The following is a 144,179-nucleotide window of genomic DNA, read 5'->3' on the forward strand; positions in this document are numbered from 1 at the left end:
GAGAGGTTCCAGGAGGCAAAAAGACAGACGGCGGCCTTCCAAAAATTCCTCCCTCACCGCTCTGCCGAGGCTGCTGAGTGGGAGCAGCCTCGGCCATCTAAGCTCCTCGACAGTGCATAGAGCGCAAGAAAAACAAAGTGTTGCCACCCATGCTCCCCCGCAAAGATATTGGGGACCGGGGAGGGCAATGCAAACGAAGCCTTCCAAGGGTAAGACAGATCTGCGGACTGTCATTATCGCAAGGAAGGCTTCGAAGAAATCCTTTTTGCACAATCAAGATCATGCGGCGATGCCTTCGCACCTTGGCAGTGTGGAAGAAACCCTGGTTTCTGTCCCAAGGTCCTGTGTTGGGGGCTCCTTGTCGTCACAAAATGCGATCATGAGTGGTTGCTCAGCTCAGGGTCTTTGGGGGGACCATCATTGTTCCTGGCATATAAATCAGCTGGAGATGATGGCGGTATTTCGAGCACTCAAATACTTCCTCCCAGACCTGAGGGGCCATCATGTGTTAGTTTGTACAGACAACATGTCGGTGGTCTTCTATATCAACCATCAGGGGGGTCTGAGGTCTCGCCAGCTGTGCAAATTAGCCCATCAGATCCTCCTATGGTCCCAAGGGAAGCTCCTCTCCCTGAGAGCAGCTTATATCCCGGGACATCAAAATGTGGGGGCAGACATCCTGTCAAGGCAGGGGCCGAGGCCCGGGGAATGGAGGCTCCACCCCCAGGTGGTGGAGCTGATTTGGAAGAATTTCGGTCGCGCAGAAGTCGACTTATGTGCCTCAAAAGAGACATCTCCCTGCCCGTTGTGGTATTCTCTGACTCATCCAGCCCCTCTGGGGTGGGATGCTATGGTACAGACGTGGCCGAGGCTGTGTCTGTATGCATTTCCCCCGATTGCTCTGCTCCCTGGAGTTCTGGAGAGGGTTCGGCAGGACGGGGTCCGTCTGATATTGGTAGCCCCATTCTGGCTGACCTGGATATGGTTCACGGATCTGGTATCCCTCTTAGAAGGCTCCCCCATGGAGATTCCAATCAGGCAGGACCTCCTGTCTCTGGCGGGCGGCACAATAATTCACCCGTGCCCGGAGATATGGAAACTGTGGGCCTGGCCCTGAGGGGGCCGAGCTCATAGAATCCGGTCTCTCGACCGAGGTTGTAGAAACCATTCTCCACTCCAGTGCTCCATCCACAAGAAAACTTTATGCGTATAAGTGGAAGCTGTTTGCTGCTTGGTGTAGCCTGTCTCAGGTGGATCCGTTCCACTCCTCCATCAGTCATGTACTGCAATTTCTCCAAGAAAAATTCTTGGATGGTTTAACCCCTTCTACATTGTCAAGTCAAGTCCAGTCACCTTCATTTATATAGTGCTTTTTACAATGCAGATTGTGTCAAAGCAGCTTTACATTAATAATTGGTATGTAATTTTTCCTTTTAAAGAATAGTGTCAATGCAGGCAGATCAAAAGCACTGTTGAATAAATGTCAATGATACTGTTGAATATCAAATGTCAAGTCAAATTAAATTAAATTAGGGCACGATTAATCGTAATTTATCACGATAACTATATCTGCTTCTCTCGATTGATTTTAAATAATCGTCACGATATTGGCCCGCTCTATGAAAATGAACATAATTTGGAAATATTGGAAGTAATATGAGGAATTTTGCTGTTTTATCTTTTGAAGTTCCTAAAGGTTTTACCAGTTTTCATAATGTTGATCAGCTAGAAATGATTTTTCTTTGCTTTACGAATTTGCCGGTCAATTTGAATCTGGTTTGTCTTATTGCATTGAAAGTATATATTGCAGCGATTTCTGCTTATCACGCTAAATTAGAGGGCGTTTCTGTGGGTAGAAACCCTTTAGTCATACGTTTTCTCCATGGTACTCAGAGGCTGAGGCCTGTGATACACACAAAAACTCAGTCCAGGGACCTAGCCATTGTGTTGGAAGGGTTAGCTGCGGCTCCCTTTGATCCTTTGGAGGAAATGTCTGAGAAGTTCCTCATATTGAAAACCATATTTCTTCTGGCCATAACATCTCTCAAAAAAATTGGAGACTTACAAGCAAATCTGTTGCTCCTTCATGTCTAGACTTTGCTCCTAGAATGGTCAAAGCTTTTCTGCATCCTAGACCTGGGTATATTCCCAAGGTCCCTACAAACATCCCGGGGCTGATTGTGCTGCAGGCCTTTTGTCCTCCACCTTTTGCAAATGCGGATCAGGAAAAACTAAATCTGCTCTGCCCAGTGAGGACTTTAAATGCTTACGTCCACAGAGCTGCCCTGTGGCGAAAATCTGAACAATTGTTTGTATGTTACGGATCTCCTAACAAAGGAGGTCCGGCGTCCAAGCAGAGAATGAGTAAGTGGATGGTGGAGGCCATCTCGCTTGCCTACGAAATATTTATTTCTTAAAGGGGGTTTAGCATCAGGGGCAGACTAGGCCAAAACAACAAACAGAAGAATCCTTTTTTTAAACCTCGACAAAGAAAACAAAATACAATTTAAACTTACCTATCTCCCTAACCAAAAACAATATGAAAATATGTACAAAATAAAATGGCGTCAACCCCCCTACATCCCTTGATTTGGCAAAGATATATACAAAAGTACTTACAGGTAATATTTATATCCAGATCAAGTGAGGAGGAGAACCAATTGCAGCCTCCAACAGGTTATCATAAGTCACGCCCATCTGTAATACAAACATGCATAGGCACGTACACAGGACAAACACAGGACAACAGGATGGGATAAATGAATAAATAACTCTGCTCATAACACCAGTTTTTTGTTTTACCAGGTTAATAGCCATACCATATGTAGGCCCGTTTAATATGTTAAGCATATCGTTAGCCTGATACGATTTATTTAACATAATTCCACTGACACAACATAACACTTGAAATGAGAAGCAATGCTAGTCTCTCTGCTACATTTGAGTTTAATGTATACTTTCTTTGCCGTGTGCAAACAAACAAACTCACTGACGCGGAAATTTTTATTTATTTAATTATATCACAGCCTTCGCGATTTGGCTATTGCATTAAGCAATGTCATTTCTAATTATATATCCTGAATCCTACCATAGAACCACATAAAGTGCAACATATCTATCTAAGGTCATTACTCACTCGAATCCTTTTATAGCAGCATTTCTCTTGTACGTGAAAACTGCTTCATTGGTAGTTCGCAAAGTAATTAGATGTTCAGTGTGTTCATCTGACCCTACAAAATAAAAAGATGTATTTTAATTAGGCCTATTATTAGGCCAACAGTGACAAATGACAATAAATTATGTGCTTTATAAATGTATGAACTTTTTACATTTAAACGCTGATGATGACACATTCACATTGTTATCACGTTCGTCCGTCATGTTTGTTCACCTTATGGATCTCAAACTCCTCCCCCAAATGCAAGAGATTATGGGCAACATGAGCTGATAAAGTGTGCACGGATCAACACTTCGAAAATCTACCGGAAATAGTACACCATCCGGGGAATTTTGGCATACACTTTGGTCCCACTTTATATTAAGTGGCCTTAACTACTATGTACTAACATCAAAAAATAAGTACAATGTACTTATTGGGTTCATATTGAATTGCAAAACAATTTTGCAATTTTACAACGTATGGTTAGGGAAAGCTTTGCTGGTATGGGTAGGTTTAAGGGTAGGGTTAAGGTGTAAGGGATGGGTCAACAGTGTAATTAGAAATGTAATTACAGAAATTAATTACAGATGTAATTACATGCAGGTGTTTTTAAAATATAAGTACAATGTAATAACATGTATGTACACAATAAGTACATTGTATTAAATGATTAATTTAAATGTAAGTACATAGTAATTAAAGCCACTTAATATAAAGTGGGTCCTACACTTTTCAACATACTATGCTTTGGGACACGTTTTGTAATCTCACATACTATTTAGGATGGATAGTATGGACATTGGGACACATCGATGGATCCACGCCATGAAAATCTGCAGGAAATAGTACACCATCTGGGGACTTTTGGCATACTCTTTTCAACATACTATGCTTTGGGACACTTATTTTAATCTCACATACTATTTAGTATGGATAGTATGGACATTGGGACGCAGGGATACTCAACGAGATTTGGCTGTTAAGTACCTACTCTTTTATCCATCGTAAGTACTTATTGAAATTAAGTACCTACTCATTGAGTAGGCGGTTTCGGACGCCGCCTGTGTCTTGCTAAATGAGTTAAGGTGTATTGGCAAATGAATAGATCAGTGGTTCTCAACTCCAGTCCTCGGGACCCACTGCTCTGCACATTTTGTATGTCTCTCTTACCTGACACACTCAGTTCAGGTCATGGTGTCTCTCCTAACGAGCTGATGATCTGAATCAGGTGCATTAAATAAGGGATACATACAAAATGTGCAGAGCAGTGGGTCCCGAGGACTGGAGTTGAGAAACACTGGAATAGATCATGCAATGACATTTCGATCAATAAATGCAAATTATGTAATGTTATTCACCTATTTACATACGAAGTATGTGAGCAGCTGCATTCAGGCAGAGAAATATTTGGGCATAAACTATTTTCATAACTACAGGATGTACAGCTTTTCATGCTACTCGGATATCTTATCGTCACCTATTAGTAGGTTTAAAGGTCCCATGACATGCTACTTTTTGTATGCTTTTATATAGGCCTAAGTGGTCCTAGTACTGTATCTGAAGTCTCTTTCCCGAAATTCAGCCTTCGTGCAGAATTTCAGCGACTACAAGCCAGTCCCACTATGAGCTTTCCTCAGGACGTGCCATTTCTGTGTCTGTAGCTTTAAATGCTAATAAGGAGGAGAAAGGCAGGGCAAGGTGGAGGGTGGGTGCATAGAGAGATGGCTCTGGGTGGGTGTGGCTCTAACCAACTCGCGGCCACGGGACCATGCGCTTGGACATGTTGACAGTGGATGTATCACAATGGCTCGTGGACGCTTTTCAGTTTGACCCAGAATCTGATCCAGATGAAGACGTTGCAACTCAGTGGCGACAGCAGGATGACTCCGAATGGTTAGTTTAAAAAATTGTGTCTGGATACAGTACTTTAGTTGGATTATGTATGCTGTTACAGTTATTATCATGCAGCTAATGCTAGCCTACATTGTTGGCTCTTCATGTTGTTCTGATTTGCTATTGTATGCCTGAGTTACAACAGCTTCCTCTTTCATGGTGAAACACCAGACTTTGTCAGGCCGCCATGGACACGCCCTTGAACGAAAACTCAATATCTTTGATATATTCAGTGACAGTTGTCGTGGAAATTCTCAATACAATCCGACTTCGCCATTGACAATTCAAAAAACCTCCAGTTGTCAATATAATATATAATACTCAGTACCAATACAGTACTACAGTACCTTCGGGGTAATTCCCATCCCGAATATAATACAATTTAATACTACAGTATCTCGAGGTAATTCCCTTCTCGAATACTTCTAATACATTTCCAATATTTCGAGGTAATTCCCTTCCCGAAATAAGGTGACGGCGTCCCGTCAAGAAGCTACTATCACTACCTCAATCACACATGAGCACACAGGTCTTTAGCATCTATACACTCTCACCGTCCTTCTCAGGTGTACACTGGTCCGACACAGGATCATTAATACTAACTCCGAGTATTACAGCCTCACCCCGAGGGCGACTCTATAGTCTTCCAACACTATCACTGTCTCTGCTGTGGTCTTTTGAGCGTAGAATCTTTAGTACTTCTATTCCTCAGCTGCGCAGCATATACCTGACATGACTTCCAAGTTGCTCTTTGTAGAAATGAAGTTCCCTTTCGTGGGAACTTTCGACGCTACGTTGAATGACGTGATGGGAACCCTCTGCATTTTGTGTTCATGAAGCACCTCTGTATCCAACCAATGATGAAACGTGACGTCAGAGGTGGGTGACATCACGGACCAGGAAACTATAAAGCATACCCAGAACAAAGAACGCTAGCTTCTGTTGTCTTCAGCAAGCGCTCTCTGTATCTTGTCTGTCTTATTTGGTGTTGTTTGTCTTATCACATATAAATAATCATGATCTCTTCACCTGAGGACAAGAGTATCTCACACCAATCCATATATTTATATATAAAAAAGACACGTATTATGGCGAAAAAACAGCAGTGAAATGGGAGTTGAGCATGCCCAGGCAGCTCTCGAGGGAGCCGTCTGTGTGCACTGTAAAAACTCACTCTCAGGACACTGTGCTCCAGTGTTCCCCGCGGATTGGGTCCCGCTTCTGCTGAGGCAGGGCGGAGGCTCCATTCGTGGGGGTTCACAAATGGATCTGACAGAGGGGTTAGAGACGGGCGGCGCCCTTTCTCTGCCTTCACCTGCCAGGTTCAGTGCCATCTCCCAGGTGGAAGCACGCTCTGCGGTTTCTTCCCCCGGGTTGAGGCAACGATATTCACATGTCCAGCTCTGAGGAGGTGATATCGTGATATTGTGATATCGATCTGAGGATTGCCACCTCACAGTCACAAACATATCGTGTTTCAAAATCACACGTTTATAACAAATCATTTGTGAACAGCAGTTTGATTTTTCCCCTTTGCTACACTACAAAGCGAGTTGGGATACACACGATTCATGTGTCATTTGCTGGGAGTGGAGCATGCACGTCAGCTCACAACTGACAGTGACAGTGTTCATTAAAAATGTCCCGAAGAAAAGTATGCACTAGCAGGAATTTTGTAGCTCCACTCCTGTTGGCTTTATTCTCGAGGGAATAAAAGTCTAATGCAAAGCTCGGATCTCGCGCTTGCCGAGGCAGTGAGTGGATTCAGTTTTCATTAAAGAATATATGGCTCGGATCTCACGTTGCCGAGGCAGCGCGTAGATTAAATCTGCAAGAATGAATATACGGCTCGGGTCTTGCGTTTGCCGAGGCTGCGCATGTATCACGTGTCCGTAACTATGCATGTGTGTGTGTATGTATATATATGTATATATATTTATATATTAGGGATCTGAGCAGACGGGAGTTTCCCTTTCTCTCTTTCCCTAAAATACCTTGCGAATTATTACGAGTTATAGTTCTTTTTTGTATTCTAAATATATTCAGTCTGTTCAAAAATATATATTTATATAAGAACTGGCTGCATTTAATTTGAGGATTAAATGAATACATTAAATTCTGAGGAATTTAAAAGAAAATAAAGGAGACCGTTCTGCCAACCCTGCCACCTAGTGTGCTTCAGGGCGCAGCGGTCTCCACCGATCCTCCGAAGAGGGCCGGTCATCACTTGATTCGGCTGTTCCTTGCTGGTTCGCTGCTTCAGGGTGCCGAGTCAAGTGCTCAAAAAACACCAGAGGCCAGTCTCAAGAGTCTTCTGGAAACTTCTCCCAAATATTTCAAAATGGGTGCTGCTCACAATAGAAAAGTGTTACAAATTCGGGTCTCGTCCGCCCACGTTTAATGGGGTCCTTCCCACAGTGGTGGCCCCCGAGCAGTCTCTGGTAATGGAACAGGAGGTTATGACGCTTTTGCAAAAAGGAGCTATAGAAGGGGTTCTCCTCCCAGCAAGCTGTCAAGGTTTTACAACCTATACTTTTGTTGTTTGTTGTGATAGACCTGAAAGATGCTTACTTTCATGTATCCATCCATCCTTCTCACAGGAAGTTCCTCAGGTTTGCTTTCGGGGACAAAGTTCACCAATACAGGGTTCTTCCTTTCGGCCTATCATTATCACCCCGTATGTTCATGAAGTGCGTGGATGCATCGCTGGCTCCATTGAGACTACAGGGCATCCGCGTGCTGAACTATATCGACGATTGGTTGATATTAGCTCAAACAGAACAGTTGGCAGTTCAACATTGAGATGATGTTCTATCGCACATGAAAAAGCTTGGGCTGAGGCTCAATGCCAAAAAGAGTGTGCTGGTTCTGAGTCAGATTGCAAACTATCTAGGAGTAATCTGGGATTATACCACGATGCAGGCGCGGCTGTCTCCTGCTTGTGTGAAATCTCCTGCATCGATAATGACTGGTCGCTCGGCTCAGGGTCTATGGGAGGACCATCAGCTCTCCTGGCACATAAATCGGCTGGAGATGATGGCGGTGTCTCTAGCACTGAAACACTTCCTCCCAGACCTGAGGGGCCATGTTGGTCCGTACGGACAACGCGACGGTGGTCTCTTATGACCAGTCACTCACTGTAAAACAATTTCAGAGACTGTTGGGTCTTATGGCAGGCAGCTGCGTCCAATGTGATAACTTTTGGCCTTCTGCACATGAGACTCTTACAGTTGTGGCTCAGGACCAAGGGGTTTTCTTGAGTTATAGTATATACTTCTTACAGTTTCCTGGTCCGTGACGTCACCCGCCTCTGACGTCACGTTTCCTCATTGGTTGGATACAGAGGTGCTTCACGAACACAAAATGCAGAGGGTTCCCATCACGTCATTCGACGTAGCGTCTCGTTCCCTTACTCAGGGAACAGGGGTCACATCTGTAACCCGAGACGTTTTATTTACAGCCGGGAGATCACTGGTCACAACAACCAAGTGAGTCTCAATGAATAGAAAGATACATGCATATTTAAAGGGACAGTTCACCCAAAAATGAAAATTTTATGTTTATCTGCTTACCCCCAGTGCATCCAAGATGTAGGTGACATTTTTTCTTCAGTCGATCACAAATGATGATTTTTAACTGCAACCGCTGCCCTCCGTCATTCAAATAATTGCAGTAGATGGGAACATCATCTATAAGAGTGAATAAACTTTGCTTAGACAAATCCAAATGAAACCCTGCGGCTCGTGATGACACATTAATGTCCTAAGACACGAAACGATCGGTTTGTGAGAGAAACCAAAAAGTATTTATATAATTTTTTACCTCTAATACACCACTATGTCCAACTCCATTCAGCTTCCTGTTAGTGAGGTCAAAAAACGAGTTCTGAAGACGGAAGTGATGTCTCGCCCATATACTTCAATGAGCGCGAGACATCACTTCCGTTGTCAGAGCGCGATCTGACCTCACTCACCGGAAGCTGAACGAAGTTGGACATAGTGGTGTATTAGAGGTAAAAAATGATATAAATACTGTTCGGTTTCTCACACAAACCGATCATTTCGTGTCTTAGGACATTAATGTGTCGTCACGAGCCGCAGAGTTTCATTTGGATTTGTCTAAGCAAGGTTTATTCACTTTTATAGATGAAGTTCCCAATCACTGCTATTATTTGAATGACAGAGGGCAGCGGTTGCAGTTAAAAATCATCATTTGTGATCGACTGAAGAAAAAATGTCACCTACATCTTGGATGCACTGGGGGTAAGCAGATAAACATCAAATTTTCATTTTTGGGTGAACTATCCCTTTAAGTCTTACAGTTGAGTAAAAATCAATGTCTTCATCACTGTAATTTGTTCTGGTGATTGGTTTGTAATGGTCTAAACTAATCATGTGACTGGTCTTTGACCTGAGCATCCTTAGTCTGCATTTTCTGTACATTTCATGTTGACATAAAATATTTCCATCACATTCCCCCCTCTGATCGTTTTTACACGATCACATTCTCAAATCTGGTTGCATTATCTCATAAAATGACCTGCTTTTTACCTTCATCTTCCCATACAGTTTCTTTCTAAAATCCTCTGATCTACAGCTCTCTCTATTCTCCAAGTATCAAAAACATTTTCCTCCAACTTAATAATTTGTACATACAGTACTTCCCGCTATCCTAATACTTATTGAATTAACTTTTTCATTAATGCATGAATACATTTAGCAGTACATAAAATTGCAAGTGCTATGATAAGAAGAATAAGTAATAAAAGCATAAAACAAACTTTGTAATTGATCCTAAAAATTGAGATAACATTATTTTTTGTGAACAATTGTTTTTTTTTTTTTTTTTTTATTGAAATAATCATTTAAATAAAAAAAGATACAACATATCAGAATGCAAAGTCCCATCAACCCATTACAGTTCGGAGAAGGTGATAGATACATATGGAAACGTTTTAAAGGAGACAGGTAGAGTCTGTGCAGTAGTTTCCAATGGATCATCTGATGATTTGGGTTTTTTGAGGATAATGCAATCGATTCCCATATTTGATCAGTAAATAAAGTATGTGTGTCACCACTGATATCCTTAGACCAAACAATTGATATGGAAAGTGGCTTGTATGAATTTTTGACAAGAAAAGAGTAAATAACTGAGGCAGAAACAACAGAGTTATCAGTTGGAAGAATCACCTTTCGTAAGGGATGTATAGGCAATTGTGCATCCCAGGGAACTCCATATGCGCGAAGCGCAGACCTAATGCGAAGATACATGAAAAAGGAGGTTCCTGGTATATCAAAAAGAGCCTTGATATCTTGAAATGATTTCAGGCTTTTGTCATCAAAGATGTCACCAAAGCGGTTTACATTGCATTTAACCCACTGTGGACAATGAAATGTAATCTTTCCTGATAAAAAATTATTATTATGGAACAGAGGTGAGTGACGATGCCATGTCAAATTTGGTTCTATCTTTCTGGTCGAGAGAAAATGTGTTAGGATAGGGCCAAAACGAAGTTTACATTGTCTAACTGAGACGCCAGCAAAAACCAAATGCATTATTTTGTAAGGAGAAACTATAGATTCTTCCATAGCCCACCATGAAGTTGACATATTTGGTTTAAACCAGGCTGACAGTGCACGAAGAGTAAAGGAGTCAGCATATAACTTAAAATTTGGGAAGGACCAACCCCCATCTGCTCTGCTGCGCTGTAAAGTAGATAACTTGATTCAGGGACGTTTACCATTCCAAATATAATGAGAAATTACTGAATTAAGTTTTTTTCCAATAGCCAGCATGTGGGGGTAAGGGAATCATAGAGGAATAAAAATTAACACGAGGGAGGATGTTCATTTTAATAACGGATATTCTTGCATGGAAAGAAGTAGGAAGGTGCGTCCAATTGGCAAGATCTGAGGTGACTCTGGCCAAGTTATTATTTACATTTTTTGAGACGATATCCTGTAAAGAAGGATAGATATCTACCTAAATATTTGAATGAGTGCACCACTGGAATACAACTAGAAAACATCACAGATCCAATAGAGAAATTAAGAGGCAGTAGATATGACTTTGTCCAATTAATTTTATACCCGGACAGAATATTAAACTGATTAAATAAATTTAAAATATGGGGGATTGATTGAACTGGATTGTCTAAAAAAAGCAAAATGTCATCTGCAAATAAAGATATGTGGTGCGAGGTATTCTTAACCGATATAGGGAGAATAAGTTCAGACTGACGTACAGCTTGAGCAAGGGGTTCTAAAGATAAAGCAAACAGTAAGGGTGAAAGAGGACAACCCTGACAAGTGCCTTTTCCAATCGGAAAAGATTGTGAACATACCTGGCCAGTAAGAATAGAAGCTGAGGGGTTAGCATACAAGATTTTAATCATATTTATAAAGTTAGAACTAAAACCTAGGTGCTCTAGGACTGCCCACAGATAGTTCCACTCCAAATGGTCGAATGCTTTCATTGCGTCTAAAGATAGTATTGCGGAAGGAGATGTCAATTGTTCTGCTGTATGAATTTGTTACAGATCCCTTGTTTCCCTGGACTCCATTTCCCAGTATCCTCCTGTTCTCCACACCTGCACTCACTTCCCTCGTCAGCTCCTCATCGTCACTCATCACCTGCACCTGGACTCTATTGTCAGCACTCCCCATATATTGCACTCACTCCCTTCACTCCTCGTCCGTTCTCTGTTTTGTTAAGGTGTCTGTCTGTTGTTCATTGCCATTGTTTGAAGTAAAGTCTCTATTATCGTGGAAATCCGTATCTGCCTCATCTCTCTACTAGCCACCCGTAACAGAAGAACGGACCTAAACCGACCGGATTTTCCACGAACAAAAAAAATGGAGACTTTCCCCAGCTCCCTGGATCCAGCTCCTCCATCGCCTCTCACCCTAACAGCCAGCGAACGCATTATCGGGCTCCTGCAGGTAGGACGTTCGCTGGAGAGGTATGTGGAGGAGTTCGTTGAGCTTGCTTACTTGTCTAACTGGCCCGACGCTCAGTTGATCTCCCTGTTTTTGGATGGATTGGATGACGACACTATCCGTTTTGATGAACCTGTTTTTTGTTTCTCCTTAAGCGACACTATCAATTTAATTTTGTGGTTGAATGGCTCCAATTTCTTAGTAGAAGAGGTTCAGGATCAGTGTTGTCGTCCGGTCCATCCAGAAACACGGTTGGCCGGGCCAGTCAGTCAACCTCCGGCTTCCTCCGCATACCGCTCCAGCGAACTCCCTGCCTGCCCCAGGCTGGACCCATATTCCGCTACTGGGCCCAGTAAGCGGAGGAGGAGGAAGAAAGCGGCCCCAATGTCTCCAGAGCCCGCTCCAGTATCTCCAGAGCCCGCTCCAGTATCTCCAGAGCCCGCTCCAGTATCTCCAGAGCCCGCTCCAGTATCTCCAGAGCCCGCTCCAGTATCTCCAGAGCCCGCTCCAGTATCTCCAGAGCCCGCTCCAGTATCTCCAGAGCTCGCTCCAGTATCTCCAGAGCCCGCTCCAGTGTCTCCAGAGCCCGCTCCAGTATCTCCAGAGCCCGCTCCAGTATCTCCAGAGCCCGCTCCAGTATCTCCAGAGCCCGCTCCAGTATCTCCAGAGCCCGCTCCAGTATCTCCAGAGCCAGCTCCAGTATCTCCAGAGCCAGCTCCAGTCCCCACAGAGCCAGCTCCAGTGCCTGTGGGGATTTTAATTGTATTTGAGGGGATGAAATGGCCCTCAACCCCAGTCTCCTCCGAGCCAAGTTCTCCAGTCTCCTCCGAGCCAAGTTCTCCAGTCTCCTCCGAGCCAAGTTCTCCAGTCTCCTCCGAGCCAAGTTCTCCAGTCTCCGCCGCCGAGCAAAGTTCTCCAGTCTCCGCCGCCGAGCAAAGTTCTCCAGTCTCCGCCGCCGAGCAAAGTTCTCCAGTCTCCGCCGCCGAGCCAAGTTCTCCAGTCTCCGCCGCCGAGCAAAGTTCTCCAGTCTCCACCGCCGAGCAAAGTTCTCCAGTCTCCGCCGCCGAGCAAAGTTCTCCAGTCTCCGCCGCCGAGCAAAGTTCTCCAGTCTCCGCCGCCGAGCAAAGTTCTCCAGTCTCCACCGCCGAGCAAAGTTCTCCAGTCTCCGCCGCCGAGCAAAGTTCTCCAGTCTCCGCCGCCGAGCAAAGTTCTCCAGTCTCCGCCGCCGAGCAAAGTTCTCCAGCCGCCGCCGCCGAGCCATCTGCTCCAGCCGCCGCCGCCGAGCCAGCCGCTCCAGCCGCCGCCGCCGAGCCAGCCGCTCCAGCCGCCGCCGCCGAGCCAGCCGCTCCAGCCGCCGCCGCCGAGCCAGCCGCTCCAGCCGCCGCCGCCGAGCCAGCCGCTCCAGCCGCCGCCGCCGAGCCAGCCGCTCCAGCCGCCGCCGCCGAGCCAGCCGCTCCAGCCGCCGCCGCCGAACCTACTGCTCCTATGAACTGTGTTTTTGAACCCTCCAGCCCAAAGACTGTTTTCCCTCCCTGCCTCCCTCTCCCGCCTCCTCCAAGTCATGTCTATACTGCACCTCCACCTCAAGCCCCCTCGCCCAGATCTCCACCTCGGACCTCTGGGCGATTACCTTCACCCCGGCTCCAACCTCCCTCTGCTCCACCGTTGCCCATCAGTCCTCCAGCTTCACCAGTCTCCATCCTGCCTCCACTCACACCTTGGTCATTCATCAGCCTGCCCTCCCCTCTGGACTTCACTCCTCCGTCTCCGCTCCGTCACTCCGTCCCTCGGATTCAGTTGGCCTCCTCACTCCCCCCGGTGTTCGTTTTGTTGGCTGTCCTTCTGCTTTCACTGCGGCCTTCTGGAGCCCCGGCTGCGCTTCGGTCGGCGGAGCCTTCGGTTCCGCCATCACCCGCCAGTCCTTCAGCGACGCCTGGGCTCAACGCCTCGAAGGCTTCGGCTCCTGACCCGCCATGGCTGCCCGCTGCACCTGACCCGCCATGGCTGCCCGCTGCACCTGACCCGCCATGTATGCCCGCTGCATGTCTGCCCGCTGCACCTGACCCGCCATGGCTGCCCGCTGCACCTGACCCGCCATGGCTGCCTTCGGCTCCTGACCCGCCATGGCTGCCCACGGCTCCTGACCCGCCATGGCTGCCTTCAACCCCTGACCCGCCATGGCTGCCCACGGCTCCTGACCCCCCATGGCTGCCCACGGCTCCTGACCCGCCATGGTTTTTGGACCTGCCCTGGAGACCTCCACTCCAGTTTACTCCTTCCCCTGCTCCGGTTTGAGGTCTCCAGGGCGCCCGCCCCCCTCCCGGTTGTTACATCTACGGCGCGAGGACGCGCCTACCGGGAGGGGGAGGTACTGTTACAGATCCCTTGTTTCCCTGGACTCCATTTCCCAGTATCCTCCTGTTCTCCACACCTGCACTCACTTCCCTCGTCAGCTCCTCATCGTCACTCATCACCTGCACCTGGACTCTATTGTCAGCACTCCCCATATATTGCACTCACTCCCTTCACTCCTCGTCCGTTCTCTGTTTTGTTAAGGTGTCTGTCTGTTGTTCATTGCCATTGTTTGAAGTAAAGTCTCTATTATCGTGGAAATCCGTATCTGCCTCATCTCTCTACTAGCCACCCGTAACAGAATTATGTGAAGCAATATTCGTAGGTTATCTGAGGCAGAGTGAGATTTAATAAACCCTGTTTGATCATGATGCACAAGTTTGGTCATAAAGCCTTCTAGACGGCGGGCTAAAACTTTTGCATAAATTTTAACATCTGTACCAATTAGAGAAAGTGGGCGATAACTAGAACAAGATGTAGAGTCTTTATCTTTTTTTAAGAGAAGAGATATAATAGCCATGTTCATATTTTGTGGAAAGGATCCTTGATCAATTGAATATTGCATCATATCTAACATAAGTGGACCCAACTCTGCCCAGAAGGTCAAATAAAACTCAGCTGGTATGCCATCTAGGCCTGGGGATTTCCCTTTTTTCGTACCTCTGACAGATGATTCTAATTCAACAAGTGATAAAGATCTATCTAAAAACACAGTGTCTGATTCAGATAGATATGGAAGATTAAGAGCAGTTAGAAAGGAAGTATAAGAGGTAGATTCACATTTACAGTTGGAGCTATATAGTTCAGAATAGAAGGAGCGAAAAGTGTCATTTATACACTTCTGATCAGTCAGAACCTCACCGGTTTGAGATTTCACTGCTGTAATATTCGCAAATTTTTCGCTATTACGTAGCTTTAAAGCCAGTAAATGGCTTGGTCTGCTACCATGAAAATAATAGTTTTGTTTAGATCTTTGTATAAGAAATTCAGCTCTGTATCTATATAATAAATTAAGTTCTTTCCTAACCGTTTCAATTTTATCTGCAATACTATCAGAAAAAGAATGTTGGTTTGTCTGTTCAAGTGACCGAAGTTTGGATTCCAGATCTGAGATTTTCTTACGACGAACTTTCTGATGAAAAGAAGCATATGAAATCGAAAAATTCCTTATAAAGCCCTTTGTCGCCTCCCATAGTGTTCGAGGGTCATCTACCGAGCCTTTATTGATGTCAATAAATTCACACAAATTAGCTCTAAATTGGGCACAGAAAACCTCATCTTTTAATAAATTAGTATTAAAGCGCCACCTAGGGGCTCGCGCAGGTCGCTGGGTAATTGAAATTTTGAAAAAAATACTACTGTGATACGAAAGAGATAAGGGAGAAATGTCTACATCACGTATCAATGAGGTCAATGATTTGTGTCTGGCTGAGAAAAATGTATATAATTTTTGGGATGGGTTAAATAAACGCCATGTATCCACTAATGAAAAAGAGATTATACACTCTTTGAGCTGGTCAGTAGAAACCGTCTGGGAATAAGAAAATTTGCCACCAGATCTATCGAGGTCATGGGACATTACAGCATTCATATCTGTTCCCATTACTATCTCAAAGTCTGTTAGATCAGTGGGATAGTGTTACGTCATGAACGTATTTGTTTTATGTGTATTGTTACGTCATAGACGTATTACTCTGTGTTTTGTATACATTTATTGTAATGTATTATGTGTAGTGCACGCTCTCTCTCTCTCTCGCTCTCTCTCCCTCTCTCTCTCTGGCAGCACCGCTTGATTGAGAGACCAGCTGCGGCAAGTTACGTGGAAGAGCGGGAGCGCTTAAATGCAGGAAACGAGGACTGTGTTGTGAGCTGTGTCAAGCGGCCACGCGTGTCCTGTCCTCTGTCTCCTGCCCCAGACTGTTAATAATTGTTATGGTGTGACCGATGCTGTTGTTGTCAATGTGTGAGAATTGTTTTCTCCCAGTTGTGTGACGGAGACTTTAAACAACGCCCAGTAAGAACTGCTCTATCTCATCATATACTCTTGTTAAATAACGCTTGTTTCTGTTACCCCTTTATATTACATGCGAAGCTGTAGGTGGGGGGAGCGCCACTTTTACTTTGTGCAATTTGTTTTCTCCTGTTTATGGTTTAGTTGGGGAGTTAGGGAAGTTTGTTGTACTTTTGTTTATATTTAATTCGTAAGGTAAGTCAGCTTCTCTAAACCCTTAGGTAGATTCCCTTTTGTTTGTTGTTTTGGCCTTTGTCCCCCTTCTGAGCAAATGCTTCTGTTCCTTTTTGACTTGTGAGAAGAGAATAAAGAAAAGTTTTCGTTTCAAAACGTGGTTATTCTTGTGAGCTGGGACAGGAGAGGAGGAATTTTTGTTAATTTAGATCTTTTATTATTTTAATTTCTTTGTTACCGATCCGTCCATCCACTAGATTAGGACGGGTCGTAACAGATAGGTAGATAATTCAGAGAAAAACGCTGGGTCTGGACTACATGGTGCATAAACGGAGAGAAAAGCTATCTTCCTATTATCAATTAAAGTTTTTATACAAGTTATTCTGCCATCATCATCACCTTTTTTATCTAGAATAGAGATATTTAACTTTCTTTTTACAATTATTAATACTCCTTTAGTTTTATTGTCAGTAGCGGCAAAGGAGACCACCTCATAAAATTTATTGTTGCATCTATGAACATCATTTTTCCTCAAATGAGATTCCTGGATTAAAGCAATGTCAACCTTTCTTTGTCGCAATAACTCTAAAAAAGCAGTACGTTTATGGGGGCCATTTAAACCATTTATATTACAACTTAGTATATTCAGTTCAGTCATAAGTATCAAACAAAAAGATGATTTGGACAAATGAGTCAAAAAAATACCACTGCAAATGAATTATCCTAAGTCTACCTTTAACCAATCCCTCACCCACCGAACAGCCCTGTAACATAAAACAAGACCACCCAATAGAACTACTGCAGACCGGGGTAAAAACAAACCCCAGGCTGCCACCCTCCCCTGTCAATGTCAGTGACAGCAACATGACAACCTGTACAACATTAATACACCGCAATTAGCCCTGCTATAAAGTAACTTGAGTAAATTAACTTCAGTTCACGTCAGTAATGAAGTGGGGTTTAAAAAAAATAAAAATCTCTATAGAGGAAGCAGGTACAAACAAAACTGTAAATCAGTGATACCTTGTCTCCTAGCTTACACACACACACACACAAAAAGGGAAGTAGGTGACCATCACATGTAACTTTAGGTTATCAGGAGTCATTCATTAACAACAATTTCTTCTTCTGTATCCATCCTTGAAGAATGAAGTCGGGGAATTGAGCTTAGGAATTGACGCGCTTCCTCCGGGGAGTACAGTAGTTTCGTCTCGCATGGCTGGATACAGAAGAAAGTTCTGCAGATCTGCATCTTTCAATTCCTTCTTTATTATGGTGAAGGAGCTCCGCTTCTTTGCCGTCGCGGGAGAGAAGTCGGGGAAAAAGCTCAGCATTGCGCTGTCGTTTGTTTTTATGGGCCCGTGGCGTCTGGCTTTGTTTAGAATCAGATTTCTGTCGTTGTAGCGCAGCAGTTTGAAAAGAATTACTCGCGGCTTGGGGTGATCAGTTGATGTTCTGGAGTAAACTCGATGCGCACGTTCGATTTCGATTTCTTTGCCGGCTAGTGATGGAATCCAGGTCGGTAGGGACCGTTTCAGAAAGCCAACTGGATCATCTTTTTCGGCCCCTTCAGGTAACCCTAGCAGCCGGAGATTACTGTGTCTGCTGCGATCCTGCAGATCTGTCACTTGTTGCTCGAGGACATCCAGACGCCTGGTGTGTTCGTTGACCACTCTTTTCTGCTCTCTCTGTTCCCCGGTTAAAAAGTCCACTTTGGAGCACAAATTTTGTAATGTGGTCATGTGAGCAGTGAATTCGGTGCGCATTGCCGCTAATTCAGTTTTCAATATGTCCTCAAAACGTTTTATAGTGATCGCCATGTTGTCTTCCATATTCGCTCAGCCTACCGCGGCTGCTGATTTAGTTTTCTTCTTTATAGGAGAGGATGAGGGTGAAGAATACGCCAGTTTTCGACTGTGTGACATTTACAAAACAACAGAAAACGAAAAGACTACCCCAGGTGTCAAAAAAGAAAGTTAAAAAGCAGAAAACAAAGGGCTATGCGCGGAGCTTGATTAATGTGCGTTTAGGCCCATGAAAGCGTCACGTGATCCCCCCGAGATAACATTATTAATGGAATTGTTATTGCACAAAATCAGAACCATTTGCTGGCCCAAAGTTGATCCCAGACTCCATGCTTTTCTGGTTGGCCCCACAGAAATCTCAGCATTTTCATTTCAGAGATGTTGCGACATCTTTTCAGCAGATGTAGTTCCTCAGCTCTGATTACGTGTTGTCAGGTTAGTGAGGTTTGCAGTCCGACACGTGAATCCAGGTATCATCTTTGGCAACCTTGATGGCAGTGTTGATTGTCAGGATTATTTCATATGGCCCCAACCACCTCTGACAGTGCCATGCCTTCCTCCGGAAGTATCTAAACCAGATCCACTGTCCTGGACTCCTGGCTCGTAGGAATTTTGCGGTTTGTCACCTGAAACTGGCAAAGCAGCTTTCACCTGCGAATAGATAGATTTGATAGCTTTAGTTAAAGACATCATACTTTTTCAATTGTTCATCAGTCGCTGCAAGTCCCTCCTGGGAGGAGGCTCGATTTCCACTCGCATAGGCCAACCTGTAAGAATTTCATGTGGGCTGAGGGCTGTCCTGTTAGACCACTTTGCAAAATTTAGATACAATTGTTTTGGTAGGAAAGTTTTGTTTTTTTTTTCCCATCTTTCCCCATCTTTGCATTTTGCACCCCCCTCCGACCAATGTTTTCTCTCCTTGTTGCCACATTTTGAATTTCGATCAATGTTATTTGGAACTGAATATTTTTTAAACTGAGTCATTTGTGACTGCATCAGCAGAGTGTGCATTGCATGTGGAATAAACACAGTCAAAGGGTGGAATGACACCATATCCGAGCACGCTTAAACAACTTCAGTAGCGGCGGCTACCAAACAAAGGCACTGTGGTAATCCACGTACAACAGTGTCTAATCGTTTGAGGTAATATGCAATCGGTTGACGGCGATCACATGGGGGTGTGTTAAAACGATGGACATGAACCCCATTGTTTTTGGAAACAAAGAGCTCTTTTTTTTTTTTTTTTTTTAATTGACAGACATGGTGCCTTTGAGAGAGCCAATTTCAATTTTTGAAATGCAACCTGTCATTCCTCTGTCCATACCAATTTATCAGTTAGAACTTTCTGCTCATGAGCTGCTGTTAGTAAAGGATTTGAAATTTCTGCTTTATCTTGGATCCATGGCCTACAATATCCCATAACTCCCAGAAATTACATAATTTGTTATTTTGTGACGGGTTCCGGAATTTTCTTAACTGTCTCAATTCGTTCAAATCCTAGCGCGCGCAACCTTTTGCTAAAATGAGGTGACCAAGGTAACTAACTTCCTGCTGTAATAACTGTATTTTTGATTTTGACACTTTGTGTCCATTCTCTGCTAAAACTCCAGTAATGCGTGCATATCAATCTCACAGGTGTTTCTGTTGGGAGAACACAGCATCAGATCATCTATATTCTGAATTAGGGTACTTCCCCTCGGGGGAAAAGAATCTTTCCAGATTTCTAGAAAATTCCCCATAAAATACACTTGGTGATTGAGATCAAATTTGGGTTTGTTCTCCTTGCTACACAGCTTGTGAACCTCGATTGCCTGCATTATGGATCTGCTTTTACCCCTTTTTGGTTGATGTAGTGTTTCCTACAACTATCCCAAGTCCAGTTCCCAGTTTTTAACTGGGTAGTGAGCCAAACTATCATATTTGCCCACAAACCTTCTTTCTTTTCCACAGAGATGTGGGCTGAACTGGTGTTGTTACGGTATGCTGGTGCAGAGATGAGGCAGATGCGGATTTCCACAATAACATAGAGCTTTAATCAAACAGTGGCAAGGAAACACCAAACATCACGTTTAACAACATTCAGAACGGACAAGGAGTGAAGGGAGTGAGTGTCATATAAAGGGAGTGCTAACAATAGAGTCCAGGTGCAGGTGATCCGTGATGATGGGGAGATGACGAGGGAAGTGAGTGCAGGTGTGGAGAACAGGAGGATCTTGGGAAATGGAGTCTAGGAGAACAAGGGATCTGTAACAGTACCTCCCCCTCCCGGTAGGCGCGTCCTCGCGCCGTAGATGTAACAACCGGGAGGGGGGCGGGCGCCCTGGAGACCTCAAACCGGAGCAGGGGGAGGAGTAGACTGGAGTGGAGGTCTCCAGGGCGGGCTCAAACGCCATGGCGGGTCAGGAGCCGTGGGCAGCCATGGCGGGTCAGGAGCCGTGGGCAGCCATGGCGGGTCAGGAGCCGTGGGCAGCCATGGCGGGTCAGGAGCCGTGGGCAGCCATGGAGGGTCAGGGGCCGAAGGCAGCCATGGCGGGTCAGGGGCCGAAGGCAGCCATGGAGGGTCAGGGGCCGAAGGCAGCCATGGAGGGTCAGGGGCCGAAGGCAGCCATGGAGGGTCAGGAGCCGAAACCTTGAAGCCGTCGAGCCCAGGCGGCGCTGAAGGACCGGCGGGAGATGGCGGAATCCACGGCTCCGCCGACCGAAGCGCAGCCGGGGCTCCAGAAAGCCGCAGTAGAAGGCAGACGACATACAACAAAGTGAACACCGGGGAGAGTGAGGAGGCCAACTGGAACTGAGGGACGGAGGGACGGAGCAGAGACGGAGGAGTGCAGTCCAGAAGTGAGGGCAGGCCGACGAAGGAACAAGGTGTGAACGGGGGCAGGATGGAGACTGGTGAGACTAGTGGACTGATGGGCCATGGTGGAGACGAGGGAGGTTGGAGCCAGGGTGTAGGTAATCGCCCAGAGGTCCGAGGTGGAGATCTGGGCGAAGGGGCTTGAGGTGGAGGTACAGTGTTGAGACATATGGACGGAGGCGGGAGAGGGAGGCAGGGAGGGGAAACAGTCTTTGGGCTGGAGGGTTCAAAAACACAGTTCATAGGAGCAGTTGGTTCGGCGGCGGCGGCGGCTGGAGCGGCTGGCTCGGCGGCGGCGGCGGCTGGAGCGGCTGGCTCGGCGGCGGCGGCGGCTGGAGCGGCTGGCTCGGCGGCGGCGGCGGCTGGAGCGGCTGGCTCGGCGGCGGCGGCTGGAGCTGAGGGCTCGGCGGCGGCGGCTGGAGCTGAGGGCTCGGCGGCGGCGGCTGGAGCTGAGGGCTCGGCGGCGGCGGCTGGAGCTGAGGGCTCGGCGGCGGCGGCTGGAGCTGAGGGCTCGGCGGCGGCGGCTGGAGCTGAGGGCTCGTAGGCGTCGGAGACTGGAGAACTTTGCTCGGCGGCGGAGACTGGAGAACTTTGCTCGGCGGCGGAGACTGGAGAACTTTGCTCGGCGGCGGAAACTGGAGAACTTTGCTCGGCGGCGGAGACTGGAGAACTTTGCTCGGCGGCGGAGACTGGAGAACTTTGCTCGGCGGCGGAGACTGGAGAACTTTGCTCGGCGGCGGAGACTGGAGAACTTTGCTCGGCGGCGGAGACTGGAGAACTTTGCTCGGCGGCGGAGACTGGAGAACTTTGCTCGGCGGCGGAGACTGGAGAACTTTGCTCGGCGGCGGAGACTGGCGCTGCTTGCTCGGCGGAGACTGGCGCTGCTTGCTCGGCGGAGACTGGCGCTGCTTGCTCGGCGGAGACTGGCGCTGCTTGCTCGGCGGAGACTGGCGCTGCTTGCTCGGCGGAGACTGGCGCTGCTTGCTCGGCGGAGACTGGAGAACTTGGCTCGGAGGAGACTGGAGAACTTGGCTCGGAGGAGACTGGAGAACTTGGCTCGGAGGAGACTGGAGAACTTGGCTCGGAGGAGACTGGGGTTGAGGGCCATTTCATCCCCTCAAATACAATTAAAATCCCCACAGGCACTGGAGCTGGCTCTGTGGGGACTGGAGCTGGCTCTGGAGATACTGGAGCGGGCTCTGGAGATACTGGAGCGGGCTCTGGAGATACTGGAGCGGGCTCTGGAGATACTGGAGCGGGCTCTGGAGATACTGGAGCGGGCTCTGGAGATACTGGAGCGGGCTCTGGAGATACTGGAGCGGGCTCTGGAGATACTGGAGCGGGCTCAGTGAAGGCTGGAAAGGGTTCAGCGGCAGGTCTTTTCCTCCTCCTCCGCCTTCCGGACCCAGCAGGAGAGTGTGGGCCCAGCGTGGGGCAGGAAGGACGTTCACTGGAGGGGTAAGCGGAGGAATACGGAGGCTGACTAACTGGCCCAGCCGACCGTGTTTCTGGACGGACTGGAGACCAACACTCATCCACATAGAATTTGGAATTATTCAAAAACAAAATAAAATTGATAGTTTCACTTAAGGAGAGACGATAATCAGGTTCATGGAGACGGAGAGTGTTGTCATCCAGACCGTCCAAAAACAGGGCGATTAAATTAGCATCGGGCCAGTCAGTCAGATAAGCCAGCTCAACGAACTCCTCCACATACCTCTCCAGTGAACGACCAACCTGAAGAAGCCCGATGAGGCGATCGCCAGCAGAAAGGAGAGTGAGAGGCGTTGGAGGAGCGGTAGCCAGGGAGCCGGGGAGTGTCTCCATATTCCTTGAATGTGGAAATCCGGTCGGTTTAGGTCCGTTCTTCTGTTACGGTATGCTGGTGCAGAGATGAGGCAGATGCGGATTTCCACAATAACATAGAGCTTTAATCAAACAGTGGCAAGGAAACACCAAACATCACGTTTAACAACATTCAGAACGGACAAGGAGTGAAGGGAGTGAGTGTCATATAAAGGGAGTGCTAACAATAGAGTCCAGGTGCAGGTGATCCGTGATGATGGGGAGATGACGAGGGAAGTGAGTGCAGGTGTGGAGAACAGGAGGATCTTGGGAAATGGAGTCTAGGAGAACAAGGGATCTGTAACAGGTGTCTGATAGAAAAAGAGCAGATTGAGCAGGTGTTAGTATAATAGGGAATGCAGAGTATTGCTGGGATACAAATAAAAAGCAAGATACATTTTTATTTATTTATTTATTTTTTTTATTTTTTTTTATAAAGCATTCCACCTCATATACATTGTTCCTATCTTGGCTTATAATCCATGAGGTACAATGTAGATGATTTTTTTTTTTTTGCTAAATCTGGCAGCATTTGTTGATAAGAAGAGTATGGATTAAAGGAAGGCGTTATAAAGCCCAATTATAATACCAGTTTGGTGTAATTTTCATAAAAGCACCCCTGGAATTGAACACTTCCATAGCATTGCTTGAAATGAAAATGATCAATTCCAATTTGGACAATAAATCTCTAGCCAATTAATTTACAGGGCCTGTAGCAGAAACCAGAAAAGAATGGGTCACCTGTTTCAGCTTGTTTGTTACCCTCAAAGCCAACTTATCATCCAATGGTATGCCAGATAATATGTCCCCATATTTGAGTTTTGCCAGAATAAGCTAAATTTGGAATTTTTAGAGCGGTCTCTGCAGTGATCATAGAAAATGTGGCACCTATGTCCACTAAAAAAATTTGAATGTCCTTCAACTTGAATAGTCATTATTGGATTTGGTCTTGGATTGTCAGGTTTGTTTTTTTGTTTTTTTGTTTTTTTTGCAATAGTTGTTTTGGTTGAGTGTCTCCCACCTTATCCTCCTTATGGTCTCTCACATTTGATGATGGAAACCAAGGGGAGGGAGGAGATGGTTCATGTGTGAGATGTTGTTTGCTCTTTGGCAATCCTTGGCCCAATGTCCCCTTTCGTCACAGACTCAGCAGCAGCAGATTTCCACTGATATGATGGACCTTGGCGGTTTCTTGGAGATGGCATATTCTGGTGGTCTTCTTGACTCCCTTCAGCTGCTTTGTGATTGCACCCCAGTCAAGACTTGTGGGGTATGCCAGCCTCATTCTGGCAGTCATCCTCTTCCAAGCACTCTGCTTCCCAGGAGTGTCCGTTACCTCTGCACCTGCATTCATTTTTACAGTGCTTGCATGAGTTAAAAGCATCTTCACCAGTTCCACATACCTCAGTCCATTTCAAAGCCAACTTGTTGCTGAAGATAGCTGCCCAGTCGCGGCCTGTGGGTCTGTATGTAGCATCAATGTTCTCCTCTGCTCTGATAAACTGCTCCATACCCTTTTCTAGGTCCAGACGTGCAGTAGCCACATTTTAAAGTTCCAAGAGTTCTAAGTTCGTTCCACCCATTTAGGCTCTCCTTCTCCAGGAAAGGACAAGGCCTTCTCCACGCTTCTCGACTCCCCTTGGATCTTGTTGTTATGTTTGTCATCTTTTTTTTTTTTTTTTCTTTTTTTTTTTTTTTAAAGGAAGTGATGAAGCAAAAGTTCCTTTGAATATTCTCTCTTGCAATTTGATTTTTTTTTCTTTTTTTTTTTTTACCTCCTCCTGTAGCAATGCCAGTGGCCAGTCTCTGTGTCACTGTCATCAGGTTTAATCTTTTCCTTTTCATTGATTGGGGCAGAAGGGACCTTTGCTTCCTCAGTTGCAGCTGTCTGGACACTTTGATCAGTCAAGAGTCTGTAGAGAGGGGGACAATGGCTTACGCATTCCACATCCATATCTTCCTTTTCTGGATTCTGCTTTGTGGTTTGCACTGCGTTCAGGGCTGCAGGTTCTGTGGCAGATTTTCTTTGCTGTTTCTGTTGCTCTGCCTCTCTCTCCCACTTATTAAACAGCATCCAGTCTTCCCGCTTCTGCTTCTTCTAGAATTGAAACACTCAGAGTACCGCATGAGTCAAAATACCCTTTTGTCAATTTTAGTCACCATTGTATCTGTTAAATTTATTTTTTTTTTTTTTTAGGGTCCCATCAATTCAGGGACCACATCTGGTTTACCACAGCAATTCCCCATTCTATTTAAGCAATTCTTCTTTTCAGAAAGAAAAAATAGAGAAATATCACTTTTTTTCAAATGTGAAGATAAATGTAAATTCTGTTTTTGCAAAATCTAGAAAAACAGTAGCAATAGCGATATTACTACTTTTTTTTAGGCACAAAAACAAGCAAGTCATGCTTTGCAAAACTGATATGAAAAGCAAGCAAGTTCTTCTTTGCAAGATGCAGAAAAACAGTAGTGACAGTGATATTATTATTTTTTTAGTGCCTCAATGTATTTCTACAATTCTCCTGATTCCTGTTTGAGTAAGAATATAGTTTCTATACAAAAGTGTCATATTACAAAAACATTTTGTCTAAATGTCTTTTCTTTTCTCTTTTTTTTTTCCTTTTTTTTTTTTTTTTTTTTTTTGGGTCACCCAACTTCAGACATTTAATGCAGTATCATACTCAGTGATGCATCAATATCAAACTATAATTTTTATAATATTTTCTTAGGATATGGGATATTTCTCAATCTATTTAATTCATATAATTCTATACCTGAGATCTCAGTTCTGATATTTCAGAATTGTTTCTATTATTATTATTATTATTATTATTATTAATTATTATTATTATTATTATTATTATTTCATTCAAACAAAGAGCAAGTTGTAGTCTGTCTTTCCTTACAAGTTCTTTGAGGCCGTGAAAGGATTTGTTTCCCTCCTCCGACGGGTTTTGGTCAATTTGAAATATGAGGAAAATGTCTCCTCTTGTGATTTAAATAAGTGATTAAAAAAGAGAAAGAAAAAAGCTTTCCTTTCCTTTCCGGCCAGTAAAGGGAGAAGATCCTCAGGCCTCCTGGCTAGGCTCGCCAAAACTGTCGTGGAAATTCTCAATACAGTCCGACTTTGCCACTGACAATTCAAACAACCTCCAGTTGTCAATATAATATATAATACTCAGTACCAATACAGTACTACAGTACCTTTGAGGTAATTCCCATCCCGAATATAATTCAATACAATACTACAGTACCACAATACTACAGTACCTTCGGGGTAATTCCCATCCTGAATATAATACAATATAATACTACAGTATCTCGAGGTAATTCCCTTCTCGAATACTTCTAATACATTTCCAATATTTCGAGGTAATACCCTTCCCGAAATAAGGTGACGGCATCCCGTCAAGAAGCTACTATCACTACCTCAATCACACATGAGCGCACAGATCTTTAGCATCTATACAATCTCACCGTCCTTCTCAGGTGTATGCTGGTCTGACACAGGATCATTAATACTAACTCTGAGTATTACAGCCTCACCCCAAGGGCGACTCTATAGTCTTCCAACACTATCACTGTCTCTGCTGTGGTCTTTTGAGCGTAGAATCTTTATTACTTCTATTCCTCAGCTTGCGCAGCATATACCTGACACGACTTCCAAGTTGCTCTTTGTAGAAATTAAGTTTTATTTACGGCCGGGAGATCACTGGTCACAACAACCAAGTGAGTCTCAATGAATAGAAAGATACATGCACATTTAAGTCTTACAGTTGAGTAAAAATCAATGTCTTCATCACTGTGATTTGTTCTGGTGATTGATTTGTAATGATCTAAGCTAATCATGTGACTGGTCTTTGACCTGTGCATCCTTAGTCTGCATTTTCTGTAAATTTCATGTTGACATAAAATATTTCCATCACACAGTCAAAGCGCCACCTGTTGGCCACAGGAAGTGTGGCATTTTGAAATGACTTTGGCATAATTCTCCTGTATTCTCTTGCTTACATGCATGTCACCCACTGTTCACTGTTTTCCTGAGGCCAACGGGTGGCGGTGAGCCCGGGTGTGAGGGCCCTTTCATCGCTGCTTGCAGCTTTAATCTTACTTTATATTTTAGTTTCATGTTTTCCCCCTTTATTTTTTTTTTGTTCACAAATGCTACCATCACCTTGCCTTGCAGGTCCTGCTCCACCACAAAAGCTCTGCAGCAAACATACAGACATCAATAACCAGAAAAGTGCTGTAATAACCCTGTTTAAATTACAATTTTTTTAAAATAAACTACAACTTAAGATTTAAATAGACTTTGTATTCATTTCTGTAGTATACTCACTCCAAGCCTTTGATGGCAGCATTCATTCATCAGTCTCTCTCCACCGGATAAACACACGCGTGTTCATCTGTCCCTGTAACATCCAGACAAGATTCAAGTTTCCTCTGAGATTTATGTGCTCAATACTACATTTACATGTTGATGATATGTTAACTCACTTTTTATCCAATAAAAGTGTCCCTTATTTTATTAACAGTACTAATGTACAAATAAAATAGATAACTTATGTCTAGTTAAGTGTACATTTGTTTATTTACATTACTTGCTTTCATGTAATGCAAGAAGTGTTGACAACAATGACTTCTACATAATAAAACACATACATCACTCATAGAACATAATCCATCACTCATAATACTTAAAGAAGATATTCCTGTCAGATGTTAAATAAACATTTAGTAAGCATCTTTAAGATGTATATGGTTTAGAATATGCAAATCCACTTCAGAGAATTAAGTTATGTGTGTTTACTAGAGTTATCTATACATAATAAATCGTGTTTTTACAGTAAAATCACAACTATACTGTCTAGCATCTTTACACATTCAGCAGTTTACTCTACAGTAGCTCAAAAAATGTGACTTTAACACAAGGAACTGTGTTTTTGGTTTTCAATACTCACATTTGACAGCATCTGCATCGCTTTTCTCCTCCGTGTTCGATTATGATATATCCTCTCCTCTATCCTTCCTGGGATAGAAAAGTATCTATTGAGGGACACTTCAGAATCTGGGTGGAAGCAGTAGGCAATCCAGGAACTTCTTGACTACTCATTTATGATTACTGAGGTTTCTGACACAGAAGTCAGATAAATCCCAACACATAGAAACTCTTACACCTAGATATTATCACATAGAGACTGTGTCTGTACCCCGAATTAATAAAAACAAAAAACTTCCAAACCCATTTAATGGAAAATATGTAATTGATGTTCAACAAATAAAAAAATCGAGATAATAATGATTAAAAAAAGGATGAAGCTTGGATTGTTAAATATTAGATCACTTTCTTCAAAAACACTTATTGTAAATGATATTATCACAGACAATAATCTAGATGTGCTGTGTTTGACAGAAACCTGGCTAAAACCGGACGATTACATTACTTTAAATGAGTCTAGCCCTCAAGGTTATAATTATCGACACAATCCTCGACAGAAAGGCAAAGGGGGAGGTGTTGCTGTAATTTATAGTAATATTTACAGTATTAGTCAAAAGTCTTTCAAATATAATTCCTTCGAAGTGATGGTGCTTTACGTAACATTATGTAAGTTGACATTTGTGTTGGCTACTGTATACAGGCCACCAGGACACCAAACAGACTTTATTAAAGAATTTGCTGATTTTCTATCAGAGTTAGTACTAGCTGCAGATAAAGTCCTTGTTGTTGGTGATTTTAATATCCATGTAGATAATAAAAAAGACTCATTGGGATTGGCATTTACGGACATTCTAAATTCTATTGGTGTTAGACAACACGTGTCAGGACCCACTCATTGTCGTAATCATAATTTAGATCTAATATTGTCACATGGAATCGATATTGACGCCATTGAAATTCTGCAGCAGAGTGATGACATTTCAGATCATTATCTAGTCTCATGTACATTTAGTTAAAGAGGCTAAACTGCCTCCCTGCCATAAATATGGTAGAACCATCACTTCTACCACTAAAGATCGCTTTATAAATAACCTTTCTGATCAGTTTCATCGCCTTAGCATACCAGACAGCTTAGAAGACCTCGATATTGCAACAGAAACTATTGCCTCTGTCTTTTCCAGCACATTAGATTCAGTCGCTCTTTTGCGTTTAAAAAAGATTAAGGAATTTAATCCAATGCCATGGTACAGTGAGCAGACTCGGGCCCTAAAAACTGCAGCCAGAAAAATTGAGCGTAGCTGGAAGAAAACAAAACTAGAAGTATTTCGCATTTCGTGGAAAGAGAAAATGATTTGTTACAGAAAGGCCTTAAAAACTGCCAGATCTGCCTATTTTTCAAAACTCTTAGAAGAAAATAAACACAATCCTAGGTATTTATTTGATACAGTGGCTAAATTAACAAGAAATAAAGCTTCAACTTCTGATGTTCCCAAAGAGCACAGCAGTAATGACTTTATGAACTTCTTTAATTGCAAGATTGATAATATTAGAGAGAAAATTATAACCATGCAAACGTCTACTACAGTATCGTGTCAGACATTGCATTGTAGTGTCCCTGAGGAAAAATTCATTTCATTTACTGCTTTAGGAGAGGAAGAATTGTCTAAACTTGTTAAATCATCAAAATCATCCACATGTATGTTAGACCCTATACCAACTAAGCTATTGAAAGAGATGCTACCAGAAGTCATAGATCCCCTTCTTAATATTGTTAATTCATCTTTGTCATTAGGATACGTACCAAAAACTTTTAAGCTGGCTATTATTAAACCTCTTATTAAAAAACCACAACTAGATCCTAAAGAATTAGTCAATTACAGGCCGATCTCAAATCTTACTTTTCTGTCAAAAATACTAGAAAAGGCAGTTTCATCGCAACTATGTTCCTTTTTAGAAAGAAGTAATATCTGTGAGGATTTCCAGTCAGGATTTAGACCGTACCATAGTACTGAGACTGCTCTCATTAGAGTTACTAATGATTTGCTCTTATAATCAGATCGTGGTTGTATCTCTCTATTAGTGTTACTGGATCTTAATGCTGCATTTGACACTATCGATCACAATATTCTCTTAAATAGACTTGAAAATTATGTTGGCATTAGTGGAATTGCATTGGCATGGTTCAAATCATACTTATCTGACCGTTATCAGTTTGTAGTAGTAAACGATGAGATATCATATCGATCACAAGTTAAAGATGGAGTACCGCTATGGGGTCAGATTCCCGCCAATTGTATTGCAGTCACGGATCAAAAAATAATAAACGTGAATCACAAAATTAAAAACACATGTAAAAATATATAGCACAAACTTAAAAAAAATAATGCAAAATGATCTGAATGGCAAAGAACATGGTCACGGATCAAAATATAATAATCGTAAATCGAAAAATCAAAAGCACATTTAAAAAAATAACAAGCATGAATCAAAACTTTAAACACATTAAAAATGATATTGCACAAATCTTAAACTTGTGTTTATGCGCTCTTAAAAGTTGTTTTCCTTGCTTTTATTACTCTTTTCTTTCTGCTCTCTTTACATTTTCTGCTTATATTTTACACTTTTGTGCGCTTGTGCAGTTTTTCTCTTTGCTCTTCTTTCTACGTTCTGCTCTTGCTTTTCCAAATGTTGCAGTTCGAGTTTCATGTAAATTAGGCTGGGCTTAAGCGCCACCATTGGTCCACTAGTTCTAGATTGACAGCTCCTCCTCTAGCCAATCAATCGAAGGGAGGGAGATGACATCACTTCAATGCGACTCATGGCTACTGATGCTCACACTCATACAGGAGAAGATAACCATCACAGCTGGCAATTTCCGAGCTGGGGTAAACTCTTTCTGTTGCAGGACACTGTTATAATGCATATATATACATTATAACATATGTACATATGTACCGTCATACATATGTACCTGCAACTCGACCTGTCACCGGTATATAGGCTGCTTCTACCTGGACAATCTTTTATTGTTAAATTTACCATCCTAACGACAACCTGTCACAGTTGTGCCTGTCTGACGATCTATCATTGTTATATTAATCTTTAATGCACCTATCACTGGACTTGGCACCGTGAAACGCAGCGTCCACCATGCAGCAGCCTCACAACATCACTCTTATGTGTGCCTGGCTCGTCTATACCTGTTATGTTACGGTTAGATATTTTTAGTATTCATACAATAATATTAATAATAATATGCTTGCTTGTTGTCTCTCGGGCTTAAATATCAATTTAAGATTCAAACTCTTGATACAAAACATAGCCTACCTTTTGTGAGTTCTTGTTTTTAATGTTGATAATATTATATGAGCAAGAATGCAAATCCAAATATCCACACAACAGTTCAACAAACAAAGGGGTAATATTAAGTGTTATTCTTCACAGTATTGTCAGTATTTGCTCTATTTTGCAACGAAAACAACAGCAGGATTACAACACAGCAGTGCTTCGAGAACGAATCTGCAACTTTGAATGAATTGTTCGTGAAAGTCATGATTCATTCATAAATACAGCCACTTGCTTCTTTGAATGAATGACTCGATGACTCAGGCATTAAGACAGTGACTTACCGCCATCTACTGGCGGTTTTAGTATTTAAAATAATCACTTTTCACGTTTTTAGCATTGCATATTTCTCTATTGAACATTTTTTTAATTTAAAACATTATTATTGTTGTAAAGGTATTCATAAAGATCAAAAACTGCACTAGAAAGTCAATTTAGGGGGCAAATATTGTCCCTTAATGGAAAATGTACAATCTAAGTGGAAGAGAGGGGGTACGCAGAAGGATGGTAAGTGTCTCAGGGGGTACTCCACTCTGAAAAGTTTGGGAACCACTGGTTTAGATCATTGTATGTTGCTCGTAATAGTAAACTGTGCATATTTTGTCATGTATTGTTTTCCTGTAAACAGATTTATAGATTTTGTCTTCCATGTACAGTATGTCATTGACACGGGTGTTGGTTTATGAATTTGATCACATTTTAACACTGAGATTATAAAATTATAAAGTTAAGCAATAGCCTTCACATCAGTGTTTTCCCCAATATTAGAGCAATTGCAAATGTTTATTGAGCTGTTGTATAAATCAATATAGCTATTATATAAGTTAATTTTGAATGTGTTTTTGCACTATTTTAATGAAAGGAGTATCAAACAAAGTCACAGCAGAACAGCTTCGCTCGTCTCTGAGCAACACAGCAGTGTTTCATTAATGAATTCCTGATTTGAACGAAAAGTTTGAATGAACTCTCCGCCACCTACATATCTGTATCTGTAATTTTGTTTTTATTTAAAACATTAATCTTATAGTATTGTGCAATTATGTAGTTATGTAATTAAACACAATAAATGTGTGAATAAATCACTGCATATCAAATCCACCTGGTTTCTGTAACTCTCTTCTCTGTAACACTATCGTAGTCAATGCAGAGATGATACATTCAGTCTTAGAATTAATTTACCTATGATCGTTTAACAACAATTAAGAAATATATTAGCTACAGTAGCCTTAGCATATTAGCACCATGAGCCAAGTAATATTTTAACACCAAATACCATATATTATGAACATAAAGATTAACAATCATAAGTAGACTGCACAATAAAAAGAGTATCTCAAAAAGAGGAATTATTTGTCCATAGTTCAGATAACTTTACAGATTGAAAGTCCGTGTAAAGTTTCAGATTAAACTGTTATCTTCTCCTGTATGAGTGTGAGCATCAGTAGCCATGAGTCGCATTGAAGTGATGTCATCTCCCTCCCTTCGATTGATTGGCTAGAGGAGGAGCTGTCAATCTAGAACTAGTGGACCAATGGTGGCGCTTAAGCCCAGCCTAATTTACATGAAACTCGAACTGCAACATTTGGAAAAGCAAGAGCAGAACGTAGAAAGAAGAGCAAAGAGAAAAACTGCACAAGCGCACAAAAGAGTAAAATATAAGCAGAAAATGTAAAGAGAGCAGAAAGAAAAGAGTAATAAAAGCAAGGAAAACAACTTTTAAGAACGCATAAACACAAGTTTAAGATTTGTGCAATATCATTTTTAATGTGTTTAAAGTTTTGATTCATGCTTGTTATTTTTTTAAATGTGCTTTTGATTTTTCGATTTACGCTTATTATATTTTGATCCGTGACCATGTTCTTTGCCATTCCGATCATTTTGCATTATTTTTTTTAAGTTTGTGCTATATATTTTTACATGTGTTATACATGTGGTATTATTTTTTGATCCGTGACCGCAATACTATTGGCGGGAATCTGATCCCATATACCGCAAGGCTCAGTACTAGGACAATTGCTTTTCACTCTGTACATGCTACCCTTGGGAGATATCATTAGGAAGCATGGTGTTAGTTTTCATTGTTACGCTGAAGATACTCAGCTCTATATTTCTTCACGCCCTGACGAAACTTACCAATTCACAAAATGAACAGAATGCATAGCTGATATAAAAAACTGGATGACCAGTAATTTCCTACTACTAAATTCAGAAAAAACAGAGATTCTAATTTTTGGACCAAAAACTTCTTCACGTAATAACGTCTCGGTTACAAAGGTAACCCTCGTTCCCTGAAGGAGGGAACGGAGACGTACGTCGGACAGACCGACGAATAGGAATCTCGCTAGAGAGGCCAATCTACTTCGAGTGTAACTAAAACGAGCCAATGCACATTGGCATGCAATCATATGCATAAGCTGCTCGCCTCGCAGCGCGGGTATATAATGAGCAGCAGGTGCGTTGCATCTTCAGCTTTTCGCTGAGGAGCCGAACCGGATAGGCGGCAGCATCAGCGGGGTACAGCGACTGTGGCGACGGGACGTACGTCTCCATTCCCTCCTTCAGGGAACGAGGGTTACCTTTGTAACCGAGACATTCCCATTCAGTCGGTCACGTTCAACGTACGTCGGACAGACCGATGAATAGGAATCCCTACCAAAGCGCCACAGGAGCTGCCCCCTTCCAGCGCTCTGTTGTAAGCCACCTAAACCCCCTTGCCTGAGGATGGTGGGACAGGGCTAACACAGAGAGAGTTGATCACTGCTGTTCCCCAAAACCCATTCAGTGAGACTATTGGATAACGCTGGGAAAGCGTTCCCTTCGCTGGGAAAGGAACGCTGCGGAAGCCACATCCTTCCCCGAAGGAGTTATGTGGAGAAGTACATATGGACTAACCCTGTAGGGCTGTGCTACATATGGAAGAGCTGGGGTGACTCCAACCTGATGAAGGGTAGGTTCTCCCAGAGGGAAAGACACGGGCTTCGTTTAGGAGCAACCATGGAACCAACCATATGGGATCCCCGTAGGGTCACACATATGGAACCCAGCCTAAACCCGGTTCTCAAGGATACAACGTAGTATAGGCCTGGCGCCAGACGCTCCGCCACGTCGGCTGCCGAAGGGATATCGGAGGACTCGACAGGGTCTGCCTTGTAGGGACTCTCTGGAGAAAACAAGCGCATGTAGCGCAGCAAGCCGACACTAAGCCGGGGCCTCTCCGTGCCTCTGACCTGTGGCGAGAACATGGGAGGAGACCGGCTCGACACGAAGGCTATAGTATCTAGCGAACGTGTTAGGTGTCGCCCAGCCCGCAGCTCTACAAATGTCTGTCAGCGAGGCGCCACGAGCCAGCGCCCAGGAGGATGCGACACCTCTCGTGGAGTGAGCATGCAACCTGAGCGGGCAGGGCACGCCCTGAGCTTGGTAAGCCAGGGCGATGGCATCCACTATCCAGTGGGCCATCCTCTGTTTGGAGACAGCCTTTCCCTTCTGCTGGCCTCCATGACAGACAAGAGCTGGTCTGAGGTCCTGAGGCTTTAGGTTCTGTCTATGTACAGTCGCAAAGCGCGGACTGGACAGAGTAAAGCCAGGGCTGGGTCTGCCTCCTCCGAGGGCAGCTCTTGCAGGCTCACCACCTGGTCCCTGAAGGGAGTGGTAGGAACCTTGGGCACATAGCCAGGCCAGGGTCTTAGTACCACGTGGCTATCACCCGGCCCGAACTCCAGGCACGATTCGTCGACCGAAAATGACTGCAGGTCCCCTACCCTCTTGATGGAGGCCAATGCTACCAGCAGCAAAGTCTTCATAGACAGAATCTTTAAGTCTGCTGACAGCAAAGGCTCAAAGGGAGCAATCTGAAGTGCTCTCAGCACCAGAGTGAGGTCCCAAGAGGGTATGGAGAGGGGACGAGAAGGATTTAACCGTCTCGCCCCCCTAAGGAACCTGATGACCAGGTCGTGCTGACCAACATATTTGCCATCTAAGTGGTCATGGTAAGCGGATATAGCAGCAGTATGGACTTTGAGGGTGGAGGGGGGACAGCCTATGCTCCAACCCTACTGCAAGAAGGAAAGCACGACTCTGATCGAGCATCTTCGGGGGACTTCCCGGCGAGAAGAGCACCACTCGACGAACAGGTTCCACTTTGAGGCGTAAGCACGTCTCGTAGACAGTGCACTGGCCGAAGTGATGGTGTGAAGTACCTCAGGGGGTAAGTCACCTAGAACCTCCGCATCCCGTCCAAGGGACCAGACATGGAGGTCTGAGGTCTTTCCTCAGAGGGATGGGCCAGGGAGGGGGGAGCGAGAGTTCTGGGAACCAGGTCCAGTTGGGCCAGTAAGGCGCAACTAACAAGACCTGCTCCTCGTCCTCCCTGACTTTGCACAGGGTCTGTGCAAGTAGGCTCACTGGGGGAAACGCATATTTGCGCAGGCCCCGGGGCCAGCTGTGAGCCAGTGCATCTGTCCCGAGTGTCCCCTCGGTCAGAGAGTAAAACAACTGGCAGTGGGAGGTTTCTGGTGAGGCAAACAGGTCTACCTGAGCCTCTCCAAATTCTCTCCAGATCAGCTGAACCACCTGGGGGTGGAGTCGCCACTCTCCTGGCAGCGCAGCTCGTGATAGCTCGTCGGCCACACGGTTGAGCACACCGGAGACATGAATGGCGCAAAGCGACCTCAGATGCTTCCGACTCCACAGGAGGAGATGGCGGGCGAGTTGCGACATGCGACGGGAGCGTAGACCACCTTGACGGTTGATGTACGCAACGGTCGCAGTGTTGTCCATACGGACCAGTACATGCTTACCCTGAAGCAGGCCTTTGAGGCGGCTCAGAGCAAGGTGTACTGCCAGCAACTCGAGGCAATTGATGTGCCAATGCAGATGGGGTCCCGTCCAAACCCCTGAGACTGCATGCCCGTATTACGTGGCACCCCAGCCGGTGGCAGAAGCATCTGTGAACACCACAGCATGCCGGGACACCTGTTCTAGGGGCACTCCTGCCCGAAGAAACAAGGGGTCCGACCACGGACTGAAGGTTCGGCGGCACTCCTGAGTGATTGGCACCCGGAACGTGCCGCGCTGCCACACCCATCTCGGGACTCGGCCGTGAAGCCAGTGCTGAAGCGGTCTCATATGAAGCAGACCGAGCGGTGTTACAGCCGCCATATGCCCCAGGAGCCTCTGAAAGAACTTCAGTGGGACCGCTGTCCTGCCATTGAATGTATTCAGGCAGTTCAACACCGACCGAGCACGTTCCTCTGTGAGGCGTGCTATCTGCTTGACCGAATCCAACTCCATACCGAGAAAAGAGATCCTCTGCACCGGGGCGAGTTTGCTCTTTTCCCAGTTGACCTGAAGCCCCAACTGGCTGAGGTGTCTGAGCACCAAATCCCTGTGTTTGCACAACTGATCCCGGGACTGTGCTAGAATGAGCCAGTCGTCGAGATAGTTGAGAATGCGAACACCCTGTTCTCTCATGGGAACAAGGGCTCCCTCCACGACTTTCGTGAAGACGCGGGGAGACAGGGCCAGCCCGAAGGGTAGGACTCTGTACTGATATGCTCGACCTTCGAACACGAATCTCAGGAATGGCCTGTGTCGCGGAAGAATTGAAACATGGAAGTACGCGTCCTTCAGGTCAATCGCTGCAAACCAATCTCGGGGACGGATGCACTCGAAAATGCGTTTCTGCGTGAGCATTTTGAATGGTAGCTTGTAGAGGCTCCGATTCAAAACTCGCAGGTCCAAGATCGGTCGTAACCCGCCGCTTTTCTTGGGTACAATGAAGTAGGGGCTGTAGAACCCCGACCTCAAATCGGCTGGAGGGACCGGCTCTATCGCGTCCTTCGCCAGTAGGACTGCGATCTCCGCACGCAGGACAGGGGCATCGGCATCTTTCACTGTAGTGAAGAGGACGTCCCTGAACTTGGGGGGGGAAGCCGGGCGAACTGAATCGCAAAGCCGACCCTGATGGTCCGAAGGAGCCAGCGAGACGGACTGGGGAGCGCTAACCCGGCTCGCAGAGACCGTACAAGCAGGACTAAAGGGACCACCAGTGTACCCGCAGCAGGGCAGCGAGGTGGAACACAGGGACGCGGCTCGGGGGGCTCTCTTTGTGAGGCGGCCCGAAGCGGCGTCAAAGTGTGCTAGGCAACACTTACCTGGCTCCACGGATGGACAGAGGGAGCAGTCGAGGCTTTGGCTGCTCGCTGCTGTCCGCTGGCGACAGAAGAGGGGGATGAGAGTGGTGAGGTTTTTCTCCTCCCACTGCTCTCCAAACCCTCTTCAGACCTGGAAATGGAGGAACTGCTCTTTAAAATTTGGGTACCGCTGCCTCTTGGGTCAGTGGCGGAACAGAAACAAACCCAATAAAGGATTTACCACCTGGCCCTCCTCCAGGGGTGGAAGAGCAGCCCCACCCATCTCTGGGTCGCCCGTCTCAGGGGTGATTCTCACCAACCAGTTAAACAGCTGCAGAGACGGGAGGCGTCATCTCCCCGCAATGGATACAGCAGAGCCTGCTGGGCCGGAGTTTCTTGCAGGGGACGACACCCTTGGCGACGAGCAGACTGAGGGGCGGCCCAAGAGGAACTCAATGGTTTGTCATGGGAAACTCCCCGATCCACTACTAACTGAGGAGAACCGCTGGGCTCAGTCCTCGACAGTGTCATCGAAAGGCCACCTCGTAAGATGGGAGCATTGAGAAAGCATTTAGCTTGACAACCTCTCACACCTCACAAGGTAAGCCAGGGGGCACTTCTGGACCACGGAGGTGGACATCGTCTGGCTGAGGGCCTGCGCCGTGACTTTGATCACGGTTAGTCAACAAGCGCAGCTCAACCCCAGCACAGAACTACCCTCATGCAAAAAGAGTGCCTTGGCCTCACATGCAGGGTGGGTGTGGTCTGTGTACAGCCACCCCATCCAAGAGGGTAGTGAGAGAGGAAAAACTTATGCAGATTGGCACCTTTGGCATTCCATATTTATGGCACCAATATACCCCCATACTGCCAAGTTTTCCATGCACATCTGGAAGACCCAGGAAAGCATGGCTGTAAACTCTGAATCTGAGTCAGCATAAGCACACACCATTACAGTGGGCAGCGTCACCCTCATTTCCAGAGCATAACAGCACTCTCTCCGATGCTGCAATCGACGTCTGTCCCTCAGCTGGAGCTCTGAATGAAATGCTAGGTTCCCTTATGAAAAAGGACCAGCAATCCAATCCAGAAACTGCACAGCTTGCAATGCGCTAGAGAGGGAGGGGCCCTAGGGGGTTGGTTCCCCGAAGGAACCCCTCAACCTCATGTCACCCAAGCCATATCAGCAAAGTAGACCTCTTCTGGTGCACCAGAGAGGGCGCTACAATGGAGATTACGCAAGGGAACCGCGCATCTAGAGCGCCGAGCGAGCGCTGGGTTGCCGTGACAACCCGCGCTGCAGCTCGACGGCACACGACACGCAGAGGAGCGAGAGGTTTGCTCTCGTTGATCTCCACGGTCTCCCAGAGTGTCGGGCAGACCCGCGGCTGTGCTTTTACACACAAGCGGCAGCTGGCCAACAACAGAGGGGACTCAAGCTTCCCGGAGAAAGAAGAGTCACGACCGGCGTGTCGACATGATCATGTTCTCATATGAAAACATGAACACCCACGAACATCATTTCAGCACGCGCCCAGACATGCGAAACGGTGATCGTGGCCGTCAGTGAGGACAGGAACGATCGCATCCAGAAACACAAGTAGGATATCGTCTTTAAAAAGACGCGAATCTACTTGTGTAAGTTCTTTCAGGGACTTTACTCTTTTAGAAGTGCTGAAGCACGCAGGGGAACGGCCACCGCAACACAGACAGGGATTGTGTGCAGCCTGTCATGTGCTTTCTCTCTCTTTGAAGGCGCTCACTCTTACCAGCCGTAAAAACGGCTTTTCAGCGCTCAAAAGCGCACCGTACCGGCCGTGAGAACAGCCTTCTGATGCTGTCAAACAGCTATTTGCTCAAAAACGGCAAACGAAACAAAAACAGAAAAAGAGAGGACTTCGACCCCGCTGCTGTGCTGTTCGCCCGCACTCGGAAAAAAAGAGAAGTTCAACCAAAAAGCTTGACTCGTCTTCTAGCAGACACTCGCTTGCAGAGAACAGGAACAAACACCGTTCGGCTCCGAAGCGAAAAGCTGAAGATGCAACGCACCTGCTGCTCATTATATACCCGCGCTGCGAGGCGAGCAGCTGATGCATATGATTGCATGCCAATGTGCATTGGCTCGTTTTAGTTACACTCGAAGTAGATTGGCCTCTCTAGCGAGATTCCTATTCGTCGGTCTGTCCGACGTACGTCGAACGTGACCGACTGAATGGGAACCTAGAATATTGTCTAACACTTGATGGCTGCTCTGTTAAGTCTTTGTCGTCAGCTAGGAACCTGGGTGTGCTCTTTGATACCAATCTTTCATTTGAAGGCCATGTTACTAGCATCTGTAAAACCGCTTTCTTCCATCTTAAAAATATATCTAAACTACGACATATGCTCTCAATGAAGAATGCAGAACAGTTAGTTCATGCGTTCATGACCTCAAGGTTAGATTACTGTAACGCTCTACTGGGTGGTTGTTGCTCCCGCTTGATAAATAAACTACAGCTCATACAAAATGCAGCAGCTAGAGTTCTTACTAGAACTAGGTAGTATGAGCATATTAGCCCAGTTCTGTCATCACTGCATTGGCTTCCTGTTAAACATTGTATAGATTTTAAAATCTTGTTAATTACTTGCAAAGCACTAAATGGTTTAGGCCACCAGTACCTAAGCGAGCTCTTAATGCATTATAGTCCTTCACGTTTATTGCGATCTCAGAATTCAGGCCAGCTGATAATACCTAGAATATCGAAATCAACTGCAGGTGGTAGATCCTTCTCCTATTTGGCACCTAAACTGTGGAACAACCTTCCTAGCATTGTTCGGGATGCAGACACACTCTGTCAGTTTAAATCTAGACTAAAAACGCATCTCTTTAACCTGGCATACACATAACACATTATATGTTTATATTTTCAAATCCGTTAAAGGATTATTAGGCTGCATAAATTAGTTCAGCCGGAACCGGGAACACTTCCTATAACACCAGTTGTACTTGTTACATCAGAAAAAGAATGGCATCTATGCTAATATTAGTCTTTCTGTTTATCCCGAGGTTTACCGTAGTCAACCAATTCGGGGCCATTTCCAGATGAGACAGAGGACCGGTGCTTTGACACGACCACAACGCAGCCCTGTATCAGCAGAGATCAAGTCGACTACAGTAGATCATCCATTGTGAAGACATCATCAATACGACAGCCAGTGCCACAGTTTCCTCAAAATTATAATCACGATTATTAATCATGTTTATTCTATCAAAAGAGTAATGTAACTATAGCTATTTTGCAAGTTGTTTACCAACCTACACTTCACCCAAAAGGCCTGTAGGTGGCACAAAGACTTAAATTTAACCAACTATGATAACTTCTTTAGATGGTAAATCAATACAAAACATGGTTTTTGTGAGCGCTTTGTAATATGTATTCACATTAGATTTTAAAGCAACACAATTTGTTTGCAATAAGACAAACCAGATTCTAATTGCCCGGCAAATTCGTAAAGCAAAGAAAAATCATTTCTAGCTGATCAACATTATGAAAACTGGTAAAACCTTTAGGAACTTCAAAAGATAAAACAGCGAAATTCCTAATATTACTTCCAATATTTCCAAATTATGTTCATTTTCATAGAGCGGGCCAATATTGTGACGATTATTTAAAATCAATTGAGAGAAGCAGATATCGTTATCGTGATAAAATACGATTAATCATGCAGTCCTAATTTAATTTAATTTGACATTTGATATTCAACAGAACCCTTGACATTTATTCAACAGTGCTTTTGATCTGCCTGCATTGACACTATTCTTTAAAAGGAAAAATTATGTACCAATTATCAATGTAAAGCTGCTTTGACACAATCTGCATTGTAAAAAGCGCTATATAAATGAAGGTGACTTGACTTGACTGACATATGCTCGCCTACTGCTTTTCCCTTACAATATAGTAGGCAAGTAGGCAGTTTCGGACACACTTTAAATAGACGCACATCCGAATCTTGAGAGAATTAGTACGTCACCCAGGTAATTTTCACCTACTCTTTTTTGACTAATAAGGCTTAGGACATACTTATTTGCTTGCCTTCTGCTTTTCCCCTACTAAATGGTAGAGAAGTGGGAGGTTTCGGACGAAGCCACAGTGTCTAACGTTAGATTTGCTAGCATTCTGTTGCTGTTGATATTGCAGTTTGATTTAGTTATACATGCTGCTGCAGCTGTACAAAACGTCTCGGGTTACGAGTGTAACCCTTGTTCCCTGAGTAAGGGAACGAGACGCTACGTCGGATGATGTGATGGGAACCCTTTGTATTTTGTGTTCGTGAAGCACCTCTGTATCCAACCAATGAAAAGACGTGACGTCAGAGACGGGTGACGTCACGGATCAGGAAGCTATAAAGCACACCTGAACACAAAGCACGCCAGCTTCTGTAAAATGTCTGAAGCAAGCGCACCAGGTATGCAGGAGATACGGCCACGTGACGTACTCAGGGGACAAGGGTTACACTCGTAACCCGAGACGTTCCCTTTCGTGGGAACTATCGACGCTACGTCGGATGACGTGATGGGAACGCAATCCCAACTACGCCGTCTCTCCGAGTGCATGGCTGCTATCTTGTAGCATCCTGGCCCCCGGAGTGGTTAAGGTGAAGATTGTAAAATCTGATAAAGGTGTGCTGGGATGACCATCCAGCCGCACCACAAATGTCGTCCATAGAGACACCAGATAGGAGAGCTCTGAACGCGGCCATACCTCTCGTGGGGTGAGCCCGCACCATCAAAGAACACGGGCGCCCCACCGTCTCATATGCAAGTGAGATGGCCTCGACCACCCACTTGCTCATCCACTGTTTAGATGCTGGGCCCCCCTTCTTAGGGGACCCATAACATACAAACAATTGTTCTGTTTTTCTCCACAGGGCAGCTCTGTGAACATACGCATCTAATGCTCTTAAAGGGCAAAGCAGATTCTTCCTTTCCTGATCCAAGTTTGCGAAAGGAGGCAGGCAGAAAGCCTCAAGTACAATGGGGCCTGGGACCCTCGTCGGACCTTTGGAACATAGCCCGGCCTGGTATGCAGAAAGGCTTTCACCATACCAGGTGCAAACTCAAGAGACGGCCAAGAGACAGATAGTTTTAAGTGTCAAGAACTTGTCTGACACCTCCTCTATTGGATAGAAGGGAGCCTCAGCCAGCCCTTGGAGCACAATAGTGAGGTCCCAGGTTGGGGTCTTTGTGCACACCACAGGTCTCAACCCGAGTGCACCACGGAGGAAGCGTACTACTAGGGGGTCTCGACCCAGCGAGGAGCCCACTACAGGGACATAATGAGCCGAAATAGCGGCCACATAAACTTTCAGCGTGGAAGGGGTTAAACCTTCCGAGAACTGTTCCTGAAGGAACTGAAGCACGTCAAAGACAGAAGAATGGACCGGGTCCAAATTATGCTGTTCACACCACACAGAGAACAATTTCCATTTATATAAGTACAACTTCCTCGTGGAGGGAGCTCTGGAGTGAAGGATGGTCTCCACAACCTCGGTTGAGAGACCAGTTCCTATGAGCCTTGCCCCCTCAGGGGCCAGGCCCACAGTTTCCACATTTCTGGGCGGGGATGGAGAATCATGCCGCCCGCTTGAGACAGGAGATCCTGCCTGAGAGGAAGCTCTAAGGGAGAGCCGTGAAGTAGAGACATTATGTCCGAAAACCATATTGTGGTCGGCCAGTAAGGGGCCACCAATATTAGGTCGACCTTCTCCTGGCGAACCTTCTCCAGAACTCCCGGGAGCATTGAGACTGGGGGGAACGCATATAGACGTAGCCTCAGCCACGTCTGTAGCATAGCATCCAGCCCTGGAGGTGCTGGGTGCTGAAGTGAGTACCACAGAGGGCACCGAGCTGACTCCTCTGTGGCAAAATAGATCGACTTGAGCTCGACCGAAAGTTTTCCATATCAACTCCACCACCTCGGTGTGGAGTTTCCATTCCCCCGGTCTCGCGCCCTGCCTCGACAGGGCGTCCGCTCCCACATTCAACCGCCCGGGGATGTAAGCTGCTCTCAGCGAGAGGAGCTTTCCCCGGGACCAGAGGAGGATGCGACTGGCCAGCTTGAATAACAGGCGAGACCGCAAGCCCCCCTGATGGTTGATGTATGAGACCACCGCATTGTTGTCTGTACGGACCAATACATGGTGATCTCTCAGGTCTGGGAGGAAGTGTTTTAATGCAAGAAACACCGCCATCATCTCCAGCCGATGTATGTGCCAGGAGTGCTGATGGTCCTCCCAGAAACCCTGAGCCGAGCGACCACTCATGATCGCCCCCCAGCCCGTGAGGGAAGCATCTGTCGTAAGCATTACACGACGACCAGAAGTCCCCAGCACGGGTCCCTGGGATAGGAACCAAGGCTTCTTCCACATGACCAGAGCACAAAGGCATCAGCGCGTGACTTTGATCATGCGAAAAGGATTTCCCCTCGGGGAAAACCCCTTGGTCCTGAGCCACCACTGTAGGGGTCTCATGTGCAGAAGGCCAAAAGTAATAACGTTGGACGCAGCTGCCATCAGACCCACCAGTCTCTGAAACTGTTTTACAGTGAGTGACTGGCCTAACTTCACCCCTTTCACGGCCCCGAGAATGAAACTCACACGAGCAGGGGACAACTGCGCCTGCATCGTGGTGGAATCCCAGATTACACCTAAGTAGTTTGCAACCTGACTCGGGACCAGCACACTCTTTTTGGCGTTGAGCCTCAGCCCAAGCTTCTTTATGTGCGACAGAACAACATTATGATTTTGAACTGCCAATTTTTCTGTTTGAGCTAATATCAACCAATCGTCGATATAGTTCAGCACGCAGATGCCCTGGAGTCTCAGCGGAGCCAGCGCTGCATCCACGCACTTCGTGAACGTGCGGGGTGAGAGGGATAGGCCGAACGGAAGAACCCTGTATTGGTAAGCTTCGCCCCCGAAAGCAAACCTGAGGAATTTCCTGTGTGAAGGATGGATGGATACATGAAAGTATGCGTCTTTCAGATCTATCGCTACAAACCAGTCCTCGGACCTGATCTGAGGGATGATCTGTCTGAGTGTAAGCATTTTGAACTTCAGCTTCTTTACGGATCGATTTAGCACACGTAAATCTATGATTGGACGCAACCCTCCATCCTTCTTCGGAACAATGAAGTAGCGGCTGTAAAAGCCCGACATTTTGCTGGGAGGGGAAACCCTTTCTATAGCCCCTTTTTGCAAAAGCGTCGTTACTTCTTGCTCCATCACCAGAGACTGCTCTGGGGTTACCACCGTAGGAAGCACCCCATTGAACTTGGGCGGATCGTGAACTGAACTGAATTCTGTAGCCCTGTTCTATCATGAGCAGCACCCACTTCGAAACATTCGGGAGATTTTTCCACTCTTCCAAATATTCTACTAAGGGAACCAGTCTCTCGAGACTGGTCTCTGGTGTTTTTTGAGCACTTGGCTCGTCTATCTGACGCAGCGCACAGGCAGACAGACGAATCACGTGCTGGCCGACCCTCCTCGGAGGATCGGTGGAAACTGCTGTGCCCTGACTCACGCTTGGTGGCAGGGTTGACAGAACGGTCACCTGAGGGCACCGAGGAGGACCCGATATCCGAATCCCCCCGGAGGGGGCTGCCCTCAAGAGATCCTGCACTATAAATGTAAGGACCTCTTCTTTGAAACCTTCCGAGAGATAATGACGGTCCTCAGATCTGTCCTACCTCCGGACTTTTAAATTCCTCAGAATTTAATGTATTCAATATTTCATTTAATCCTCAAATTAAATGCAGCCAGTTCTTATATAAATATATATTTTTTGAACAGACTGAATATATTTAGAATACAAAAAAGAATTATAGCTCATAATAATTCGCAAGGTATTTTAGGGAAAGAGAGAAAGGGAACTCCCGTCTACTCAGATCCCTTAATATATACATACACATACACACACGCATAATTACGGACACGTGATATATGCGCAGCCTCGGCAAACGCAAGACCCGAGCCGTATTTTCATTCTTGCAGACTTAATCTACGCGCTGCCTCGGCAACGCGAGATCCGAGCCATATATTCTTTAATGAAAACTCAGTCTACGCGCTGCCTTGGCAAGCGCGAGATCTGAGCTATATACTTTAATGAAAACTCAATCCACGCGCTGCCTCGGCAAGCGCGAGATTCGAGCTTTGCAATAGACTTTTATTCCCTCGAGAATAAAGCCAACAGGAGTGAACTGCTGTTCACGATTGATTTGTTATAAACGTGTGATTTTGAAACACGATATATGTGTGACTGTGAGGTGGCGATCCTCAGATCGATATCACAATATCCACCTCCTCAGAGCTGGACATGTGAGTATCGGTGCCTCAACCCGGGGGAAGAAACCGCAGAGCGTGCTTCCACCTGGGAGACAGCGCTGAACCTGGCTGGTGAGGGCAGAGAAAAGGCGCGCCCGTCTCTAATCCCTCTGTCAGATCCATTTGTGAACCCCACGAACGGAGCCTCCGCTCTGCCTCAGCAGAAGCAGGACCCGATCCGCGGGGAACACTGGAGCAGTGTCCTGAGAGTGAGTTTTTACAGTGCACACAGACGGCTCCCTCGAGAGCTGCCTGTGCTCACTCCCATTTCACCGCTGTTTCTCGCCATAATACGTGTCTTTTTTATATATAAATATATGGATTGGTGTGAGATACTCTTGTCCTCAGACGAAGAGATCTTGACTTGTTTATATGTAATAAGACAAACAACACCAAATAAGACACACAAGATACAGAGAGCGCTTGCTGAAGACAACAGAAGCTGGCGTGCTTTGTGTTCAGGTGTGCTTTATAGCTTCCTGATCCGTGACGTCACCCGTCTCTGACGTCACATCTTTTCATTGGTTGGATACAGAGGTGCTTCACGAACACAAAATACAGAGGGTTCCCATCACGTCATCCGACGTAGCGTCGATAGTTCCCACGAAAGGGAACTAGGATTACTGTAGCTCAGTTTGATATGCGAATACAAAAAAAGAAAACCTACTTCACTTTGAAAATTCAGCAAAGCTTATTTCCTGTATCCTCATGCAACTACATTGTCTGCTTACTGCTGCAGCATAAATGCAATAGCATATTCGCTAGCTGCTAACATGCCCAGCAATTCAATCTGAGCATTAAACAGGGCTGTTAACATAATACACAAATTAACCTTGTGTGTGGCTACTTCATAAGAAACCCAGCAGACAACGCAAACGCGAAGTGATATAGCACAAGAAAACCGTTCACTTATTTATAGATGTTGAATCCAGAGGAACTCTGAAGCGCGCTGCAAACTGCTATAGTGAATGTAACCAGCCATTTAAATGTGTGAGCAACAAGCTCATTGGCTGCAGATGTGACATGGACCAATCAGCTTGTGTTAGTAGTTAACTGTGATGTATTTATCCTCAGCTTGTGTTAAGACCCATCAAGATGCCATCATGACTGAACTATGCATTTACCACAGTAAATTTGGACCCTAACAAATACCACCCGAAACCTCTCAACAATTGCCCACTTGAGAGAAAAGAGCTTGTTTGCTGATTTAAAATGGTGCCCAGTCCCTGACTGCTCACATCTGTCTCCACAATTAACCCTCTGGGGTCTGAGGATTTTCGGGGCCCTGGAGAAGTTTTGACATGCCCTGACATTTGTTCTTTTTTCAGTTGTTCATAAACATATTAATGGAAAAAGTGTCATATGTGAGGAACATGTATGTACATGTTTGTGTTTTTGAAGGAATAACGTTTATGCATGGTTATTGAAAAAACAAAAAACTTAAGTCACAGAAATAAAGCCAAAAAATATATATTAAATCTGTGTTCACAAGACTTCTGGGTCTAGGTTGTAGACTAGAGTTTTTGCTTCAAAATTATGTAAACAATTACCCTGCCTACTCGTTCATATAAAACAATATATTGATTTAGTTTTTGTAAGACACTTTTTGTCAAGAAACACAGTATGCGTGGAGGCGTGAATCATCATGAATAATGGGTGATTCACACCTGAGAAGACAAAAGAATTGTATAATGAGCTGTAGTGACTTGCATAATAATGAGGCCTTTCAGTCAGGTAGGCTGTGAAAAAATCCTCTGTGATCATTTCTCAAGCTCATCATGGTATATATCAAACATACAGAAAAACCAGTAATACTGTGAAATATTATTACAATTTAAAATAATGGTATTCTGTTGTATACTTTAAAATATAATGTATTTCTCTGATGCAAAGCGTCTGAACATTCATGTTACCTCTATGGCATTTCATATAGCCTTTTAGCTTAAAAGCATGTGTAATGACTGAGACAAATCAGACACAATTATTTGTTAGTTCACCAATAGTTTTAAGCTCACTGTGGGATTTGACTGTCCCCATCCCCCGAGAAGTTTATTGCACTGAGGAATTTGCTGCCACATTGAGAGCAGAGAAGAGACACAGGAAATCTGCATCTTCCCTGCATTTTCCACACAGAACAAAGACGTTACTGCATTAATTTTATAAAAGAACATTAACAATCCCAGGAGATTAAATATTATCCATTATTACCATATGCTGTATTACAATCATTGTATTCACGTATGTATGTGGTTTTATGATACATTTAAAGTAACTTCAATTATGCCATGTTTAGTGTCTATGGGTTCCCAGCAGGAAGATTTGAATGCTCACGTGTGCGGTATGTCCATACCTGCGCAACACATAAGTATTACAAGAATCTTTAATAGTTCTTCTTCAAAGCTCAGCCAGTTTAATCTTGCTCAATCATAAAAGCCCCAACAAGGGGGACTGTTGTCACCCAGAAACACAACACCTTCATTGGCTATATCATTCCTGAGAGGTTGGACTTTGACCAGAGGTTAAAAACCAGCGAACAGTGCCACTCCCTCTCTTTTCCTTGCCTCATGGACAACTGAACAGAACCCTCTTGGCCGAAGGCCGCTTCAGGCCAAGGCCTGGTAGACCTAGGCCTAGGCCTGCTGGCCTCTGCCTATAAACCATCCATGTGCTCAACATCCAACACAGAAAGACTAGCAACAACTTCAGACGAAATCCTCAAGACCTCTCCTTGACCTGCCGATCTGACGCTCCTCAGCCTAAAGGCATCTTGCAAGTATCGTACAGTTTAATGCTTAACAGCAATTTAGTATTGATTTGTAAGACTTACTGTGGCGACCAGGGCAGGCAAGAGCCGTGAGGGAACGGCGCGAGGCCGGTGACGCAAGTGATAACGAACATCACCTGGGAGGCGCACCGGCCTTGAGTCTCTCACGGAGGAGCTCCGGGAGCATAAAAGGAGGAGCGATGACCGTGAAGGATGAGACAGGACCAGGCCTGGACTTTATTTTATGTTTTATTATGTTTGTGTGGCCGGCAGACGTCCGCGAGGGTCTGCCGGCATTCCTTTTGTTTTGTTCTTTGTTTATTTTTAATTAAACTTTTGTTGAATGTTCGCCGGTTCCTGCCTCCTTCTTCCCATATCTACGAACTACGTTACACTTACCTTTGCTATTGCTGAAAGAAACTGATGAGTCCTTTCCAGGTTGTCTTTGACTTTTTCCTATAGCTCTAGTAACAGTATATCTTCCGGTTCAACTCTATCATTACTCATTCTGACCTACATATGTGTGTGACCCTTTGTGTATGTTATGTTATGTGTTTGTTAGTTTAGTTATGTGTTTGTGATTTAGTTAATAAAGATTGTGCACAATAAATGTTTGGTTCTGACTCCATCTGCTAATGAATTGCCTCTTAATAGCACGGTGCGATAAGAATGTTATTTTTCCATAACCTGGAAATTAACATTTCTTAGAATTGTTAAACACTAAGTGTTCCCTGGACAACAAGGTTAATTGATTGTAATATTAAGATTAACTATATCCAGTAAATCTGATTAACAGATTTACATATTCATAATTAATCATAATTAATAAATCATATTGAGTTATTAATAATTCTTAATATTTCCCCTTTGAGTTAATTCGCTACACATGCACATTTGGAGAAATATTGATGGATTATCATATGTTTATGTCAATATTCTATACAGAGGAGTAATATTTATTCAATATATATTGTCATCACTGTGAGTGCTGGATACTGTGTTTTCATTTCAACAGGACATTCCAGGAACTAACAAATGCTTCCAGAGGTCGCTAACCATGGCTTTAACATACAGATAAACACTTTTGAAGACAACAAATACACAATTACGATGATGTATACATGTATCACCTCAGAATTTGCATCTGAATAGCACTCACTCCGTGGTCGTGGCCGCATTACCGTATAGTGAGCTGAATCACGGACTTCTAACATGTGTCTCTTTTCATACAAATTGCATAAACACAGAATTTTTGTTTTCGATTTGACTTACACGATTTAAAACCTGACAACGTTTCTTTAGACATAAGTCTAATTTTTTTGTGTACACAAATAAAAGAATATATACACAGATTAAAATGGTGTATAACTCTTAATTGTATGTGCAACATTGACAGAGTATTTTGAGTCTCTTTCACACTGGTAAGAAAAATACCGAGGTGGTATCGCCAGCATGACCGTCGACCCGAGGCCGCCTCTCTCCAGTGCATACCTACACCTCTCCGAACTTGCCTCAACCTGTTCTTTTCTCTCAGTACAAATCATCCACATCATCAAATAATCCATGTCATCCACAAACATCATAGTCCATGGGTGTTCCTGTCTGATCTCATCCATCATCCTGTCTATCACCACTGCGAACAAGAAAGGGCCAAGAGCCGAATCCCACCTTCACCTTGAGTCAGTCCGTCATTCCAACTGGAAACCTTATACATATCTGGCACCATCTCTCACATACTTCTCTGCCACTCCCAACTTCCTTAATTAGTACCATAACTCTTCTCTCCCATATGCTCGTCATATGCTTTCTCTAAATCCATAAACACACAATGCAACTCTTTCTGGCCTTCTCTATACTTCTCCAACAACACTCTCAAAGCAAACATTGGTGTTCTTTCCTGGCATGAAACTATATTGCTGCTCAAAGATAATCATCTACCTCCTCTCAGCTTCAGCTTCTCTACCATAACTTCATTGTTTTGACTGATCAACTTTATGTCCTTTAATTACTATAGCTCTCCACATGTCCCTTTTTCTTAAAAATCAGTACCAGTTCACTTCTCCACTCTTCAGGCATCCTCTCACTTTCTATTAAACAACCTGGTCTATTAAACTTCACTGCCATCTCTCCTAAGCATCTCCATGCCTCCAATGTAATGTAAGTCATCTGGACCAACTTCCTTTGCACTCTTCATCATTTTCATAGCTGCCCTCACTTCATCCTTACTAATCCTCTGCACTTCCTGATGATTCACCATTATTATCCACATCATCCAACCTTCTGTCTCTTTCATTTTCTACATTGATCGGTTCCTCAAAATGTTACATCCACCTTCTCAACACATTCTCCTCACTTGTCAACACATTTCCAACTGATCCTTTATCAACCTAACCTGTAGCACATCATTTCCAGATCGACCCCTCTGTCTGGCCAATCCATACAAGTCCTTTTCTCCTTCTTTAATGTTTGACTTCTCATACAGCTGGTCAAATGCTTTTTCCACCACCTCTTTCTTCCCCTTGTGCCGCATATCCTTGTACTCCGGTCTACTTTCTTCATCTCTTCATCCCAATTCTTTTTGCCAACTTCTTTCTTCTTTCTCATGTTTTCCAGTACTTCTTCATTCCACCTCCAAGCCTCTTTGCCTTCTTTCCTCTATCTAGGTGTCATACAGAGTACCTTCCTAGCTGTCTCCTTCACTTATGCAGTGGTTGCCCAGTTGTCCAGCACCTCCTCACCACCACTGAGTGCCTGTCTCACCTCCTCTCTGAATTTCACACAACAGGTTTCCTCTTTCAGCTTTTGATAATTGGTTTAGTCCTCACTCTCTTCCTCCTCTTCACATCCAAAGTCATCCTACAAACCACCATCCAATGCTGTCTAGCTACACAATCCCCTGCCAGCACCGTACAGATCTCTTTCAGGTTGCATCGCCTGCATAGGACATAGTCCACCTTTATGCACCTTCCTCTGTGGAGGGGACAGGGTCTAATTTGTGCCTGATCATATTCCCTTAAAGGAATCATACAATAGATGTGAAACCAAGCATTTGAGCTCCACCTGGTTTGGCCCTGCGAGAATGGGAGTAAGGACACAAAGCTGGGAATTTCCTTGTTCAGGGTGTGTAGCTTGGGCAGTGGCTGTAGGGCAATGTTTCCAAACCCTGTTCCTGGAGGCACACCAACAGTACACATTTTCAAACACTTCCTAATCAAACACACCTGATTCAACTCATCAGCTCATTAGTTGTGACCCCAAGACCAGAAATATATATATATTGTTTAGATAATTCAGACATCTTAACGTGGACTGTTGGTGTGCTTCAGGAACAGGGTTGGGAAACACTGTCATAGGGTATAGTCTCGCTGGGGCATCCTGATGGTTGGGGATTTCCACTACGGTTGCTAATTCTGTGGAATCTTTAATAAGGCAGTTATTCCCTCAGCATGGTGGAGTGGGCATTTGTTTAACATAGCGTCTTGCACCAATTTGTGCATTGTTGGCGCACTATTTTGAGGCAAATTAAATAAGCTGTGCCACTGACCAACTGAAACCTGGTATAAAGTCAATGGTGCAGTATTTGTTTTGTTATTTAAAGAGTGCGTTATATGCGGGTGCACAACATGTGTACACTCTGCTTATTACACACACAGAGATGCGCAGCAGCACACAAATATGCCAAATATTGAACATAAAAGGATTACAATGTAAAATATTATTATTGTGTGCATAAAGTTAAAATGCTTTGGTGGAATCCGGCTTTTCCTGTAGATGGTCTGCTCGCACGCTTTAAATCTGTTTCCTCACAAGAGAATAATTTTCTGCTTGCAAATTCCGCCATGTAAATAGGGAATATGCCATGGAGCCAGTGCAAGTGGCTTTTAAAGGGAATGGGAGATGAGACTCTGATTGGTTTATTGCACGTTACGCCCAAAACACACCCATTACTCATTAAGAGAATAGGGACAACCCTTTTAGACCATGCACCAGTCACACCGACCATTTTTACCCATCCTTTAACTAGCAAAAGTGGATTTGGACATGCCTTAAAAGCACTTGTGCCATGCGCTTTAGACCATGTGCTTAGATTGTTAAAATCTCTTTGCCCTATGTCTCATTTCCATGCTTCAGTTATGACTGCCATGTCTCCTTCAGAAACCTACAAATTCACACATAGAGACTGTGTCTGTACCTCGAACTAGTAAATACAAAAAACTTCCGAAACCTTTTAAGGGTAAAAATTTAATTGATGTTCAAAAAACGAAAATCACAGATAAATCAGATAAACAAATGATAAAGCTTGGGTAACTGAATATTAGATCTATTTCTTCAAAAGCACTTATTGTAAATGAAATTATCACAGACAATAAACTAGACTTGCTGTGTTTGACAGAAACCTGGCTAAAACCAGACAATTACATTACTTTAAATGAATCTAGTCCTCAAGGTTATGATTATCGACACAATCCTCGACAGAAAGGCAAAGGGGGAGGTGTTGCTGTAATTTATAGTAATATATTCAAAATCACTCAAAAGAATTTCAAATATAATTCCTTTGAAGTGATGGTGCTTTATGTAATATTATGTAAGTTGACATTTGTGCTGGCTACTGTATACAGGCCACCAGGGCACCATACTGACTTTATCAAAGAATTTGCTGATTTCCTATCAGAGTTAGTACTGGCTGCGGATAAAGTCCTTGTTGTTGGTGATTTTAATATCCATGTAGATAATAATAAAGACGCATTTGGATTGGCATTTGCAGACATTTTAAACTCTATTGGAGTTAGACAACACGTGTCAGGACCCACTCATTGTCGTAATCATACCCTAGATCTAATACTGTCGCATGGAATTGATATTGATGCTGTTGAAATTCTACAGCAGAGCGATGATATATCAGATCATTATCTAGTCTCGTGTATAATACAATTAGCCAAGGCTGCAAAACCACCACCCAGCCATAAATATTGTAGAACCATCACGTCTACCACTAAAGATTGCTTTATAAATAATCTCCCCGAGCAGTTTCATCGCCTTAGTATACCTGACAACTTAGAAGAACTCGATGCTGCAACAGAAACTATTGGCTCTCTCTTTTCCAGCACATTAGATGCAGTCACTCCTTTACGTCTAAAGAAGATTAAGGAAACTAATCCAACGCCGTGGTATGATGAGCACACTCGGGCTCTAAAACGAGCTGTTAGAAAAGCTGAACGTAGTTGGAAGAAAACAAAACTAGAAGTTTTTCGCCTTTCGTGGAAAGAAAAAATGATTGAGTACAGAACGGCTATAAGAAATGCTAGATCTACTTATTTTTCAAATCTCTTAATAGAAAACAAACATAATCCTAGGTATTTATTTGACACAGTGGCTAAATTAACTAGAAACAGAGATTCAACTGCTGACGTTTCCATAGAGCACAGCAGTAATGACTTTATGAACTTCTTTACTTGCAAGATTGATAATATTAGAGAGAAAATTAAAAACATGCAACCATCTACAGTTTTGCTTCAGACAGTGCACTGTAGTGTCCCTGAGGTAAAACTAGAATAATTCGCCGCTATAGGAGAGGAAGAATTATCTAAACGTATCAAATCATCAAAATCAACAACATGTATGTTAGACCCAATGCCGACTAAACTACTGAAAGAAATGGTTCCAGAGGTCGTAGGTCCACTTCTTGATATAATTAATTCATCCTTAACACTAGGATACGTGCCAAAAACCTTTAATCAGGCTATTATTAAACCTCTTATTAAAAAACCTCAACTAGATCCGAGAGATTTAGTACATTACAGGCCAATCTCGAATCTACCTTTTCTGTCAAAGATACTAGAAAAGGCAGTTTCAACACAACTGTGCTCCTTTTTAGAAAGAAATGGAATCTGTGAGGATTTCCAGTCAGGATTTAGACCAAACCATAGTACTGAGACTGCTCTTGTTAGAGTTACAAACGATCTACTCTTATCATCCGATCGTGGCTGTATTTCTCTATTAGTGTTATTAGATCTCAGTGCTGCTTTTGACACTATCGATCACAACATTCTTCTAAAAAGACTTGAAAACTATATTGGCATTAGTGGAATTGCTTTGGCATGGTTCAAATCGTACTTATCTGACCGTTATCAGTCTGTAATAGTTAATGAAGAGATGTCGTATCGATCACAGGTTAAATATGGAGTACCACAAGGCTCAGTACTAGGACCATTGCTTTTCACTCTGTACATGCTGCCCTTCGGAGAGATAATTAGGAAGCATGGTGTTAGTTTTCACTGCTACGCTGACGATACTCAGCTCTATATTTCCTCGTGCCCTGACGAAACCTACAAATTCACAAAACTAACAGAATGCATAGCTGACATTAAAAACTGGATGACAAGAAATTTCTTATTATTAAATTCAGAAAAAACTGATATCCTAATCTTTGGACCAAAAACTTCCTCACGAAAAAACCTTGAATACTCTCTAACACTTGACGGGTGCTCCATTAAATCTTCGTCCTCAGTTAGGAACCTGGGTGTGCTCTTTGATACTAATCTTTCATTTGAAAGTCATGTTTCTAGTATCTGTAAAACCGCCTTCTTCCATCTAAAAAATATATCTAAATTACGGCATATGCTCTCAATGACAAATGCGGAACAGTTGTGTTGGGGAACGAACAGTTTTTAGGACCCTCGACCAGATATGTTGAATGAAAGACCAGGAGTCAGAGATGCAATCAATAGAAGAAATTTTACTGAAGAATAGTTTGCAGTTTCATCAGCAGAAGCCAGCTTCAGGTCTCACAAGGAGTTTGTAGGCCGCTCTGCATACATTCACATTTCCACACCAATTATACTCTAACAGAGTCAACTAACTACGTCATTACTAAGGTAAAAAGGATTGTGATTGGTTAAGAGAAGATAGACAAGATTAGAAGTTTCCACAGATGGTCGGAAGCGTATCTCCAGGCGCCTAGAATCTGACGTGGGACCCCTAGATTTAGGGACTGGATGTCCCTTTAGGGTCGTGAGGTGGCGTCTCTCTGTCTCCAGCTTGAACCGCCAATTGTCCAAACCTGCACAGATTATTAGCACACATACACAGATACACAGCTCCTTCAAGGTTGAAGTCCACCCAGGCTCCAACTATAACAAGAAAGTTTCTCAAAACATAAGATAACATGTTCTAGTTCTGTAGAGAATTACGTATAATATTCATCTTTATTCTGTAGAGAAGGACATAGAGACAGGATAACACTGTGAAGTGAGGAAAAGTCACGTAGTACAGCTACTAGGGTGACCTTTGTGACCTAGCTGTCCAGGGTGCTAGAGAAACATGGATCTATGGCTGGACATATGGTGAGAGTGTCTCCAAATGGACAGACAAAGACACAGACATCAGCAGAACCTATACTGAAAGCTACCATAAAAGCTACGGCAAGACTCGAAGGCCCATCTGGTTCTGTGACAAATGGGGATCCATTGGATCTCAACCACACTGAATTCAAATATTCATAACCTGCAAATGCATCAGTCGTTTTAATTTGCTTAAAGAACGAATCAATATATTTGCCCCTGGCTTGTTTAGCTTTCAATTCCGGGTAATACTCAGTCTTGTGCTTCATTTCAGCAAAACATAGAGCAAGTTCGGCACAATTACCGTGTTTGCATTTCTTTGCGGGGTACCATGAAGGTCCCATCGGATGCACCAACTTATGGTTAGCACAGTTACCTGTATCTGGTTTTGAATGGATCTCTCTTATCTCCTCAACTGATGGAATAGGTCTCAGGAATTGACGGAATTGTTTCTCTCGATCAAACCACTCATCTCCTAATGCCACTTCAGACAGCTGCGGCCACATAAACGCCTGAAATGGTTGAAAGTGTTTCCATACCAAATCATCAACAGTCACAGGTACCCGGGAGATAGCCACTCTACTGGTTGCTATTTCTAAGAACAAATGGAGCATGTTAATATGCATCCAGGCAGTAAAATTGTAGACCATAGAGGTGGGGCTACTACATTTACGCTTGAGGTGATCATGTAATTGTTCTATCCTGATTATCGATTTTTTAGCCATGGCAATAGCAAAATCATACTGATACAAAACATCCATCATACTGGCCCAAGTGTAATCTGGCTTAACAAATGAAGCATTACAAATTTCCCATGGAATGGGCAAATCCTTGACACCTGTGAGGCTGGCAGCGAAATTTTTACATTTAGTAGTCTGCTCTGGTGGGAAGGTTTGAATAAACCACTGCTGGATCTCCTTACCCAGACAGCGCTCCACATGTACCGTCTCTTTCCACGGGTCATCAAAACTGGTATATCTAGGCCATGCGAGGGAGAGAGCATTCACAAGAGGTAAATCATTATTACTTCCATTTAGGTCAAAGTTTTGCTTATCAGTCTTGTCCATCCGACCTAACCTGTCACAAACTGCTCCGTAGGATCGATCAGCATCCCATCGGACCAAATGAACCTTAGTTGGGGTCAAAACTCCCCACCTCATCAGAAATTTATCCTTTAACACTTTGTGGTACCAGTCAGAATTAGGATCTTCTCTGAACACAACATTGGAGTACATATAACTCTGGGCGATCATCCTAACCACCTTGTTAAAGCTAAATTGATCCCTAGCCTTAGGAAGGTAATATGACATAATATGGCGGGGGTCAGGTGCACTGGGATACAATGGCAGTCGAACGGCTTTCCCTCCCACAATTACGTGGGAGTCCTCAGACTTATCAGTGGCTTGTTTAGCTCGTTCAGAGCTACCCTTAGCGAATGTCTGGTGTATCACATACCTATGAACTCTGTCTAGTCTGGACTGACAAACACTTTGATTCTCATTGGCTATGGTAATAGGAATCCAACTCAGTGAGCTAAAGTTACTGTCAAAAACATCTAGCCCACTATCATTCATCCATCGACCGTTTTGCATGATGAGGGTGTTCTCTGGATAATTTGGGGAGCGACCGAGCCAAAAGGTCACCGTTTCGTTGCCGTCCAAACGATAACATCGATCATTAACTTTCTGATACATACTAGGAATTAAATTTAGTCCCTCAGTTGAATTTAGGCATGGATATTGAACCCATGATGGACGGTTGTCAATTATTTCGCAGTCCCAATTGGTCGAAAAAGCATGAAATCGACCTGTCCAGAGAGAAATTTGAATCCACAACAAGAACGATAATGCGATCAGAATTAACATTACCAAAGAGAGCGGAATTACCAGTCGTATAAAAGCCCGTCTCATTTTCAGTCGTTTCTCTTTTCGCACTTCTTCTTGAAGAATTAGCAGCTTCAATATGTCTTCTGGTCCAGACATCTGTAATAATAATAAAACACTGGTTCCAGAATTAAAGTAGTAAAACACATCAGTTATTTTGTTTCAGTGAGTATATAAAATCTAAATACTCCTCTCGTTCAAGGCTCGCGAGGTATTATAGTTGTTATGAGCTATCAGTTTGGTTGTGACCCGTTTTCAAGTGGTTTCACGTGTGACCAATGTCTCCAGACAGTACCTAGGACACCTCTATCCAGAAGAACAGAAGTATTAGTCGTTAACAATACCTGATAAGGCCCATCAAATTTTGGACCTAGAGGAGAGACGATTTCTCTCCGTAGCATAACACTGTCCCCTATTTCAGGCAGGACAGGCATGTTTCTCTGCTCAGTGTTATCTTTATCTGCTTGTCTGATACTGACACTGACTCGTGTGTCCTGTAAACTATCATCCAAAGCTTTCAGATAATTTTGCAAAGCATCTTTCAATGGCCCAGATGGTCCCTCATGTTGCAAGGGAGCATCCCACAGCAAACGCATGTAGCGACCTGTCATTATCTCAAAGGGACTGATCTGTGTGGTTTTGTTAGGGCTGGCTCTCATGCTTAACAGAATTGTTGGGATGGCAGCATGCCATCCCTTTCCCCACTCCAACAGTCTCTTCCTCAGAGAAGTTTTTAGTGTTCTGTTACAACGTTCGACCGAACCACTCGACTGAGGCCGAAAAGCTATGTGAAAATGTTGTTTTACCCCCATTAACTTCATAGCATTTTTCATGACCTTCCCTGTGAAGTGTGTGCCCTGATCAGAATCAATTTGCACTGGCAAACCCCATCTTGGAAAAACTTCATTCAACAAAACTTTGGCTGTTGCATCTGCTGTGCAGTTTTTCAGCGGAAACGCCTCCACCCATCTAGAAAATAGATCAACAATCATTAATATGTAAGTGTATCCTCCACTAGGAGGCAGTGGACCTATGAAATCAATTTGCAGGTGTGTCCACGGACCCTGTGGGCGAGGTGCATGTCCTAAAGGAATTTTTAGTTTTGAAGATGAGTTTACTTTTAGACATACTAAACATCTTTTGCAAAAATCAGTGCAAGCAGTTCTCATCTTTGGCCACCACCATGTTTTTGAGATCATTGCATGTAATTTTTCAGGACCCGCATGTGCCAAGCCATGATACAGAGACATTAATTCAGTACGAGCAGAAGAAGGGCAAACATAGCGCTCATTAAATTTCCAAAGTCCATCTGACCTCTTTTGTGCGCCTAACTTAACCCATTGTTCTTTCTCTTCCGCATCATCTTCAGCATACAGTTCAAAAATGTCTCTGGAATTCTCCTCCCCTTGAGGAGAAAGAGCCATTACACTCACACATTTTTCAGTTAGTTTTGCAGCCTCTCGGGCAGCTGCATCGGCGGCTTGATTTCCTTTTGATTCTGGAGAACTGTCCTTGGCGTGTCCCGTGACTTTGATAACCGCTCCTTCTGTGGGAAGATCACATGCTGCCATAAGCTCCATTACCTGCTGCTGATGAGAGATTGGAAGCCCGGCAGTGGTTAGAAATCCTCGTCGTTTCCACACAGGTCCGAAGTCATATGCATAACGGCTGTCAGTGTACACATTAACTCTTTTTCCCTTGCCGTACTGCAGTGCACGTGTCAGAGCAACCAGTTCTGCCACCTGAGCCCCCCCCACCTGAAAGAGAACCACAATCAACAGTTTTACCCTGTTCATTTACAACCGCCCAGCCTGTGAAGCGTTCTCCGTGGTCATGGAAACTGGACCCGTCTACGAACAAGTTCATGGCATTAGGAAGTGGTTCAGAGTGGAGGGGGCTCTGGCTGTCCTCTTCAAGCAGTTGGACACAGTTGTGTGCAGTCCCTTCATCTGGTAACAGAGAGGCAGGATTGATAGCAGTCTCACAGTCAATTTTTATTTCCACATTCTTACTCAGGAGGGTGGTTTCCCACTTAGCTCGTCGTTGATTAGAAATAGAGCCTAAGCGAGTGTTTGTCAATAGTTTCAGAATTTGATGTCTAGTGTGTAATACAACCTTTTGATGAGCGACAACATCCTCTGTGATTTTCACTGCCCACTCGGCACAGTCACATGTCAGCAGACAGGGATGCTGTCCTGCCATGGAAACAGGAATCGGGGCAGAGTAATATCCGACCATCCCATAGGAATTTCTTCCTGGGACCCTCTGACCCAGGGCAGCTGAGTAGGCCTTGTTTCCCACCCAGGTCCATAGATGAAACGGTCTGCTTGGATCAGCATGTCTTAGTGCTGGAGAGGAAGCAAGAGTCTCTTTGATACTCACAAATGCATCCTCCATCTCTTCCGTCCAGTCGATCAGCTAAGGTCCAGGTTTTCCTCCCTTCAAAGCCTCTGTAAGTGGTTTAGACAGTTCAGTGTATTCAGAAACATACTGGCGGCAGTAATTTAGTAATCCCATTACTTGCCTCAGACCAGTGACAGTGTTTGGTTTTGGAAGTTCAATGATGGCTTTAATTCGGTCAGGGGTAATGCGTCAACCATGAACCCCGACAATCTGACCCAAATATGTTACTTCAGGTCGTGCTAGCTGAGCTTTCTTCAGGTTCACCTTGAAACCCCCGTTTTTGAGGGCATTCAAAACATTCTGTACAGCAGTCAAATGTTTGAACTTTGTGGGGCTAGCAATCAAAATGTCATCCACATATTGTAAGATAACAGAGCCATCAATTTCAACAGTCTTTCATATAGGGTCAATGAATGATGCCAGTACCTGATGAAACAGTGTCGGTGAGTTGCAGAATCCTTGTGGTAAGCGACTCCAGGTCCACTGACGACCACCGCAGCTGAAAGCAAATTTAGCTTGGTCTGCTTCTGGTAAGTGCAAAAACCGTTAGAAATGTCCAAAGCAGTGAAATAACAATGTTCAGATCCTATCTCATGTAAAATAGTTGCTGGGTTGGCCACCAGGGGGTGCATCTTCACAGAGACAGCATTCAAAGCGGTATAGTCAATAGTCAAGCGCCAACTGCCATCTGGCTTACTGACAGGCCACATGGGGGAGTTGGTGGGGGAGGAGCAAGGAATGACAATCCCCCGTTTATGTAGTTCTTTTACAACATTCTCAGCTCCAATTCGAGCATCATTTTTCAGAGGATATTGACGTTTGGCTTCATGCATGGGACCCGGTATGCTGAGTGGCTGGACCTGTGCAAGACCACAATCAAATTTGTCTTTTACCCAAACTTCAGGAAATTTAGAAATCACAAACTTTCACTCAGGACGAGTTTCAGTTATACTGACTGTCTCAGCCACAGCACACCCTTTCTCATGGTGGGGACCAGATTGAGATAAGCGAATTGTTTCATTGCAGCCAAGCACGAGCTTATCTTTTGAAAGCAAAACATCAGCTTCTAGCTCTCTCAAAATGTCAACACCAATTATCGTTCCCACAGTGTTTTTCCCAACCCAAAATTCAGTCCAGTACACATGCTCAGAATTATCAATAGTAAGAGGAACAGGAACAGATTTATGATACACAGTTTTACCATTTAAACCCTCTATGTACAAAGATTCAGAAGTTGTTTCGAGATCAATATTTGTGATTGACACAGTTGCCCCTGTATCGATCAAAGCTATGCATTGCCGGCCTCCTAACAATGCGTGAACGAAAGGGCGAGGATCAGTGTTATCACAAGAACCGGAGGCCGCTGACCCCTAGTCACTTAACAGCTTTCTCAGTTTCTCAATTTCAGCCTCAGACAGAGTGGAGGCCCTGGAAGGTTCCTTCTTATCTCCCTTATTTCCCTTCCTTCCCTGACCTTTTTGTTTATTACCACGACAGAATTTTGTCAGATGACCATTCCTGTCACAATTGTTACACTTAGAAAGTGGGTCAGTGCACTCACGGGAGAAATGACCCGGCTCCCCACAATTAAAACATGTTACAGTGTTTTGTGGCTTTGTTTCTGCTTCAACTGCAGCAGCAGATACTTTACCAGTATTGGAATCTTCTGACATTTGCGATCGACTCCAGCTTACTGAACACCAGCGGAGCAAACTCTCCCAATTGGGAAAATCAACAGAGCTGCTCATAAGCAGGTCTCGGTATTGTTTGCTCAGCCCGCTTGTAGCTGACTCGATCACAATGGCAGAGTCATAATCTTCACGAGTGTTATTTGCAGCACAGTAATTGTCATATGCAGCACGGAAACGCTCAACATATTCTAAGGGGTTTTCACCAGGTTTTTGTTTTACCTGAGTCACACTGGTCCAGGGAAATGAGCCCCGACCCAAAAGGTTTTTCACTTCATCTTTAAAGTCTGCATAAGCTATACAATATTCTCGCCATTCGTATGGGACGGCTGGGTAAATGCGGATTTTCTGAACATCACGCAATTTGCTCGTGGGAACTAAACTTTCTACCAGAGACCGGACATCAGCTATTCCCAAATTTTGCTGTCTAGCCATGGCCTCAAGTTTATCCCACACATGTTTGTTTGGGTTGAACAACTTAAAAGATTCCAAACCTGCAAGCAAATTGTTTTTCTCAGACGCTGAGAGCCTAGTCCATTCTCCCCGCTCTGCCCCAGCCCCCATCTCCGCGTCTCTGTCATAGACGGCGGTGTGTCTGACTGGGGCAGCCGAGGCCGTCCCTTTTGGGGAGACCCCGCTCTCTTCCATGGGTGCCAGTTCAAGATTTCTGACCCCAGGTGCTGCCTTGGGCTTTGCTTGCACCGTAGGAAGCTCTATAGGGTCAACACAAGGGGGAGGGGTACTGTGGTCAGTGACCTCTAGCAATCGGCGCGCCTCTGCATAAGGACTCTCAGTCGGGTTGACACTGCCTGAAGCGGCCGTGACTTGAACAGCCTGAGAAGAGAGAAAGGGAGTGGAGGGGGCAGATAAGGTGGACCTTGATTCACACTTCAGGTTTTTATCTGCTTTTTCACACACTATTTCAAGCCCTTTACTCAAACCACTCAGATCACACCCTATATCAATTCCTGTGACTTCAGTTATTTTGTCACATTGAGCAATCAAACTGTACCATCCCATAGTTACGTCTGGGATCTTCTTTTCAGAAGTTAAAGGTACACCTCCCATTTTGCAAATCCAAGAATAAGAACAAACAGCTAGAAATTTGAATCTTTCTGGCTCTTTCTTGGTCTGTAGCCAGTCAAGTTGTTGAACAACATTCCAATCAGAATCAAAACCCTGACTAACCATTTTCTTGATTAGCTCTGCATATTTCTTTGAAGTGAGAGCCTCAGAGCAAAGCTGTTTACAGCAAGTGCTCTCTTTTATCTCATTATTGGTATCAGGGCTGATCAAATTATTTACTTTGTCAGCCATTGTTGGTCACAGTTGAAACCCACACAAAAAGAGTTAGAAGCAATAGCCCAGCCAGCAATGACATGTGGGGCCCAGATGAGGGCTTCATGGGCGGCAAATGTGGGCCCCATTATGGGCTTGCACCCGGGATCCACATTGGGGCAAGCCGTGGAAGCCCAGACGTACTAAAAGTGGGACCTGTAAGGGTACTGCATGGGTCTTAATTGGGCAATTCATGTCAGACCCATTTGGGCCCCACCTGGCCAAAGGGGTCCAAAGTGGGCTTTGCAACATGGCTATACGGATGGGCTTTAAATGGGATCTGTAAGAGTCTTATGTGGGTCCTAACTGGGCAATTCATGCCAAACCCATTTGGGCCCCACCTGCCCAAAGGGGTTTAAAGTGGGCTTGCACCCGGGATCCACATGGGGGCCAGCCGTGGATGCCCAGATGGGTTTTAAGTGGGATCTGTAAGGGTCTTATGTGGGTCCTAACTGGGCAATTCATGCCAAACCCATTTGGGGCCCACCAGTCTGAAGGGGTTTAAAGTGGGCTTGCACCCGGGATCCACATGGGGGCCAGCCGTGGATGCCCAGGTGGGTTTTAAGTGGGATCTGTAAGGGTCTTATGTGGGTCTTAACCGGGCAATTCATGACAGACCCATTTGGGCCCCACCTGCCTAAAGGGGTTTAAAGTGGGTTTGCACCAGTATTTAACCGTGAATGCCCATATGGGCTTAAAGTGGGCTCTGTAAGGATCTTATGTTGGTCCTAACTGGGCAATTCATGCAAGGTAAGCCCAACCATTCATTTAAGGAAACAATCTAAGAAAAATTAAAAATGAAGAATGAATGTAAGTACAAGATAAATACAAGACACTTGATGCTTTGAACTGGAAGAAATATATTAAATTGAACAACAAAAATTATCTTTAAAAAACAATGTCACAACATACGGTAAACTATAAAATATATTTAAAAAAAATATCTGAAAAAAAAAAAAACCCTCCAAAAATACAATACAAAATACACTCATTATATAATACATTGAACAACAAACATAATCTTTAACAATTAAAATTTTACAACGTACCGGTAAATAAATAAATAAAAAATATATTTTTTAAAAATGTCTGAAAAAAAGAAAACAAATCATCTCTCCAAAAAAGTCATGGCGTTTGTGTTGATGTTCTTTTTTACCCATAGATATATGAGCAATATCACACTCGTAGCCGTGCGATATGGCTGTATATCAGCACGCTGTGATTCGTCCGTAGGTAATCACTGCGTGCTGATATACAGCCATATCGCACGGCTACGAGTGTGATATTGCGTTTATACAACAGTTCGACGGCACGACTTCGGTAAAGTTGGTTTTATATTTGCACATTCGGACTTATGATAAATTCAAACTTTCCAATAAATGTGCAATAAATTAACCCATACGGTATAAAAAAATATTTTCAAATATATTTTTAAATATATTTCAAAATATACAAAAAATGGCCAAAAAAATATTCGCTATAAATATATTTTCACATATAAATATATTTTCTAAAAATATATTTTTGGCCATTTTTTGTATATTTTAAAAAATATATTTTCAAATATATTTATACAAATATATTTTCCTAAAATGTATTTTTTGGCCATTTTTTGTATATTTTTAAAAAATATATTTTCAAAATATATTTTACAAAAGCATTTAAAAATATATTTTGCCCTACATATATTTCAACCCAAGAAAATACATTCACGTCACATTTGAAAAACCTTTATTTGTTGTCTATAACACGTGAACATTTGAATAAAAATCAGCAAGGAACATACTTTACAATGTTCAAAAAATTAACTTTTTTGCTTTCAAGAAGTCTCAGTTTCCCCACGTCAAATCCTCAAAGCCTCTTTGGACACATTTGGAAATCTCTTCTTGACTGTGAGACAAAAATCAGTTATTTTTTTAACTTAATGTTTCTAGTAAATTTTCCTTTCACTAAGTATTAACTTACCGTATATATGGCTGCCATGGTTTCCTCATCAAAGGCACTTCTTCTCTGTCTCTACCACTGTACTCATACAAAAGACAAAACACAATAACTGAACATCAGTACAGGTACAGAGGGCATGCACTTTGTCCTCTAACTAGTTTTGGATTTCCTGATATTTTTGTTTACACTGGAACGAAAACAATTACAGGTATACTGGATTTTAAAGATATTTAATGGGCATATTTTTAGACAGTACAGTAAAGAAACTGATGATTGAGGAGAGGTCGAATTAGCCTTTCTTTACACTTCTGCATTGCATTTTCACTTTTACAAATGAAGGGATAGTGGAATATCACAAAGTCACTCAGTTAAGCTAACTTAACAAAGGGATATTTACCCTCATGCTGTTCCAGTTGATTATGACATTCTCTTTTTCTGTGGAATACAAACAGAGATATTTAGAAAAATAATCCATCTCTGTGTGTTCACGCAAGAAGGTCAAAAACCAAAGTGAACATGACGGTAATCCACATGACCTCAGTTGATTAATCAACTTCTTCTGAAGTGAAACAATAGGTGTGTTTTTGGAAAATACTGTTATGTTAAATTTGTTACATTACAGATTTGCCAACTGTCCAATATGGGCTCAAAGTCAACATGTTGTAATTTGCGATGTGTTTTAAAGCTTGATTTCATTTGGATGTACAGACTTTAAAATATTAGAATTTTTCTAACACACACCTAGTGTTTCACTTCAACTAGGGTCATGTTGACTATTTCATGTTTATTACTGTGAAGCTGTTTTGTATAAAGTGCCACAGAAATGAAGATGACTTGACTATGAACATTATCCTGTACCTGTGACTTGTGGTTCTCCAGCACAATCGTTGGGCTGGTGGGGCGAACAGCAAGTGGACAAGCGTCTTGACAGATGGGTTTTGACCCGCACCTGTTCCAGACAGAAACAGATATTAACACAAGTGCAGAGAACATATCAATTCATAAATTACACAAATAAAATAATATAATTTGAAAAAAAAAAATCTACTTCTTAAAGTGTCTCATCATTCTCACCTTGTTGCTGTTGCACAAACCGTCGCTGCTTCTGCTACTGAAAATAAAAAGTAGATTTTTTTACAGTAATGAATGACACATGTAAACCTGTAAGTCGTGACAAATAAGCATCTTCTGTTACAAGCAACTTACTGAATCACTGGCTCAACTGGATAATCGAAAACAGCTTCATTCAGCAGAAAGTGAATAAAAATTATATTATAGTAAGGCTTTATTAATAATGATAATAATAATAGTAGAAAAATTGAGCGTATGAAATGCCATTAATGCCAAACCAGCATATGCCTGAACTTTAATAACGTGAAAATAACGTGTGCCTAATTAACAAGTTTAGTAAAACATTAAATTTAGCCCAAAAAAAAAAAAAAAAAACTTACGTTACAGGCCACTATCAGTGACAGGAGCATCATAGATCGACAACAGCAGGCAGCACGGTCTCCCAAACACTCTACAGCTGAAATTTAAAAAGAAAATATTAAACGTTAGTTTTCACTAGTGTCCAAATTAAAAACAACTAACTTTAAAACGGAAATCTGAAAATATCAAATGCGTATCATGTGAGCAGATAAACAAACGGGCATTAATTTGACAAATAAAGTAAAAAAAAAACCCTTGACAATAAAACATTATACATTCAAAGTAGCAATGAACATTACATATGTGAAAAATGTGAACTCCCGGTTGACTGACGACCGTTACAGTTCAAAATGACGCGCATGCGCAGTACTCCAAAAGTCCGTGAGCGCTGCTAGTGGTTTCCCATTCAAATTACGTCACAGTTAACATCGTACATCTAGCGATTTTATTAATCTATTGTATTTGATGTAGATCTAAACGCTATATTACACTGACAATAAATTACAATTAAATAAATATATTAATGAATTAATAAGTAATAGACTAAAACACACATTTGTGAGGTGCCATGATTACACAGATCTGTATTTTTAGGGAAGATATGTGAACAAAGTGTCAATGTGGAAAATATGTGTAAATTCATGTTTTTCTGTAAGTGTTTAAAATTCTTCAAACATAATGGATAGTTTTGTTCGCAAGGCTTTCTTCCACGCACATTTGCATTGTCGACTGTAAGATTGGAAATGTATTTTCTTGCGCCCTGAAATATATTTTTATACATAAATATATTTTTCCTGCCCCTGAAATACATGTTTAAATATATTTTAAGTATATGAAGGTTGAAACAAAATATATTTTGTTATAGAGAGTAGGCAATTACCTGTCTGATATATTGCATTACATTCATTCTTCAAGTCGATGTCCATAATATTATATCCATTATAAAAGTCCGTTTGAATATCCTCTGAGGAAAGCAATCTTTGTATACACAGCGCTAAAAACAACTTCCTTTGCAAAAGTTCCTTTCAATTTAAAAGTCTCTTGTGCTTCACTGACTCATTCCTCCTGTAAAGTGTTGCTGCCATCTAATGGCGTATTAATGTAACTTTCACTCAATCCATATTACTTACTAATGGACATATTTATATAAAATAATATTTATTGAACAACAAATAAGTACAATTGTACAGTTCAGTCAAACAAAGCACTAGTTATTTACAAAAAACAAAAACAAAACAAAAAACATTTACGCTTGTATGTGGGTTTTACAAATATTTAACGAATGAAAAGGATTTTAAAGAGCTTGTGACAAAACCTCTTAACTCCACTGGATCCTCAAACTGTCAATCAAACTTCATTACATTATTCCGCCTCCCCTCGTGAATGAAGTGTGCACGCAATTTGGACATCTCCTCTATGCAATGCCAAGGTAAATAAAGATCTGATGTTTGAAAAAAAAAAATTGTAAAGCGTTTTCTTTACTCAAAAAACCCTATGTTTATAAAGTTTAATGTTTTACGTATTTGAAGAGCAGAGAAGAGTCTTCGTCTGATATGTCCCGTCTAGTTGAAGCCAATATGCTAGCCTATATATAATGATGTAACATAACGTCGTTTATTATCAAATTTAACATAGCACAATTCGACTTGCTCTGGAACAAATAATAGATTAATAAAGACCAAAGATTGCCTGTTCTATGTACTCAAATTGAATAATGTCTCATGTTTAACCACTATAAGAGCCAGCGGCAAATCCACGAAGCACTGGCCGAGATTAAGCTGTTCTCGGCAGTTACAGAAGCACTGAACGGCCGCTGACGCCCTGGAGCTCACATCTCCGAAAACGTCAAAACAAGTTGTAAAATAGGCGCTGTTATTAAATATGAGTCACATATTTCAGGTCTAAACAACTACATTCTCGCCTAAAAACTATTAAAACTACAGTTTGTGGTACAACAAGTAGTATTTGTAAAAACTGCGGTTGATTTGGTCGGCCGCCATGACGGTCACTTCAAGCGGAGTGATACAAACGGTGAAAAGATAGGAGGAGTGCTGTTATCGCTGAAATATTGCATGTCTATCAGCCAATCAGATTCGAGAACCAGACAGAACTGTTGTATAAATATATATAAGACCCATATATGTGTTCCCAGTTCAAACCCATGCCAACTTGGCCCATAAATATATCATGCAAGACCCATATATGTTTTCCCAGTTCAAACCCATGCCCACTTGGCCCATAAAAATTCTATGCAGGACCCATATGTGCATTCCTAGTTCAAACCCATGCCCACTTGGCCCATAAATATGCCATTCAAGACCCATATATGTGTTCCCAGATCAAACCCATGCCCACTTGGCCCATAAATACGTCATGCAAGACCCATATATGTGTTCCCAGTTCAAACCCATGCCCACTTGGCCAATAAAAATTCTATGCAGGACCCATATGTGCATTCCCAGTTCAAACCCATGCCCACTTGGCCCATGCCTGTCCCTTATGGGGCCCATGTAATCAGCTCATATGGGCTTCCTAAGTGGGACTCGTACTACAAAACCTACATGGGACCCGCTGATTTCACCCAGCCAAAGCCCATGCCCACACAGTACCCATGGAACCTGTAGTTAACCCATCTGGGCCCCACGTGTCATTGCTGGCTGGGAGGTTTGAGGCGGTTCTTGATCAGAACAAAAGCTGTACTTCTACGTGATGAAACCACAAAGTATTCTCCAAAACCACCAAGTCACATATACTGGTACAAGTCAATTAGGGTCACAATAATTTTTACTTATCTCGGAATCGTTCCAGATGCATCCCAGGCAAACAAGAAACCCTATATCTATTTAATGTTTCTTTTTATCTTGTATTTAACTGATAACTTAATCCCTAACTGTCTGATTCACTAAGCTCGGGGGTCCCCCTATCTGATGTGGAAGAGACAGAGTTAGGTTCACGGTGCCACTGGAGCCTCCAAATCCAGTGTCTTACACTCCCTGTAGGGGTACCTCTGTACACCACGCAGTGTTTTTAAAACACTTTGTGTCCCTCTATTGGAGTGCGTCCGATGCGCTGCCTGCCGTCACGTGGCTTCAGCGACTTCTTATACTATCAAATTCAATGATCATCAATATCATGAAGCTAGTATAATTAGTGTACTTCCCCGGCCTCCAAATCCGGTTCTACGGTACTCCTCACTCACGTCTGAGCGAAGCTTTGCCGTTCTCCTTCCCCAATCTCTTCCACTCAGACAGCCCTAACCAAATAAAACAGCTTCCTACCTTGTTTGTTGTTTAGCCAGGGATGTCACCGAAGAATGATTGCCCGCTCAATCCTCCACCATAAAAACTGTTGGGGAACGAACAGTTTTTAGGACCCTCGACCAGATATGTTGAATGAAAGACCAGGAGTCAGAGATGCAATCAATAGAAGAAATTTTACTGAAGAATAGTTTGCAGTTTCATCAGCAGAAGCCAGCTTCAGGTCTCACAAGGAGTTCGTAGGCCGCTCTGCATACATTCACATTTCCACACCAATTATACTCTAACAGAGTCAACTAACTACGTCATTACTAAGGTAAAAAGGATTGTGATTGGTTAAGAGAAGATAGACAAGATTAGAAGTTTCCACAGATGGTCGGAAGCGTATCTCCAGGCGCCTAGAATCTGACGTGGGACCCCTAGATTTAGGGACTGAGGTGGCGTCTCTCTGTCTCCAGCTTGAACCGCCAATTGTCCAGAACTGCACAGATTATTAGCACACATACACAGATACACAGCTCCTTCAAGGTTGAAGTCCACCCAGGCTCCAACTATAACAAGAAAGTTTCTCAAAACATAAGATAACATGTTCTAGTTCTGTAGAGAATTACGTATAATATTCATCTTTATTCTGTAGAGAAGGACATAGAGACAGGATAACACTGTGAAGTGAGGAAAAGTCACGTAGTACAGCTACTAGGGTGACCTTTGTGACCTAGCTGTCCAGGGTGCTAGAGAAACATGGATCTATGGCTGGACATATGGTGAGAGTGTCTCCAAATGGACAGACAAAGACACAGACATCAGCAGAACCTCTGAAAAGTACATTTCAACAACCACATAATCATTCTATGGATGTATATGAAACAAATCACTCAAATCAGTTAATAATAAAAGAGGTTACATATTGATTATTGATTATCACCCTTATTATAATCACTCACATCAATCATTCAAAAAAGGATATATATATATATATATATATATAGTGAAGAGGCAAGGGAATTTTGATTATCTCCTTTCAGTTGGTTCGTGCATTCATGACCTCAAGACTAGATTATTGTAACGCTCTACTGGGTGGTTGTTCTGCTCGGCTTTTAAACAAACTGCAGTTGGTCCAAAATGCGGCAGCTAGAGTTCTTACTAGAACCAGAAAGTATGACCATATTAGCCCAGTTCTGTCAACATTACATTGGCTCCCTATTAAACATCGTATAGATTTTAAAATCTTCCCAACCAGCAATGACACGTGGGGCCCAGATGGGTTAACTACAGGTTCCATGGGTACTGTGTGGGCATGGGCTTTGGCTGGGTGAAATCAGCGGGTCCCATGTAGGTTTTGTAGTACGAGTCCCACATAGGAAGCCCATATGAGCTGATTACATGGGCCCCATAAGGGACAGGCATGGGCCAAGTGGGCATGGGTTTGAACTGGGAATGCACATATGGGTCCTGCATAGAATTTTTATGGGCCAAGTGGGCATGGGTTTGAACTGGGAACACATATATGGGTCTTGCATGACGTATTTATGGGCCAAGTGGGCATGGGTTTGATCTGGGAACACATATATGGGTCTTGAATGGCATATTTATGGGCCAAGTGGGCATGGGTTTGAACTGGGAACACATATATGGGTCTTGCATGACATATTTATGGGCCAAGTGGTCATGGGTTTGATCTGGGGACACATGGGTCTTGAATGGCATATTTATGGGCCAAGTGGGCATGGGTTTGAACTAGGAATGCACATATGGGTCCTGCATAGAATTTTTATGGGCCAAGTGGGCATGGGTTTGAACTGGGAACACATATATGGGTCTTGAATGGCATATTTATGGTTCAAGTGGGCATGGGTTTGATCTGGGAACACATATATGGGTCTTGAATGGCATATTTATGGGTCAAGTGGGCATGGGTTTGAACTGGGAATGCACATATGGGTCCTGCATAGAATTTTTATGGGCCAAGTGGGCATGGGTTTGAACTGGGAACACATATATGGGTCTTGCATAACATATTTATGGGCAAGCTTTACAAATACTACTTGTTGTACCACAAACTGCAGTTTTAATAGTTTTTAGGCGATAATGTAGTTGTTTAGACCTGAAATATGTGACTCATATTTAATAACAGCGCCTATTTTACAACTTGTTTTGACGTTTTCGGAGATGTGAGCTCCAGGGCGTCAGCGGCCGTTCAGTGCTTCTGTAACTGCCGAGAACAGCTTAATCTCGGCCAGTGCTTCGTGGATTTGCCGCTGGCTCTTATAGTGGTTAAACATGAGACATTATTCAATTTGAGTACATAGAACAGGCAATCTTTGGTCTTTATTAATCTATTATTTGTTCCAGAGCAAGTCGAATTGTGCTATGTTAAATTTGATAATAAACGACGTTATGTTACATCATTATATATAGGCTAGCATATTGGCTTCAACTAGACGGCACATATCAGACGAAGACTCTTCTCTGCTCTTCAAATACGTAAAACATTAAACTTTATAAACATAGGGTTTTTTGAGTAAAGAAAACGCTTTACAATTTTTTTTTCAAACATCAGATCTTTATTTACCTTAGCATTGCATAGAGGAGATGTCCAAACTGCGTGCACACTTCATTCACGAGGGGAGGTGGAATAATGTAATGAAGTTTGATTGACAGTTTGAGGATCCAGTGGAGTTAAGAGGTTTTGTCACAAGCTCTTTAAAATCCTTTTCATTCGTTAAATATTTGTAAAACCCACATACAAGCGTAAATGTTTTTTGTTTTGTTTTTGTTTTTTTGTAAATAACTAGTGCTTTGTTTGACTGAACTGTACAATTGTGCTTATTTGTTGTTCAATAAATATTATTTTATATAAATATGTCCATTAGTACACAGTAAAATCAACAGTGTTAATCAAACAGTGTTAATCTGCATTTACTCTTAAGGAGTTAATTTAACAACAAATAGTGAAAAATACCCCCTAGTGTTGGTGAAAATAATCAGAGTTGAATTCTGCGTCGTTAAATTTACTCTGTTAAGCTCCGCCCCTTAAGCCAACTCCGAAGACCTGAGCGGAAGTTCTCTCATCGCCATCTTCTTTGCCTCGCACTAAAAGGTAAGTTTTTTTAATTAACTTATTAAAACGTAAGTTTAATATTTGATGTTAACGATTGTGCTAATAATAATGCAGTTGTAGTTTTTTGATCTGGTAATTTGGTTTAAACTCGGAAATATCGAATAAAGTCACTAGGCCTATGTTGGAGAAATTTGCTTTTTCGTCACAATGTGGTAATGATAAAGTTTAAATTATGTCAGTAATCTTACTTAATTTGATTTTCAGCTGTAGTTAATATATATATATATAATATAATATTTTTTTTTTTAAACGTTTAATTATTGAACGTCACAATAGGTGGTAAGCTGACACATTTTTATGTGTTTGGATGGTCGAAATCTTGCAGTTAGGGCTGTGGCTGGTGTTTTCAACATGTTATAATGTAAACGTAACGTGTAGCATGTAGCCAAATGTTATTGTGGATTGAAATATTTTAGCATGTCTTACGACGCTACATACAGAACATAAACATGTCAGAATATATTATGTTATGAATTATGTTATGTAAATCGTTCGAATGTTATATAAACTATATATTTGATACTGTTCAGCTCCCGACAGATTAAATATGTCCAATGAAGGTAATTATAAATCCGATTTGTCAAAATGCCACCATTGTATTTTTATTGAAGCCACGTAAGTTAGATGGCGCTGTGGGATAGCATTAACATGGCCCAACACTACGCAACGAAGAAGGCGATGGGGAAGGCGGAAAGAAAGTCTCATTTAAAAATACCCGCTTTTTTGTTTCTCGTCACTTTAACCTTCTGCAATGATCACGGCAGCACGAACAACTATTTTATATTATTGTTATTAGACATAAACAATCAGTTGACTTCAGCAGAGCATCGGTTGATACAAGTAACGCATTTTGAAATCCATTCTTTGTAAGTGACTGTTATTGGCATGGTATAGCACATATTGCTGAACTAACGTATTTTGTTCTTTTTTGTTTTAATTAACAAGCTTCTCCTGTGCACTCAGACAAGTCCCTGTCTTCATCCTTTGACTCCACTGACTCACAGGACACACTCATTATTGAAGAAAGGTTTTCATGTAACGTTACACGAATGAGGCTCGATGATGAAGCTAAAAAAGGTGGGCAACACGTTATTACTTATGCATTTGAGGGGGAAAGAAAAAAACTGTTGAAACTAATAAATCAATTAAAAAATTATTTATAAAATTATAACATTAGTTTGATCTTTATACGATTAAACATTTAGAAAAATATGTATAAATCTTAAGTATTTTTACATGATATTAGATATATAGATAGATATATACATTTTTTTATTTATTTATTTTGCAGTACTGTACATCACAACCAAGCAAGGTGAATGAGAAATATGCCAGAGTAATTGTGGTGTTCCTGTATCTCAGTGACCCCTCCTTCAAAAATGGCTACGTAAGTATCACACATTTTCTTTTTCTTTTTTTTTTTTAATTTTTTTCAATTTTTTTTTAAATGGTGTATTTTGCTCTTGGATTTTAAAACTTTTTTTTTTTCTTCTGTGCTTTTGTCTTTCTAAGGAGCATTGCTATGTTGGTGAAAATGCCACCAGTTACTTGCCATGGAGAATCAAAACTATACAGAGAGGCACTGCTAAAGCACAAGCAGTATCATTTGAAGGTACAAAATGAAATGAGAATTTTATTGTGTCATCTTTCACGGCAGTTTTATTGCCATGGAGTTGCATTAAAGGGTTAGTTCACCTAAAACGAAAAAGGTCTGTCATTAATTACTCACCCTCATGTCGTTCTAAGACTTTTGTTGATCTTCAGATCACAAATGAAGATCTTTTTCATGACAGAATGCTGTCAGATTTCTTTCCATAGACAGTCTTTGCAACTGACACTTTGATGCTTTAAAAAGTTCATAAAGAGATTGTAAAACGAATCCATATGAATTGAGTGGTTTAGATCAAATTGTCTGATGAGAATCGGTCACTTGTTATGATGAACTGATTTAATTTTTGCTTTTTCTTGCATGTAAACATTGATCAGTGAACATACGCAGAAGCTCGACCGAAACTGAATAATGCACAAGAACCGTGCTGGTTACGTGCTGCATAACCAGCATTTGAGCTTCCGGATGAGGTTTGGTTTTGTGTGTTATTAAGGTTTGGTTGAGCTTCTGCTTATGTTTGCAGATCAATGTTTACATGTGAGTAAAAACCTAAATTAAATCTGTTCATCATAAGCGATCAAGTCTCTTCAGACAATTTGATCTAAACCCCAATTCATATGGATTAGTTTTCCCATGTCTTTATGAACTTTTTGAAGTGTCAAAAGTATCAGTTGGAAAGGCAGTCTATGGAAGGAAATCTGACAGCATTTTGTCATCAAAAATATCATAATTTGTGTTCCAAACGAGAACAAAAGTCTTATGGGTTTGGAACGACATGAGGGTGAGAATTTAAATGTCCCTTTAAATGTGACTAAAGATTAACTTAATATAGCATTCTTTAAGCAGTGTTGATCTTAAAATGCTTTTGTTGTTCATTGTTCATCAGGAAAAGGATTGTCTTGTCAAGGCCAGAAAAGGCGTCTACATCTCATGTAGAGAGATCTTGTCTTTTAGAAGGTTTGTTTTTATTTATTATTATTTTTATTATTATTTTCTTGTAGTTTTCATTATTTAACATTAGTCCTCTGCAATTTGCTTGGCTTTCTCAGAGTGAAACGAGCATTGAGGAGCATCTTCAAGACATCGCTGGAAGTGCTTAGCCCTATCACCTGGCTGTTGAAACCAAGAATTCAGTTCACCAGTTCTTCATTCTTGATCAACATGTCATTCCATTCAAGTCAGTCTTTTTTTGATGCCTTTTGATGATATTTTTAATGGGATTAATGGGATGTAATATAAGTCTAAGGTGTCCCCTGAATGTGTCTGTGAAGTTTCAGCTCAAAATACTCAGATTTTTTTTAATTAATTTTTTTAACTACCTATTTTGGGGCATCATTAAATATGAGCCGATTTATGCTACTGCCCCTTTAATTCTCATGCTCTCTGCCCCCAAGCTTGCGCTTGCCTTAAACAGTACATAAACAAAGTTTACACCCTCAAATGGATCTTTACAAAGTGTTCGTCATGCATGCGGCATGTATGCGTCGGATTATGTGAGTATTGTATACTGTTATATTGTTTACATTCTGAATGAATTTGAGGCTGTGCTCCGTGGCTAACAGCTAATGCTACACTGTTGGAGAGATTTATAAAGAATGAAGTTGTGTTTATGAATTATACAGACTGCAAGTGTTTAAAAATTAAAATAACGACGGCTCTTGTCTCCGTGAATACAGTAAGAAACGATGGTAACTTTAACCACATTTAACAGTACATAAGCAACATGCTAACAAAACATTTAGAAATACAGTTTACAAATATCACTAAAAATATGATGTTATCATGAATCATGTCAGTTATTATTGTTTCATCTGCCATTTTTCACTGTTGTTCTTGCGCGCTTACCTAGTCTGATGGTTCGGTTGTGCTGCTCCAGACGTTAATGCCTGCCCTTGTCTAATGCCTTTCATAATGTTGGGAACATGGGCGGGCATATGCAAATATTGGGGCGTACACCCCGACTGTTACGTGACAGTGGGTGTTATGTTGAGCTTCGCCTGTTCTTCGGAGGTCTTTTAAACAAATGAGATTTATATAAGAAGGAGGAAACAATGGAGTTTGAGACTCACTGTATGTCATTTCCATGTAATTTTTGAATCTAGGGCACCTTTAATCGGCGTTTGTTTGGTCGTCTGAGCATCCAACAAACTCTGACGTAATCTGACCTGTTCACGAACCGTTGCCATGACGACGAGGCAAGTCCCCTTTAAAGACAGCTGTTTGATCGCGCCTGCGCCTCACGCGCACACAACAAAGCACTGGAAACGTGACATCGCAGCTTGTTCGTTATGATAAATAAAATACAGTTTAAAAAAAAAACATATAAAAGGTACAATAGTCTGTAGTGCAATCCGTGCCATTCAGCAAGAGCACTGCTCCACTTCACTGAAAGAGAGAGGTATACCATGAGAGCAATGCAGGTTTACCTTAAGTTTCGTTTTAAATTAATTCGTTTTGGCTTGTTTAGTTACATGGTTGTATATGACTATGTGTCACATAAATAAAAGGGTCGCGCTTAAAAAAAAAAAAAAAAAAAAAAAAAAAAAATTTTAAAAACCGGTATACGGCGGACACCCAAACACTCTACAGCTGAAATTTAAAAAGAAAATATTAAACGTTAGTTTTCACTAGTGTCCAAATTAAAAACAACTAACTTTAAAACGGAAATCTGAAAATATCAAATGCGTCTCATGTGAGCAAATAAACAAAACGGGGCATTAATTTGACAAATAAAGTAAAAAAAAAAAAAAACCCTTGACAATAAAACATTATACATTCAAAGTAGCAATGAACATTACATATGTGAAAAATGACGACTAAAAATAAAGTTATAACGTTAGCTCTTACCTTTTACTCCGAGACCTCCCGGTTGACTGACGACCGTTACAGTTCAAAATGACGCGCATGCGCAGTACTCCAAAAGTCTGTGAGCGCTGCTAGTGGTTTCCCATTCAAATTACGTCACAGTTAACATTGTACATCTAGCGATTTTATTAATCTATTGTATTTGATGTAGATCTAAACGCTATATTACACTGACAATAAATTACAATTAAATAAATATATTAATGAATTAATAAGTAATAGACTAAAACACACATTTGTGAGGTGCCATGATTACACAGATCTGTATTTTTAGGGATATGTGAACAAAGTGTCAATGTGGAAAATATGTGTAAATTCATGTTTTTCTGTAAGTGTTTAAAATTCTTCAAACATAATAGATAGTTTTGTTCGCATGGCTTTCTTCCACGCACATTTGCATTGTCGACTGTAAGATTGGAAATGTATTTTCTTGCACCCTGAAATATATTTTTATACATAAATATATTTTTCCTGCCCCTGAAATACATGTTTAAATATATTTTAAGTATATGAAGGTTGAAACAAAATATATTTTGTTATAGAGAGTAGGCAATTACCTGTCTGATATATTGCATTACATTCATTCTTCAAGTCGATGTCCATAATATTATATCCATTATAAAAGTCTGTTTGAATGTCCTCTGAGGAAAGCAATCTTTGTATAACACCACAGCGCTAAAAACAACTTCCTTTGCAAAAGTTCCTTTCAATTTAAAAGTCTCTTGTGCTTCACTGACTCATTCCTCCTGTAAAGTGTTGCTGCCATCTAATGGCGTATTAATGTAACTTTCACTCAATCCATATTACTTACTAATGGACATATTTATATAAAATAATATTTATTGAACAACAAATAAGCACAATTGTACAGTTCAGTCAAACAAAGCACTAGTTATTTACAAAAAACAAAAACAAAACAAAAAACATTTACGCTTGTATGTGGGTTTTACAAATATTTAACGAATGAAAAGGATTTTAAAGAGCTTGTGACAAAACCTCTTAACTCCACTGGATCCTCAAACTGTCAATCAAACTTCATTACATTATTCCGCCTCCCCTCGTGAATGAAGTGTGCACGCAGTTTGGACATCTCCTCTATGCAATGCTAAGGTAAATAAAGATCTGATGTTTGAAAAAAAAATTGTAAAGCGTTTTCTTTACTCAAAAAACCCTATGTTTATAAAGTTTAATGTTTTACGTATTTGAAGAGCAGAGAAGAGTCTTTGTCTGATATGTGCCGTCTAGTTGAAGCCAATATGCTAGCCTATATATAATGATGTAACATAACGTCGTTTATTATCAAATTTAACATAGCACAATTCGACTTGCTCTGGAACAAATAATAGATTAATAAAGACCAAAGATTGCCTGTTCTATGTACTCAAATTGAATAATGTCTCATGTTTAACCACTATAAGAGCCAGCGGCAAATCCACGAAGCACTGGCCGAGATTAAGCTGTTCTCGGCAGTTACAGAAGCACTGAACGGCCGCTGACGCCCTGGAGCTCACATCTCCGAAAACGTCGAAACAAGTTGTAAAATAGGCGCTGTTATTAAATATGAGTCACATATTTCAGGTCTAAACAACTACATTATCGCCTAAAAACTATTAAAACTGCAGTTTGTGGTACAACAAGTAGTATTTGTAAAGCTTGCGGTTGATTTGGTCGGCCGCCATGACGGTCACTTCAAGCGGAGTGATACAAACGGTGAAAAGATAGGAGGAGTGCTGTTATCGCTGAAATATTGCATGGCTATCAGCCAATCAGATTCGAGAACCAGACAGAACTGTTGTATAAATATATATAAGACCCATATATGTGTTCCCAGTTCAAACCCATGCCAACTTGGCCCATAAATATATCATGCAAGACCCATATATGTTTTCCCAGTTCAAACCCATGCCAACTTGGCCCATAAATATATCCTGCAAGACCCATATATGTTTTCCCAGTTCAAACCCATGCCCACTTGACCCATAAAAATTATATGCAGGACCCATATGTGCATTCCCAGTTCAAACCTATGTCCACTTGGCCCATAAATATGCCATTCAAGACCCATATATGTATTCCTAGTTCAAACCCATGCCCACTTGACCCATAAATATGCCATTCAAGACCCATATATGTGTTCCCAGTTCAAACCCATGCCCACTTGGCCCATAAAAATTCTATGCAGGACCCATATGTGCATTCCTAGTTCAAACCCATGCCCACTTGGCCCATAAATATGCCATTCAAGACCCATATATGTGTCCCCAGATCAAACCCATGCCCACTTGGCCCATAAATATGTCATGCAAGACCCATATATGTGTTCCCAGTTCAAACCCATGCCCACTTGGCCCATAAATATGCCATTCAAGACCCATATATGTGTTCCCAGATCAAACCCATGCCCACTTGGCCCATAAATACGTCATGCAAGACCCATATATATGTTCCCAGTTCAAACCCATGCCCACTTGGCCCATAAAAATTCTATGCAGGACCCATATGTGCATTCCCAGTTCAAACCCATGCCCACTTGGCCCATGCCTGTCCCCTTATGGGGCCCATGTAATCAGCTCATATGGGCTTCCTATGTGGGACTCGTACTACAAAACCTACATGGGACCCGCTGATTTCACCCAGCCAAAGCCCATGCCCACACAGTACCCATGGAACCTGTAGTTAACCCATCTGGGCCCCACGTGTCATTGCTGGCTGGGTGGATTCAGGCCGTATCCAGATCAGATGGAGAACCTGTGTCTGGACCTGACTACAACGTAGCCCAGGAGACAATGGGCCTACAGACCCAGCTCTGGATGCATCTATAATTCAGATTTTTAATCCCCGTATCCGCTTACATATATTTATATATAATCTATTTTTAATCTCTATAATAAAAATGTATAATTCAGATTTTGATCTCCATATCCATTTACATATATTATATATATCTTCCAAGGGGTTTTTTCCCTCCTAGGACTTTTTTCCCAGTGATGGCACGCTGGGTTTTTCTTGAGTCTGCACTACAGCGAAGGCACAGGAACTGTGGCAACGGGACGTACGTCTCCATTCCCTCCTTCAGGGAACTAGGGTTACATACGTAACCGAGAGGTTCCCTTTCAGTCTGTCACGTTCGACATACTTCAGTAGTGACGGACGAATTGGGATCCCAAATAAAACACCACAGTTACTAACCCCTTCCAGTGCCCAGCGTAAGCTCCAGCCACCCGGCGCACCTTGGGGCGGAGAAGGGGGCGAGCTTACACTGAGAGAGTCTAATACTGTTCTGCAAGACCCACTGTAAGACTTAAACCAGTCATTCCCAAAGGCGGGGTCCCACAAGTGGGTCGCGGGAGATTTTGTATGGGTCGCCAAGTCGAGCACTATTTTTCGGTGTGCTATAAACTCTTGATTAAAATTTATATGTGTAGTTCACCAATTAGCCGCACGAGGGAGCTCGTCGTTTTCTTCCGTTCTTTAGCTGCGCTCTGCACTCGGCAACCAGCCATAAAAATGGATGCTTGGCTAATTAAGAAGAAAAAAACAGCTAAAGACCAGGCTAACACTGGCAACAGCCAAAATACCGTCCCCGAGGGAGGCCAGCTTGAAAATAAAGTAGCTAATTTTAGCAAAGCTACTTCAAGTGAAAAACGCCATAATGATGAAGAATGTGAGGAAAGCGGAACCAGTGGATGCTTTCGACCAGACACCGGAGCAGGTAACGTTACTTCTGAGGATTTGGAAGAACAGCCTCCAAATAAGAAAAGAAAAACAAGACCAAGGACATATAAAGACTACTTTCTGAAATATGGTTTTGTAATGTCTGGATGGATCCGTTCAGAGTCAATAAACTTTGGAGTTTTCAGAACGCTTTTAACCTGATGAACTTTGTTTGTTAATCACTAATTCGGCTCCGGACGACTGTGACTTTCGGCAGGTTTGTGGACCTGTGAGGGTAAACAGAAAACGGCAACTTCCTCACTTCGGTGACTTCAAAAGGAGCACCCCCCCAGAGACTGTCCAGATCCACATTCCAACACCCCACACACACAGGGACACACAAAAACACACACACAGACACACACAGAAACACACAATCATACATTTTTAACTGTATATGTAAACTACCACTATGCTGAAATATATACTTCATATATTTTAGGGCCTATGCATGTTTCCTAGTGTTTAAATGAGTGTAAATGTGCTAGTGTGCATTTTAATAGTGGAATTCTGTCTGTAAACCATAACTTCTTGTCTATGCCTTTCTGATCTGTCGAGTTTGGTCTCTCCGTAAAGCTCCGGACACGAGCTATTCACTGAGACATGTCACACAGCTGACAAATGCTTTTTTCTATGTGTTTAATGATACTGTGAAGAACACACTCCATTTGGAGATCTGATCTGATAGTCATAAAGTCGTGAGGCCAAGCAAAGGGAAAGCTTTCCCGCCAACTTTGCACCCATGTTGTTGGCTACCCCACCTCAAGGAGGTGTGTCGGCTTATCTGTCATAAAAGCAAAGACGCACAATTCTGGGTGTTCTCTCCCGATTGTCTCACGAGCATCTCGTGCACGTTTTTCCCGGACATCTCCGGTGACCACGCGCTGCCATCGCGCTCAGCCTCGGGACCGCCATCTTCCAGCGAAACTCACTCTCAAGTCCTCAGTTCGAACCTTCCCGCGGAACGGAGGAAGCCAACGAACTGCACCAGCGCTAACCTGATATTCGACACACACAACCAATGAAAGTATACTGCCGTTTCTCAATCTTAGATGATGAAACTGATTTCCGTGCTGGCTTAGGACTGGTTGTGAGTTTGCTACTTGCCTTCTCTCTTTCCTTCTCTACTTCCACTCTTGTACATAGGTGTGTATTTTCTTGTATATATATTTAGATGTATAACCTCTGTATTCGTAGTTTGCATATATTAAAACGTTATTCACGCTCGATTGTTCTGTTTGTTCTTTCAGCCGAAAACCAAGTCACTTTAACGTTTTTCGATCGCTTTATGCTTTGATGTTGTAATAGCAAGTTATTTTCATGGCCAGATAATAACTCTGTTTATAATATTCTGTGAGGGACTTAGTTTGCTGGACAAACGAACAGTTTCTCTAAATAATTATTAAACCACAACTAATCATATATGTAATTGATTATAATTCGTTGTAATTGATTCACAATATATGTTTAATTCCCCTTTGGGTCGATATATGAATCATAATTTATTCATAACCTTATGAATTATTATATTCATATTTCACCCATAAATTGATTAATAACCGCTACACATTCGTTACATTATTTGGTGGAGGATTCGCGAGCAACGTTTTAAACTTGGTTTTTGGTAAAAGAGCAATGTAGAATAATTTGTGTGTGATTTAATGTACATGCTCGCTTTATTCAGTGAGAAGACGCATGGGTCCTCACTCTACACACCGTTAACAAGCTGCTGTTTGTGTCTAAAAACACTGCAGGCCTAGTCTTGGTTGACCGTGAAATAACTGCAGTTCATTAATATTCAGACTAGTATGCAAGAGGGCGACAGTCTTTTGCAAATACAGTTTAATATTAATTTCCGCTTGAATTAACGAATTGAATCGTATTCAACGTGTTTTGAAACGAGTTTAGTGGCGATATTCCCACTAAATCTCTTTTAAGGCCTTATTAGTATCTGCCACTATTAAATCTGAATTAATTGTGTCGTCAAAAAAAATTCACAATAGTTGGCGCTCCTGGGTTACGTCATTCGGCCTAGCTAACCAAACCACGTGATCCCCCTTACAAATCTAATCGGAGAGCAGGTCATCTGCTTTAACGACTGATGTGTGAGAGTTTGGAGCTATATCAGCATCCTGATCCAATGTTGATTTGTAACCCGCGGCGAAGAAATCCTGCAAGCGTTACATGTTCGTGTGCACTAAGTCTGCACAAAACTTTGGGACTGATTCCCAAAGTTGTGTACTCGCGATAAGGAGTGCATGTTTAGTGTCCAGTGAATTGGCACCAAAGAATCCGCGAGATTCTATAGTGTAATCGTGATCGTGCAGTTAAAACAGCGTAAGGGCCAGAACCCCACAAGCGCGTTGGTTTTTATATCAGGAATTAAAGAAAGGGGATGCAGTAACTCTGACCCGACGCCAGAGGGCAGTCTGCTCAGGTGTGGCACCCCTCCCTACTTATTGGTTGTGTGGACTCATGGACACCACCGCGCGGACGTTCTGAGTTAAAACAGCTCCATACTTTGAACTGAAATTATTTCCAAATTATCTTTTGCTTCTCTATACTGCGGGGAGTTGTAAAAGTAATTTGCTTTTGGTGGTTATGCTTTCCAATCGTTGTTGGAATGGGTTTTACTGATTTAAATTTAATTTAAACACATTTAAATTTTTAATTTAAATTAAGTTTCCCTTCCAACAAGAGAATTCACTTTCTGAGAGTGCGCCCCCTGGTGGACACCAGATAAGTCAATTCTCTTTTCCCTTGTATTCTTGTCCTGTATTCACAGATTTACTCTATTTTATTTTATTTTATTTTATTTTATTTTTATTCTACTTTATTTCATCTATTCCCTTTTTGTCTTTTCTCTCTTTCTCTCAAGTTATTTCTTTAGTTTTACTTTGGAAATTCATTCCCTTTTATTACTTAATGTTTTATTTTATTCACTCTTAGTTCTGGGTCCTGTTTGTTATTGGCTGGCAATAACATTCACGCACACCCACGCCTCCCTTATTTCATACACTTATTTTGAATTTAATTAAATAACATTTAATTCAATTTTAAAATTAAGTAGTGTCAATCAGTTGGCATTTTGCTCATCAACAAGCAATTCTCTTTAGGAAATCTGCAAATAGGGAAGGCTTTCTCCTTTCTTTCTCCCATTCTGTTATTCTATGCACTCATTTAAATTTAGTTGAACAGAGTTTAATTCAAATTTTAATCAAGTGCATCTGAATTATCCTCTTTTCTCTTTTTCCCGTTCTGTTATTCTATGCCCTCATTTAAATTTAATTGAACAGAGTTTAATTCAAATTTGAATCAAGTGCATCTGATTTGTTTTTGTTTTATGTTATTTTTACTTTTGTTCTGCTTCTAGCTAGTTCATTTTAGACCCCTACTCTTTTATCCTACACACTTAATTATTTAAATTCTATTTAAACAAGATTTAAATTGAGATTTAAATTTACAATTAAGTCGTGTTTACCTGACTGTTTGTGCACTTGCAGATAAGGCCCTTTAGCACCCTATGGTGAGCTGACGGTTGCTCCAGTGAGTTCCAGTGAGTGGAACTGCCTAGCCTGGCGGGTCTTGCACTGACTGTGTGTGAATCGGAGACACTCTGACCTCGTATCACGGGCAACACGCAAGGACGTCATCAAGTTGTGTACCAGGTAAAGGGAGGCAACGAGTCCAAGTTGACACCAAACGGCAATTTTGTTTAATTTCCTGGCTCAGGCTTCTGCACGACAGAACCGCCCTTTTGGAGTAACTGCCCGTAAAGGGGACAGACTCTGAGTTTAGGGAAAACTCAATTTTCGGGCCATTGGCGCAAATACCTTGCCAAAGTGCGCAATTGTGCTGGTGTTCCCTGCTTGAGAGGTTGCACCGTGGTACAAAGGGGACAGGTGGCCACGGACACCGCAGGAGAATGTTTGAACGTCTAGGAAAGGCTGCCTGCCATTGAGTTCTTATCTGAGCACCCACGATTCACCCAGGCCTAAATTAGTGACACACAGTCACTTCACCTAATTGAAAGCCACAGAATATTACATATTCTTCAATTATTCAGGTGCGGGCCAACCCTTAGGCTCTCGATCCATACCATCCCTCTAGGTTTTATGACGCAACAGTGCACTCGCTTGACACCGTCATAAACCCAGCTGGAATAGGAAGTTTAAGTTTCACTTCTCCCCTCTAGCCCTTCTGTTTTAGTTTATTGCTATTCTATTTTTATTCCTTTCTATTTGTTTACTGCTCTATTTCTCATTTAATTGCATCCACCCTGTTCTGTTTTGCTTCTCTACTGTGTTTGTTTCTTTCAGTTCATGTAAAAGCAGAGCCTGTGAGAGCCATCACAGAAAACTGAGTAATAGATAGATGACCGAGCAGCGAGAGTCATCAAAGGACTCTTAGGGCTACCGCCTGTCGAAATCTTTATTCAAATCCGGCACTCACCCACACAGATTGACCCGCGTGGTCCTTTTGGCTATCGACAATTAAGTGTCTAGCCTACATTCCACTAACTGTCTGCACCAGTTAACTGGAACCAAACCAAAAAATTATATAATCATGCATTATTATAAGTCGTTAGCCCTGCGCGTGCTTGCATTGGTTCTGTTTGTGCTGTCTTTCTCTCGCCAACAGCAAGCTAACGTGTTCAGAGCAGCCAGCCCCAGCACCCATGGGGACGGACTCAAGACCGGGTTGGGCTCCCTGACTAGCACGATCCTGCCCAACGACGCTGTGGATCCCCAGCACCTAAGCAACGAGCAGCTGGACGACAACCTGAATCGACTAATGGCCCACGATCCAACGGCGAGCTACAAAGAATGGGCGAAAGTCATCCGAGCCATCGTCCCACAACCGCAAGCTCCAGGCAGAGGATGCCCGGAGGAATCAGGCCCAGATTCATCGTCACCACGATCAGCGACTCGTCGAGACCCAGGACCAGCATTGGACAGCGGACGAATCCAAACCCGAGCTGCAGGAGGAGCTGCAAAGACTTCAAAAAGCCCTTGCAGAGCTCCACCTGGAGGTGGAGCGTAGAAAACTGACTGGAAAACTCCAACACAGCGAAGCTCCCCTAGCCAAAGCAGAGACTAAGCTGAAAGACAGACACACTAAAGCCCTGACCTGTGAAAATCATCTCAAACAGGCCCAGAAAGGAGTTATGGCTCCGAAACAACAAAGAGACTATGTGAATGAACTTGACATTGGTTACAGAGTACTGAAAAGTGGCATGGGAGGGGAAACACACATCACCGAGTTTCCCCTAACCAGTCAAGAAGCCCTAATTCCAAATGGTGTTAAAAGTCCACTGCCCAAAACATCCAACGGCCAGGAAACTTTGCCAGCAGCTGTCGCATCCAACTGCCAGCACCTGCGACAGGCTCTGATCCAAAAGCTTTCTGACCCTGCATCAGATCAAGGGCTCCCTGCTGCCATGGACCTAAAACGGGGCAGACTGAAAAACCCATACACCTGCTACAGCCGACTGCAAATGGCCTGCTTTAGAGCACATGGTCAGCCAGCGATGGAGGAAGATTTCATCTTCAACACTCTGCTTCTCCGAGAGCTGCACCTTGCGGTGAGTGATCACCTGGCAGCCTTGGCCTGCAAACGCAGTATGTCTACTCAGCAGCTGCAAAACTTGGTTGACGAAGCTCACTCCAAGCAGAACACTGCTCCTGAAAAGACTGTAGAAACTCAAACCAGTTACACAGTCTCCGACCACCGCCCAGAAACCTGTCCTTACCTTTTTGAAAGACTGAGAAATGAAATTGAAAGACAAAGCCAGACTCTCAATTCACAAAGATGTGAGCTGAATGTGCAGTCGCACAGTCCAAATGAGGTCCACCTTGAACACACAGCTCCCATGCACCACACCATTGGTCGAGTGAGCCTGGTACCTCCTGTTGGCGTAACGCAAATGGACACGTTTCCCTGGTTCACTCACAAAGACCTGCTAGACTGTTTTGAGGCCCTTATTGAAAAAAATTTTCAATGAAAAGTCTGAAAGTCTGGGCTCAAGCGTGTGAACTTCTGCCTTCCCAGTCACCCAGACCACCTGAGCCAGACGGTCAGGTCACAGAGGTCGCGGGAAATCTCCCAGCTAACCGCGGGAACCCCGGCTCACAGCACAGTTCAAGGTCGCCACCCGGCGTACTTCAACTCACCATAGACTGTAACTCAATCTGCTCCAAGGTCACGACAGACTCACAGCTGAATGATGTAACTACAACAGACATTATTCTCACACTGTGGGCAGACAACTCAGCCTTCAGCCACACGCTGTTAAGTGCTCTCAGTGAAGGAACACCGGACCTCCCATTTGTCAAAAAGCAAACACACTTTCCACTAGACTTTCGTCTGCCAACCATGATGACTGTCAAGGACATCTACGTTTTGAACTTCAAATGGAACAACCGGCATTTAACCCATCACTTCCTGGTCCTTCCAGACCTCCTGATGCACTCTAATGCTGATACGGACAGTGCAAATGAGTTGTTGTGGGCCCCGATGACTGTACAGCTTCCTGTTGTTCCTGTCAACACTGCCAACTTCCTGTCAGGCCAGACTATCCAACAGGTCTGCATCCTGATCAACATACAGGAACCTGCAGTACCACCTTACACCAAAGGGGGTGCTGTTTGGATCAACATACAGGAAATTGTAGTACCACCTTACAACAAAGGGGGTGCTGTTTGGCTCCACACACACAGGAAACGGTAGTACCACCTTACACCAAAGGGGGTGCTGTTTGGCTCAACAAGCAATGTGGTCAAACCCTAAGCCACATGCTGGGCCCCTTCACACTTTCACCTGAAGGCGTGGAACTTGGACTCACTCTAAAAGCCACACCCCTAACTGAAGTGCCACCCTATGCAGTTCAGAGTTGGCTCAACGAATGCATGGTCGCAGACATCAGCATTCCCAAAGCCTACCATCTAGAATGGATAGTGGACCACGGCCCCTATGACTTTAAACTCAGGTTAACAGTCATTAACTTAATACCAGCTGCCATGGCCCCAGAAGGAAGCTTAAGCAACACAAGTTTCACGGCATCCTTCAAGAGCATCTCCATCACTCCCATCAAACTGGTACCCACCAAACAGGTGCGCAGAATGGAGGTGATGGAGGACCAACACCTCGCTGTACCCACAGTCGCTAACCAGCCTGCCTGTGAAACTCAGGAAAGCGCTGCACCTCTGACAGCCAACCTGACAGTTAACACCACAACAGAGGAGCCTTTCCCAAGGTTTGAGCCTAAAGGCCAACAGATCCAGAAAGATGCAAGTGCCCTGAAGAATGACGCAGACTGTCAAAGACTCAGAAACGTCTTGCACAAATTCAAAGTGACATTTGACAAAGACCTTGTATGCTGTGGTCTCACTAAACTTCACACAGTGCATAGTACAACACACCCAAATGCTCCTCCCACCTTCATCAGGCAGTACGAAGGTCACATCGCCCCACATGAACCAGTGCAGGAGTTTGTTCATTCAACAGAAAGAAAAGGTGTTATCTGCCCAGGCAACAGCACCTATTCAGTCCCTACCTGGTCCATTGTCAAACCAGACAGCAAGTGGCGACTCACCATCGACTTCAGGAAGTCAAACCAGCAAGTGCCACTGCCATGACGTGCCAGAAAGCACAAGTCTGCACAGAGCAGAGATTCAGCTGCCTGCCAAAACGGCTATAACAGCACACCAGCATTGACACTTGAGATAATGGTACCCCAACAACAGCGACCAACCTGTCACAGGTACCTCAAAGAGAATGCGTGCCAAGGAATGCCCATGGCCTACATCGAGGGACGTTCCTACATCCATGAGGGCATCCTACAGGCAAGTGCAGGGGTACGATGGTTAAGCGACCAACCCTGCCAATCACAGAATGGCAGGTGGGGTCCCCAATCATGTCAGTATGGTGAAGCAGCAGCTACCCTCATAACTCTTCAAGTCTCCTCTGTCCATAACATCAGAGAACTCAGGTGCACAGACTCACACTATGCCAGACCTTGTTTCACATGCCATCTTCTGGGCTGGAAACAAACTGGTTTCAAGACTGAATGCAACAAGCAGGTGAAACATCAACAACTGTTCCAGACACGTGATCACCTCACCCAAGCACACGACACGATCACTTACGGGGAAAAGGTGAAAAGACGCTTAAAGCAACCAGGGCGTGACAAAGGCGTGAACGACCAAACTAATGCCCTTGCCAAGACTGGCACCCTGCATAACAAGCTATGGTCACACCCACCCCATTCACCCACCCTTAGTGTGACAACAACAACCCGCAGCCAGCCGACTGTTCCTGCAACATTTCCCGCCTTACTGCCACTGCCACTGACAACCAAACTTGCCAACACTTCCATGCGAAATGTTTTGCACCACCACGCATACCCCTCCAACCTCCCGTTGACGGCATCTGGTCCCATGACGGCCCATGGCCACAAACGACTACATGAGACCAACCACATGCTGCGTGTGGGAGTGAACTTTCTAAAATATGTCCCTGATGTCTTCACAGCGCCAAAGCTTGTACTGCCACAGGGCCAAAAGGGGGGTGAACTGATATACACCCATGACACACCATGTGCCAAACACCATGGTACCAGAACCACGGACGAGGCATTAAAACAAGTGGCGCACTTGCCCAGCATGCAGCAAGATGGGGCAGAGCACGCCAGAGGATGTCAAGTTTACCGTCACGTCCAGACTGCAAACGCAAAGCACCGAGCTTCACTGCAAAACCGAGGAGTCACGTTTCCATGGTCAGTCGACCAGAAAGACGGGACGGTAAAACCTCCTCTGATGCTCATGGCCATCACAGACACCATACAGGAGTCAACTCAGGTGTTCCCCACGGAACTACTGATGGCACGGCAGGTGCCACTGCCACTGCCGTTGCACCTGTACCAACCATGAGACTTGAGTCTCATCACAGCCTGCTCTCCTCATCAGCATCGCAACAAGCTCTGCCTACAACTGAGAAAACAACTCGCAACACAGAGCCAAACCCTGCAAACCACCTGCAAATCCTGGAAAGGTATTGCGGTGGTTCTCCGCACTCACAGTTTCCTGCTGATCCAAACGGCGAACTCAAGGAAGCAACTGTTTACAGTCCTCCGGAATGACTTTGCCCAAAATCAGCTGGTTATAGCTCTGTTGACAGACCTGCTACGAGAAATTAGCTTCTCTATGGACAGAGTGGCTATGAATAGGATTCCTCAGTATCCTACACAAACTGTGCTGGACTTTGCTACTGGCAGACCCAAAGACACGGTCAATGTCAGGTGCTGGCAACGTAACACCCATGCCAAGAAACACACCTCAGTTGCGGTAGCCTACCACAACAGCAACCCACGGCTGTGCCCGGCTCCCCACTTTCGCAGGTGTAGTTTCACCAAAGACTTTCAGTACTTCTGCCCAAACCAGCTCTTCCTCGGAAACCACACTGAAGGAATGGGCCGGTTGCAGCCCATGACCAGCGACACACGCTGCCCGGCCAAGCCTCACACCCCAGTCATCGGAACACAAGCCGAGATTGTGGTTGATCGACTACTCATCCACACCCCCACTCATGCTGCCATCCTAATCTACAATCAGCACAACACCGCCACTCGTGTCAGCCTGCCCAATCCAAGTAAGAGGATCCAGGTACCCCTGAGTTCCATCTTTCATCGCAGCCATCTGGCAGTGCACTGTCTCTCAAGCAAAGAGGACCAGTCAGAACTGGAAATCCCATCCTCCTCCAGGAATCACCATCACGCCTTAGATCCAGGACTGGAACTGAGGATTGACAAAAGGGGGTCCCAGCTAAGTGACAGTACCCCCATCGATGCAGCCCTCCAAGCATTCTCACGACTGCCTGTCCTGACCAGCTCACCTAGAGCCCGAGCTTGGACTGCTGCCAACACAATCCGTTGCCTCTCCATGGCAATCAAGTACGCACTCGCCCTGGGCCTGGCCTTCATCCTATCCAAAGGGACCAAAGGGATGCAAGAATCCACGGACAAGTGCCTATCTGCCCTTCCTCAAGGACCAGTAGGAACCACCTGCTGCGTGACCATCCGGATCCATGTGCCATCAAACTTGGTTAACGTCCAACGAAGTCCGCACAGGAACTTCATTGGCCGAAAGGGGGACTGTAACGTCTGGATGGATAATAAATCAATAAACTTTGGAGTTTTCAGAACGCTTTTAACCTGATGAACTTTGTTTGTTAATCACTAACTCGGCTACGGACGACTGTGACTTTCGGCAGGTTTGTGGACCTGTGAAGGTAAACAGAAAACGGCAACTTCTTCACTTCGGTGACTTCAAAAGGAGCACCCCCCCCAGAGACTGACCAGATCCACATTCCAACACCCCACACACACAGGGACACACAAAAACACACACACAGACACACACAGAAACACACAATCATACATTTTTAACTGTATATGTAAACTACCACTATGCTGAAATATATACTTCATATATTTTAGGGCCTATGCATGTTTCCTAGTGTTTAAATGAGTGTATTTGTGCTAGTGTGCATTTTAATAGTGGAATTCTGTCTGTAAACCATAACTTCTTGTCTATGCCTTTCTGATCTGTCGAGTTTGGTCTCTCCGTAAAGCTCCGGACACAAGCTATTCACTGAGACATGTCACACAGCTGACAAATGCATTTTTCTACGTGTTTAATGATACTGTGAAGAACACACTCCATTTGGAGATCTGATCTGATAGTCATAAATCATGCAGATTAAGTCGTGAGGCCAAGCAAAGGGAAAGCTTTCCCGCCAACTTTGCACCCATGTTATTGGCTAACCCACCTCAAGGAGGTGTGTCGGCTTATCTGTCATAAAAGCAAAGACACACAATTCTGGGTGTTCTCTCCAGATTGTCTCACGAGCATCTCGTGCATGTTTTTCCCGGACATCTCCGGTGACCACGCGCTGCCATCGCGCTCAGCCTCGGGACCGCCATCTTCCAGCGAAACTCACTCTCAAGTCCTCAGTTCGAACCTTCCCGCGGAACGGAGGAAGCCAACGAACTGCACCAGCGCTAACCTGAAATTCGACACACACACAACCAATGCAAGTATACTGCCGTTACTCAATCTTAGATGATGAAACTGATTTCCGTGCTGGCTTAGGACTGGTTGTGAGTTTGCTACTTGCCTTCTCTCTTTCCTTCTCTACTTCCACTCTTGTACATAGGTGTGTATTTTCTTGTATATATATTTAGATGTATAACCTCTGTATTCGTAGTTTGCATATATTAAAACGTTATTCACGCTCGATTGTTATGTTTGTTCTTTCAGCTGAAAACCAAGTCACTTTAACGTTTTTCGATCGCTTTATGCTTTGATGTTATAATAGCAAGTTATTTTCATGGCCAGATAATAACTCTGTTTATAATGTTCTGTGAGGGACTTAGTTTGCTGGACAAACGAATAGTTTCTCTAAATAATTATTAAACCAGAACTAATCATATATGTAATTGATTATAATTCATTGTAATTGATTCACAATATATGTTTAATTCCCCTTTGGGTCGATATATCAATCATAATTTATTCATAACCTTACGAATTATTATATTCATATTTCATCCATAAATTGATTAATAACCTCTACACATTCGTTACAGTTTTGTTAATTGTTCCAAAACGAACCAAGAAGCTCGACCCATGTGTGTTATATGCAACGAAAAACTCGCAAATTAGAGTTTTAAACCAACAAAACAAAAAAGACATTTGGAAACACTTCACTTCGACTTGGCTAAGAAACCTCTGGATTTCTTTCAAAGGAAGGCACAAGAGATCGAATCATCAGCTGAGCTTCTCCGTAGAAATGTGACATTAAATGACAAAGCCCAGCTAGCATCATACATGGTTTCTTACCGTGTGGCCAAAGAGAAGCAGCCCCATACTGCTGCAGAAAAAATAATTCTGCCTGCCGCAATAGACATGGTTAGCACGGTTATTGATGAAAAAACCGCACAAAAATTAAAATGCATCCCCCTGAGTAACAACACAGTTTCCCGAAGGATAAATGACATTTCAGACAATCTTGAGCAACAGCTCATAACAAGATTGAAGGCGACAGGGGAATTTTCAATCCAGCTGGATGAAAGCACCGACGTCTCGGACTGCGCAACGTTTTTGGTATACGTAAGGTATGTGTGGGAAACAGAATTTGTGGAGGATTTATTATGTTGCTTGAATATTCCTACTGGAACGAAAGGTGAACAGATATTTTCTGTACTGAACAACTACGTGGTTACAGAGTGCGGGTTGAGCTGGGCCAACTGTAAAGGCATAACGAGTGATGGGACTTTAAATATGACGGGCAGAAAAAGCGGAGTTGTGAAAAGAATCAAGGAGGCAGCTGGTAAAGACATCGTGTGGAATCACTGTTTCATTCACCGCCAGGCTTTGGCATGCAAAGGAATATCCCCCGAGCTTGACAAAACATTGAAAGAAGTCATTCGTGTTGTGAACTTTATTAAAGGCAGCGCACTCAACAGTCTGCTTTTTGATCAGCTGTGCGCCGGCATGGGGGCGGACCACACCCATTTACTGTTTCATACTGAAGTGCGCTGGCTCTCCAAAGGTAGATTATATGAACTGAGAAATGAAATTCATGCTTTTCTCCTTGAGAAAAAGTCTTCACTTGCAGAGCTGTTCACTGAAGAATGGCTTTTTACAGTGTCATATCTGGCGGATATCTTTTCATCTCTCAACGAGCTATGTTTGAAACTGCAAGGACAGAATGATGATGTTTTCCAAAACTGGAAACACATTCTCACCTTTCAAAAGTCTCTAAAGCTGTGGCTTGCACGACTCAGAAGTCCAAAACCCAGTCACTACATGTTCCCTACTGTGTTACAGCACATAGAGGAAAATGATGTCACTGACACACAAGTGAAACACCTGACTGGGCTAATAGTGACACACCTAGTTGCACTCATTAATAACTTTGAGCACTATTTCCCTAAGGACAGATATGACATTTTGCATGATAAAAGGTGGATCCAAAATTCCCTTTGATTTTGAAAGTCCAGAGTCACTGCTGGAGCTTGGACTAACTGCTTCTGAAGAAACTGAACTGTTACAGCTGAGCAGTGACCAGACACTTAAACGAAGACATGAATCCATGACATTATCATCATTTTGGGTAAGCATTTCATCTGAATACCCTGTCTTAAGCAAGGCAAGCATACTGTTGCTTATTCCTTTTACAACTACATACAAATGTGAAGTTGGGTTCTCAGTTCTCACAAAAATAAAGACAAAATACAGGAATAGACTGAATGCTGCACCTGATATGCGTGTTGCACTCTCCTCATGTACACCAAACTGGAATGTAATTCTAAAAAACAAGCAGGCCCATTTCTCCCATTAGCCGGGTAAACTGCCTTGATTTGGTGAAACTGATGATAAAGACTGGTGCACTTAAACATTACTCTTCTTCTTAAAAAAAAAAAAAAAAAAAAAACTTAAAGCATGTTTTTGATAGCTCTGAAGGTTCATATTACTATTGTTCTAAAGATTGTTTGCATTCATATTTTTGTTTTGAGAAGAAAAAATGAGAGCCTGTCATACTGTGCACTTTATAAAATGTGTATATTACAGTGGGTGCATAAAAAAGTTCTCAAAAATATTTCAGTAAGAAACTTGTTCATATTATTCTGGTAGATGTGCAAAGCATTGAATGTTATATGAAAGGCATGCATTGATTCTGTCTGGTTTTATTGATGATAGGAAGAAAAGTAAATGATTAACTGCCCTATTTTGCACTTTGTCTCATTAAGTATAAATTGTGTACACTGTAATGATGAGAATATGAAAACAATGAGATGCCCTGTCAACTCTTCCTTTCTCATTTCACCTCTGCATTTTGCTTATTGTCAACAACAGGTAAATAAAAAATAATTGTGCTTTGTCAAATATCTGTATCTCTTTTAAATAGTTTAGTGGAGGCTTAACTGACCTTAAAAATGGTCATCCATATTTTGTTAATGCATAAATTCTGTGATATATGAACTATATGGGCCTAATGTTTATTGGGTCACAAGGATTTATCGAATTTAAAATGTGGGTCCCCAGAAAAAAAGTTTGGGAAACACTGACTTAGACAACACTGGGGAAGCGAACCCACAGGGGACGCTGCGGAGGCCACAGCCTACCCTGCAGGGGATGGATTACGTGGAAATACACATATGGACTGGCCGTGGGCAGTACGCCTATGGAGTCCCTGGGATGGCTCCAGCCTAGAGATAGGGGGAGACTTATCTGACAGGTGACAGCAGAGCTGCGGCAATAGCGGCAACATACACCTTGAGGGTGGAGGGAGACAGCCTTCGCTCCAAGCCCTCTTGCAGGAAGGAAAGCACAGACCTGACCGAACATGATCGGGGGTCCTCTCGGTGAGAGGAACACCATTCCACAAACAGGTTCCACTTCAACGCATAGAGGTTCCTCATAGAAGGAGCTCTAGCGGAAGTGATAGTGTCTACAACCGACTGGTGGAGATCACTTTGAACCTCTGTGTCCTGTTCAGGGACCAGACATTGAGTTTCCAGAGGTCTGGACACAGGTGCCAGAGGGTGCCCCATCTCTGAGTCAGAAGGTCCTTTCTCAGAGAAATGGGCCAAGGAGGTGCTGTCACGAGGAGCGTCAGTTCAAAAAACCAGGTCAGAGTGGGCCAATATGGAGCCACTAGCAAGAAATGGTGCTCATCCTCCCTGACTCTGCACAGGAGCTATGCAAGTAGGCTACAGGACGTAGGCAATTGTTATGCCAATGCATTTGGGGCCCTGTCCACAGACACGATACTGCATACCCATTGTATGTGGCTCCACACCCAGTGGCAGAGGTATCCAGGCATGCTGTGGAGAGCACAGCATGCCTGGACACTTGTTCAAGGGGGACTCCTGCCTGTAGGAACGAAGGGTCCGACCACTGAATGAGGGTACGATGGCAGTTCAGTGTCATGGGGACATGGAACGTATCGTGTTGCCATGCCCATCTCAGGACCCAGCCATGCAGCCAGTGCTGAAGCGGCCATATATGAAGAAATCTGAGTGGCGTGACTGCGGCTGCGGATGCCATATGCCCCAGGAGCCTCTGAAAAAGTTTCAGTGGGGCCGCTGTCCTGCGCTTGAGCGAACTCAGGCAGTTCAACACTGACTGGACGTGCTCCCCTGTGAGGTGCGCTGTCTGGGTGACCGAGTCCAGTTCCATACCGAGATAAGAGATCCTCTGCCCGGGGGTGAGTTTGCTCTTGTCCCAGTTGACCATGTCCCTGTGTTCGCAATAGCCGAGTCTGATGGTACAAATGAGCCAGCGGGACGGGCTGGGAAGCGCTAGCCAGGCTCCCAGACTCCGAGCCAGTGGGACCAAAGGCACCACAGACGTACCCGGTGTGGGGCAGCGAGGCAGAGTGCTGGGACCTGACTCGGACGGCATAGCGGCCCGAAGTGGGGTCAGACTCTGTGAGGTGGCAGTGTGTATGGGAGACGGTGCAGGAGAGACGGCTTCGACAAACAAACTGGAACCTGCTGTCGAGGTGAAAGGGGACTGAGAGTGGCGAGGCGGGGCGCCGCACACTGCCAGCCTCGAAGCGGACCACCGGGGCAAGATGTGATGGCCTCAATCTGCTCCTGTGCAGCCGAGAACTGCTGGGCGAAGCTCTTGACCGCGTCACCGAATAGGCTGACCTGAGACACGGGGGAGTCCAGGAACCGAAACTTGGTCAAGACCACCCTGGGGCCTGTCCATGAGCGCTTTGGCCTGATAGACCTGCAGCAGGGCCATGGCATGCAAAGCAGAGATGGCCTGTCCGCATGCTCTGTAAGCTTTCTCTGTCAAGCTCGACAAGAATTTACAGGCCACCGCGACAGCCAGCGGCGCCAGCCAGCCAGCGGCCATTGGACACAGTTGCATCACAACGGCTCGCTCGACTGGGGATCCCAGCGTACCCCTTAGCCTCCCCGTCATCCAGAGTGGTTAAAGGGTAGAGGGACCAGGCCTGGCATGAATGCTATACGGCGTTCTCCAAAACTTGGTCACCTCCTCATGCACTTCCGGAAAGAATGGTACCAGGGCGGGATGCTGAGGACCAGCATGGGCTGCCCCGAGAAACTAGTCGTCCAGCCGAGAAGGTTGGGGACACAGTGGAGGATTCCAGACGAGCCCGAACTTCTTGGCGGCCCAGGGAAGCATAGCCATCAACTTGGGATCGGCCTCGGGCAACGCTACAGTCTTCATCTCCCGAGGATTCAAGCTCACCTTCCGATGCCACGATCGACATCTGTTCGTCCACAGGTGCACCAAAGGAAACAGCTAGTCGCTCGACAGAGGGACAAGCGCGATCCTCCAGCAACACCACAGGCTGCAGTGTTGTAGAGGGGATAGAAGCCCGCGGGGAAGCCCTAACTGTGATCCTCAGGTCACCCTTTCTACATGCCGACGCGCTGCTCCCCTAATCGGAGCTAGAGAAAACGGCCGAATGGGTCATAGGGGAGGGAACCAAGAGAACCAAGGAATGAGAGTCTAGACCTCAACACTGAGATAGTCATGTTCCCACAGTGAGAACCTGAGCTATCCACAAAAGCTGCCTCAGCATGCTGAATGCCCAGGCATGTGACACAGCGATTGTGACCATCAGCGGGGATCAGGGAACGACCACATCCAGTAACGCACAGATGAAATTACATCTTGAAAAAGATGCATGGTTCATCTGTAAAGCTCTTTTAGAAGGGGGAAATTCAACACACAGCGAAGCACTCAGAGAACAGCTGCGGTGTGACTGCAGGTACACCACTCCCTGAGTCACACGCACAGAGGAACCGGCCCAAATCGCAAACCAAACAGGGCAGAAAACAATGCTATGAAAACAGCAGTTGAGAGCTATATAAAAGCTCGAGAAAGCTCGCTCTATGAAGGCTCGCGGCTTCACTGCAGGGTGCCTTAACACCAGCATGACGAAACAAAGGCTCTTCAAAGGCTTGAGAAGTCACTCTCAGTTAAATAGCAGGAACACAACAGGTTGGCTCCGAAACGAAAGACTTCCCTATTTATACCCACCTGGCGGGGGTGGTGCGCATTATGCAAATATCACATACCAATTCCACTGGCTTGTTTAGTTTCACTCGAAGCTGATAGGGCTCTCTGGCGATATCCCAATACGTCGGTCACTACTGATGTACGTCTAACGTGACCGACTGAAAGGGAACCAGGGTTACATTTGTGACCAAGATGTTTTATTTTAAACATATATCTATGCACTAGAACTAATTTAGCCAGAATTTAGAGTTGGAATGATCTGTTTAATAATAAATTGTTTACATGTTTGTGTTATTAGCTAAAGGCATAAAAGAAAGTGCATTGATAATGTAGAAAGTATCAATGTGTTTGGGGGTGAAGTTCTTGAAACAATTATGTAAATGAATTAGTGGAAGGATGAGTAAGGTATGTTAAAAATATTTGTATTTAATATTATTTATATTAAAATGTTTGTGTTTAAAATTTCTCACAATTAAGGAAATGCAAATGGAACATCTGGAACTTTTTTTTTTTTTTTTTTACAGGCAACTGTTCCACTAAACATGTTTCAGCCTGATTGTATCTTCTCTAATTCCATAGAATTAAGCCAGAATTATTCTTATTATCCCATTATGGATCTGATACTGCCCTCCATAAAAATTTTTTTTTTTTTTTTTTTGTCTGTATCTAATAATTGTATTAAATAAATCTATCTGTCTGCCTTTCTCTCTGTCTGACTGTCTGTCATTTACCTTTTTTTTTTTTTAAGTTAAACTTTTAGATACGCTTTCTGAAGCATACATCGATGTCTGTCATGGAAAAAAAAAAAATCTGTTTGCATGCTGAGATGCACAATCATATATTCAGGCACCTGTATGCAGATAAAGCTGTTCTGTGTGTGTGTGTGTGTGTGTGTGTGTGTGTGTGTGTGTGTGTGTGTGTGTGTGTGTGTGTGTGTGTGTGTGTGTGTGTGTGTGTGTGTGTTGTTTCTTCAGCTGGGCACTTTCAAAAAAATGAGAATTTTAAAATGTGATGTTTGAATGAAATAAAAAATAAAATCAAGTGCATTAACTTTTGGAGAAAAAAAAAAAAAAACTTTATTAGGGGCAAAATTGTTAGCTGCGCTGATACTGCAACTACCATCTGAATAGTCATAATGTTTGATTGACATTTTCACATAATATATATAAAAAAAACGGTCTAAAATGTAATAATTCATATTTGTATGATGGATTAAAGTCTAGGTCTGGAAAAAGACTAAAACAATCCAGTTTATACATAAAAGAAAACTGAAAAGTAGAAATACATTTTAATGTGATCTTCATATAAGATAATGTGATTCTCTTTGTGTGTGATTTCAGCTGTAAACCTAAGACTTCATATCACTGTTTGCATGCTGAGATGCACAATCATATATTCATATCTAAATCAGTCATTAATATTCATTTATAATGTAGGTAGGCACTTTCTAAAGTGGGATCACACTGAAAAGTTTACACCAGAAGTGATTCTCAAATGCTGCATCTCTGCCAAAGTTCCTCTACTTAATTGTGAGAAAACTCTGCTCCCTGTAGGCAGCTTATGCATATTCATTGCCGCAGGGATGTTCTAGACTGAAAGCGCTTGGTGTGGCTTGTTGCTCGCATTGAGGATCTCTGCAGAGTAGATTACTGGCAGCAATGGAAGAACCTTCCAAATGGATTCAAATGCAAATGTGAGCCTGAGTAAAAGACAATCTTAATTTATCCTATTCTCTGTGTGACAGTGATGTGCAATAATGCTTCAAATGCCAGATGAATATTAAAACATCAAACAGACAAGAATTGAGCTTGTTATTATGTGTTTTGGGATCAAAAGAAAAGGATTGTGTTGATTTTGTGAATGTTTTGCAGAGCATATGTGGACTGTCTTTCCACACCACCCTCATCTCATCCCTGTTGTGTTCCCACCTCCTCTGTCTGGACTGCACCCACATTTAAACCTGAACTGATTTGGAGTCAAAAGCAGTTGCTGGGGCAGGTTTAGTGGGGCAGAAGCGGTTACCGAGGCATTTAACTATTTGGGGGGCTTTAACATATGAAAAGCAAAAGAGGAGGGCTAAGGACCACTAAGGATGAGTCTAGGCAGGATGGCCTCTCTCCCTGTCAAAGAAGGGGGCTAATGGTGGAGCAGGGGCTGTAGAGGCAAGGGGCAACAAAAGCTCTATTGAGTATGAATGAGTCCCCCACACAGCCAGAAACAGGGGGAATTCCTGTAACACCCCACTGTTGGAATGACATGAAAAGATTACCATACCAGTGGACGTTCCACGCTCTCCATGTAGTCCATAAGAGAGAAACTTGACCCTTGTGATTTATATGACATGGGAAAACTTCCTACAACGATGCAAAAGCCTCATTTGTCCATTTGCTCTCCTGATTTCTGGTTCGTACCAGCAAAGTATTCTGAATGGTAGAAGATTGGCTAGAGCTCCTAAGAAAACAAAAGAAGACATGCTTTAATAATTATATGTGAGTGTGTTCAGGAATACATGAGTCTTTGTGATTTCATTTAAGGGGGTGTTTCAAAATTGTTAGCTGTGCTGATGCTACAACTACCATTTGAATAGCCATAATGTTTGATTAACATATGAAGTGTAGGTCTGGAAAAAGACTAAAACAAGAAGATTGAAGAAAATTGAAAAGTACTAAAACATTTTAATGTGATCTTCATATAAAAGAATGGTACAAACATGTTAGTTTTAATCTAAAAATCAACTCCTGGGACAATAAGTTGAAGTAACACCCTTAACTCCCTCGGGTCGGCGGTCATGCCGGCGTGATCACCGCGGTTTTTTTCCAACCAGTGTGAAAGAGACTCAAAATACTCTATCAATGTTGCACATACAATTAAGAGTTATACACCATTTTAATCTGTGGAATATCTTCTTTTATTTGTGTACACTCAGAGTAAAAACAAAATGTTGTGCTTTTTGTAAAATAAAGAAAACTAACATGATGCATGATCTCTCGTCTCCCTCTGAAGGAAGTCCAATCTGGTAGTTTTTAGAAAATGAACTGTAACTTAGTGAATACTAATCACAAAAAAATTGGACTTATGTCTAAAAAAACTTTGAAATGACAGGTTTTAAATCAAAACAAATCGAAAACAAACATTCTGTGTTTATGTAATCTGTATGAAAAGAGAGCCATATCAGAAATTCACTCATAGTAAAAAGAGGTAACAAAATTGTTCAGACACTTTGCATCACAAATATACATTATACTTTAAAGAATATAATAGAATACCATTATTTTAAATTGTAATAATATTTCACAGTATTGCTGTTTTTTCTGTATGTTTGATTTACACCATGATGAGATTTGAATCATGATCACAGAGGGTTTTTTCACAGCCTACCTGACTGAAAGGCCTCATTAATATGCAAGTCATTTCAGGTCATTATTATGTGATTCTTTTGTCTTCTTAGGTGAGAATCACCCATTATACATGAGGATTCACACCTCCACGCATACTGTGTTTCTTGACCAAAGATGTTTCAGAAAATTTAAATCTCTCTATTGTTTTATGTGAACAAGCAGGCAGCATCATTTTTACCTCATTTTGAAGCAAAAACTCAAGTCTACAACCTCAAATACCCAGAAGTCTTGAGAACAAAGATTTAATATATATTTTTTGGCTTTATTTCAGTGACTTTATTTCAGTTTTGTTGCTTTTTCAATAACCATGCATAAACGTTATTCCTTCAAAAACAAACATGTACATACATGTTCCTCACATTGTTACAACAGAGACTCGGAGGCAGAGGTAAAAGCAATCCAGGTAAGTTTATCAACAAACAGCAGAGCAAAGGGTGATGGTAAGCAGTTATGTAGTTCTTGAATGAAGGAGAGAGTGTAATACTGTCCTGATTTTGTCTTGCAGATGCAGATGTAGAGATGCGTTGGAAGGAGATGGCTGAGACACTCTCACACACACACACACACACACACACACACACACACACACACACACACACACACACACACACACACACACACACACACACACACACACACACACACACACACACACACACACACACACACACACACACACACATACTGGTTTTTGTGGTTTACGAGGACTTTGATGCTCAAACCAGTAGGATTGTGGTTTAGGGGGACACACCTTTCCCGATGCCCTACAGTGATGATAAAACTATCAAAAATTTTGTTTTGATCTGCAGATCACACATCTGGCTTTAAAGTTTCTTTACACACAACAGAACGGAAAATATGACAACATGACATATCAGTGGTATACAAGGACATTCCCGCCCATCCAAAAATGTTCCCGCCTATGACATAATTGTGATTTTTGGGTACAACCTGATTTATGAGGACACCTATTGTACAATACACAAAACATGTCATTTCTCTGGATTACAAGGACTAGTGTGTTTTACAGGTACATGACCACACACAACACACAAACCTGACGATATGGTGTATTACCAAGACTGAGGTGATTAATGAGTACCTGATCTTAAACACAATACACACCTGACACACTCCAACATTATAAGGACGGATGTGTTTAATGGTACATGACCACACACAACACACAAACCTGACGACATGGTGTATTACTAAGACTGAGGTGATTAATGAGTACCGGTTCCTCAATACAATACACACCTGACACACTCCAACATTACAGGGACCAGTGTGTTTAATGGTACATGACCACACACAACACACAAACCTGACGACATGGTGTATTACTAAGACTGAGGTGATTAATGAGTACCTGATCTTAAACACAATACACATCTGACACACTCCAACATTACAGGGACCAGTGTGTTTAATGGTACATGACCACACACAACACACAAACCTGACGACATGGTGTATTACTAAGACTGAGGTGATTAATGAGTACCTGATCTTAAACACAATACACACCTGACACACTCCAACATTACAGGGACCAGTGTGTTTAATGGTACATGACCACACACAACACACAAACCTGACGACATGGTGTATTACTAAGACTGAGGTGATTAATGAGTACCTGATCTTAAACACAATACACACCTGACACACTCCAACATTACAGGGACCAGTGTGTTTAATGGTACATGACCACACACAACACACAAACCTGACGACATGGTGTATTACTAAGACTGAGGTGATTAATGAGTACCTGATCTTAAACACAATACACACCTGACACACTCCAACATTACAGGGACCAGTGTGTATTAGAAGTACTTTAATTATGACTTAAAATAACAACATAAACATTGAGTTTTTCCGGTTTTAACCATGTAATACCATCATGGAATGGCATTTTAAGGGGAAAATGAAATCCACAACTAAAAAACTAGGTCAATAACACATGGACAACTGTGTAATCTGTGTAATCAGAAAGCATACAGCAATATTACTGTTTTGACATATTGAAATGGCAACCATTCAAAACTTTGAAAAAATGTGAACAGAATTGTTGAGTCAAGTCAAGTCAAGTCACCTTTATTTATAAAGCGCTTTTTAAACTACATATTGTTTCAAAGCAGCCCTCATAACAGGAACATTGTTCAACAAAGATTGTTTGGGCTGTACAGCAGAAGAGTATTGTGTCATTGTTCAGCCAGAGTCAGTTCAGTGTTGATTCAATTACGTTGTAAAACTCATCAGTTATTAATTTAGTTCACTTCATCTATACAGCAGCAGCAGCAGCTCTGGAGACAACAGTCATGTCATCGTCCAGCTCAGTTCAGTTCTCATACAATAGTGTCAATGCAGTCAGATCAATAATAATGTTGAATATTAAATTGTCATGTTTTTGTGACAAACTACTGCTTTAAAGAACAGTTAAACTTTAGAGATTTACAGAGTGAAGTCTTAGTATATTCATGCTCTAGAATGAAACTAACATAACCAACAACTAAAATAATAATCCTTATACAACAGCATCAAATGAGACACAATGCAACATCACTTATTTTGTGCTTTTCTTTTCAAGCTAATTCCTTGATTTCTTACAAAATCTCTTGTGTTTTGTCCACAATTTTCCTTTGGTCATATGTGACTTAAAATGATCAATTACAGCTGTAACTTCAGCATCTGACCAGCAAACCTTTTGTCCTTTCCGTCTTGTCCTTTTCCTTTCCGTTTTTTAATTTCTGCCGAACTCTCATTCTCTGTATAGATGAATGCATACTTTATTAAGCTCCCACTCTATCAAAGCTCATGTACTTACAATGATGGTCGTACTCTAATTTAAACCTCAGGTACCTTGACAAACTCAGCAGTTTTCCAAATGGGCATCTTCTGAACATCTGCAAGAAATCAGTTACATACTGATCAGGAAACTAAGATTTAACTCTCAAATACCTAGAACTTAAAACTGGTCATACACCTGATATCTAAAAGTAAAATTTCAAATGACACAAAATATTATTCTGGAGATTAAATGTTATCAGCCTGTTAAAGGGATAGTTCACCCAAAAATGAAAATGTGATGTTTATCTGCTTACACAAATCGCATCAAATATGTAGGTGACTTTGTTTCTTCAGTCGAACACAAATGATGATTTTTAACTCCAACCGTTGCCGTCTGTCAGCTGTATAATGGGTGTCAATGGAAACACAATTTATAAGAGTCAAAACGTATACATAGACAAATTCAAATGAAACCCTGTGGCTTGTGACGGCACATTTATGTCCTAAGACACGAAAAGATCGGTTTGTGCGAGAAACTGAACAGTATTTATATAATTTCTTACCTCTAATACACCAGTGAGGTCTGATCACAGTCTAACAGCGGAAGTAATGTCTAGCACTCATTGAAGTATATGCTCGAGACATCACTGCTGTTGTCAGAGCGCGATCAGACCTCACTAACCGAGTGCTGAACGCAGTTGGACATGGTGTATTAGAGGTAAGAAATGATATAAATACTGTTTGGTTTCTCACACAAACCGATAGTTTTGTGTCTTAGGACATCAATGTGTCTTCACGAGCCGCAGGGTTTAATTTGGATTTGTCTGTGCATGTTTTTTGACTCATAAATTGTGCTCCCATTGACACCCATTATACAGCTGTCAGATGGCAATGGTTGGAGTTAAAAATCATCATTTGTGTTCGACTGAAGAAACAAAGTCACCTACATCTTGGATGCGCTGGGGTAAGCAGATAAACATCACATTTTCATTTTTGGGTGAACTATCCCTTTAAACATCTCCAAGTGTTTTACCAACACAAAAATGATAAACTCATTTGTATCAACCAGATTTACAATGTTGGTGCAACCCTGATTCCAATAATATTCTTATAGAAAAGTTGCACTATATAAGTGCAAAAATCTCTGTATATAATAACTGATTATTGCTCATTAATTATTACAATTAATGGCAAAAGGAATGTTTGGAAATATAAACTGATATTTCCTACTGACACACTACAGCAATAGATATAAATAAAACTTAAAACCATTTTTCTTTCGTGAAAATACAAATGTTAAGTTGAACTATAAATATATAATTTTATCTATGCATTGTATTTATGGCAATAATCTAAAATAATAATGGGTTAAAATAATAATAAACATAAACCTGTTAGTTAACACATACCAGCATTACTGGAGACGCCTGTGCAGCTCCAGCAGGAACAACATCCTGAGAAACGCTTTCATCAGGATCACTGGCATTAGGATCCATCATACTGATCTCATCTTGAAGAAAAACAGAATTTTAAAACACAAGAACATCTTTCGTTTAACCTGTTTTCAAAAGTAATTTATGAAACTTTATGCTGTTTAATAATAAATAAAAATAATAATAATAATAACTAATACTTTTAGATGACTATTAGAATTATTGCCAAGACAGAAATATACTACTACTGTAAATGAAAAACTATTTTACAATACGACATTACAATATTTCGGTTTTCATTTCTTCGCTTAAGCTGTTTCAATGAAAATAGGTTTATAAATGCATTTTATTACAAATCAGGTGAAATACTTGAAACAACTGGCCACACAAATTTTGTAAATAATGCGAATGTGAAATGTGTAACTGGTGCTCGTTGCGTTCCCAAATGCATGTTAAACTGCTGAGATAGAGTTCACTACATTCATTCCCTGTGAACTGAGACGTGGAAAACACCGAATCACAAGATGATCGAGTGAACAAAGTGTGATCTCCACTTTGAAACGGGGAGCGCAACGGACTACAGTCTTAATAAATTATCAGCTTTTGCAGTTTGATAAAGCCACATCGTGCTGTTGATTTTAGTTTGTTTGAAATGCTTTGCCAAAGCAATGAAACAAAACACAAAGACCAAAATTATATGAGGTAGTGCTGGGCGGTATACCGGTTCATACCGAATACCGGTATTTATTTTTGTTATGATATGAATTTTGATGATACCGCAATACCGGTATGTGTCGCTTAACCAACGTTCAGAACGCGGTGCAGCGTCACTGTTTGAGAGCGTCCCGTTTCACTGGTGCACTGTAGTGAGAGCACAGCAGAGATTGCATCACAGTAAGTCCGAAATCACCCCTAAATCCTCATTCACTATTCCCTACGTTATCCACTTATATTGTTCACTTGAAAGAATGAATGAAAACGAGTGAGTGAATTCGGACAGCCGTTGTGTGTGCATCGGCTGTACACTCATTGTGGTGCATTGTGGGATTGAACGAGTGCACTCAATAACGTCCACTATGGTTTCGGACACCACTACAAATGGCTGTCGCCTCAAATAATGCCCTATTTGAGGTTATAGGGGGCGATTTTGGATTCAGTCCTTGATTACAGCTGAGAATTCAAGCAGCACGCGAGATAGAGCGGTTTCTGCGCGGAGCGCCGTGATGAGATTAACAACTTTCTCCACATGGATCATATTATATAGACCGGAGCGAGCCTGTTTACGTTTTTTATGGACCTATTTCATATACTCTAGTGCTCTAAACATGAGCCAGCAGCGTGTATTCGCACATATTTCATCACGTCTTCTTCAAATGAAATGTAACGTTATGCAAAGGACACTGAACTGTACGTCTGATCACGACCGCGATGACACGACGGGTTATTCTGCTACACAGAAATAGACTGACAATTCAAAGAAGAATGGTAAAAAATGTAACTGCTTTATTTAACTGCTTTCTGTGTTAAACTTACGTGTGTCATTTGTTCAGAGACTGTAGTGCTCTTAAATGTACTGAAAATATCCTTAGTTTAAATGTTCTTCCGCGTTTCTCCCTATTTTTGGCAGTTTGTTGTTATATAGCGTTAGATTTTTAAAATGCTTAAGGTGCCCTCAACTCTTTTTTTTTTCTATCTCCATGGTCATATTTTAATATTCATGTGTCTGTAATGAATGTGTTGCAGGTCTGAGTTTTATTGGTTGTTGTCTCCCCACAGCATCATTTTGTGGGGTTTTGTAAACCTGTATTAACTCTAGTGTAGAATTTTTCTACAATATTCACTCATCATGACAGTAAAACAGGGCATTCTAGTCAATCTACTGCAGTATTTCCTCTCTCAATCAGTAGAAAATGTGGTTAACGCCCAGTCATATATATATATACATACACACACACACCGTCATATACTGTGAAACCGATATAATTTTGAAAAATACTGTGATATAAATTTTTGGTCATACCGCCCAGCACTATTATGAGGCATATAAAAATATTTTCAGCTCATTTGGTTTAAACGTTTTTTTTAAACCTGTTTACACCTGGTCACTTCATGCATTTTCTCTGAATGGATTGCTATGCAATAATAGAAAGACCAGGTGTAAATGCCCTCCAAAACGCATTCGAGACGGATTTAAATCCGATCGCTCAAATCACTTTGGACGTTGTCTAAAACAATACAGCTATGGAAAAAATTAAGAGACCACTCCAAGTTCAGAAATCAATGTTAAGTGGTCTCTTAATTTTTTCCATAGCTGTATATACATTTATACAATAATACATTTTACTCCTCCCAAAAATACTAAATAATAAACATGTGAGAATGTGTTATATGCATGTTATAGAAAGATATGACAGCATTACTGCAGCATGCGTTGGCGCAGATGAACAGATGAGTATCTCTTCAGTAAGCTGACGTGCAAAATACCTCAAATGAAACTTAAAAAGTCGAAAACGCTCAACACACAATCATCTTCATTAAAAAATGTGAGAATAAATGATTTGACCAGTGCTGATGCTGCTCATGATCAATAAAATGGAGCTCATAGCGGTAGCTTTTAATGATGTGAATACTGTTAAATCTGCGTATAGCACGGGAATTGATGACAGATCGCTGTAGCGCCTCCGCTCAAGCGGCTCGTGAATCGATCATCTCTTCCTACTAGTTCATTTATAGCATCAAATAAACATGAATGAACATCAGAAGGAATGTTGTTTAAAACACAGAAAGACATCAGTACACCATTTTTCAAGTTCAAGTCCACCGAGGTTAATCTTAAACTCCTGACAGCTTTGGTTGGATGGTGGATTTAGCGTTATAATTGGTTAGATTGTTTGTCAAACAAACTCCTGGCGGAGGGTCAATTAAACTAGTATACGTTCAGCTAATTGTCAGCCTCTTACATGTCTGCGTCTCGAGAGATTGCAGAATTCAAGCGTCAAATGATGTTTTATAAACAAAGTTTGGGAGGAGCGTGTTCAAGCAGTCTAATTGGCTCGAGAGGAGGTATATATACACTGACTAGAGCCGATCTCACCTATAGTTTCCTCGACCGTTTTCTGCATCCCGTCGCCACCCCGTTCCTTACTCTCAGTGGAGATATGAGGAAGTAATATGGATTTGAGCTAAATTTTCAAACTCTGATCCCTCGACCGCCTTGAACAGGACGCCAAATACACTTATTACACTTGGTTTTTTACTCTATTCAATTATTTGTAAGTGTGAATTTGTGAAAACAACTGCTACAGGTAATTGGACTTTATTTATTTATTTATTTATTATAGATTTTTGGCATTTTTTCATAAATTCAAATCTATAAATCCAAATATTTATTACATGTATGAAGAAAAGGTTCAGCACCCAAGGCTCTATCGCTATTGTCTCAATAGTGTTCAGTGTCTTTGGGCGGATTGGCATCAACGGCCATTAGGATTGTTTGTGATTTGGTCTTAGTGATTTAGGAGTCCTCTTGACTACTCCTAACCTTTTACAGATTTGGGAGCTAGTTTTAGCACTAAAATGTTTTGTGAAATACTCTTAAGAGCAAAAATTAGGACTGACACGCCGATTATAGAGTTTCTCATAAATCGGCATGTCAGGAGCTACTTTTAGCCTTAAGATGTTTTGTGAATATGGCCCCTGATTCTGTACAGACACATTTATGTGGCCAATCGTAAATGAAATTGTTTGAACAAATCAGTAAAAAAACACATGAAATGACCAGGTGTTAACAGGCCCAAAGATTATGTGAAAAAGTTCTCACTACACTAGCATTTTCTAAAAGGATGCAATGCTCTTTTTATTACCTTCTCCGTCTAACACCATCTTGATTGTCCATTGATAACTGGTCCTTCTCAGGGCTCACCTGAAAGCAAGGTAAAGAAAGAAAAATAAACATTCTACTACAGACAAAGGATTCAGAGATGATCCAAATGAAGCAGTACAGAAACTTAACACTGATTAACACTGACTGATCACTGTCAACTGAAAACATACAATGAAAACTATTTTACATTACAGGGTTTTCCACAATAAATGCGAAGAAAAAGTTTGGAATTTAACATATCCTATTCATTCACAAATGAAATAATTAATTCTGTCAGGACAGATGACAAAAGAAAGAGCTTAGAACAATTTTATATTTAAATATCTGTACATTTAAAAGTAAAAAGTCACTGAGTGGCCAGTTTGAACAAATGAACAAAATAATACATTACATTGCAAAAGTGGGAGGTCTATTATTTTTTTACATTTACACTCCAATACTTAATAAAAAGATCATTTGACACACAGCATCAAGATTATTTTGTTCCACCCATTGCTATGGTTATCAGCATCAATTGGATTTAATTGCACATATAAATACATTTGTCAATCCAGAAACTATGCAATGTGTAGTTAGCAGCATAAACAAATGTGTTATATAGGCCTACAGAAAGCAAAGATCGCTGCCATATTAGCCACTGAAGCTATCGATTACAACACGAGAAACACAAAGCTGCACTTCTGCAGAAACGTCCGTTATAATAAATGAAGTTGTGTGTGTGTGTCTGTCTACGTTGTGCATCTTTTATTGGCATTGTGTCAATACTTTGTTGGTTATAATGAAAGGATTCAACATGCAGCACTCGCGCTAAGCAAAAACTCAGACTAACAAACGCATCCGATTGGCTATTGTGTTCACATGCTCAACACAAATGTCTTCAGGTATGATGGTACATTTTAAACCACTCAGTATTAATAGTGATCAAACTAATGCGTTATAGTAGTGACCTACACATTTAAAACAGTGACATAAGTTAACATTAAAATCATGCATATAGTTAAAACTCTATAAATATACTGCCATAACCAATCAGGGATTCATGATATATCAGCCACCATATCTTACTGGCCGATAAATGCTCATTTTAATGTTATCATTCTCAGTCCGAACTAGGCCGATATTTTAACACTGATAAATAATGGATTATATGATGTGCGTTGTTCTCCATGATAGTATTGAACTGCTTGAAGGAAGATACAGTTACGGTGAATCACAAATCTGTGAAATCAGAGCGTTGTTACACGAAGAGCGCATCTGCGGAGTTACACCTTTATGACTAGCACAGTCAGTTTGCTTGTGCATTCGCAGCCTTTTGTGGAATTATAAGTTGTATTTTTTTATTTTGTGTATATATCTGATTAAACTCATATAGGATGCATTTGGTTGAGTTAATGAACGCGGCAGGAAAGCGCTTCATTGTAGGCCTACCGGTGATCATCTCTTCAGCATGCGCACTCAAACAGCAATGGATAACATTAATAACTATAGCTGGGACTGTCATATATACATAACATTATAATGAGAACACAACTGTAAGAAAACGCTGTGAATTATTTTGGATTAGTTGCCGTTTTTTAGTGTGTTGTTGTGGGGAGCGTATCCAGAACACTTTGTGACTTAATTCATGTACATCTGTGCATGATTTTGTGCAGGTATAAGTTGTAATTTTTTTGTATAAATATCTACTTTATCATATATAAGTTGCATCCCGTTGAGCGAAAACCATCTAACAAAGCGCTTTGGTTTATGGGTGTTCATTCAGCTCTTCAGGTTCATGCTAAAACAGTGTTATTTGAAACAGTAATGCTAAAGATGTTTAATAAAGATGTTTATATACACTTTTTTTTTTTTCAAAAACATTACAACTTGTATTGCTCTTATTTTCATCAACAATATGGTTTGAGTAAATCATTTCCCAACAGGCTTTCATTTTATTCATCCATAGCACATGTATTGTGTTTCTTTTTATGTAGCCTAAGTAATGTTGACCAATAACTTGTTTGCATTTTTATTTAATTTTATTTATTATTAGTAGTAGTAGTAGTGAGGCAATATATATATTTTTTGCAACTTTACAATAAGGTCTCATTTGTTATTGTATTAACTAACGTGAATCAACTGAGCAAAACCCTTGTAAATGTGAGTTAATAATGCACTGTGAACTAACATGAACACGCATATTTTAGGTTAACAGATAAAACACTGGATCCTAAAATGTCTTGGGAAATGTTGAGATTAACCTTAGCTAAGATTAATAAAACTTCGACAGGATTTGTCCATTCATTGTTAGCTCATGTTAACTAATACTAACAATAAACTTTACTGTGAAGTGTTGACACTTTTTTTAAATAAAGAAAATTGGCCATATGAATGTACACTACCGTTCAAAGGTTTGGGGTCAGTATGATTTTTTTAATGTTTTAAAATAAGTATCTTCTGCTCACCTAGCCTGCATTTATTTGATTAAAAATACAAACAAAACAGTAATATTATGAAATATTATTCCAAATTAAAACAGCTGTTTTCTATGTCAATATACAGTAAAGTGTAATTTATTTCTGTGATCAAAGCTGAATTTTCAGCATCGTTACTCCAGTCTTCAGTGTCACATGATCCTTCAGAAATCATTCTAATATGATGATTTGCTGCTCAAGAAACATTTATGATTATTATTAATGTTGAAAACAGTTATTTACATTTTTTTATGATGCTATGATGAATAGAAAGTTCAAAAGAACAGCATTTGTCTGAAATCTAAATCTTTTGTAACATTAAACACTACCGTTCAAAAGTTTGGGGTCAGTAGGAATTTTAATTTTATTTTTGGGGGATAGAAATAAAATTAATCAATACTTTTATTCATCAAGGATGAGTTAAACTGATCAAAAGTGGCAGTAAAGACAATTATAATGTTAGAAAATATTCTATTTTAAATAAATGCTGTTCTTTTGAACTTTCTATTCATCGAAGAATTTTGAAAAAAAATTGTACACAACCGTTTTCAACATTGATAATAATAATAAATGTTTCTTGAGCATCACATCATCATATTAGATTGATTTCTGAAGGATCATGTGACATTGAAGACTGGAGTAATGATGCTGAAAATGCAGCTTTGATCACAGGAATAAATTACACTTTACTGTATACTGACAAAGAAAACAGCCGTTTTAAATTGGAATAATATTTCACAATATTACTGTTTTTGTTTGTATTTTTAATCAAATAAATGCAGACTTGGTGAGCAGAAGATACTTATTTTAAAACATTAAAAATTCTTACTGACCCCAAACTTTTGAATGGTAGTGTCAAAATAATTGTAAAAGTAAAGGAATCTTATACTGGATCAAACTAGACTGCTGTACTGTATATGTTTGATTTATGCTGAAGTGTTTGGGACACGGTCTATTGTTTTTGTAATCAGGCTCTCAAAGTATATTAGAATTTGGATTTAGATTTATCTGCCAATGTATCATTTATCACCTTTCAAATATAAAAAATTATTGGTTATCAAAATTGGCCCAAATTTTCCTGTCAGCACATGCCTAATTTGATTTCCAAAAAGAAAAACAATACCTTCTGTACATCTCTGACTTCTGACTGGGACAGAGTGTTCATTTTGAGAGCAGAGGGTCCAACCTCACTGAGAGTCTGCAAACATCAAATTAGACATAAATATGTTAATGAATATGTTAACAGCCTAGATCTCACAAGAGTCTCTGCTACATTTGCTCATTCTCTTACAGCACAACTCTCACTTACCTGGTGTAGTCCCACAGTAAGAGCAGCACAATCATCACTGATGACAGCGGGGTCTCACGGCTTATCTGAAAATAAGAAATAAAGCTTTATATACAATCACTTCAACTAAGAGTTGCAAACCTTCAGTATATATGAAATATATCAAAGGGGTAATGTACAGTTAGACAGTAATTAATGCAAATTAAACATGGACAGGATGATCAGTGTCAACCATTCACAGCTTCCGATCAATAAATATGTGCACATGAAATATTGATTTAAGATCATATACAAGATCACATAATAGATCCATTTCAAATCAATATTTCAATATTTAAAAACCCATGGTAATGTTCATGGCTTTATATATGCATTACATTATGTGTGTGTGTTCATCACAGTATGTCAGGTTGTGTGTAGCTTTACACCTGTTTTATGAGGACATCATGAGAACATGTTCTTCATGTTTGACTTGACTGAAGAATCTCAGTGTGTTGTTAGATTGACACAAGCCTGGTCTATGAGGACACTAGTTTTACCGGGACACTGATAACTAGATACATTTGGATGGCGCCCTGAGTTCAGGGTTAGGGTTAGGGTTAGGTTAGGGGTATGTATGAGAGTGATAGTGGTGAAACGAGGTGTGCTAGTTGTACAGTAAGTGATCATGACTCACTTTTCACACACACAATCATAATTCAGTGACTGATAACTGTGGCAAACAATCTGCTTCTTAGAAACACTGAAATCTGTTCTATTCTTTAAAAGGTGCTAAAGAGGATGTTTTTGTCGACTGAGAAACCAAAGACTGTTAGTGAGTTTTTGAAATGAGCGCATGCGTAAGAACAGCCCCCCTCCTTCACAGCTCATTTCGAGGGAACGCCTCCCAAAACTCCTGCACAAGTATTAGATCACGAGTGTTTACAGCCGGCATTCGCTGTGTCGTGTTCGTGGATTCATTATGTCGGACTCACCGCAGGTAACTCATAATCTGCAGCTGTTACTCCTGTCTCCTGACAAAAACATTGCATGCGGCGCCTGTGGAGTTTGGAAAGTTACTGGAGCGCGCAGCCGCGCTCGTCTCTCACAAGGAACGTTACGGCAGTGATTGACAAGCCAGAGGGCCAATCGTTTACGCGATTGGCTGATGTTTTTAAGGCCCTACCTCGTGCACAGATGATGTATATTAATATTATTACTTTCAGTGCACCTAATAAATAGTCTTTTATCAGTTAGTAAACACAGTTTCAAGTAATATTGCAAAAATGTATAAAACAAAACATCCTCTTTACCACCTTTAAGGACTAACTCAATTATTACTTTACTTTTATTTGATACCTTTATTGTTGCTGTATCTTATTCTTCTGAATCTGATTCTTCTCAGTTACCATCTGAAAATAAGAAAGAAAAGCAAATAAAAATCAAATCAAAATAAAAAAAAAACAATTATTCATTGCAGTATTACTCATTGAAAGTCAATTTCAACTGAGGGTGCTTCTTTTTACCTACTTCTAAAATGATTATATCTAATCTAACAAACACAATAATGAGTTTTCAATATTGACATTTGCTACAGTGAGCTGTGAATTATGGTTTATCAGTATCAATCCCAATCTTCCATATGGGTGCACCCCAGAGTCCCGGTAAAACGAGTGTCCTCATAGACCAGGCTTGTGTCAATCTAACAACACACAGAGATTCTTCAGTCAAGTCAAACATGAAGAACATGTTCGCATGATGTCCTCATAAAACACGTGTCCTCATAAAACAGGTGTAAAGCTACACACAACCTCACATACTGCCATGAACACGCATGTAATGTGATGCATATTAGGGCTGGGCGATATATCGCATGCTTTTGTCACGCGCATTTCGTCAGTAAAGCCGGTTCCCTGATTGCCGCTAAATCGCCATCACCTGCTTTCAAATTTAATAGACAGAGCCGTAGATCACTGACAAGCTACATAATATCGCGTTCATATCGCAGATGAATCGCCTTCGATAATGAACGCGATATTGCGTGGCTTTTCAGTGATCTACGGCTCTGTCTATTAAATGGCGCTCCATTTGAAAGCAGGTGATGGTGATTTAGCGGTAATCAGGGAACCGGCTTTACTGAAGAAATGCGCGTGACAAAAGCATGCGATATATCGTGCAGCCCTAATGCATATATAAAGCCATGTAGGGCTGCACAATATATAGTTTTGTCACTGATACCTATCTGTGGGTGTGACATTGCAGTATAAATGAAGTCAAGTAGGCTATAGGGATCATAGTTGATCTGCGATCCATACGGACTACGGCTGCACGATGTATGGTTTTAGCATTGTATCCCGATGTGTGCATCCACAAAAGTCACATCACAGGATGTGCAATGTCAAGTGTAGGGATCGTAGTTGATCCGAACGGTCCAGCTGCCCCCCGGTTAAGAGCGCATGTGACTTTTACAAATGTCATTTGCTTGTGTTTTTAAGTCCTGTCAATTTAAACATCAAACGCACTATGACTGGAACTCGCGCTGTTTTCTGACAGACAGATAGCACGTGAACACAGAGTTCAGTTCTCTTTCTCTTATCTTTGAGCTTGAACAAACACTCTCAGCGAAAACAGTTGGTTCTGTGTTGTAAACAATTAAGAAAACGGATGCATATAATATTGGACCCATACATGCTTTCCTCAATGTGTGTACCTCAATACAGTTAGATTAACCTGAAAAACATAAAGCACTGCTTATTTTAATTTGTATCTTATTTTTATTGTGTTTATCTAAGCTTGTAATTCGTTTATTATTCTCTAAGCAGATGCACTACCCTACAAAATGATCCCAATCATCCTAGAATGATTTATTATTTTCAAATATTGCTATTCAATTCATCTGGTGGAATTGTTTTCATATCGCAATATATAAATTGCAGAAAAACTAAATATTGCAATGTCAGTTTTTCTGCAATATTGTGTAGCCCTATTTCCCTGAGTAACATTTAACCTTTAATAATAAAGCAAGTAAAATCATGACTGTAAATAACATATAATATACCTGACACAGGTGAAATCACTGATGAATCTTTGTGAATACTGTATGTCTTCCTCCTGAGATTGGGCTTTCTCCATCACTGTTTCACTTCAGCATGATCTGATGTGTCTTCTGTCATCTTCTGTTTTTAGTATAAACGTCAAAAGATAAATTATAGTAAACAGCAAGTTATTTTCATACTTTATTGTATGATATTTAAGAATTATGTATAATTGAGGATCAATATTCCTTCATAAATTTTCACAATTGATAAATTATAGACAATAATACTGACAGTATTTATTTGACTGAATAAGAATGACAGTTCTGATACATCTTATCATAGCCAGTAAATCTTTGTTTCTTAATGTCTTTAAATCAAGCAGAACTGTAGTAATATTTACAGTAGGCGGGTATGTGAGGATACTGTACTGGGTGAAATGCCGTCCCCTTCATAGACTGTAGTCATGACAACGCCTTATTATGATGGCTTGGCTAGGTTATTGCATGCGATCAGAAAATGATGCAGTTACAATTATAGTTTAATCGAAAACCAGCTTTAAATGACAAGCATCGCTGATTCCCTCCTGACAGTCTTTAAACACAATCACAATCTCGCTAGCGCCGTTAGCATCGCGAGCTAGCTGCTTTATAACTGTAAAACGAGCTGCAAAGAGCTTACAAAACATGAACAAACAAGCCAAACGGACCCACAAGCATTTAAAAAGCAGAACAACTTACCTTTAAAATAATAGTAGCCTCCATCAGGTGCTCAGATGTCTTCTCAGGTGCAGCTTCTATCCGGCCCAAACAGGAAATGAACGCGAAGACTCTTATTATAAACCATACTTAATATAATATACGCGGGATTAAAATAATAATAATAAATATATGTGATGTGAGCGCACGAGTTAATGTGTGGTTGTGTTTACATGAATAGCATATGCTAACGAGCTAAATAAACTGTATAAATACTGAGTAAACAGCATTCAAGTTATTTTTATACTTTATTACATGACATTTAAGGGATATTTTTAATCGAGGATCACTATTTATTCATATATTTAATTCACAAATAAAAAATTATAGGCAATAACACTTAAATAATTAGTATTTTGCATTAACTCGCTTGTTATACAGACCTATGCTGAAGCTGAATGAAGCTCCGCCCACCGGCGCCATCTTGTCTCGCTGTTGTTCATTGCGTATGCAACCAATAGGAGCTGCGGAATTAGGCTCCGCCCGTCGGCGCCATCTTGTTTTCGTGATTTCCCGCCTACCAGTACCGATCTGACCAATCACAGGCCTCAATACTTACACTTGTGTGAAAAATGCAAATTTTCGATGACGCCGGTACAGTACCAGGACCCGGCTGCAGGGGCGCACTCTCGTACACAGAGGATACACAGTGTATGGTATAAAATCAGGTTTTTGTGGTATATAAGGACATGCCGCGAAAATTGGAGAGGGTGCTTCTGGGACATAGAGAAAGGCATCTACATTGCCGGAATTACAAGGACATGGCCTGTGTCCTCATAAACCCAAATGTCCCCGTAATGCCGGTGCGTATTCAGGTCAAAAGTCCTCGTAAACCACAAAAACCAACACACACACACACACACACACACACACACACACACACACACACACACACACACACACACACACACACACACACACACACACACAGGCAGGCAGGCAGGCAGGCAGGCAGGTAGGTAGGTAGGCACACGAGGCGAACAGGAGACGAAGGAGACAACTGGAGCAGGTAAGTATGACGTTTGGCGTCCTTAAGGTAAGCATACAAGAGTTGTAGTGCAAACGAGACCGGACAGTGAGTGTGTGTGAGTGTGGTGGTTTTGTAGTGGTGGTGATTGCAGTGCTGATGAGTCACAGGTGGCGGTGATCAGTATGCTGTTGGTTGATTGAGTGCGTGGGTAAGGGAGTGAGGTGGAACCTGACGTGTCTGTGACACACATATTATTAGCCTAGTTTGTGCTGAATACAGTGTAATGACACTTTTTCCATTAATACGTTTATGAACAACTGAAAAAAGCACAAATGTCAGGGCATGTCAAAACTTCTTCAGGGTCCCAAAAATCCTCAGACCCCTGAGGGTTAAATATGTGTGCATATTTGTGTGTGATTTCAGCTGTAAACCTAAGACTCCATTTCCTGCCTTTGCAGGCATAATGACTTGGATTTAGTGCACTTATAATATGATTGCACCAGTAAGTAGTTTGACTGGTTGCCCCCAACCCCACACCAGCAGGCTGTCTATCTGCAACAGGTCTAATCCAATTCAACCCAGCAATTTTGTGTTTCAATAGCATTTGTGTTTTTGTTGCAGTTCTGTTGACTTGATGACATCGGCTCAGTAGATGCAAATCAGTAACTATAATAGATGGCAGTTACAGAAAAGTACAGTAAATATATGTAAATCTTTCTGAACTCGCATGCTATTATTTTTCAATAGTCCAAATGGTGAATTTTTGAACAATGTACACACTCCTGTTTTCCTTAAACCATTCAAAGAGACAACAGCTGTCATGCTCAAAATAAATAAATAAATAAATAAAAGGACAAACACCTTAAAATTAGACCACACCAATAGGTAATGTCCAAAATCACTGTTGTATTGGTCAGCAAAACATAAGCAAAATAAATAAATAAATAAGGGAGGTGAGGAATCGCTTTTTCCAAAGCAGTCACATGCCAATTCGTAATTATTTTATGCTCATTATTTTGGCAAATTGGTGACAAATACTTATGAATTAGTACCAGTGGCGTAGCCAGAATTTTATTTTTGGGGGGGCCCATCTAAAAATGAGGGAGCCGCTATATATATATATATATGACACTAATAATGACTACAATGGCACTAATAATTCTTAATTTCTAAAAGAAATGCAAAATCATTCGGTAGTTATTAATAGAATAACGAGACACAAACCTTTACATTCAGTCACGTTTGGTCCCATTTATTTTTGATCACAGTGCATACTACATATACAAACTTTTACTCTCAAAGTGCGTAGAAATACACGTTTACCTCAGATTTCATTAGACACAATTTATAGAATATGTATGCAGAGTTTCAGAATTACAGAGGTCATAAAATGTAGTTTGCTAAGGGGGTATTTTTTCTGAGTTTTACCGACATACCCTGTCCCGTTTGTTGTGTCGTAAAGAGACAGTCCTATATAAACGCATCGTTTTACTTGGCAATGTTTTAAAAAACGATTTTTATTTTTGGTAGCATCACCCGGGAGGGATATTTTTTTTTATCCCCACCAGGGATACAAATAATTCAGCAGAGGCAGGGATACATAGACCAGATCATAAACCATTTATAAATTAATTTTAAACAATAAAACATTTTGTCAGAACCTAAAGTAAATTATCCCTACATATTGTTTTGTTTGATTGTGTAATTTGCTTTTTGAATTGTGTAAAAAACGGTTATTTCTATTCTAAAAAAATATTATCCAGACTCATAACCATTTTGATTACACTCATGCTGATATTGTACTATTTGATGATCAGTAGTGGTTCGCTAAATATAGTAATTCAATAAGCATGTAGGCTACAATAAGCACTTGACTTTATATTTATAAATATATAACTTTAAAAATATATATTAAATAGATAATAAAAATATCTAGATAGCTGGCTGACTTAAGTAGGCTAAGCTTAAAAATGATATCATTTGTACATAAAAATTTGTGGATAAAAAGATACTTAATTTCTTTACAATTTATAGGTGTTGTTTTAACAGTCAGTTATGTAAGTTTGATGGTTAATAGCTTCTAGCAACATTAAATCCAGGAGAGAACACAATTCTAAAGAAAAAGCATGTTGGATTTACATATAACAAAGTTTGAGCGCGCACAGCCGCGCACGCAATATCTGAGCAAGAGCAAATAACGCCACGGAAACTGCCTCAAATTAACTAATGACAAGAAGAAAGCTGTGTGCGCTGCAGTCAGAGGTTCTTGATTCTCTAACGACTTTTTATTGGTTAAAATGAAAGGAGAGTTAGGAGCCCGAGCACCCACCGGATCACACTGCATTGAGATGCGCGTCCTGGAAATGGGAAGCCTCGGGTGCCGCTTCACATTGTCACTCACCGCATAATAACGAACTCTCATGCGCAAAGATATAACAGCAGAGGCTACGCGCAACACGTGAAATAATCAAACCAATAAGTCTAAAAATAGCTGTTGCATTTTACCGCGCAGCATATGCATTAATGTAACAAATCAACATAAAAAATAAAAAATCTCTCAGAAATCTGGGGGGGCCTGCATGTGAATGAGGGGGCCTAGGCCCCCTCAGGCCCCCGTGGCTACGCCACTGATTAGTACAATCTTATTTGAATGATCTTCGTATGCCCTACTGGCGGTTAGTTTTAGGGGTAGGCCTTCATGTTTAGTTCACCTAAAAAATGATACATTTCCATATGAATCTCATGATTCAAATTCAAAATTGTCACATTGTGAAATAGAAGGTTGGAGTTTCTATGTTTGTGTCCTTGTGTTTAGAGTCACATGACCACAATGTAGACTATTTGCAAATTTGGAGGGTAGTTGTGAGTCATATGATTTGCATTAGGCTATACCGTATTTATTTATTTATTGACGTTCAGATACAATCATTGCTGTCCTTGATATCTTTGAAGGATTTGTTGGCTTGTAGTGGTGGATTATGTAAACCTCTTATGTCTTTACCTGATGACACATCATGACTCAAGAGGTTGCAGAGCAGACTTAACAATTCTGTCCAGTATCAGAACACACATGCAATGGTGAGCTGGATGCAATTAGTCACAGGATCGGATTCCCTCTCTGTTTTTTATCAATTAACACCCAGGACATGGGAAAGAGAGGAATAAAAATGCAGGGATTGAAAAAGAGACAGACAGCACCATATGCCACTAAAGCATTTCCTTTTGCTCTCTCCTTCACACATCATCATCTCTTCTGTCTGCCTGAGCCATGTTTTTCTTACTCTATATCCCAAATGTCCTGACAAAATTCCTTATCCCAGTCTTTTTTTCTTTTCTTTTTTACACTTCTCGCTTAGTGAAATACAAATTGCTTAACTCAGATACTCAACTTACATAGGACTTCCCTCCTGAAAAGACTGGGATTGTGACCACAGCATGCTTATTACAGTTTTTTTTTTTTTTTTTTTTTTTTTGCTAGGACCCGTTTCTCAATACTTAAGTCACTTTTTCAAAACTCTTCACATAGTGAGCACAACAGCTAAATTAGGGATCATTTATCATTGCTTTGGCACAAAATGCATTTAATGACGACATCTTTCAAACTACATGAATTCATTTCTCAGGCACAAACACCACCAAAGCTCTACATACAGGCTATACAGGCCACTCAATTTGAGCCAACCAAATAAATAAAATAACAACAACAAAAAACAATAAGCAAGGTAGGAATGTATCTCTAAAGTAATTGCATTTAAGATTTCAAATCTGTAATGTAATATTAATTTAAGCAAGACTCTAATCTGGTATTTTAAGCAGGGAATGTTCACATGGTTTATTGGTTTTAGTCCAGAAAATCATAAATATTTTTAAAGTAACATTTGTAAGTATTCTCCAATAGTAAAATCTGCCTGGCCACAAGAGATGTTTTAATGAGAGGTGAGCAGGCCATTGCTGTCAGAATATAACCAGACTGAAAGGAAGAGATGAGTGAATCCAAACAGGTTTTTTTTAAACATTCAGCAGGAAGACAACAAAGGTAAGCAACAGCATAGTCAGTGTTCAATGGTGATGATAATGATCATTAACTCATTAGTCTTTTTTGGTTATCAAGTATTGTGGCTGAGCCCGGGTGCAGATGGAGATAAGAATGGAGGAAGAGCACATGCCACTGAAGGAGCACAGAAGGTAAAGTATTTAATCAAAACAGGAATCGCTGGAGTATTACAGATAAAGCTGAAAAAAAATTAGAGATTGCTGGAGTTCAATGACTGAGATTGCGGGAGACTTTAAGACCAATCCACCAGGGCAAGTAAAGCAAGTAAGGAGTCTGTATCCATTAGTTTAATTAATATATAAATAATATATCAATAATTAATATATCATAGAGTTGTTTGTGGCGGGGTAAATTAAAAGCGATTTGTGGTGACATCACAATTGTGTTGCATTGTGGTATATGGAGCTGCATGAAGTATACATATGAAGTAGACTCGCTCCCTCAGTCAAAATCGAGGAAGCGAGGGTCTGTCCATATAAACTTCGCTCTTCCACTTCACGAAGTGGAATACATTTCAAAATGGCAGCAGGGATTCCCACAAGGGGAAGTGCTTAGGGAAGTTCACGAGTGCATGTCTAAAAGTGGAGTGGAACACAGCCCAGGTCTGAGTGCGGTGATGAGGGACAAGTGCAGGTAATTAGTATCAGGTGAGAGGGAGCTCTGAGTGTTGGTGACTGAGGAGCCTGGTGTATCTGTCACAACTGCACAGAAAGGTCTCTGTTACTGTGGGGACAGCAGGCAGAGGGGGCACTGAGGGTTGGTGACTCAGGAGTTTGGTGTATCTATGACAATTGCATAGAAAGGTTTCTGTTACTGTTTTCGTTGTTACGCTGATGATACTCAGCTCTATATTTCTTCTCGCCCTGACGAAACTTACCAATTCACAAAATTAACAGAATGCATAGCTGATATAAAAAACTGGATGACCAGTAATTTCCTACTACTAAATTCAGAAAAAACAGAGATTCTAATTTTTGGACCAAAAACTTCTTCACGTAATAACCTAAAATATTGTCTAACACTTGATGGCTGCTCTGTTATGTCTTCGTCGTCAGCTAGGAACCTGGGTGTGCTCTTTGATACCAATCTTTCATTTGAAGGCCATGTTACTAGCATCTGTAAAACCGCTTTCTTCCATCTTAAAAATATATCTAAACTACGACATATGCTCTCAATGAAGAATGCAGAACAGTTAGTTCATGCGTTCATGACCTCAAGGTTAGATTACTGTAACGCTCTACTGGGTGGTTGTTCCTCCCGCTTGATAAATAAACTACAGCTAATACAAAATGCAGCAGCTAGAGTCCTTACTAGAACTAGGAAGTATGACCATATTAGCCCAGTTCTGTCATCACTGCATTGGCTTCCTGTTAAACATCGTATAGATTTTAAAATCTTGTTAATTACTTATAAAGCTCTAAATGGTTTAGGCCCCCAGTACCTAAGCGAGCTCTTAATGCATTATAGTCCTTCACGTTTATTGCGATCTCGGAATTCAGGCCAACTGATAATACCTAGAATATCGAAATCAACCGCAGGTGGTATTCTTCTCCTATTTGGCACCTAAACTGTGGAACAACCTTCCTAGCATTGTTCGGGATGCAGACACACTCTGTCAGTTTAAATCTAGACTAAAAACGCATCTATTTAACCTGGCATACACATAACACATTATATACAGTATTTATATTTTCAAATCCATTAAAGGATTATTAGGCTGCATAAATTAGTTCAGCCGGAACCGGGAACACTTCCTATAACACCAGATGTACTTGTTACACGCTAATATTAGTCTTTCTGTTTATTCCGAGGTTTACCGTAGTCAACCGGATTCGGGGCCATTTCCAGATGAGACTGAGGACCGGTGCCTTGACACGACCACAACGCAGCCCTGTATCAGCAGAGTTCGAGTCGACTAGATCATCCGTTGTGAAGACATCATCAACACGACAGCCAGTGCCACAGTTTCCTCAAAATTATAATCACGATTATTAATCATGTTTATTCTATCAAAAGAGTAATGTAATCTATGGCTATTTTGCAAGTTCTTTACCAACCTACACTTCACCCAAAAGGCCTGTAGGTGGCACAGAGACTTAAATTTAACAAACTATGATAACTTCGTTAGATGGTAAATCAATACAAAACATGGTTTTGGTGAGCGCTTTGTAATATGTATTCACATTAGATTTTAAAGCAACACAATTCGTTTGCAATAAGACAAACCAGATTCAAATTGCCCGGCAAATTCGTAAAGCAAAGAAAAATCATTTCTAGCTGATCAACATTATGAAAACTGGTAAAACCTTTAGGAACTTCAAAAGATAAAACAGTGAAATTCCTAATATTGTCATGATTGATCACAGGAAGCAAATGCGAGTTAACTCGTTTATTGACAAATGAAGAGAGAATTGAACACAGTCACTGAATGGGCAGGTCTCTGGTGACGCAGGGATTGAGATGGTTGGCTGGTGATGCGTGGCTGTGGTGAAAGGTGCTGGTGTGAAGTTAATCCAAGGTCCAGACATAGAACGAGAACACGAAGAACACCGGACTGGAACTGAAGAAGACACGACTGGAACTCCGGGCAGGAACAGGACGAAACAACACAGCACAGGACACCAAACAACGATCTGACGGAGAAGATGAGAATGAGGTGAGCTAATAAAGGGTGTGAATGAGCAGCAGCTGGTGAGGTAATGACTGGCAGCTGGATGCACTGATGAGCCACAAACACACATACACGCCCACCGCTGTCACAACACAGAACACGCGACAAGAAGGAAACAATGCATCTGCGAACCGTGACAAATATTACTTCCAATATTTCCAAATTATGTTCATTTTCGTAGAGCGGGCCAATATCGTGACGATTATTTAAAATCAATCGAGAGAAGCAGATATCGTTATCGTGATAAAATACGATTAATCATGCTTCCCTAATTTAATTTAATTTGACTTGACATTTGATATTCAACAGTATCCTTGACATTTATTCAACAGTGCTTTTGATCTGCCTGCATTGACACTATTCTTTAAAAGGAAAAATTATATACCAATTATCAATGTAAAGCTGCTTTGACACAATCTGCATTGTAAAAAGCGCTATATAAATGAAGGTGACTTGACTGTGGGGGTGGCAGGCAGTGGCCTTTGCCTCTAGTGAGTCAAGTCAAGTCACCTTTATTTATATAGCGCAGATTGTATCAAAGCAGCTTTACATTGATAACTGGTACATAATTTGGCTGCACAGCAGCTCTTAAATAATAGTGTCAATGCAGGCAGATCAGAAACACTGTTGAATAAATGTCAAGAATACTATTGAATATCAAATGTCAAGTGTCCCCAACTAAGCAAGCCAAAGGCAACAGCGGCAAGGAACCCAAACTCCTTCAGGTGACATCAAGTGGCAAACAAGTGGCAAACAGGTGTTAAAATGGAGAAAAAAAAAACCTTGGGAGAAACCAGGCTTAGTCGGGGGGCCAGTTCTCCTCTGGCGAACAGTGCTTTGTTACAATCAGGTTGCTATCATAAGTCTGATAGGATCGCAACAATCAAAGTATTTATTTCAGTTCCATCCAGTTGAGGATAGTATTCATCACACCGGTATGGACGGTCTGTTGAGGAACTGTGGCACTGGCTGTCATGTCGATGAGGCCTTCACAATGGATGATCCAGTTGACTCGATCTGTGCTGATACTTCAGGGCTGCGTTGTGGTCGTGTCCAGTTGAGGATCGTATTCATCACGCCGGTATGGACGGTCTGTTGAGGAACTGTGGCACTGGCTGTCGTGTTGACGATGTCTTCACAATGGATGATCTAGTTGACTCAATCTCTGCTGATACTTCAGGGCTGCATTGTGGTCGTGTCATGGCACCTGTCCTTGGTCTCAGCTGGATATGGCCCAGATCTGGTTGACTACGGTAAACCTCGGGATAAACAGAAAGACTAATATTAGCGTAGATGACATTCTTTTTCTGATGTAACGAGTACATCTGGTTTTATAGGAAGTGTTCTGGTTCCGGTGAGTGTGGCATGCTGGCTCATGCTTACTAATGATATTTAAACTTTTCTTAAAATCATTGTGTAACATGGTTAGTAGATGTGGGAAGAAGGAGGCGGGAACCGGCGAACGTTCAAACAAAGTTTAATTCAAAATAAACAAAGAACAAAACGAAAGTAATGCCGGCAGACGTCCGCGAGGGTCTGCCGGCATTACGTTTGTATTGTTCTTTGTTTATTACACAAACATAATAAACAATAAAATAAAGTCCAGGCCTGGTCCTCTCTCGTCCTTCACTGTAGTCGCTCCTCCTTTTATGCTCCCGGAGCTCCTCCGTGAGGGACTCAAGGCTGGTGCACCTCCCAGGTGATGCTCATTAACACTCGCGCCACCGGCCTCGCGCCGTTCCCTCACGGCTCTCGCCCACCCTGGTCGCCACACATTGTTAATGTAAATCTTTGAGTGTCAGAGCTTGAGAGTCAGCATTAATCTAATGAAAATTCTATATGCACACACACTCTTGTGCATTGTTTTTGGGGACGAGATGTTTGGCACCCTATGATGAACCTAGACAGTCTCCCTGGTAATACGGAGGAGATTATACCATGAGCGCAGTGTATGTGTAGAGCTTCATTCTGCATTTTTATTAGATTCACAAGTTCACACTTACAAATAATCAGATAGAAAATAGTATGCGTATTTGGCGTGCTGTCCGAGGAGAGGGCTCCGAGCTCGGTATTTTGGCCCGAACCCAGATTACTCCCCCCCCATCCTGGTTAGTATTCTGGAAAGTAACTAGTGCAGGTGTGAGGAGACGGGGTGGTGGAGGGATGCTGTCAAACTGTCGAGGAATATGGGTGAGTCGACCGTGTCTAATATATATGCTTTCACTCATGCTGATTGGGTAGATATGTTGATTACTGATTGCTGACAGCTGGCCGAGATGACGTGATGATTAGTCAGATTATTTGAACATTGCTCCTCCCGAATTTTGTTAATAAAACATCATTTCACGAGTTCACACTTACAAATAATCAGATAGAAAATAGTATGCGTAGTAGTATGCATATTTGGCGTGCTGTCCGAGGAGAGGGCTCCGAGCTCGGTATTTTGGCCCGAACCCAGATTACTCCCCCCAAAAATTGCAAACCAATGCAGGACAGCAGCCGGAACATTACTGATGACCCCCAAAATTGCCTTGCTTAGGCTGAATGTGCTGCTAGGAGGGTTAGTAAAGGACCGGTAGAGTTATTGTCATATGGATGAAGACATTGGACAGCGTTGAGCTCCTGCGGGAGCCGAGGCGACATCACTGCTGCGGCAGTGGAGGAAATAGCCAGAAGAACTGAGCTCCTGCGGGAGCTGAGGTGACGACAGTGCTGCGGCAGTGGAGAAATTGGCTTGAAGAACTGAGCTCCTGCGGGAGCCGAGGCGACATCACTGCTGCGGCAGTGGAGGAAATAGCCAGAGGAACTGAGCTCCTGCGGGAGCTGAGGTGACGACACTGCTGTGGCAGTGGAGAAATTGGCTTGAAGAACTGAGCTCCTGCGGGTGCCGAGGCGACATCACTGCTGCGGCAGTGGAGGAATTAGCCAGAACTGAGCTCCTGCGGGAGCCGAGGCGACATCACTGCTGCGGCAGTGGAGAAATAGCCAGAAGACCTGAGCTCCTGCGGGAGCCGAGGTGACAACACTGCTGCGGCAGTGGAGGAATTAGCCAGAACTGAGCTCCTGCGGGAGCCGAGGCGACATCACTGCTGTGGCAGTGGAGAAATAGCCAGAAGACCTGAGCTCCTGCGGGAGCCGAGGTGACAACACTGCTGCGGCAGTGGAGGAATTAGCCAGAACTGAGCTCCTGCGGGAGCCGAGGCGACATCACTGCTGCGGCAGTGGAGAAATAGCCAGAAGACCTGAGCTCCTGCGGGAGCCGAGGTGACATCACTGCTGCGGCAGTGGAGGAATTGGCTTGAAGAACTGAGCTCCTGCGGGAGCCAAGGCGACATCACTGCTGCGGCAGTGGAGAAATAGGCCTGAAGAACTGAGCTCCTGCAGGAGCAGAGGCGACATCACTGCTGCGGCAGTGGAGAAATAGCCAGAAGACCTGAGCTCCTGCGGGAGCCGAGGTGACAACACTGCTGCGGCAGTGGAGAAATAGGCCTGAAGAACTGAGCTCCTGCAGGAGCAGAGGTGACGACACTGCTGCGGCAGTGGAGAAATTGGCTTGAAGAACTGAGCTCCTGTGGGAGCCGAGGCGACATCACTGCTGCGGCAGTGGAGAAATAGGCCTGAAGAACTGAGCTCCTGCAGGAGCAGAGGTGACGACACTGCTGCAGCAGTGGAGAAATTGGCTTGAAGAACTGAGCTCCTGCGGGAGCCGAGGCGACATCACTGCTGCGGCAGTGGAGAAATTAGCCAGAAGTGAGCCTCTGTGGGAGTCGAGGTGACATCACTGCTGTGGCAGTGGAGAGAACAGCCAGAGGAACGGAGCTCCTGTGGGAGCCGAGGCGACATCACTGCTGCGGCAGTGGAGAGAACAGCCAGAGGAACGGAGCTCCTGCGGGAGCCGAGGCGACATCAATGCTGCGGCAGTGGAGAGAACAGCCAGAGGAACTGAGCTACTGCGGGAGCCGAGGCGACATCACTGCAGTGGCAGTGGAGAGAAAAGCCAGAATAACTGAGCTCATGCGGGAGCCGAGGCGACATCACTGCTGCGGCAGTGGAGGAAATAGCCAGAAAAACTGAGCTCCTGCGGGAGCCGAGGCGACATCACTGCTGCGGCAGTGGAGAAGTTGGCCTGAAGAGTTGAGCTCCTGCGGGAGCCGAGGTGACAACACTGCTGCGGCAGTAGAGGAATTAGCCAGAACTGAGCTCCTGCAAATCAGATTATTTGAACATTGCTCCTCCCGAATTTTGTTAATAAAACATCATTTCACGAGTTCACACTTACAAATAATCAGATAGAAAATAGTATGCGTAGTAGTATGCATATTTGGCATGCTGTCCGAGGAGAGGGCTCCGAGCTCAGTATTTTGGCCCGAACCCAGATTACTCCCCCCAAAAATTGCAAACCAATGCAGGACAGCAGCCAGAACATTACTGATGACCCCCAAAATTGCCTTGCTTAGGCTGAATGTGCTGCTAGGAGGGTTAGTAAAGGACCGGTAGAGTTATTGTCATATGGATGAAGACATTGGACAGCGTTGAGCTCCTGCGGGAGCCGAGGCGACATCACTGCTGCGGCAGTGGAGGAAATAGCCAGAAGAACTGAGCTCCTGCGGGAGCTGAGGTGACGACAGTGCTGCGGCAGTGTAGAAATTGGCCTGAAGAACTGAGCTCCTACAGGAGCCGAGGCGACATCACTGCTGCGGCAGTGGAGGAAATAGCCAGAAGAACTGAGCTCCTGCGGGAGCTGAGGCGAAATCACTGCTGTGGCAGTGGAGAAATAGCCAGAAGACCTGAGCTCCTGCGGGAGCCGAGGTGACAACACTGCTGCGGCAGTGGAGGAATTAGCCAGAACTGAGCTCCTGCGGGAGCCGAGGCGACATCACTGCTGCGGCAGTGGAGAAATAGCCAGAAGACCTGAGCTCCTGCGGGAGCCGAGGCGACGTCACTGCTGCGGCAGTGGAGGAATTGGCTTGAAGAACTGAGCTCTTGCGGGAGCCGAGGCGACATCACTGCTGCGGCAGTGGAGAAATAGCCAGAAGACCTGAGCTCCTGCGGGAACCGAGGTGACAACACTGCTGCGGCAGTGGAGGAATTAGCCAGAACTGAGCTCCTGCGGGAGCCAAGGCGACATCACTGCTGCGGCAGTGGAGAAATAGGCCTGAAGAACTGAGATCCTGCAGGAGCAGAGGTGACGACACTGCTGCGGCAGTGGAGAAATTGGCTTGAAGAACTGAGCTCCTGCGGGAGCCGAGGCGACATCACTGCTGCGGCAGTGGAGAAATTAGCCAGAACTGAGCCTCTGTGGGAGTTGAGGTGACATCACTGCTGTGGCAGTGGAGAGAACAGCCAGAGGAACGGAGCTCCTGTGGGAGCCGAGGCGACATCACTGCTGCGGCAGTGGAGAGAACAGCCAGAGGAACGGAGCTCCTGCGGGAGCCGAGGCGACATCACTGCTGCGGCAGTGGAGAGAACAGCCAGAGGAACTGAGCTCCTGCGGGAGCCGAGGCGACATCACTGCTGCGGCAATGATAGAAATTTTCCGTTGTATTGGAATGATGGTATTAGTTGAGTTGGATATAGCGGCTTGCAGGTATGTGTGAGAGAACGAGCTGGAGCTGAAACTAACCGTTAGGTGTTCGTTGGGCTTCTTTAATATGGAAGCGATTAGATCGGATGTAGTTCTTAAGCTTCCAGTGACCAAATGTTTGAATCTGATGCTGGGAGTGGCCTTTTTGGGTGGCTGTAGTTGCTGCTCCTATGCAGAATGGATTGTAGGGTTCTAGGGGAGGCAGCTTGAAGAATGAAGTTGAGAGAGGTGTCAAGGAGAGTTTTTTGCGGGTGGTTTATGGAAATATCAGCTCAGACTAAGGTACCGGGGTTGAGAATGGGTTCACCTCTGGTGACAACAGCTTGAATTTCTAAGAGGATCTGATGTTGTTGGCAACATGGTTTGGTTCCAGGGCTGTAGCATTTGGTGGGATGGGCATCAGTGTAGTAGACAGGGTGAACTGCGTTTGCTTGTGGGACAGAGCAAGGAGGAAGAAAGGCCGGGACAGAGGCTGTGAGCGGTGGCAGCCTCATGCTCGGTCGGCCCCTGGAGCCAGGGGAGGGATGAGGAGGTTAAAAAAAGAGGGAAACTGAGAAAGGGAAATTGCGGCATCTGGGCCTACACTGTTAGCGGAGGCAGCTTCATGCTCGGGTTTGCCCCTAGAGCCTGGGAAGGAACAGGGTGGTTAGAAAAGGAAGGAAGGGAAAGTAGGACGTCTAGGCCTGTGCCGATAGCGGAGGCAGCCTCACGCTCGGGTCGGCCCCTGGAGCCAGGGGAGGGATGAGGAGATTAGAAAAGAGAGAAACTGAGAAAGGGAAATTGGGGTGTCTGGGCCTGCACCGTTAGCAGAGGCAGCCTCTTGCTCGGGTTGGCCGCTGGAGCCTGGGAAGGAACAGGGTGGTTAGAAAAAGAGGGAAGCTGGGGAAAATAGGACGTCTAGGCCTGCGGCGATAGCGGAGGCAGCCTCACGCTAAGGTCCGTAGCTGACACTGTAGACCAAAGACAAAAGAGAGGTAGGGTGAGAGATGGTGGGATGAAATGGCTGAGACGGTTGAGCTTGCTCCGCTAGTAGAGGCATCCTCACGTTAGGAGGGAAGGCATTTACCAAGAGGGGCAGGCATTGTTGGATGGTGTGCGGCGCCGGTGAAAGCCGCGGTGTGTGGCCAAGCGGATGGAGGAGGAAAGTGGGGAATCTGGGGCACGACCCAGGCTTGCTGCTGCTGTGGCCTGACGCTTGTTTCTAGCACATGAATTGAAGATACAAGAGTGAGGATGTAAGATGAAAGACTGGCCTTGTGGAATTACTCGCATCATGAAGTTTAAGTAGCTGAGCGAAGATAGTAATTCCTGTTTAGAACAGTTTGGACTGTTTAGGAAGGTGGAAGCGAACATAAATGTCCTATTGATTCCTTATGCCTGGAAATTAACTGTATTCAAGTTAAATCCCAGAAATTCAATGGACGTGGCTGGACCCATCGTTTATCCGGGGCGATTGGAAACCTGAGCTCAGCGAAAGTGCAGGGCCGAGAGATAGATTATTAAACATTTTACATATTCTTATTTTCTCAGAAGCAGCCTGAAATCCTTTAAACCTGCATATTCACCTCTGACACAATGGTTTGATACTGTAAATGACACTGTTGTACTATCATTGCTGTTTGATGATCATTCAACATCAAACGAAGTACAATATGATTTGGATGATCCTTGTTCTTTTAACTGTTGCTGGTTTGAGTCACATTTGTAAAAGACAGAGCTTTGCATAATAAAAACGTGCACCTTGAATTCATTTAATTGTTTTCAACAATCACTAACATTTAACCATGGACATGCTACTGTTACGGATGCTGGTGTAGAGATGAGGCTGATACGGATTTCCACAATCAAACAATACTTTAATGAACACAAAGGCAGAGTACATCCAACATACGGTAACATAAACAGAGAACGGACAAGGAGTGAAGGGAGTGAGTGCAATATATGGGGAGTGCTGACAATAGAGTCCAGGTGCAGGTGATGAGTGACGATGAGGAGCTGACGAGGGAAGTGAGTGCAGGTGTGGAGAACAGGAGGATACTGGGAAATGGAGTCCAGGGAAACAAGGGATCTGTAACAGTACCTCCCCCTCCCGGTAGGCGCGTCCTCGCGCCGTAGATGTAACAACCGGGAGGGGGGCGGGCGCCCTGGAGACCTCAAACCGGAGCAGGGGGAGGAGTAAACTGGAGTGGAGGTCTCCAGGGCAGGTCCAAAAACCATGGCGGGTCAGGAGCCGTGGGCAGCCATGGGGGGTCAGGAGCCGTGGGCAGCCATGGGGGGTCAGGAGCCGTGGGCAGCCATGGCGGGTCAGGGGCTGAAGGCAGCCATGGCGGGTCAGGTGCAGCGGGCAGCCATGGCGGGTCAGGTGCAGCGGGCAGACATGCAGCGGGAAGACATGGCGGGTCAGGTGCAGCGGGCAGACATGGCGGGTCAGGTGCAGCAGGCCGCCATGGCGGGTCAGGGACCGAAGGCTTCATGCCGTAGTGCCCAGGCGGCGCTGAAGGAGAGGCGTTTGAGGAGCTGGAGCCAGGGAGCCGGGGAAAGTCTCCATCCCTTTTTTGTGGAAATCCAAAGTTTGGGTCCGTTCTTCTGTTACGGATGCTGGTGTAGAGATGAGGCTGATACGGATTTCCACAATCAAACAATACTTTAATGAACACAAAGGCAGAGTACATCCAACATACGGTAACATAAACAGAGAACGGACAAGGAGTGAAGGGAGTGAGTGCAATATATGGGGAGTGCTGACAATAGAGTCCAGGTGCAGGTGATGAGTGACGATGAGGAGCTGACGAGGGAAGTGAGTGCAGGTGTGGAGAACAGGAGGATACTGGGAAATGGAGTCCAGGGAAACAAGGGATCTGTAACAGCTACTTGTTTAATATTGTTTATTTATATTTATTATATTTTCCATCCAGGCCTGGAAATTACTCAACTCCATACTTTCCAAACTGTGATGTAATTAGTTTATTCATTGGTTATCTGTCTATGGTTTGTTAAGTTACTTGCAGATTTCTGCTCGCTATAAAACGGATACAGACGAAAAGGGAACGGTAAGATTTATTTAAATGCATCAAAATGCTGCTGCGGCGGCCTCCTGCGGGAGCCGAGGCGAAATCACTGCTGTGGCAGTGGAGAAATAGCCAGAAGACCTGAGCTCCTGCGGGAGCCGAGGTGACAACACTGCTGCGGCAGTGGAGGAATTAGCCAGAACTGAGCTCCTGCGGGAGCCGAGGCGACATCACTGCTGCGGCAGTGGAGAAATAGCCAGAAGACCTGAGCTCCTGCGGGAGCCGAGGCGACGTCACTGCTGCGGCAGTGGAGGAATTGGCTTGAAGAACTGAGCTCCTGCGGGAGCCGAGGCGACATCACTGCTGCGGCAGTGGAGAAATAGCCAGAAGACCTGAGCTCCTGCGGGAACCGAGGTGACAACACTGCTGCGGCAGTGGATTGCTGAAGGCCTGCTGCGGCGGCCTGATGCTGGAACAAGGCCCGTTCCTTCGCGGGAAGAGGCGGCATTGCCCGAGACTCGAGCTTGGTGCTCGACTGCCTTTTTGTCCATTTCTTTATGGCAGGAATGATAGAATGGGCAGGACTAGGAATACACGGAAGGAGATCGCAGATGTTTCAACCGCAGTGACGAGAGTCGGCCTCGGCGTCTTGGCATGCGGGGACCCGTTTGTTTGGGCTGACGCTCCCCCGAGATGAATTGGCGGCGGTGTAACTCAATTGCTCCGTGTAAGGCCAGAGGATTGTGACAAAGATTCCTAGAGGACGAAAGATTCTTCATCGGACACAAAGAGATTAATTTCGGACATGGTGGGAACTTAGGGTGGGTCAGATGCTGTCAAACTGTCGAGCAATATGGGTGAGTCGACCGTGTCTAATATATATGCTTTCACTCATACTGATTGGGTAGATATGTTGATTACTGATTGCTGACAGCTGGCCGAGATGACGTGATGATTAGTCAGATTATTTGAACGTTGCTCCTCCCGAATTTTGTTAATAAAACATCATTTAAAGCTGATTGATTGATTCAATAATAAAGACCTAAAGAAAAAGACACAGGAAACGTACTCGGTTACTAACGTAACCTCGGTTCCCTGAGATACGGAACGAGTACTGCGTATGTGGAAAGGTCTCCCTTTTTCCCCATCACTGAAACCTTTTTCAATAACGCAGTGTAACTGCACCATCATTGGTTCACTCATAGACAAGTTGTTGAACCAATGGCGGCGCGGCATAGCTGCGCGACCTATGGCGAGAAAGCGCGCAAACTTTCCCGCTGAAATGGGTGGGGTTAAGTGCTATATAAGCAGGCGTTTCGCCATAGGATTTCAGTGCCAATCGACTGAAGCGACGACTCTGAACTGCAGATACTCGTACGGAACCGAGGTTACGTTAGTAACCGAGTAAGTTCCCTTTCGATACTTCACTCGTACTGCGTATGGGGAACGAATTCAACCACGCCGTGCCACGGCAGGGAACGACAAAAACTTGTTTCGGATGCCGAGAGGGGACCAGGGAAACAAGCAAGAAGGCAAAGCCGCCATATCCCTCGTTGCACTACAAGGAAATGAATCCTGTAATGGCGTGAGGCGGAACTCATAAGGGGCCGCCAATCACACTGAAAGAACCCGAGCTTGTAAGGTCGGGACATCAAGATGGTAGAACCTGACAAAAGTGGAACAGATGTCTTTTATGGAAACTCCGTTGGACCAAGCCCATGAGGAAGCCATTCCCCTAGTGGAATGAGCTCTGACTCCTATGGGGCATTCAGCACCCAGGGAGGAGTAACACAGATTAATGGCGTTGACTATCCAACGTGAGAGGCGTTGTTTCGAGACCGGAGACCCCTTGGTGCGGCCACCAAAACAAACAAGGAGCTGATCCAACTGCCTGAAAGGCTGAGATCGCTCCACATAGGTCCTCAATGTCCTGACAGGGCAGAGTAATTTCAGCTCTCATTCAGCCGCAGAGGAAGGAAGAGTAGAAAGTGAGATGACCTGAGCTCTAAACGGAGTTGAGAGCACTTTGGGAACATAGCCATGCCTGGGTTTCAGAATGACCTTAGAATCATTAGGTCCGGATTCGAGGCATGCAGGGCTCACCGAGAGGGCCTGTAAATCGCCAACACGCTTGACCGATGCTAGCGCAAGTAGCAGAGCGGTTTTTAGCGTTAGGTACCTGAGGTCAGCTGAATGCAGCGGCTCAAAGGGTTTGCCCTTTAGGGCCCTGAGGACCAGAGAAAGGTCCCAAGTGGGCACTGTAAGGGGACGAGGTGGATTTAATCACCTAGAATTTTAATCACCGTTTCACCTCACTGATTGGCCGGCAATAGGAGCATGGAACTGCCACGTAAACTTTAAGCGTCGAGGGGGCGCGCCCCATATCCAAACGCTCTTGGAGGAAAGACAGTATGAAGGATACGTCACTCTCCACAGGGTCTATGTTGCGTGAGGAACATCATTCAACAAAGACCGACCATTTTTGAGCGTAGAGGCGTCTCGTGGACGGGGCTCTCGCCTGAGAAATGGTATTTAGAAAGTCCCCGGGGAGGTTAGTCGGCTCCCATCGAGGGACCAGAGGTGTAGAGCCCAGAGCTCTGGCTGTGGGTGCCAGATCGTTCTGTTTGCCTGAGAGAGGAGATCCCGTATCAGGGGAATCGGCCAGGGGGCTCTCGTGGAGAGCTTGAACAGCTCCGGGGACCAGACTTGGCTCCTCCAGAGCGGGGCCACCAGAAGGACTCTGTGTTGGTCTTCTCTGATGCGCCTGATGACCTGAGGGATCAGTGCGATCGGAGGAAAAGCATAAAGGAGCGTGCTGGGCCATGCGTGGGCCAGAGCATCGACCTTCTTCGAGAAAAATGTTGGGCAGTGAGAGTTGTCTTCTGAGGCGAAGAGATCTATGTCCGCTTTCCCGAAGAACTCCCAAATCGTGAGAACCATCTGGGGGTGGAGCATCCACTCGTCTGAGGGGATGTTGCTCCGTGACAACATGTCCGCGCCCAGATTGGTCTTGCCAGGAATGTGAGTCGCTCTGAGTGACTGAAGTCTTGGCAGAGCCCATATCAGAAGACGTTTCACCAGAGCGCACAAGCGGCTGGACGAGAGACCTCCCTGATAGTTTATGTACGACACCACTGTCATGCTGTCTGATTGGACTAAGACATGGCGTCCTGTCAAGTGAGCCTGAAAAGATTGAAGGGCTTTCATCACTGCTAGTATCTCTAGACAGTTGATATGTAGACGGCTTTCCTCATGACTCCACAAGCCGAAGGCCGGTCTGCCCTCGCATACAGCGCCCCAACCCAAATTGGAGGCGTCCATTGAGAGCACCGTCCTTCGTGAGATCGCCTGCAGGGGTACTCCAAGACTGAACCAGGTAGGGTTCAACCAAGGTTTCAGGGCTAGAAGACAGGCCAGATTGACCTTGAGACATAGGCGGCCGTGCCACCAGGCGCTTGGAGGAACCCGGAACTTCAACCAGTACTGCAGAGGCCGCATCCGAAGAAGGCCGAGCTGTAGCACCGGGGAGGCGGAAGCCATCAACCCTAGCAACCTCTGTAAAAGCTTCAGACGGAGATAGGCTTTGTTCTTGACCGAGGCCGTGAGCACGCTCTGACGAGACTACCGCCGTCATACGGACTGAGTTTAAGACTGCCCCAAGAAACGAAATTTATTGGCTGGGGCACAGCGAGCTCTTGGCTAAGTTGACCCTGAGACCCAGGCATTGCAGATGGCTGAGGAGCATGGATCTGTGGTGTTCCAGCTCGGCTCGTGAACGGGCTAGGATGAGCCAGTCTTCGAGATGATTTAGAACCCGGATTCCCATTTGTCTCAGAGGCGCAACAGGTGTGGGCCCAGCTACAGCATGAAGCATGTTTCCCACGCCCGGAATTAAATGAGGCGGAGGGGAAACTGCACGCAGGAGCTTTTGGGGTGGTCCGGTCGCAACGAGACAATCCCCCATCCTCTGCCTTTTTGAGAGATCAGGACGTCTTCGGAGTCACCGGGTCCAGCACAATCTTGGGCCGGGGTCCCTGGCGTCTTGGGAAGGGAGGGCGCTTCGCAGGGCGCGAGCGCTGGCGGTGCTCCTTAGGTGGCGCTGCCTGGACGGCGGGTGGTGTTGGCTTGTTCTGCTGAGCCGGCGCAGTCCTGGGGCGGCTGGAAGCAGAAGCGGAGCTGGAGCGCTTGGGCAGAAAGTGTCTCATAGCCTGAGACGACTTCTGCGCCGCGGTGAAGCGCTCAGTAAAGCCATCCACTGCTGGCCCAAAGAGACCGGAGGGTGAGACCGGAGCGTCCAGGAAGGCCGTCTTGTCCAGGTCCTTGATCTCCGTCAAGTTGAGCCACAGGTGGCGCTCCAACACTACCAGGGTGGCCATTGAGTGGCCAATGGCCTGGGCCATAGCCTTCGTGGCTCGCAGGGCTAGATCGGTGGCGCTGCGGAGGTCCTTGAAGGCTGGTGCATCTATTCCAGACTCATCCAGCGAGCGGAGGAGTTTGGCCTGGAAGACCTGGAATATGGCCATAGTATGGAGCGCAGAGGCAGCCTGGCCCGCCGAGGTGTAGGCCCGTCCAGCCAGAGTGGATGTGGTCTGGCAGGGCTTGGAAGGAAGGGCCCTCTTAGTCTTCCATCCCACAGCCGCGGGAGGGCAGAGGTGAGCAGCCACCGCTTCATCTAGGGGTGGCAGATGCTCGTATCCCTTCTCCTCTGCACCATCGACGGCGGTGAGGGCAGATCGATGCGTCGTGTGGAGGCGGGCGGAGTACGGAGCGTGCCACGATTTGGTGAGCTCCTAGTGGACCTCGGGGAAGAAGGGAGCTGAGCGCTGGCGAGGCGCTTGGCGGCGGCCTGGGAGGAACCATTCGTCCAGGCGGCTGCGAGAAGGCTCCTCTGGAGGGGCCCACTCAAGGTCCAGCTCTTCCACGGCTCTGGACAGGATATGGAACAATTTGGCATCCATACCTTGGCCGTGCTCAATGGGCTCCAAAGGAGGTGGGGGAGCGGGGTCTTCCGGCTCACCAGCCCAACCTTCTGTTTCAGAGGCAGCGAGGGACATGGAGTCATCCTGCTCTTCGTCCAATCCAATAGGAGCATGGAACGCTGCGATGGCTGCCACGTAAACTTTAAGCGTCGAGGGGGCGCGCCCCATATCCAAACGCTCTTGGAGGAAAGACAGTATGAAGGATACGTCACTCTCCACAGGGTCTATGTTGCGTGAGGAACATCATTCAACAAAGACCGACCATTTTTGAGCGTAGAGGCGTCTCGTGGACGGGGCTCTCGCCTGAGAAATGGTATTTAGAAAGTCCCCGGGGAGGTTAGTCGGCTCCCATCGAGGGACCAGAGGTGTAGAGCCCAGAGCTCTGGCTGTGGGTGCCAGATCGTTCTGTTTGCCTGAGAGAGGAGATCCCGTATCAGGGGAATCGGCCAGGGGGCTCTCGTGGAGAGCTTGAACAGCTCCGGGGACCAGACTTGGCTCCTCCAGAGCGGGGCCACCAGAAGGACTCTGTGTTGGTCTTCTCTGATGCGCCTGATGACCTGAGGGATCAGTGCGATCGGAGGAAAAGCATAAAGGAGCGTGCTGGGCCATGCGTGGGCCAGAGCATCGACCTTCTTCGAGAAAAATGTTGGGCAGTGAGAGTTGTCTTCTGAGGCGAAGAGATCTATGTCCGCTTTCCCGAAGAACTCCCAAATCGTGAGAACCATCTGGGGGTGGAGCATCCACTCGTCTGAGGGGATGTTGCTCCGTGACAACATGTCCGCGCCCAGATTGGTCTTGCCAGGAATGTGAGTCGCTCTGAGTGACTGAAGTCTTGGCAGAGCCCATATCAGAAGACGTTTCACCAGAGCGCACAAGCGGCTGGACGAGAGACCTCCCTGATAGTTTATGTACGACACCACTGTCATGCTGTCTGATTGGACTAAGACATGGCGTCCTGTCAAGTGAGCCTGAAAAGATTGAAGGGCTTTCATCACTGCTAGTATCTCTAGACAGTTGATATGTAGACGGCTTTCCTCATGACTCCACAAGCCGAAGGCCGGTCTGCCCTCGCATACAGCGCCCCAACCCAAATTGGAGGCGTCCATTGAGAGCACCGTCCTTCGTGAGATCGCCTGCAGGGGTACTCCAAGACTGAACCAGGTAGGGTTCAACCAAGGTTTCAGGGCTAGAAGACAGGCCAGATTGACCTTGAGACATAGGCGGCCGTGCCACCAGGCGCTTGGAGGAACCCGGAACTTCAACCAGTACTGCAGAGGCCGCATCCGAAGAAGGCCGAGCTGTAGCACCGGGGAGGCGGAAGCCATCAACCCTAGCAACCTCTGTAAAAGCTTCAGACGGAGATAGGCTTTGTTCTTGACCGAGGCCGTGAGCACGCTCTGACGAGACTACCGCCGTCATACGGACTGAGTTTAAGACTGCCCCAAGAAACGAAATTTATTGGCTGGGGCACAGCGAGCTCTTGGCTAAGTTGACCCTGAGACCCAGGCATTGCAGATGGCTGAGGAGCATGGATCTGTGGTGTTCCAGCTCGGCTCGTGAACGGGCTAGGATGAGCCAGTCTTCGAGATGATTTAGAACCCGGATTCCCATTTGTCTCAGAGGCGCAACAGGTGTGGGCCCAGCTACAGCATGAAGCATGTTTCCCACGCCCGGAATTAAATGAGGCGGAGGGGAAACTGCACGCAGGAGCTTTTGGGGTGGTCCGGTCGCAACGAGACAATCCCCCATCCTCTGCCTTTTTGAGAGATCAGGACGTCTTCGGAGTCACCGGGTCCAGCACAATCTTGGGCCGGGGTCCCTGGCGTCTTGGGAAGGGAGGGCGCTTCGCAGGGCGCGAGCGCTGGCGGTGCTCCTTAGGTGGCGCTGCCTGGACGGCGGGTGGTGTTGGCTTGTTCTGCTGAGCCGGCGCAGTCCTGGGGCGGCTGGAAGCAGAAGCGGAGCTGGAGCGCTTGGGCAGAAAGTGTCTCATAGCCTGAGACGACTTCTGCGCCGCGGTGAAGCGCTCAGTAAAGCCATCCACTGCTGGCCCAAAGAGACCGGAGGGTGAGACCGGAGCGTCCAGGAAGGCCGTCTTGTCCAGGTCCTTGATCTCCGTCAAGTTGAGCCACAGGTGGCGCTCCAACACTACCAGGGTGGCCATTGAGTGGCCAATGGCCTGGGCCATAGCCTTCGTGGCTCGCAGGGCTAGATCGGTGGCGCTGCGGAGGTCCTTGAAGGCTGGTGCATCTATTCCAGACTCATCCAGCGAGCGGAGGAGTTTGGCCTGGAAGACCTGGAATATGGCCATAGTATGGAGCGCAGAGGCAGCCTGGCCCGCCGAGGTGTAGGCCCGTCCAGCCAGAGTGGATGTGGTCTGGCAGGGCTTGGAAGGAAGGGCCCTCTTAGTCTTCCATCCCACAGCCGCGGGAGGGCAGAGGTGAGCAGCCACCGCTTCATCTAGGGGTGGCAGATGCTCGTATCCCTTCTCCTCTGCACCATCGACGGCGGTGAGGGCAGATCGATGCGTCGTGTGGAGGCGGGCGGAGTACGGAGCGTGCCACGATTTGGTGAGCTCCTAGTGGACCTCGGGGAAGAAGGGAGCTGAGCGCTGGCGAGGCGCTTGGCGGCGGCCTGGGAGGAACCATTCGTCCAGGCGGCTGCGAGAAGGCTCCTCTGGAGGGGCCCACTCAAGGTCCAGCTCTTCCACGGCTCTGGACAGGATATGGAACAATTTGGCATCCATACCTTGGCCGTGCTCAATGGGCTCCAAAGGAGGTGGGGGAGCGGGGTCTTCCGGCTCACCAGCCCAACCTTCTGTTTCAGAGGCAGCGAGGGACATGGAGTCATCCTGCTCTTCGTCCAATCCAATAGGAGCATGGAACGCTGCGATGGCTGCCACGTAAACTTTAAGCGTCGAGGGGCGCGCCCCATATCCAAACGCTCTTGGAGGAAAGACAGTATGAAGGATACGTCACTCTCCACAGGGTCTATGTTGCGTGAGGAACATCATTCAACAAAGACCGACCATTTTTGAGCGTAGAGGCGTCTCGTGGACGGGGCTCTCGCCTGAGAAATGGTATTTAGAAAGTCCCCGGGGAGGTTAGTCGGCTCCCATCGAGGGACCAGAGGTGTAGAGCCCAGAGCTCTGGCTGTGGGTGCCAGATCGTTCTGTTTGCCTGAGAGAGGAGATCCCGTATCAGGGGAATCGGCCAGGGGGCTCTCGTGGAGAGCTTGAACAGCTCCGGGGACCAGACTTGGCTCCTCCAGAGCGGGGCCACCAGAAGGACTCTGTGTTGGTCTTCTCTGATGCGCCTGATGACCTGAGGGATCAGTGCGATCGGAGGAAAAGCATAAAGGAGCGTGCTGGGCCATGCGTGGGCCAGAGCATCGACCTTCTTCGAGAAAAATGTTGGGCAGTGAGAGTTGTCTTCTGAGGCGAAGAGATCTATGTCCGCTTTCCCGAAGAACTCCCAAATCGTGAGAACCGTCTGGGCCATCCACTGCTGGCCCAAAGAGACCGGAGGGTGAGACCGGAGCGTCCAGGAAGGCCGTCTTGTCCAGGTCCTTGATCTCCGTCAAGTTGAGCCACAGGTGGCGCTCCAACACTACCAGGGTGGCCATTGAGTGGCCAATGGCCTGGGCCATAGCCTTCGTGGCTCGCAGGGCTAGATCGGTGGCGCTGCGGAGGTCCTTGAAGGCTGGTGCATCTATTCCAGACTCATCCATCGAGCGGAGGAGTTTGGCCTGGAAGACCTGGAATATGGCCATAGTATGGAGCGCAGAGGCAGCCTGGCCCGCCGAGGTGTAGGCCCGTCCAGCCAGAGTGGATGTGGTCTGGCAGGGCTTGGAAGGAAGGGCCCTCTTAGTCTTCCATCCCACAGCCGCGGGAGGGCAGAGGTGAGCAGCCACCGCTTCATCTAGGGGTGGCAGATGCTCATATCCCTTCTCCTCTGCACCATCGACGGCGGTGAGGGCAGATCGATGCGTCGTGTGGAGGCGGGCGGAGTACGGAGCGTGCCACGATTTGGTGAGCTCCTAGTGGACCTCGGGGAAGAAGGGAGCCGAGCGCTGGCGAGGCGCTTGGCGGCGGCCTGGGAGGAACCATTCGTCCAGGCGGCTGCGAGAAGGCTCCTCTGGAGGGGCCCACTCAAGGTCCAGCTCTTCCACGGCTCTGGACAGGATATGGAACAATTTGGCATCCATACCTTGGCCGTGCTCAATGGGCTCCAAAGGAGGTGGGGGAGCGGGGTCTTCCGGCTCACCAGCCCAACCTTCTGTTTCAGAGGCAGCGAGGGACATGGAGTCATCCTGCTCTTCGTCCAATCCAATAGGAGCATGGAACGCTGCGATGGCTGCCACGTAAACTTTAAGCGTCGAGGGGGTGCGCCCCATATCCAAACGCTCTTGGAGGAAAGACAGTATGAAGGATACGTCACTCTCCACAGGGTCTATGTTGCGTGAGGAACATCATTCAACAAAGACCGACCATTTTTGAGCGTAGAGGCGTCTCGTGGACGGGGCTCTCGCCTGAGAAATGGTATTTAGAAAGTCCCCGGGGAGGTTAGTCGGCTCCCATCGAGGGACCAGAGGTGTAGAGCCCAGAGCTCTGGCTGTGGGTGCCAGATCGTTCTGTTTGCCTGAGAGAGGAGATCCCGTATCAGGGGAATCGGCCAGGGGGCTCTCGTGGAGAGCTTGAACAGCTCCGGGGACCAGACTTGGCTCCTCCAGAGCGGGGCCACCAGAAGGACTCTGTGTTGGTCTTCTCTGATGCGCCTGATGACCTGAGGGATCAGTGCGATCGGAGGAAAAGCATAAAGGAGCGTGCTGGGCCATGCGTGGGCCAGAGCATCGACCTTCTTCGAGAAAAATGTTGGGCAGTGAGAGTTGTCTTCTGAGGCGAAGAGATCTATGTCCGCTTTCCCGAAGAACTCCCAAATCGTGAGAACCGTCTGGGGGTGGAGCATCCACTCGTCTGAGGGGATGTTGCTCCGTGACAACATGTCCGCGCCCAGATTGGTCTTGCCAGGAATGTGAGTCGCTCTGAGTGACTGAAGTCTTGGCAGAGCCCATATCAGAAGACGTTTCACCAGAGCGCACAAGCGGCTGGACGAGAGACCTCCCTGATAGTTTATGTACGACACCACTGTCATGCTGTCTGATTGGACTAAGACATGGCGTCCTGTCAAGTGAGCCTGAAAAGATTGAAGGGCTTTCATCACTGCTAGCATCTCTAGACAGTTGATATGTAGACGGCTTTCCTCATGACTCCACAAGCCGAAGGCCGGTCTGCCCTCGCATACAGCGCCCCAACCCAAATTGGAGGCGTCCATTGAGAGCACCGTCCTTCGTGAGATCGCCTGCAGGGGTACTCCAAGACTGAACCAGGTAGGGTTCAACCAAGGTTTCAGGGCTAGAAGACAGGCCAGATTGACCTTGAGACATAGGCGGCCGTGCCACCAGCCGCTTGGAGGAACCCGGAACTTCAACCAGTACTGCAGAGGCCGCATCCGAAGAAGGCCGAGCTGTAGCACCGGGGAGGCGGAAGCCATCAACCCTAGCAACCTCTGGAAAAGCTTCAGACGGAGATAGGCTTTGTTCTTGACCGAGGCCGCGAGCTGCTGAATCGCCAGAGCACGCTCTGACGAGA

At 43.6% G+C, this 144,179-nt stretch overlaps 1 pseudogene; it reads left to right on the forward strand.

Moving 5' to 3' along the window:
- Nucleotides 1-92,807: 92,807 nt before the first annotated feature.
- On the forward strand, nt 92,808-94,639 carry LOC137019897 (protein FAM200A-like; annotated as a pseudogene).
- Nucleotides 94,640-144,179: the final 49,540 nt, after the last annotated feature.

The sequence above is a fragment of the Chanodichthys erythropterus genome, chromosome 5 (genome assembly GCF_024489055.1).
Source record: "Chanodichthys erythropterus isolate Z2021 chromosome 5, ASM2448905v1, whole genome shotgun sequence".
NCBI classification, from domain to species: domain Eukaryota; kingdom Metazoa; phylum Chordata; class Actinopteri; order Cypriniformes; family Xenocyprididae; genus Chanodichthys; species Chanodichthys erythropterus.